Consider the following 144,179-nt stretch of genomic DNA (forward strand, 5'->3'; position numbering starts at 1 on the left):
TGGACCCTTCTCTCCTGAGAGATTTCCACCGCCTCCACCCGGATCGCCCAGCACCTCGTCCTCCGGGTCGTCCTCGAGGACGGTGGCGGCGCGCTGCGGGGGCCGCGCGTCAGGGGGGGGGTACTGTCACGACTTCCGCCGAGGTTGGCTCTCCTGCCTGTTCGGGCGGTGCTCGGCGGTCGTCGTCACCGTCCTACTAGCCACCACCGATCCCTTTTTCGTTTGTCTGTTGGTTTTGTCTTATTAGTTTCACCTGTGTGTATTTTAGTTTAATTAACGTCCTTATATGTAGTAGGTTGTCCCGCCCTTGTTTTGTGCGGGATTGTTTTGGATTCATGTATTTTGGGTTAATACGTGTGTGTTATTTTCTCCGAATATATTTTGATCCTGTGTTGGATTATTTCACCCTGCATATTTGGGTTGACCGTGTTTGGTCTTCGGAGAATAAATAACTATCGACTCACTGTAACCTGCTCTCTGCGCCTGATTCCACCCACCTTGATATTACGTGACAGTAAGTATAGCAGAACTCACAGGGCATGCATTCTTCCAAACTAGTTTTTGTGGCCATGAAAGTTGGAGCAACTTTGACGTCATGGCCCCCACCCTTCCCGACCACTTATGGATCTGGGGACACTTTCCATCTCTTCCACTAGATGTCCTCTTTCTTTAGAGCGTTCAATCGTTCAAATCGCGCGAGAATTGGCCCTATAGGAGTGATTGGAGTAAGTGTCGCGATAAAAAAACCTGTGCGTTAGGGCGCGAATTGGTCACAGCCATTCCTTTGTTCCAGCACTCCTGGGAAGAGCAAACGATGCCCGGTTGAATTGAAGTTTGTTTTGCACGTCTAAAACATCATAAAGCTTGCTTCTGCACTTAGTTTGACCTGTTTAGTCGACATATAATGTGTAATTTTGAAGTTTTGATGCGCAACTTATCCGGACCGGAGGACGTTTTGGGTGCATTTCAGCTGATGTTATTAGCAGTAGCTAATACAAAGACGCAAGACTTGAAACCAAACGATGTATTGGGTAAGTATGAACCCTTCCAGAACATTCTGAACGAAGACCATCGAAGGTAAGGGAATATTTATGCTTAAATCTGTGTTTCTGTTGACTCCAACATTACGTGGAAATGTAGCTTGGAACTGAGCGCTGTCTCAGCATATGAAATAGTGTGCGATTTCTGTAACGTTAAAAATAAATCTAACACAGCGGTTGCATAAAGAAGCAGTGTATCTTTCTAACTATATGTAGAACATGTATATTTAGCCAAAGTTTATGATGTCTATTTACGTTATCTTGCCGAGCTACCTAGATTTCCTGCGGGCATTTTTGAGTAATTTCTGAACATGAGTACACTGTAAATGGACATTTATGGATATATATGGCATATTATTGAAAAAAAAAAAATGTACTGTGTAACATGTCCTATCACTGTCATCTGATGAAGATTTTCAAAAGGTTAGTGAGCGATTTATTTTTTAATCCTGCTTTTATAATTTTATATTTTCTGGGACAAAATGGCTGCCGCTTGTCTTTGTTTCGGTGGTGGTCTAATATAAATGTGTGGTGTGTTTTCGCCGTAAAACATTTTAAAAATCTGACATGCTGGGTAGATGAACAAGGTGTTTATCTTTCATTTGAGCTATTGGACTTGTTAATGTGTGGAGGTTAAATATTTCTAAGAATATTTTTGCGTTCCATGCGCCACCGTTTGAGCTGAACGGGGGGGAGGGTGTTCCTCCAGAGGAACTCCTGGCATCATTAAGCCATGTTTCCAGAGCTTATCGGACTCCTTTTTCTCCATATCATCGGATTCCTACCGCAAGCTCTGAACCTCTTCACCTGGATCATTGCAGCTAGCTAGCTGCTATCCGATTGGCTTCTCCTGGCTAACGTCTCTGTCCAGCACCAATTAGCTTGGAGCTAGCTTATGCTAGGCCCATCTCCCGGCTAGCTGAAGAGGTCAGCCAGCCACTCCTTGGGCTACAATACCTATTTTACCAATTGGCTTGGACGCCTTTTATTGCCGATACGGAGCCCCGCCGATCATTCACGACTGGACTACCGACGTAATCTGCCGACGTAATCTGAGAGTTTTTTTCAACAGGCTCCTTCGTTGCGACGTCCCCCGAATGCCCATCTGCTAGCCTGCTATCTGTGGCACGCTAGCTGACTATAGCATACCGGACTGTTAGCTGAAGAGGCCCATCAGTCAAATTCTTGGGCTACTATACCTATTTTGCCAATTGGCCTGGACCCTTTTACTACACGGACCCCTGCTGATCCATCACGACTGGTCTGCCGGTATAATCGCATGAGAGGGATACAACAACAGACTTCTTCCGCAACGACGTCCCTCTACAGCCCTTCTGCTAGCTTACTCGCCAGCTGTCTGAATCGCAGTGTCTCCAGCATGTCCAGTTACTCATTGGACCCTATGATCACTCGGCTACGAATGCCTCTCCTTAATATCAATATGCATTGTCCATTGCTGTTTTGGTTAGTGATTATTGTCTTATTTCACTGTAGAGTCACCAGCCCTGCTCAATATTCCTCAGCTAACCCTCTTGTCCCACCTTCCACACATGTGGTGAGCTCACCTGGTTTAATTGATGTCTCTAGAGACAATACCTCTCTCATCGTCACTCAATGCCTAGGTTAACCTCAACTGTATTCACATCCTACCATACCTTTGTCTGTACATGATGCATTGAATCTATTCTACTGCGCCCAGAAACCTGCGCCTTTTACTCTCTGTTCCGAACGTACTAGACGAACAGTTCTTATAGCCCTTGGCCGTACCCTTATCCTACTCCTCCTCTGCTCATCTGGTGATGTAGAGGTTAATCCAGGCCCTGCAGTACCTTGCTCCACTCCCATTCTCCAGGCCCTCTCATTTATTGACATTGCCTTAATGCCTCTGACTTTCTGGTCTAACTCTTCATCTGACATATCAGAATAGCATTCCCTGACAGACCTATTGTGTTCTTTCATCACTCTGTAAAAAAAAGGTAACCGTTACACTGTCATGAAATATGATGATATATCGACTATGAAACAAATAGGACATGGCCTGCTTATGAGTTACCATGAAGGATAGTTAGATTCATTCAACTGAAAATGGTGAGAACAGGCATTCAAAGCTAAATGTTTTTGGTTAGCTTGAGAATAATAATTGCATGATTAATCATTCTACGGTATGTACAGTATGTATCTATGTAATATAGTAGAATGTTATGAACCGACACTGAATCGTAGGAGCTAACTACTAGCTATGTAGAAGTTGGACGGAAGAACGACCAGTGCTGCTTACCTGAGATGCCATCATCACACAGTCCTTCTTCGTAGGTGTCCACTATGACTTCCTTTGTGTCAGAAAGAAAGGCTGAACAGTATTGGTTGTAGCCAAAAGGACACTCAAAAAATGCCAAAATGGAGGGTGGTTGATAGCGAAATTAAATTGGAGTTTTGTTTTCAAATAATTTTTGGTCCTCTAAATGTTTTTGGGGAATAATACGTTTTGCGCTCTCTTCCAAAATATATGATCGCCACATTTGTTTTTTACTTTAAAGCCTGATTTTTGCTTTCAGAACAATTATTTTTTCTTTTAAAAAAAAGTTTGCTTTCAGGAAAAATATTTTTGTTTGAAAATAAAAGTTTTGCTCTCAACAAAAAGACATCCATTTGTTGCAAATTGGGGAGGGGGCGCCAATAGCTGAACAATAGACTATTCAACCTTTACTAAGGAATAGTCTAATAGCCAGGCTAGGTGTGAAATCCCCCGTCCTATCACAGACCAGATTTGCCTTAATGACCAAGTGGGAGTTAGAGCACTGATTATGCTTTTGGGTCCCAATGCAAGTCTCTAACTGACAATGAATGGACAATATAAACCAAATAATAAACTGATAATTGTGCACAACTTCAAATGAAACAAGCAGGGAGCAGGTTTCGAAACCTCAACCTTCATGCCAGAAGTCCAGCTCCTTATCGACTGTGCACTAAGAGCATGCTCAAGCAGCTGAGTCGACAGAGCGCGGTAGCCTGCTACTCAGTGTAATAAAGTAATGGCTTTTCAAATAAGTTACCTTATACGTTATGTTGGCTGAAAATTTGTTAGCTACACTGTCCTTACGAACCACATAGCATATCATTACAGCAGTATGTACCGGTATGTTAGCTACCTACCTAACATTAGTAGTTACACATCAAACTTGACAGGATATTAACTATAGGTTAACTACTCATAGTTTATTGACTTGATTATTCCCATCATTCTTAGCTAAATGGTATCGTCGTTGTGCGTACTCGGTGGACATTCGAGTGTTTTCATAAATTCGCTCTGGCTATCTACTCTGATTTCAGAGCACTCTTGCCTGAGTGTACTAGAGCGCAGAATAATGAATTTACAAGTTTACGCTCAACACCTGTTGAATATGTTCGGTGTCAGTAAACGTTGCCAAAAAAAAGCGTAATTAATAGCAGCACAGTTACATTCACCAACGCTCTGGTTAACACGAAAACTGCCTAACCAGCTCTACTAGGGCGGGTAAAATGGTCAGAGTGGTCTCATTTGTGTCTGGAAGTAGCTAAAACTAAGCACACGTGAGCTTGGGTGCTTATCTGCCGTTGTAAGGCCAGAACGCTCAAATCAACCCTACTCCTCTGCCCAAACGTCCAGTGTGTGCTCCAAGTGCGAAACGGTCTCAATTTACCCAGAGGGTTTTTTTTTTTTTTTCGTTTCTCATGGAATAGAAACACCATAATATTAATACAAATAAATTAATTAAGCAAGTACCAGTCAAAAGTTTTTCACACACCTACTCATTTCAGGATTTTTCTTTATTTTTACTATTTTCTACATTCCACAGTGAAGACATCACGACTATGAAATCAGTTAAGAACAAATTATTATTTACAAGGACAGCCTACTCCTTCCTCCCCATCGGGGAATTGAACCAAGGTCTCCCGTGTGCCTACAATATGGAAGACTATCAAAATGCATCTCAAAGACTCCCTCTGGTGGTCAAACTAGCAATAACTTGCATTAACAGAAAAAATGGCTGACCATTAGATAACGTGCCAAAGAATGCTGCTGCAGCCCACAAGGTGCTGCTGCAGCAACCTTTAACCTCTTGAAGCTAGGGGGCACTATTTTTACGTTTGGAAAAATAACGTTCCCAAAGTAAACTGCCTATTTCTCAGGACCAGATGCTAGAATATGCATATAATTGACAGATTAGGATAGACAACACTCTAACGTTTCCAAAACTGTCAAAATATTGTCTGTGAGTATAACAGAACTGATATTGCAGGTGAAACCCTGAGGAAAATCAAACCAGGAAGTGGCTTCTATTTTGAAAACTCCATGGTAGCGTCAAGAAGTTAAAGGAGGAACCACTGTAGGTAAACCTGTCTAATGCAGATTTTTCTTAAATGTATCGCATAGTAAAACTACGTAAGTGTTGCTCTCCACTTTCTGGAGGACAGAGTTTTGAAATCAGTGGAATTTGAGGATGATAGCTAAGGATATGGAAAAAAAACACCTGTCTCCGGATTACATCTTCAAACTAAGGGCAACCATGGCATCTGACAGGAGATGCGTCCATCCTTGATGTATAAGGGTAAGATAGACTAGCTAGCTACATTTTCAGATATTACACATTTCAAATTTTGACAAAAAGTGGTTTCATTTCAAGTGAAAGTGTACTGTTAGCTAGCTAACGTTGGCTGGCTGGCTCACTCGCTAACATTACGTGTACGATCTTATTATTCGTATGTCAGAGCCATGTGCTTGGCTAGTTATGTTAATGTTAGCTAGCTAACACTGAACCTGGTTGGTTAGCTACCTGCAGATTCATGCAGGGTAGTAACGTCTGAGTTGGGATTATGGTTCATTGTTTACCTATCTAGCTAGCTATGTCTTAACAAAAAGACTCCACTATGCAAGTAAACATTTTGGGTGTGTTCATAAATTCAGTCTAGCCATCTACTCTGATTTCAGTGCACTCTCGTCTGAGTGTGCCAGAGCGCAGAATAACTGATGAATTTACGAACACTCAACATATGTTGAATATGGGCGGTGTCAGTAAACGTCGGTAAAAAAGCGTTATATATTGTTGCCAGCAGCAGAGTTACAGTCACCAACACACTGGATGACATAAAAACAGCCTAACCAGCTCTGCTAGGGCGAGTAAAATGGTCAGTGTGGGGTATTCTCTCATTTCTGTCTGGAAGTAGCTAGCAAGCTAGCCAATGTTAGCCAGTTATCTTGGGTGCTTGACTGCCATTGTGAGGTCAGAACATTCGTATCAAACCTACTCATCGGTCAGACCGTCCAGTGTGTGCTCTGACTCCAAACAGCCAGAAAAGGCTACTCTCCTCGATGTTATCCTCACAAATCATACTGATAGGCATCAGTCTGGTGTTTTCTGTAATGACCTTAGTGATCACTGTTTTACAGCCTGTGTTCCTAATGGCTGCTCAATGAAATTACCTGTCCTGATTAGACGCTTGCTAAAAAACTTTAATGAGCAAGCCTTCCATGAACTGGCCTCTGTAAAATGGTATAGAATCAGCTTGATCCCTCTGTTGAAGACACTTGGACCTTCTTTTTTTATATTTTCAGTGGTATTGTTAACTTCTTATGGTATAAGGGACGGTTGCGTCCCCACTTGGGCAAAAACTGGGAAAATGCAGCGCGTCAAATTAAAAAAATATATATAAAAATCTAACTTTCCTTAAATCACACATGTAAGATACTCAATTAAAGCTACACTCGTTGTGAATCCAGCCAACATGTCAGATTTTAAAAAGGCTTTTCGGCGAAAGCATAAGAAGCTATTGTCTGATGATAGCACAACAGTAAACAAAGAAGGTAGCATATTTCAACCCTGCAGGTGCTACACAAAACACAGAAAAAAAAGAAAAAAAACATGCCTTACCTTTGACGAGCTTCTTTTGTTGGCACTCCAATATGTCCCATAAACATCACAATTGGTGATTTTGTTTGATTAATTCCGTCCATAGATATCCAAAATGTCAATTTATTTGGCGCGTTTGATCCAGAAAAAAACAGCTTCCAAAATGCGCAACGTCACTACAAAATATTTCAAAAGTTGCCTATAGACATGTTGCCTGTATTTCAAACTACTTTTGTAAAACAACTTTAGGTATTTTTAAACGTTAATAATCGATCAAATTTAATACGGGTCTATCTGTGTTCAATACAGGAACACAACAAACCAAGCTACGTCTTGCGTCTTGCGCAACTCTCGACAGTGTTACTCAGTTCCTAGATGGCCTACTTCTTCATTGCACAAATGAATAACCTCAACCAAATTCCAAAGACTGGTGACATCCAGTGGAAGCGGTAGAAACTGAAAACAAGTTCCTAAGAAATATTGTTTGCCAACAAGAACTTACCGAACAGACAGAGAACTCAAAAATATATATCTGAACGGTAAGTCCTCTGGGTTTTGCCTGCTACATAAGTTATGGTATACTCACAGACATGAAACTTTAGAGTGTTTTCTATCCAAATCTACTAATAATACGCATATCTTATATTCTTAGCATGAGTAGCAGGAAGTTGATATTGGGCACGCTATTTATCCAAAAGTGAAAATGCTGCCCCTATACCTTAAGAAGTTAACAAACACGCCACCACAAAGAAAATTAGAATGAAATAGGTTCAGCCCCTGGTTCGACCGTGAACTTGCAGAGGTACTCCACTTCAAGAATTGCATTTGGCGAAAGGCTTGGCACACGCATACTCAGGCTGACTGGCTCTCGTTCAGGCAAATCATAAGTGCACTCAGGCTATCCGGAAGGCCAAAGTTAGTTACTTTAAGGAGCAGTTCTCTCTTTGTGGGTCTAACTTCAAGAAGTTCTGGTTAAAACCTCTCTGGGATATGTGGCCAAAAGCCAGAGAGAATGCAGAGCGCCAAATTCAAATAAATTAATATAATCAAACTTTCATGAAATCACACATGTAAGATACCAAATTAAAGCTACACGTGTTGTGAATCCAGCCAACATGTCAGATTTTAAAAAGTATTTTCGGAGAAAGCAAATTATGCTTTCAGGGAGGCATGGTAGCCTAGTGGTTAGAGTGTTGGACTAGTAACCGGAAGATTGCAAGTTCAAACCCCTGAGCTGACAAGGTACAAATCTGTTGTTCTACTCCTGAACAGGCAGTTTCATTGAAAATAAGAACTGGTTCTTAAAACCTGTTAAGGATATGGCAGACATACGCCCCCTTTGGAGAGATTGGGTACCCCTAGTAAACTAGAAAAAAAATCTGTCAAAAATTGCTAATATATGCAAATAAAAATTATTATTGGATAGAAAACACTCTAAAGATTCTAAAACCGTTGGAATTATGTCTGTAAGTATAGCAGAACTCACAGGGCAGGCATTCTTCCAAACTAGTTTTTGTGGCCATGAAAGTTGGAGCAACTTTGACGTCATGGCCCCCACCCTTCCCAACGAGTTATGATTCTGGTGACACGTTCTATCTCTTCCGCTAGATGTCCTCTTTCAGTAGAGCTTTGAATCGTTCAAATCCCGCGAGAATTGACCCTATGGGAGTGAAATTAGTGCGTGCCACGAGAGAATAGGCTGTGCGTATGGGCGCGAATTGGTCCCAGCCATTCCTTTGTTCCAGCACTCAAGAGAAGGGCAGACGATGGCCGATTGAATTGAAGTTTGTTTTGCGTGTCTAAAACATCATAAAGCTTGCTTCTGCACTTAGTTTGACCTGTTTAGTCGACATATAATATGTAATTTTGAAGTTTTGATGCGCAACTTTTCCGGACCAGAGGACGTTTTGGGTGCATTTCAGCTGATGTTATTAGCAGTAGCTAATACAAAGACGCAAGACTTGAAACCAAACGATGTATTGGGTAAGTATGAAGCCTTCCAGAACATTCTGAACGAAGACCATCGAAGGTAAGGGAATATTTATGCTTAAATCTGTGTTTCTGTTGACTCCAACATTACGTAGAAATGTAGCTTGGAACTGAGCGCTGTCTCAGCATATGGAATAGTGTGCGATTTCTGTAACGTTAAAAATAAATCTAACACAGCGGTTGCATAAAGAAGCAGTGTATCTTTCTAACTATATGTAGAACATGTATATTTAGTCAAAGTTCATGATGTCTATTTAAGTTATCTTGCCGCGCTACATAGATTTCCTGCGGGCATTTCTGAGTAATTTCTGAACGTGAACTAACTGTAAATGGACATTTATGGATATAAATGGCATATTATTGAAAAAAAAAAAATGTACTGTGTAACATGTCATATTACTGTCATCTGATGAAGATTTTCAAAAGGTTAGTGAGCGATTTATTTTTTAATCCTGCGTTTGTTGATTGCATGTTTTGGCTATTCAAATGAGCTGTGTCTGGTGGAGGTTTTACATATATATGTGCTATGTTTTCGCCGTAAAACATTTTAGAAATCTGACTTGCTGGCTAGATGAACAAGGTGTTTATCTTTCATTTGAGCTATTGGACTTGTTAATGTGTGGAGGTTAAATATTTTTAAGAATATTTTTGCGTTCCATGCGCCACCGTTTCAGCTGAACGTGGGAGGGTTGATTCCCAATTGGGAACCAGTATCGTAGACAGGTTAACTGGCTTGCCTAGTTATTAAATAAAGGAAAAATAAAAAATATTATCTGAGGATAAAAGAGAGAGAAGCATATTTCAACCCTGCAGGTGAAACACAAAATGCAGAAATAAAAATAATTCCGTACCTTTGACAAGATTCTTCTGTTGGCACTCCGATATGTCCCATAAACATACAGTGCCTTGCGAAAGTATTCGGCCCCCTTGAACTTTGCAACCTTTTGCCACATTTTAGGCTTCAAACATAAAGATGTAAAACTGTATTTTTTTGTGAAGAATCAACAACAAGTGGGACACAATCATGAAGTGGAACGACATTTATTGGATATTTCAAACTTTTTTAACAAATCCAAAACTGAAAAATTGGGCGTGCAAAATTATTCAGCCCCCTTAAGTTAATACTTTGTAGCGCCACCTTTTGCTGCGATTACAGCTGTAAGTCGCTTGGGGTATGTCTCTATCAGTTTTGCACATCGAGAGACTGACATTTTTTCCCATTCCTCCTTGCAAAACAGCTCGAGCTCAGTGAGGTTGGATGGAGAGCATTTGTGAACAGCAGTTTTCAGTTCTTTCCACAGATTCTCGATTGGATTCAGGTCTGGACTTTGACTTGGCCATTCTAACACCTGGATATGTTTATTTATGAACTATTCCATTGTAGATTTTGCTTTATGTTTTGGATCATTGTCTTGTTGGAAGACAAATCTCCGTCCCAGTCTCAGGTCTTTTGCAGACTCCATCAGGTTTTCTTCCAGAATGGTCCTGTATTGGGCTCCATCCATCTTCCCATCAATTTTATCCATCTTCCCTGTCCCTGCTGAAGAAAAGCAGGCCCAAACCATGATGCTGCCACCACCATGTTTGACAGTGGGGATGGTGTGTTCAGCTGTGTTGCTTTTACGCCAAACATAACGTTTTGCATTGTTGCCAGAAAGTTCAATTTTGGTTTCATCTGACCAGAGCACCTACTTCCACATGTTTGGTGTGTCTCCCAGGTGGCTTGTGTCAAACTTTAAACGACACGTTTTATGGATATCTTTAAGAAATGGCTTTCTTCTTGCCACTCTTCCATAAAGGCCAGATTTGTGCAATATACGAATGATTGTTGTCCTATGGACAGAGTCTCCCACCTCAGCTGTAGATCTCTGCAGTTCATCCAGAGTGATCATGGGCCTCTTGGCTGCATCTCTGATCAGTCTTCTCCTTGTATGAGCTGAAAGTTTAGAGGGACGGCCAGGTCTTGGTAGATTTGCAGTGGTCTGATACTCCTTCCATTTCAATATTATCGCTTGCACAGTGCTCCTTGGGGTGTTTAAAGCTTGGGAAATCTTTTTGTATCCAAATCCGGCTTTAAACTTCTTCACAACAGTATCTCGGACCTGCCTGGTGTGTTCCTTGTTCTTCATGATGCTCTCTGCGCTTTTAACGGACCTCTGAGACTATCACAGTGCAGGTGCATTTACACGAAGACTTGATTACACACAGGTGGATTGTATTTATCATCATTAGTCATTTAGGTCAACATTGGATCATTCAGAGATCCTCACTGAACTTCTGGAGAGAGTTTGCTGCACTGAAAGTAAAGGGGCTGAATAATTTTGCACGCCCAATTTTTCAGTTTTTGATTTGTTAAAAAAGTTTGAAATATCCAATAAATGTCGTTCCATTTCATGATTGTGTCCCACTTGTTGTTGATTCTTCACAAAAAAATACAGTTTTATATCTTTATGTTTGAAGCCTGAAATGTGGCAAAAGGTCGCAAAGTTCATGGGGGCCGAATAATTTCGCAAGGCACTGTATATATCCAAAATGTCCATTTATCTGACGCGTTTGATCCAGAAAAACACCAGTTCCAACTTGCGCAACGTGACTTCAAAATATCTCAAAGTTAGCTGTAAAGTTTGCAAAAACATTTCAAACTACTTTTGTAATACAACTTTAGGTATTTTTTAAAGTAAATAATCAATAAAATTGAAGACGGGATGATCTGTGTTCAATACAGGAAGAAAACAAAGTGAAGCTACCTTTCTGGTCACGCGCCTCTATCTAACAGTACACTTCAAGTGACCCTCGATTTGAACAGGGCTACTTCTTCATTCCACAAAGGAATAACCTCAACCAATTTCTAAAGACGTGGTGACATCCAGTGGAAGCGGTAGGAACTGCAAGACGGTCCCATAGAAATCTGGATTCCCAATGAAACCCCATTGAAAAGAGAGTGACCTCAACAACAAAAAATCTGAATGGTTTTTCCTCTGGGTTTTGCCTGCTACATAAAGTCTGTTATACTCACAGACATGATTCAAACAGTTTTAGAAACTTCAGAGTGTTTTGTATCCATGCATATCTTATCTTCTGCGGATGAGTAGCAGGCAGTTGAATCTGGGCTTGCATTTCATCCAGACGTGAAAATACTGCCCCCTGTCACCAAGAAGTTAAAGAATAAACCCTCCTCCTCATAGCTCTCTCCTGGACCCTTACACTAATCCTGCTAGGTGATCTAAACTGGGACATGCAATGGGACTCCCTAAATCTTTCTCAGATTATTACCAATCCCACAAGGTTTGACTCCAAACACCTAGAAAAGACTGATATCCTGATAGGTATCAGTCTGGTGTTTTCTGTAATGACCTTAGTGATCACTGTTTTACAGCCTGTGTTCGTAACGGCTGCTCAGTGAAACGACCTGTCCTGATTTGTCAAGGACGCTTGAAAACACCTTTAATGAGCAAGCCTTCCTTCTTGAACTGGCCTCTGTAAAATGGTATAGAATCAGCTTGATCCCCTCTGTCGAAGATGTTTGGACCTTATTTTTTAATATTTTCAGTGGTATTGTTAATAAACAATCAAGAAAGTGAGAATTAAAAACCGGTTCAGCCCCTGGTTCGACCGTGATCTTGCAGAGTTACTCCACCTCAAGAATTGCATTTGGCGAAAGGCTCGGCACACGCATACTCAGGCTGACTGGCTCTCGTTCAGGCAAATGAGAAATAAGTGCACTCAGGCTATCCGGAACGCCAAAGTTAGTTACTTTTAAGGGGCAGTTCTCTCTCTGTGGGTCTAACCCCAAGAAGTTCTGGAAAACGGTTAAAGACCTGGAGAATAAACCCTCCTCCTCACAGCTGCCGATGTCCCTTCATGTTGATGATGTGTTTGTTACTGACAAGAAGCACATGGCTGAACTTTAATCACCAGTTCAATGAATCAGGATTCCTATTTGACTCAGCCATGCCCATCCATGCCCGTCCAACATTTCCTCATCTCCCACCCCTTCTAATGCGACTATCCCCAACGATCCTCCCTCTTTTTCCCCTGCCCCGCTACAAAGTTTCTCCCTGCAGGCGGTCACTGAGTTGGAGGTGCTAAAGGAGCTCCTTAAACTTGACCCCCAAAAAACATCTGGGTCATATGGTTCAGATCCTTTCTTCTTTAAGGTTGCTGCCCCTATCATCACCAAACCTAACTCTGACCTTTTTAACCTGTCTCGCCTCTCTGGGGAGGTTCCCATTGCTTGGAAGGCAGCCACAGTTCACCCTTTATTTAAAGTGGGAGCTCAACCTGATTCTAACTATTATAGGCTTATTTCTATTTTTGCCCTGTTTATCAAAAGTGTTGTAAAGTCTTGTCAACAATCAACTGAATGGCTTTCTTGATGTCTATAGTATTCTCTCTGGTATGCAATATGGTTTCCGCTCAGTTTATGGATGTGTCAGTGCAACCTTAACCTTTCTGATCTCCCCATCCCGGATCCGGGATCGTGAATACAGACTCAAGCTCATTACCATAACGCAACGTTAACTATTCATGAAAATCGCAAATGAAATGAAATAAATATGCTAGCTCTCAAGCTTAGCCTTTTGTTAACAACACTGTCATCTCAGATTTTCAAAATATGCTTCTCAACCATTGCAAAACAAGCATTTGTGTAACAGTATTGATGGCTAACGTAGCATTTAGCATTAGCATTCAGCTGGCAACATTTACACAAAAAAACAGAAAAGCATTCAAATAAAATCATTTACCTTTGAAGAACTTCAGATGTTTTCAATGAGGAGACTCTCAGATAGCAAATGTTCAGTTTTTCCTGAAAGATTATTTGTTTAGGACAAATCGCTCCGTTTTCTGCGTCACGTTTAGCTATGAAAAAACCCCTGTATCCAGGATTGTGTAAATCTATCAGCAAGCTCATTAGCATAACACAACGTTAACTATTTATGAAAATCGCAAATTAAATGAAATAAATATGCCATCTCTCAAGCTTAGCCTTTTGTAAACAACACTGTCATCTCAGATTTTCAAAATATGCTTCTCAACCATAGGAAAACAATCATTTGTGTAAAAGTAGCTAGCTAGCGTTAGCATTTCGCGTTAGCATTTAGCGTTAGCATTAGCGTTAGCATCCAGCACGCAACATTCACAAAAACATAAAAGCCTTCAAATAAAATAATTTACCTTTGAAGAACTTCTGATGTTTTCAATGAGGATACTCTCAGTTAGATAGCAGATGCTCAGTTTTTCCAAAAAGATTCCTTGTGTATTAGAAATAATTCCGTTTTATACATCACATTTGGCTACCAAAAAAAATCCCCAAATTCAGTCCTCAAAACGCGAGCTTTTTTCCAAATTAACTCCATAATATCGACTGAAAACATGGCAAACGTTGTTTAGAATCAATCATCAAGGTGTTTTTCACATATCTCTTCATTGATACATCGTTCTTGGACACATGCTTTCTCCCCTGAATCAAATGGTAAAGTAGAAGCAGCTGGCAATTGCGCACCGAATTCGACGCAGGACACCAGGCGGACACTTGGAAAATGTAGTCTCTTATGGTCAATCTTCCAATGATATGCCTACAAATACGTCACAATGCTGCTAAGACCTTGGGCGAACGACAGAAAGTGTAGGCTCATTCGTTGCGCAATCACAGCCATATAAGGAGAGAATGGAAAACAGAGCTTCAGAAATTCTGCTAATTCCTGGGTGATGCATCATCTTGGTTTTGCCTGTAGAATGAGTTCTGGGGCACTTACAGACAAAATCTTTGCAGATTCTGAAACTTCAGAGTGTTTTCTTTCCAAAACTGTCAAGAATATGCATAGTCGAGCATCTTTTCGTGACAAAATATCGCGCTTAAAACGGGAACGTTTTTTATCCAAAAATGAAATAGCGCCCCTAGAGCTCTAACAGGTTAAAGGTCCTCAATGATATCAATGTTGCCCTTGATTCTAAGCAATGTTGTGCTGCTATTTTTAATGACTTGGCCAAAGCTTTTGATACGGTAGACCATTCCATTCTTGTGGGACGGATTTGCTCTCTCAAAGATTTAGTATATACATTCAGAACATCTGCTGTCTTAGCCACTGCCTGTCACCAAGGCTTGATCCAAGGCTCCACACTCTTCTCAATTTACATCATCAACCTAGCTCAGGCAGTAGGAAGCTCTCTCATCCATTTATATGCAGATGATACAGTCTTATATTCAGCTGGCGCCTCCCCGGGTTTTGTGTTAACCTTTTTGGGATAGGGGGCAGCATTTTCACTTTTGTATGAATAGCATGCCCAGAGTGAACTGCCTCCTACTCTGTCCCAGATGCTAATATATGCATATTATTATTGGCATTGGATAGAAAACACTCTGAAGTTTCTAAAACTGTTTGAATGATGTCTGTGAGTATAACACAACTCATATGGCAGGCGAAAACCTGAAAAAAATCCAACCAGGAAGTGGGACATCTGAGGTTGGTAGTTTATCAAAGCTTGGCCTACCGAATACACATTGAGATATGGCTTCAACGAGATTTCAACCGTCTTCAGAAACTTGAATGAGGATTCTACTATAAAGGAGGGGCTCATGAGACCTCTTTGAGTCAGTGGTCTGGCAGAGAGCCTTGGTTTCATGACGTTCGCTCCCGACAGAGTTACCTCTCGTTCCAGTGCTTTTCGGAAGACAAAGGAATTCTGGAACATTATTGATGTTTTATGTTACAAACATCCTAAATTCCATACATCGTTTGACATGTTTCTAAAGGACTGTAACGGAACTTTTCAAGTTTTTGTCTGGATGAAGTGCCTGCGCCTCATGAAGATGGATTACTGGACTGAACACGCTAACAACAAGTGGCTATTTGGACATAAATTATGGAACTTTATGGAACAAATCAGTAATTTATTGTCGAACTGGGATTCCTGGGAGTGCCTTCTGATGAAGATCACCAAAGGTAAGTGAATATTTATGGTGTTGTTTCTAACTTTGTTGATTCCAAAATGGTGGATATTCCTCTGGCTGTTTTGGGTTCTGAGCACCGTTCTCAGATTATGCTTTATCCATAAAGTTTTTTTGAAATCTGACACAGCGGTTGATTAAGGAGAAGTCTATCTTTAATTCTGTGAATAATGCTTGTATCTTTTTTCAATGTTTATTATGAGTATTTTGGCAAAATCATTGTATGTTTTGGTTTCAAAACATTACTGCACATAAGGCGCCAATGTAAACTGAGATGTTTGGATATAAATATGCACATTATTGAACAAAACATACATGTTTTGTGTAACATGATGTCCTATTCATTTGATCTATATTTCTGCTTTTTGTGACTCCTATATTTGTCTGGAAAAATGGCTGTGTGTTTTTTCAACTTGGCTATGACCTAACATAATCATATGTTGTGCTTTAGCTGTAAAGCATTTTTGAAATCGGACATGATGGGTAGATGAACAAGATGTTTTTCTTTCATTTGCTGTATTGGAATTGTTAATGTGTGAAAGTTATATATTTCTAAAAAATATTTTTGAATTCCGCGCGCTGCCTTTTCAGCGGAATGTTGTCGAGTGCTAGAAAGGTTAAATGCTCTACAATAAAGCTTTCTTGGTGTCCAACAAGCTTTCTCTGCCCTTAACCTTGTTCTGAACACCTCCAAAACAAAGGTCATGTGGTTTGGTAAGAAGAATTCCCCTCTCTCCACAAGTGTGATTACTACCTCTGAGGGTTTAGAGTTTGAGGTAGTCACCTCATACAAGTACTTGGGAGTATGACTAGACGGTACACTGTCCTTCTCTCAGCACATATCAAAGCTACAGGCTAAAGTTAAATCTAGACTTGATTTCCTCTATCATAATCGCTCCTCTTTCACCCCAACTACCAAACTAACCCTGATTCAGATGACCATCCTACCCATGCTAGATTACGGAGGCGTTTATAGATCTGCAGGTAAGGGTGCTCTCAAGCGGCTAGATGTTCTTTACCATTCGGCCATCAATGCTCCTTATAGGACACATCACTGCACTCTATGCTCCTCTGTAAACTGGGCATCTCTGTATACCGGTCGCTTATTTAAAAATCCCTCTTAGGCCTCACTCCATCTGAGATATTTACTGCAGCCCTCATCCTCCATATACAGTACAACACCCATTCTGCCAGTCACATTCTGTTAAAGGTCCCCAAAGCACACACATCCCTGGGTTGCTCGTCTTTTCAGTTCGCTGCACCTAGCAACTGAAACGAGCTGCAACAAATCTCAAACTGGACAGTTTAATATCAATCTCTTCATTGAAAGACTCAATCATGCACACTCTTACTGACAGTTGTGGCTGCTTTGCGTGATGTATTGTTGTCTCTACCTTCTTGCCCTTTGTGCTGTTGTCTGTGCCCAATAATGTTTGATCCACGTTTTCTGCTGCTACCATGTTGTGCCGCTGCCATGTTGTATTACTACCACGCTGTTGTCATGTTGTGTTGCTGCCATGCTATGTTGTTGTCTTATGTCTCTCTTTATGTAGTGTTGTGTTGTCTCTCTTGTCATGATGTGTGTTTTGTCCTATATTTTTATTTTATTTATTTTACATTTTAATCCCAGCCCCCGCCCCCGCAGTAGGCCTTTTGCCTTTTGGTAGTTTGTCATTGTAAATAAGAATTTGTTCTTAATTGCCCTGCCTAGTTAAATAAAATAAAATCAATAAAATATACTCCGTTTTCAAAAAAGCCCTCCATATACTCTTCAAATTTCCCTGCGGAACCACGTCATGTGTTGCTACCATGTTGTGTTGCTACCATGTTGTTGTTATGTTGTGTTGCTACCATGATGTGTTGTCATGTGTTGCTGCCTTGCTATCTTGCTATGTTGTTGTCTTAGGTCTCTCTTTATGTAGTGTTGTGTTGTCTCTCTTGTCGTGATGTGTGTTTTGTCCTATATTTTGACTTTATTTATCCCAGCCCACATGCCCACAGGAGGCTTTTTGCCTTTTGGTAGGCCGTCATTGTAAATAAGAATTTGTTCTTAACTGACTTGCCTAGTTAAATAAAGGTTAAATAACATAAAAGAGTGTATGAATGATGCTGAATGGGTGAATGAGAGAAAGAAGGGCTCTCCAGTAGTAGTTCTTGAAACATTCAAAGGCCATTTCTCAAAAGTGAGTTTACAAGTTTATCAATGTTCAAAGCAGAATTACTTTCCCTTTGTTCCTCAACTGTAGTTATTGATATACCATTTTGCAGCTCTACCTTGATCCAATGTAAAAAACACAATATCAAATTCTGCTAGATAAGACCGATTTGAGCCGGTCGCTCACATATGTAAAGACCAGATTAAATGAGAATCCTCTAATGGGTGAGAATATTATCAGTGCTTTTCAAAATGTGAATGAGAGACTGAAGACCGAAGAAGTGTGTGCAGCCTGCGCAAGAAACAGAGCAGAGCCCTGGCCTTTCATTCAACGTTTTTCAAATCATTAGAGTTGCATCATGCAGCATTAGAATATTACAAATCATCTAAAATTAATCAAGCATATTGGAGGACCTGTTTCAAATGAACACTTTGCTCAATAGGTGCATGCAATATGGCATAGCCAGATCAGGGCCTAACCCAAGGATGACTCAGAATATGCTATTCTGTTATTCTGAAATATGCTATATTTTCTTCATATCATGTTTCTTTAGACCTGCCTAAAATAAATAATGGATTTATTGTGATGTTGTATACTATATCCAAAGGATTGATTAGACTTTTTAAAATGTAGATGTTCCAAAGGTCAGCATCAGTGGCTTGTAGACTATGCGTGGAAGTCTGGAGACGCTAAACGTGTTCACGTTAATTAACGGCCAATTATCGTGAGACCGGCAGTTATTTGCATGACAGTTACCAGCTGACAGAATGTCATGACCGCCACAGCCCTACTCATCATAATATGAGTACTCTTTTTCTACAGACTCAAAATGACAATAACTAATTTGGATATCATTATGAGATGGTACTGTCTGACATCAGAGGATGTCGTAACAATGCATTATAAATGCATCATAATGCATTATACACATCAGCTTTAAGTAATATGTTACAGATGTTAGCACTATGACAGTTCGAAGGTCAAAATGCCAAAGCCATTCCCATAGGCTTAAATGCTAGTGGAGCTGCCTACCATTCCATTTTCAGTGTCTTGCCAGCTCATAAGGATTAGACCGTTGCTATATAGCATATGTAAAAACAAGTGAGCTCTATTTGTCACTCATTCTCCTACATGTCAAGCCACTAGACTGGTCTTTGGTTGCATATTTAAAGTCGCTCCAGTTTCATTTCATGTGCTCTGCTGACATTTGGCAGGGCACCCGTTTTGTAACCGAAATTGGATTTCCTCATGTATGATCCTTCTGATTGGAACTGGTTTGCAAGTGGATGCCTTTATTAATACAAGATGCCCTTAAAACATCAAACATTCCTAGTCTGAACATGGTTAGGTTTCTTGGAGAACACTGACGAAACTCTATGACATCTCGAACACTTCTAAAGGGTTAATCTCGAAGACATACTGTAAAACTTTTCCCTCTAAATTTACAGCATTATACTGGCACCACAGTTGCTAGGTTTTTACTGTAATTTTGCTTTACAGCAGAGATGCTGTAATATGTTTTACAGTACTATTTCCTTACTGTAAAGACATATTACAGCATCCTGGATGTACATTTAAAGGGATGTTTTAATGTTTTACAGTAAGGTGTAACAGCTCTCGTCGAAAGGAGTGGACCAAAGCGTAGCGTGGAAAGTGTTCATGATATTTTATTTCCAAAAAACACACAATCAAAATAACCAAAGTAAAAATGAAAGCGAACAGTTCTGTCAGGTACAGACACTAAACAGAAACAAGATCCCACAAAACCGAAAAGGATAATGACAACTTATATGTGATCCCCAATCAGAGACAACAATAGACAGCTGCCTCTGATGGTGAACCACACATTGCCAAAAACCAAGAAATATAAAAAATAGACTTTCCCACTCGAGTCACACCCGTGTGAAAGAAGGAAAACAGTACTGTAAAGCAAAACTACAGTGTTAAGCTGGTGCCAGGATAATGCTGCAAATTTACAGTGAAATTCTACCTGAACTCTAAATGTAAGATGTTTTATACATAACATATAAGTACTCAAATTGGTAACAACAATAAAATGAATTAACAACATAATTGACAAAATAAGTAACAAGAAGTTAACGCATATTGCAACACTAATGTAAAAACTATATTGTGTGCCTGTGTGTGTGGATAGTTTATGAAATCATTTGAGGCATTGAACAAATGGAAATTTGACAGCTAGATACACCTACAGTGGCTAGCGAAAGTATTCACCCCCCTTGGCATTTTTCCTATTTTGATGCCTTACAACCTGGAATTAAAATTGATTTGTTTGGGGGGGGATTTGTATCATTTTATTTAGACAACATTTTTTATTATGAAACAATCAAGAAATAAGACAAAAAAACTGAAAACTTGAGCGTGCATAACTATTCACCCCTGCAAAGTCATAACTTTATAGAGCCACCTTTTGCAGCAATTACAGCTGCAAGTCTCTTGGGGTAAGTCTCTATAAGCTTTGGTAGATCTAGCCACTGGGATTTTAACCCATTCTTCAAGGCAAAACTGCTCCAGCTCCTTCAAGTTGGATGGGTTCCGCTGGTGTAGAGCAATCTTTAAGTCATACCACAGATTCTCAATTGGATTGAGGTCTGGGCTTTGACTAGGCCATTCCAAGAGATTTAAATGTTTCCACTTGAGTGTTGCTTTAGCAGTTTGCTTAGGGTCATTGTCCTGCTGGAAGGTGAACCTCCGTCCCAGTCTCAAATCTCTGGAAGACTGAAACAGGTTTCCCTCAAGAATTTCCCCGTATTTAGCGCCATCCATCATTCCTCCAATTCTGACCTGTTTCCCAGTCCCTGCCGATGAAAAACATCCCCACAGCATGATGCTGCCACCACCGTGATTCACTGTGGGGATGGGATTCTCGGAGTGATGAGAGGTATTGGGTTTGTGCCAGACATAGCGTTTACCTTGATGGCCAAAAAGCTAAATTTTAGTGTCATCTCACCAGAGTACCTTCTTCCATATGTTTGGGGAGTCTCCCACATGCCCCTTGGCGAACACCAAACATGATTACTTATATTTTTTCTTTAAGCAATGGCTTTTTTTCTGGCCACACTTCGTAAAGACCAGCTCTGTGGACTGTACGGCTCAAAGTGGTCCTATGGACAGATACTCCAATCTCCGCTGTGGAGCTTTCCAGCTCCTTCAGGGTTATCTTTGGTCTCTTTGTTGCCTCTCTGATTAATGCCCTCCTTGCCTGGTTTTGGTGGGTCGCCCTCTCTTGGCAGGTTTGTTGTGGTGCCATATTCTTTCCATGTTTTAATAATGGATTTAATGGTGCTCCGTGGGATGTTCCATGTTTCGGATATTTTTTATAACCCAATCCTGATCTGTACTTCTCCACAACTTTGTCCCTGACCTGTTTGGAGAGCTCCTTCGTCTTCATGGTGTCGCTTGCTTGGGGCCTTTCAGAACAGGTGTATATATACTGAGATCATGTGACAGATCATGTGACACTTAGATTGCACACAAGAGGACTTTATTTAACTAATTATGTGATTGGTAATTGGTTGCACCAGATCTTATTTAGGGGCTTCATAGCAAATGGGGTGAATAGATATGCACACAACGCTTTCCTTTTTTCATTTTTTATTTCACCTATTTGAACTATTATGTGTATGTCCAATACATGAACTCCAAATAAAAATCCATTTAAATTAATGCAACAAAAACCACCAAGGGGGATGAATACTTTTGCAAGGCGCTGTCCTTCACACCCTAGCAAACTATTACTACATTGCTATAGCCTACACAATATCACAGATTATTTGACCAGACTCACAACATTTTCCCTTCTAGCTCTGCCACCAAATGTTTGCATACTTCTGGTAAAGTGAACAAGTTTAGCTAATATTGTAACATTATGGAAGAATGTTTTTTTAAATTAAACAAATGGCGGGAGAGGCTATACAGACACTCCTGGCCTGCAAAACGATGACTCATATCACACAAATGAGAGACAAGTGAACTGAATCACACAGGGTTGTGACAGCTAAGGAGGACACTCTGTCTCACTGTTTTTGACAATAATGCTCTCCCCATTGACTAGAATATATCACGGTGACATCTAGATTGCTACCAATATGAGTTATTTCTTGTGTAGGCTGCTATCTTCCTTGAAATACTATATAATCCTGGGAGGGGCCAGCTGACTGGTGACTGCACCTTAGGTCGACAGACACCTTGGTGCACAGGTCATTCGCATGGGCTTTAGCGGCTTGCAAGTACTGCCCACATCATGGTTTATGTGTCAGATGCTGCCCGGCAAAAATATATTTTGAACTGTTAGAAACAAGCCATTTTCTCTGTGATAATGGTGGAAACATAATAGTCACGAATCTGCACTCAATGTATTCTCTATGGCACTGCGATACAGCCTATAATCTCAATAATTATTCTCTGGGTGATGTTTTTGTAGGTCATTTATGAGCAATTTAGAGCAGACCGAAATGGCTTTTGTCAACTAGAGCTAGCTGGCAAATGTCAATCAGCTAGCTCGGTTGGCTAAGGAAACATGCAGTAATTCAATGTTGGCTAGCAATACATATACTTATGAACAAGTCAAGGTACCTTCCCAGCAGCAGCTGAAAATACACTTCCACTTCACAGCCGCTTCAAGAAGAGATTTACTGAAGAAGTCTGAACTTCATGTGTCTCACCTGACACGATGAGGTTGGTGCCTGAAACGGATCATTTGAATCTACAGTAGGCATAAGCTATTACTGTAAAGAAATACCGTATGTTCGAGTGATTTTTACAGGAGGCTTCCGAATTACAGTTAATAACAGTATTTTTCAGCATTTTACCCACAATGTAGTGCAATCTACGGCATGAACGCTGTAAAACACATGTATGGTGTTATACTGTGCATTATACAGTGTTTCTATGTTGAAATTACAGTAAAGTCTTAAAGGGAAGAATGCGTTAAAAAGGACCGACATCACACAGAAAAGCCTCTCCAAACTTTGAACATTGTGAACGTGCTCCCATGTCTACTTCTACAACCGTTCACGGTGATCTGTAAAAGAGAAACTCAAAACAATGGAGGTTTTATTTGATCATATTCATTTATTGTTCAATAGAAATATATATATTGTTTTCATGACGTGATGCCTCCTTCATGACTGTGCCCAGTGGATCTGCCAAAGGGTCCTTGTAAAGACCCGGCTTTTATTCTCCTTTGGCAGGTGAGGGACTTGCAAACCCCCTCACCCTCTGCCCTTTCACCCTTCAGAATTCACCTCTGACCTCTATATTGTTGACAGACCCAGTAGCCTGACGTCTAACAGTAGATACATTTAGTACCGTTTTCTTTATGTCCAAGTATTTTTTTGCAGTCTGCCCTTGTAAAAACAGTTTTTAACAATCTGAATAAAAGATACATCTAAGCGCAAACACAAGAGTTCAAAACATCAGTAAAACCAAGACTTTATTTATTTTTTTATATGTAAACACACATTGTTGTGGGGGAGGGTAAAGGAAACTGGAGAACCTGGCTCGGAGAACCCAACCACGTCTAAGGGAAGGTTATAGAACAGGGTAGAAGGTTCTAGGTCTAAACTTTTCTGGAACAACAATGTCACAGTAAGTGCAGGCTATCATTCCAGACATCAGGGCTCCATATTCAACCAGGGTCTTTCACACGGGGCTGAAATGCCTTCTGTTTGAACCCTTTCAAAGAACTTAGGAGTGCCTTGAAGGTTTTGCTACATTGGATTTCCACCAAATGAACACAAAGATGAGTGCTTGACCAAAACCAAATTCTGCAGCCACTGTGAGCTCAAAGAACTTACTAGTATCACATGGAAGAGCAACTTGGCCATTACTATTTCCATTGGAGTACTTACAGTACTGTAATGACTGTAATGACTAACAGACCCCCAATGAGGTGACAAACACCTCTTACTGGTCAGATAACACAAAACACTGCACTGACTAACTGTTAGCACATGACTAGTATCGCACGGTCTTCAGAGGAATTCTGGAAGATGTAAAATTGTCTCGAATCACAAAGAAACAAATGGGAAAAAACTTTGCGGAAGTAATGCTTCTCTTTCTTTTGTTCCTGTTTGGGTTTCGTAAAAAATAAATACAAATCTGTTGTCTTTGCCTTTCTTATCGATAGCTGTGTTGGATGAGATGATGGTTTGTTCAGGAGATGCCATGCACAAAGCATTTGTTCTTGCTCTCAGGAAGAAAAAGAAACACCAGAAAGTAAGTGCCAAGATCCCAAAGAAATAGCATCCTCCTTTCTCCCATCCCTCCCTCCCGAATGTAGCGCACCGCGCTGTGCATGCGCACCTCCCCATGGTAAGCACGAGGAGTTGGCTCAGGTCTATAGCCTGACTCCGCCAATCTCACCGTGTGCCTCCCCCCAAAAATGTGGGGGCTGCCTCTCGTGCATGCTTCATCGTGCCAACTCCTCGTGTCTTCGCCGTTCCGCTTTTGCTGCTTCTATTTCCTCCTTAGGACAGCGATATTCTCCAGCCTGCGCCCAGGGTCCCTTGCCTTCCAGCATCTCCTCCCATGTTCACTCCTCCAGAAAACGCTGCTTGGTCTTTTTGTGGTGGGATCTTCTGTAATGATCGTCGTTGGTGGAATTAGACCAAGATGCAGCGTGGGGTAGGTTAATCATATTCTTTACTGATAACCAGAAAACAAGAAAGGACATGTACAGCCTTGTAGGGCTCAACAGCAATAACACAAGGACAAGATCCCACAACATAGGTGGGGACAAAAGGCTACCTAAGTATGATTCCCAATCAGAGACAACGATAGCCAGCTGCCTCTGATTGGGATCCACACTCGGCCAAACACAAAGAAATACAAAACATAGAATGCCCACCCAAATCACACCCTGACCAAACCAAATAGAGACATAAAAAGGCTCTCTAAGGTCAGGGCGTGACAGGTTGAGGAAGGAAGGGACGTTTACATGGGATGGGAGGAGACTTCATGGAAACAGAGTCTCACAGAAGCAGTTCAGTTAACAAAAACAAAAACAAATAAACAAACATAAAATGATTAACTAGGCTCTGTACAGTAGTTGGTAGGAAAAAAACAACCAAAGAGGAAAAGAAAGAGAAAGAGAGGGTGAAAGGAGAGAAAGTTCCAGTAGAAGTTCCAGTTCATCCTAGGTAGGGTGCCTACCTTTGGCCCATGTGAAACATTCAAAGTTCATGGTCCCACATTTCTAAAGGAGAAATTTCCCTCTAATAGTCCAGACCTAAATTCCATGATTGGGGGGAGGGGACCACCCCAATCCCCTCCCCACCCCATAGTTTCAGACAGTAGTCGCCCTGCTGTACTGCAGTGCCAATGTGGATGCACAGCTTGCCCAGGAGCCAGGGGTTCTGTACCTCCAGGGGACAGAAGCCATCCTGAAGCCACTTCTCCCTGCCGTCCACCACCAGTACAAGGCCAAAGTGATCCAGCTGCCCAGGGCTGTACATACAATGCTCATCCTCCACTCCCCCTCCATTACTACTGCTACTGCAACCTCCGAGGAGCTGCCGCGACACTGCTTTCATCTCCTGCACCACAAGCTGGACCATCTCCATGGCCAATGTGCCTGGGGTCACCTGCAGCTTGGATGGAGAGAAACAGAGAGACAGAGATGGGGGTAGGGATCGAGAGAGGAACAAAGACAATCAGATTAAGCAGAATGTGATTGGTCAATAGTATAACTGGAGAAGAGTTATGAGAGTTTTATAATTGGATATCCAAATCAGAAAGTTGCCCAAAAATGGACAACAATTCATTATAACCTGACAACCTCAAGCCAAGTTCCCCATACCTTCACACTGATTTCCTTGGGTACCCTTGTTCGGTACTGTGGGTACACCCGTAACGTGGCGTTCCAGCCTTTCCTGTGGGTACCGGGGGAGGGGGCACCTGAGAGCCTCTGGGTGCCGCTGTCCTCTGACAGAATGCGAGCAAGGGGCTGGGGGTTTGGCAGGCACTGGGAGGGAGAAACAAAACACACATAATTATGTATTTTTAAGTCAACCCCACACAAGCATTCCCATTTGGGTAAAATACACACAACAGCCATTCACCTTAAGATAACCCACAGACAAACAATTATTTATTTTCTTGTAAAACAGACCCAAAATCATAAGACCGTGTGGTCAGAACAATTATTTATCTTTAGGTCAACCACACAAAATGATTCCCTCTGAAGTAAAACACACACAACCATTCACTTTTATAAAACCCACACACAAACAATAATTTATTTTCTTGTAAAACAGACCCAACACCACAAGACCGTGTTATCAGAATGAAAAACCACCTGGCCCTATCCCGGTCCCAGAGTGCTTGCGGCTGGGTTCAGGAGGGCATAGGCAAGGGCAGGTGGTCTGGCTGGGAGGAGGTGGAGCGGGGCATGTCAGACAACACCTCACTGGAGAGGTTGATGATCCAGGCCAGGGAAATGCCACCTGTGGGCTGCTTGTAGCAGGCATACTGTATATCATCTATGATCCACCGAGCCTCCCGCCACACCTCCTTAATTTGCTGTAGAAAGGGGAAACACGCAGGAAAAATACATTGTTTACTTTTAGTGCTCTTTGAAACATCATGTGCTATAATTGAGCTCCAGATGACCTGTAATCTATTAGCTCTTTGTGCTATTTTAGCACTTATATGGCTCTAGTTATCACTATTGAGCACCTGGAGACTAAATCCATATCAAGATATCAGGGTTATGGTTATATCAGCTAGGACTTCCATCTACCTGCATGTGCTCCTGGATCTGCTGGTGTTTCTGCTTGGCAGTGTGGAGCTCTGTTTGTGAACACTTTGTCTGAGATTGATGGTGTTGTGAAGGACCGCACTGTGACAGCTGGTTGCACTGGAGGATGGTACGGTGCTGGTGGAAAGCTATGGCTGGCAACGACACCTGACTCCGTATTTCAGGCCACTGCCACAGATGAAGCAGTACCAGCACTTCAGGTGACAATCATTTTCAGTGTATGAGGTTATTCTTCTTATCTAAACTTGGTGAATTGATTTGTGTTGTAATGTATTTTGTTGTTGTTGTTGTTGCTATTCCCTGTTTTACAGCTTCGATGCTCTGGAGCTATATGGTGTAGTTGTCACCAAGGAGCGTTCGGACTGTCAGGACCAGGTTTCAGCTGCTGCTCAACGCTGACATCCTTCCTCCCATTAGATGATCTGCCTGTACAAACAGCTTGACAAACATTTATTTTTGAGAAGATCAGGGACTTTTGCGACGAAGAGGCTATGGACATCACAAGTCCTGCACCAAAGTCAAGGGCAGGACCGAAAAAAGGCTCTCTCCTAACACACGACATACTTGCCGTACTTTTTGATCCTGCTGCTCAGCTACTTTACCCCTGATTGCATGCATATAACTACCTCGTCTATCACTGTTATCGTTATTGATATTGTTACTGTAATGCTGTATATTATTGTCTTCATATTGACACTATCTATTTCTAATATTGTTACTATGCAAGTATCCATTTGGCTTTAACATTTACACCTTCTCTAGAGACCCATCCACTTAGAAAGACACTTAGAAATATTGATATGTGTGGTCGTAACATGATTTTGAGACATACTACAACAATATCATGTAACCATATCAAGTGTCCACAACATAAATATATGGAGCATGCATCTATTTATGTAATGTACATTTGCACCACACTCAGGTTTCCACTCAGGATGAATGGCCTTGACTTAGGGGCGGCAGGGTAGCCTAGTGGTTAGAGCGTTGGACTAATAACCGGAAGGTTGCAAGTTCAAACCCCTGAGCTGACAAGGTGTCATTCTGCCCACTGTTCCTAGGCCGTGATTGAAAATAAGAATTTGTTCTTAACTGACTTGCCTAGTTAAATGAAGGTAAAATAAAAAAGGTATGTGATAACAGCATATGTAGTGATGTGAAGGCATTTGGGCAGTGGTGTAAAAGTACTAATTAAGGTTTTTACTTTACTATTTATTTATATTTTTGGCAAGTTTTATTTGTACTTTTTACTCTATACATTTTCCCTGACACCCAAAAGTACATTTTGACAGGAGAATCAAATTCACACACTTATCAAGAGAACATCAAGAGAACATCCCTGGTCATCCCTACTGCATCTGATCTGGCAGACTCACTAAACACAAATGCTTCATGTGTAAATTAGTGTTGGAGTGTGCCCCTGGCTGTCCGTCAATAAACATTTGTTTTAATAATTGTGCCTTCTGGTGTAATATAAGGAATTTGAAATGATTTATACTTTAAGTGAAGTATGACAATTTAGTACTTTTTCTACCACTGGATGTAAGGAGTGCGTACTGGCTGCAGAGAAGTCAGACGCAGGAGAGAAAAAAACGGTGTTTCCAAACTGCGCAGTTTAATGATAACAAAAAACCTATCGGAAAACAGAACAATCAAATAATGGCTACATCACCCGATGCACACTAGGACAGATGTGCAAAAGCATTTACAATAAACAATTACCAACAAGGACAAGGGGGGGAACATAGGGTTAAATACACAACACGTAATTGATGGAATTGGAACCAGGTGTGATGAAAGACAAGACAAAACCAATGGAAAATTAAAAGTAGATCAGTGATGGCTAGAAGGTCGGTGACTTCGATCGCCAAACGCCGCCCGAACAAGGAGAGGGACCAACGGCGGGAGTCGTGAATAAACCCCCCCTTGACGCGCGGCTCCAGATGCTCATCGACACCAGCCTCGGTGACGACCAAGAGGGCAGGGCTGTCCAGACGAAGACGGTGGAACTCCTGCAGCATTGAAGAGTCCAACACGTCCTCAACCGGAACCCAGCACCTCTCCTCCGGACCGTACCCCTCCCACTCCACGAGATACTGAAGGCCCCTCGCCCGATGCCTCGAATCCAGTATGAGGCGAATGGAGTACGCCCCCCCCCCCCCGATGTTCAGAGGGGGCGGAGGAACCTCCCGCACCTCAGCCACCACCGGCCTGAGGAGAGACACATGGAACGAGGGGTTAATACGGTAATCGGGTGGAAGCTGTAACCTATAACAAACCTCGTTCACTCTCCTCAGGACTTTAAATGGCCACACAAACCGCGGACCTTCCGGCAGGACAGGCGGAGGGGCAGGTTCTGGGCCAGACCCGGTCACCGGCGCCTCACTGCGGTGGCGATCTGCGTTCACCTGTTGGCGCGTCACGGCCTGCTGAAGGTGAACATGGACAGCTCCCCATGTCTCCTCTACGTGCCTGAACCAGTCGTCCACCGCAGGAACCTTGGTCTAATTCTGATGCCAAGGCGCCAGAACCGGCTGGTACCCCACTACGCATTGGAAGGGAGAGAGGTTAGTGGAGGAGTGGGAAAGTGAGTTCTGTGCCATCTCTGCCCAGGGCACGAACTCCGCCCACTCCCCCGGCCGGTCCTGGCAATAGGACCGCAGAAACCTGCCCATATCCTGGTTCACTCTCTCCACCGAACAAGGAGAAGGACCAACTTCGGTGGAAGTGGTGATACTGGATGTGGCTGGGGGTTATAGCATTTCTTTCACATGACCCATCAATTTATGACAAGTGTGTCTGGGTAAGCGTCATCTAATATTTATAAAATATTTTTATCTGGACACTTTCTGTTTACCTGGAATTTTTCCTTATTGTAGGCTACTACCACTTTTAGTCTTAATCTTGACTACACTATTCACTGTTTAGCACATGACCTCACATGTGAATCCTTAAAGAGATGAGGGCTGGTTTAAGAGGGTGTTAACAATGCTGAATGGATGTAGACAAAGGAGAGCTCTCCAGTAGGTACCAAAACATTCAAAGGCCCTTTTCTTAAAAGTGAGTTTTCAAGTTTATCAACTTTTAAAGCAGAATTACTTTCCCATTGTTCCTCAAAAATGCAGTATGTGATATACCATTTTGTAGATCTGAGTCTCTACTTTTATCCAATGTAAAAATAAACAATTTCAAATTTTGCTACATAAAACCAATTTGAGCCGGTCAGTCACAAATGCACTTTATGCAGTTGACTCCTGATCAGTGTACTTCAGATAAGTTTCACATAACTTTTTAATTACTTTTAATTGCTTTGGGTTTAGTGCACACTGTCACAACAGTCTCAAGCATTCATTTGGAGTCAACTGCACAAACCATTGTAAGTCACAATAGGCCAACTAACCTGAGGTCAACTGAATGTACATAGTTTAATAAATAACAGTAATGGGAAAAAATAAGGAAATCCTACTAGACAGAGCAGTACTGACCCAGCTCAAAGACCTGCAGAGGCAAGGTGAGAAAGCCTGATCAGAGGGAGTAGGGGTTGTTCTGGCCTGGGGCTGTACACACGTTGTCTGAGGGGGGCAGCAGTAGCAGGAAAGGACACCTTGTCCCCAAACTCCAACACTTCCTGGGCAGAGATACGGAATTCTTGTGCCTGGAAGAGGGGGACAGCATACTGAGTCAAACCTATGACATTATTGCCATGTAGTAGATGGATATACAGCATGGATGTAAGTAATGGATGGCTGGAAGGATTGTTAAAATGTATTACAACTTCAGTACAACTACAGATCTTTACTGTGGTCATCTTTGGGTGTTTCTGACATTTTATCATTTTTTGAAAGGCTCAGGATCTACAATGCTTATCCAGTGATAATAACCAATAGTTGATGGATGGATGGATGCTGACCTGGGTGACCTGTGGGTCATGAGGTCCTTGGTAGCACTGCGTAGGTCCTGTAGGAGGCGGTGTGGAGTGCTCTGGACATCCTGGTCCATCTCCAGAGACTCCTCCAAAGAACTGACACTCCTACCTGACACTCACACACACACACATGCACACGCACACGTGCACACGCACACACACACACACAAATGTATTACAGACAACAGCTAGTGTTTCAATAACAATACTGTAACATGAAGTTAATAAATTCACTAATAAACCCAGATATCCCGCTACTTCACCTAGACACATTACTGTTGTTTCGTATCTTGGTGTGACAAAGGATGTTGGGCAGCTTTTGAGGCACCAGGGCTCTGCTCTGGTCCATGGCGCTACACAGCTTCAGGTAACCCAGGTACAGGCCTGGGCAGAGGAGCTTCCTGCTCCGTCTGTGGAATGCCAGCTTCTCCTGAAATAATGACGGGAACCAGATGGGGAAGACATGAGACTGGGATTGCCTTTGATATTGTTTATTTTAATGTCATTTATTTAGATATTGTTGTTGCTTTGAGGATCGGGTTGCTCCAGTCTATGGTATTTGGGGGTTTTAAGTTCATATTAAATAATAACCATATAATGCATTTCATTTTTGTTCAATTATATAATTTGTTCATATTTGGAATCATAAACTATATTTATACTGTATCCAATACATCAATGGAGTTGATTGTGACCGCCAGAACTGAAGCTCCAGCCATTGTTTTTGGAATAAAAACCCCAAACCAACATGCAGCGCAAACAAAGCAACATCAGATTGCTGGTGTTAGGTTCACCAGAAACAAAAATGTACTCTAAGTCATATTCAGAGAGCATTGGTAGTGACAAGCTGAATGATTTTTTGATTTCTAGATTTTTTTGTGTTTGACATTTTACTGCATCGTTAGCAGCTAGGAGCTGCATTTCGCTGCAACATCTGAACTTTTATTTGATTAGCCTTTCTGGATATGTACAGTAGGGCCTATTGCAATGAGCAGCGCACTAACACAAGGTAACTATCTATCTCTTGTTAAACAATCAAACCATGGTAAAATCACACTCACAGCTGATCTCATTTGCCTCCATCATTGGCCACCGATTTACCGGTCCCTAAAGCAGATGCTCGGGGGAACTTTTAGTTTTGATTGCTGCCAATATTTTTCAAGACCTCTGATTGGTATTACCATCGGAACAAATTAATCTTGCCTTTTTAGCAGACTAAGGGCAATTTATCTATTTGACAATAATTCCGTACAGCTGAAATAAAGTATTTTTACTTGTTGGTTTACCATCTAAAGTACCAATTTACCCGACACCTCTTCGTTTCCAATTCATGTAATCCATTAATTAAAACTTGTCTTTAACCTTTTCACGTGTGAGTTCCAAATATCTCCAACGGTCACACCAGCGTGAGTTTATTTATGCACGTGATGTCAAAATGCATTCACTGTTCCCAAATGTCATTGTTAAGAAACAGGAGAGTTCCTCTACACTGTCCTCAAATCAAGGCACGCTGCCTGTTAATTATCTATAGACCATGTTTCAACTTGTCAATTTTTTATTATTTTCTAACAACAGTTTGAATTGAGGTGTGTTCCACCTCATTAATTCACATAAGAAGTAGCCCATTTCAAATCAAATCATATTTGTCACATACACATATTTAGCAGATGCTATTGCATGTGTAGCGAATTGTATGTTTGAGGCTTTACTGAGCTGGGGAAAAGCTTCACTCTTCAACGAGAGCCCAATCACTTCCTCAGTGTTTCCCCAGATCAAGAATGAAGACATTACACATCTCTAGTCAGAACCTGCCTTGTACAGACTTTTCCCCACAGCACATTTTCTCCCTGGCACCTGCATTGCCTTCATTTTTTTCCTTACAAATTGGACTTTGGACTTGTGTGCATTCCTATCACAGTAAGTGGCTTATTTTCTGTATATCGTGTTGTCGTATCTACTGTAGCACACAGTATGTATTTTTTTTATTTGACCTTTATTTAACTAGGCAAGTCTAAGAACAAATTCTTATTTACCATGGCGGCCTATCCCAGCCAAACCTTCCCTTTCCCCAAAAACAGAAGATGCTGAGACAATTATGAGCCTGTAGACCGCAGCACCACTCGGTAAAATAAAATACATAAAATGTATTTATTTTATTCATGTTTTCAAGTGCCAAATCATGCATTCTGATTCTAGCATAGATTGGTCTTACAGGCTCTTCCAGGATAACCAGAATGCATTGTAGGATGTCAACAAACATGGTGCCATACATAGCCAGCAAATAGCTTAGCATTAGCTCATCATAATCGGAGCTCTAAAAAGAGGCCCGAGATCCCAAGTTAGTATTCTGAGTTGGATGACCGCAAAAAAGAAAATCACAGTTGGAGCTAGTTTTTATCCGAGTTCCCAAGTTGGTATTCCGAGTTGAAAAAAAGAAAATCCCAGTTGGAGCTAGTTTTTATCCGAGTTCCCAGTTGTCTTGAACACACTGAAGTCAGAGATTTCCGAGTTCCCAGTTGTTTTGAACACGGCATCAGATTGTAACGTTGGTATGTTAGGGTTACCAGCTAAGACGCCCCTTTCCAGGGATTTTATTTTTATTTAGTGTATAAACTTCTCCTGTGTTTGCACCCCATTTATTGATAAATCCCCCATCATTTCCTGCATCATATGCCCCTACGATACCTTTCCCCATTTCTACCCCCATGGACTTTAACATCTCTACGGTAGGTGAGACGCTAACGTCCCACCAGGCCAACATCCGGTGAAACTGCAGAGCGCGTTCGTGGTAATTACACACACTAAACAAACGTTTATTCAGTCATGGTTGGTTTCATTGCAATCCTCTGGTTGTTACTAACACAACCATATGTGATGGTTCTTTTCCCGGGACGTATTGACCGAAAGAAACCGATTTGAAGACACCAATCAATGACCTCATTGCGCTCCAATGGTAGGACCGGTCTATCGTTGATTGACTTATTTTGGCCCAATGACCACTGATCATCTTGAAATCTAGCTTGGAAGATAGCCAATGAGCTGAGGTAAACGGCAATATGTAATGGTTATACGTTTGAAGACCAGCCTTTGTCGTAAACTCTGGCGTAAAAGAGGTTCATTAGCTATTACAAATCCTACTTGATGGAGCCACGAGTGTTACGCATAGCAGTACATAGTCAATAGCATTTTCAGCAAGTTTATATATTTAAATTATGGTGAATAAATCAGGAAAAGATAAAACAAAGTCTAGGTATACAGATTTAACACAACTTATAGAGGAAATCAATAGAGAAAGCGAGACCGAGTAAATAGTTACCCTGGTTATTTTTTAAAAATATATTTTTGGTGTGTGTTAGAATAGCATTAATGTATTTTGCATAGAGTTATTTCCTTCAAAATGTATCACTGTCCCAATTCAGCCACTTGGGTCCATTTGGGTACATTTGTGTGGGACACCTGGGTGACTTCATGCTTAATGTCATGTAGCTCGCTCATTTTTGAAGTTATCTGTCTAAAACTTTGCTCAGCTATTGCTGCCATCGTATGTCCTTCGTTCAAATCATCCGCAGCATCCTATCTGTATGTTTGGCTGTTCTTGGTCATTTGAAAGATGATGCAGCAACAATAAAAAACAGAAAACGTATGTTTATTTCCTTGTATTTACTTCTACCAGATCTATTGTGTTATATTCCCCTACATTCAATTCACATTTCCACAAAATTCATAGTGTTTCCTTTCAAATGATACCAAGAATATGCATATCCTTGCTTCTGGGCCTGAGCTACAGGCAGTTAGATTAGGGTATATCTTCAGGCGGAAATTGAGAAGAAGGGGGGGTACGCCAAAGAAGTTAATACCCCCCACAAACCCCCATAAAATGGTTTCATCCCTGTTTAGCTTTCACGCTACGGCTAGGCAGTAGGCTTGTATTTGGTGTGATGATCTCGGAGGTGATAAGATTTTATTTTCTTTGTGAAAAACTGTAAACGACTATGCTCCGGTTCTTGTATACACTGTAACAAGTACTTCGAAGATTTGTTATGTGCTGAAAAGTGGCTAAACTAAGTAAATACTTTCAGAAAATGGGCACAGCCATCTTTGATTTTGTTTGAGTTTTATAGTGAAAGGCATTCTGGGATTAGGGAGTTTTCGCCAAGTCAAACATAAACAAACATCGCTAAAGAATTTACACATCTCCTTTCTAAACAGTATTGCATTTCTCCCTTATGTTCACCAGAGATTTGGTACATTGTAAACACGTCTAGCTGTTAAATTGCTAACTTTTTGTCAGCCCAAACTGTTATTTAAACTGGTTTTGTCACATCTGCTTCACCTCTCTTGTGCTTGTCTCCAACTCCTCCAGGTTTTGGCCATTTTCCCCATTATCCCCTGTGCATTTATACATGTGTTTTCTATTTGTCTGTTGCCAGTTTGTCTTGTCTCATCAAGCCTACCAGCGTGTTATTCCGTACTTCTGCTCTCTTTAGTCCCTGTTTTCTAGTTCTTCCGGTTTTGAACATTCTGCCTATCCTGACCCTGAGCCTGCCTGCCGTTCTGTACCTTACGGACTCTGCCCTGGTTTACTGAGCTCTGCCTGCCCTTGACCTGTCGTTTGCCTGCCCCCTGTTTTGTAAATAAACTTCTGTGATTCGAACTGTCTGCATCTGGGTCTTATCCTGAGTTCTGATAGGTTTATGGAATGCGTTTAGCTGTGGATGTGTTACTTGTGATGTTTGGATGAGGAAGTTCGGATTTATCTTTTACAATAAAAGGTAAAATTGAGGAACAAAGTTGTGAAGCCCTTTATTTCCCATCAGAACAAAACACTGTTTAGATACTTTTCAGAAAACGATGCTGTGAAGATGCGTTTGTTGCATCATACGTTCTGTTGTTACTGTTCCAATCACATATTTGTGATCGTGCGCTACAAGGACCCCTCAACAGCAATCACAAATACGTGATCGTACACGTCAAAAGGTTAAAAAGTAAGTTGTCTTTAAAAATAATGGTAATGTCTTATCAAGATCTGGGGAGTTATATTATCTACTAATATTTTTTTCAATCAAATGTAGTCTAATAAATCTATTTCAAATAGCACATATTATATTATTTCGCCATTTGAGGTGAAACATTTAAATGAAATTACTATTTACATATTCTTATTGTACTTGAAGTATTTTTACATTCACCAGCCTTATGGTTTCCGATACACCTGTCAATATTTCCTTGAGGGCGGGAGTAGAGAATCTAGTTGCAGCTGTCTAGTAGCATAATCACTTGACACAGCAAGAGATCAACTGATATGCTGTTTTATTCTTGTGGGTTTTTGGTTCAAACACATTTGTTTTAACATTCAGGTCCAGCGTTGACCTGCAGGTGCACGTTAAATTCTGCTTGTCCGTTGCAATTGACCCAATATGTCTGAAAGACTCCAATCTTCAAATTACTCTCATTTAAATGAATGGCGTTTCAGGGAATTTGAGCATAAGAGATTACGGGAGCTGTTTTGCAGGCATGGGTCCATTGTCTATAGCATTTACATGTCTGCTGTGACTATGAGTCAACAGGACTAGCTTGATAGACTACTTAGATTCAAGTGACCAGTAGGTATGACAGGCAGGGAATTGCCATGTGTGTTTACAATGAAAATAATCACATGCAATATGGTTAAGGATAAATGTAGGGAACAGTTTAAACATTGCTATTTTGGTTTGGCATGAATGGAGCCTTATCCTCTATGTATGCTGAAATGCAGTTACTGTAAGTACTGGCAGGAAGCCAAATAGCTACAATTCATATTTTGTAGAGATTCAAACTCAGATTCAAACTCGATCCAAATTCAATCCAATTAGCTATTAAAAATGATTCAATTTTAGTCCCTGGGGATTATGCAATGCTTATGGAAAAAGGTGTCAGTGTCGCTACAGTGTTAAGTTACAAACACCAGTGATTGTAATGGGTTGGGACCGACATGGAGGGTGATGAGCAGCATGTCCAAAGCCGTGGGCTCCTTTGGGGACGATATTAGACTTGCGTTGGAGCTGGAGCTTACAAGGCTGGGTCCACTTGGGACATGCGTTCATGTCCCTCAGCAACACCAGCAGGGCATTGCAATACTTATCTTTGATTGGCTCAAAATAAACTTGACCCAGCTCCTGAGTTCCCAGCATGCCCTGCAAAAACATCCCCCAAAAGACACTTTCAAAGACACATCATCTTTGATGGTTTTGACCAGAATCTGATGGTTCCAATTAATATTTGATGGTTCTGACCAATTTTAATCCATATTTAATGGTGTTGGCTAAGAGTTGCTTGTTTCGATGAATATTGGATGATTTTGACCACGTTATCAGTCGTAACCAGTCACAAACAACCATGGGTGTTTCTAAGGTGTTATTAAGGTGCTATGTCATGTTTATAACAGTATTGACGTGTAAGGAAGAACCTGGAGCTGGGAGATGGCCTGCAGCATCTTGAGGCGTGTCTGGAGGGTGCATGTGCAGAAGGACTGGGAGGGGCTGAGACACTGCTGCAGCCACGGAATCTCCTCCCATAGGTAGGACACCTGGGGATGGAGGATACACAATCACTTTATTTTACGCTACAGAAATGACCAGTTATTAGAATGTAAAGGGTAAAATGGTAATCGCACAGTAATAACTTATACTTGTTTATTTCTCCAGGACTCATTAAATCAAGCACCAGTTTATTAAGCCAACTCAACACAGACTACTATTTGGCCGTAGCCCACGCCAAATAAAATAAGGATACCCATATAAAACAACCGTGACCATCTCTTATTAAGACCAGACGTAAGAAAGAGAACAATGGCTAAACATGGTCTTAAATTTGCGATGCTCCACCCCCCGCCACTCCACCAACCACCAGGATGCCCGGCACAAGAACATTCCAGGCATTCCCGTGGTTGGCAGATAGCAGGTTGACTGGCATGTCGAACCCCGCGAACACTGGGTGGTGGTAAGTACAACACAACCAACGAACAGCATAACACGTAACACACAGCTGTCTGTGCGGGTCTCAATACATACAGGTGTAAAGGGAGACTAGAAAAGTGGTTATGAACCGTTTCAAGCTTTTGACAAATTTGCTGTTGGGCTGGAAGAGGTGGCGCAGGCTTTTGGATACAGTGTTTCCTCACATGTGGAGGGGCTTGCACTGCTCTGGAAGGACGAGATATTCAAGACAATGATTCATAGAATTACAAAGCCAAAGACACAGTAAGAATGTACAGTAAGAATCTATTTTCCTCTGTGCATCACTGTTAGGAATGGGATCCTGTGTCCCACAATTTAGGTGTTTGTAGTGTGGTGGAATGTGTTGTTCTATTCAGGTTAAGTTGACACAGTCACTCACACTTTGCTGCAGATTATAGGGCCATAGGGAACCAGTCATTCTCAGTGCATTCCCAAAGGGGGGCTGGATGTGTGAGTGTGTGTTTTTTGGGTTTTATTATCCTTGTGGGGCCCAGAAGTGGGACATTTCAGAATTAAAAGGCTATTTTAGGCTTAGGGGTTAGGGTTAGGTTTAAGGGTTAGGAGTTAGGTTTAGGGTTATTGGGTTTGGGGTTAAGGTTGGCATTAGGATTAAGGCTAGGATTAGGGTTAGGCTCAGGCCATTTAAGTCAATAAATGCCCTATTCAGGAGAAATTAAATCATTTTCTTTTCATGAGACGAGTCGAGGTGGAATAACACGAAAACGAGCTGCAGCTCAACTCGCCCCCCCACTAAACCCCCCCTTTTCTTACCGCCCTGACACTGAGTAAGACAGACAGGTATAGCCGTCCGCTGGGGTGCCAGTGTTAGTCAGGGCCCCTTTCACAGTTTAATTAATAGTGTTTGGAGAAGGGGTGCCGGCAGGGCGGGGGGTGGGAGGGTGGTAGCAGACAGCGGTCCTGGAGGCCTGTAGAGGAACCGGGCTGCAGCCAGTCAGTGCTAATTTATACCCCTTAAACTAGCATCAAGCCTCCGTCTCTACAAGAACAACAAACATGACCCGATACAGACGATCTTGGCTACCGTGCATGAACTTGTGCTGCGTACTCTGGAAAAGCCTGGCCAGGGGACTGAATGCTGACTATTATATAGACTATTACTGATGACTATATGTCATGTTGCATTATATCATTATGCTATATGTGTATATAGTATACATTGCTACCCCTCTGACTACTATACATGACGTTACATTATGTCATTACACTATGTATATAGTATAATTATACACAGTATACTATATATATATGCACATACTGTACAACTACTACAATTACTATGGCATATGATATATACAGTATCATTGCACTATATAAACTATATAGTATAATTATACATAGTACACTATATGTACAGTATATGCATATATTATCTCCGACCATTACACTATTGGGCTGAGCTGACTGACTGACTGTTTGGTTGTGAAACTGGATTCACAACCAACAGTGAAAATCTTCTGTGTGATCTGGCCTTGACATTCATGGAGCCAATTTACTGTAAGTGGTATTTTAGAAAGAAATGCAAACCTGGGAGCCAGCTAATGGTGAAGCATTGAACAATATCCCCAAGAGGGCCTTGGCATTTTATATGCTCCTACTCCAAGTGAATGACCCATTATTCATTTTGGGAGAACGGCTGTCTCATGAAAAGATGGTGGCTCATTTCAGTGTGGCACACAATATGACTCATATTTCCCCTAACCAGATTAATATAGCCCCAGTCTAACCTTAACATCGAGCAGGATTCAGAACGGTCTGATCCAATATCAGTGTTGAGGTGAAAGAGAAGAGAAGATAGGGAGAATGTTTATACCGTGGTACACACAGTGAAGGTGTGCCTCTTTAATGTGTCCCAGTAGCTGGTGTAGCGCCTCCCTCTGGCCCCACTGGCGAGGTGCGCAACCATTAATCTCCCTCCAACCTGCCGATACATACATTTTTTAATATAATTATGAACTTTATCAAACAAAACATACATGTATTGTGTAACATGAAGTCCTATGAGTGTCATCTGATGAAGATCATCAAAGGTTAGTGATTCATTTTATCTCTATTTGTGCTTTTTGTGACTCCTCTCTTTGGCTGGAAAAATGGCTGCATTTTTCTGTGAGTTGGTGGTGACCTAACATAATCGTTTGTGGTGCTTTCGCTGTAAAGCCGATTTGAAATCGGACACTGTGGTGGGATGAACAACAAGATTACCTTTAAAATGGTATAAGATACATGTACAGTGCCTTGCGAAAGTATTCGGCCCCCTTCAACTTTGCGACCTTTTGCCACATTTCAGGCTTCAAACATAAAGCTGTATTTTTTTGTGAAGAATCAACAACAAGTGGGACACAATCATGAAGTGGAACGACATTTATTGGATATTTCAAACTTTTTTAACAATTCAAAAACTGAAAAATTGGGCGTGCAAAATTATTCAGCCCCTTTACTTTCAGTGCAGCAAACTCTCTCCAGAAGTTCAGTGAGGATCTCTGAATGATCCAATGTTGACCTAAATGACTAATGATGATAAATACAATCCACCTGTGTGTAATCAAGTCTCCGTATAAATGCACCTGCACTGTGATAGTCTCAGAGGTCCGTTAAAAGCGCAGAGAGCATCATGAAGAACAAGGAACACACCAGGCAGGTCCGAGATACTGTTGTGAAGAAGTTTAAAGCCGGATTTGGATACAAAAAGATTTACCAAGCTTTAAACATCCCAAGGAGCACTGTGCAAGCGATAATATTGAAATGGAAGGAGTATCAGACCACTGCAAATCTACCAAGACCTGGCCGTCCCTCTAAACTTTCAGCTCATACAAGGAGAAGACTGATCAGAGATGCAGCCAAGAGGCCCATGATCACTCTGGATGAACTGCAGAGATCTACAGCTGAGGTGGGAGACTCTGTCCATAGGACAACAATCAGTCGTATATTGCACAAATCTGGCCTTTATGGAAGAGTGGCAAGAAGAAAGCCATTTCTTAAAGATATCCATAAAAAGTGTTGTTTAAAGTTTGCCACAAGCCACCTGGGAGACACACCAAACATGTGGAAGAAGGTGCTCTGGTCAGATGAAACCAAAATTGAACTTTTTGGCAACAATGCAAAACGTTATGTTTGGCGTAAAAGCAACACAGCTGAACACACCATCCCCACTGTCAAACATGGTGGTGGCAGCATCATGGTTTGGGCCTGCTTTTCTTCAGCAGGAACAGGGAAGATGGTTAAAATTGATGGGAAGATGGATGGAGCCAAATACAGGACCATTCTGGAAGAAAACCTGATGGAGTCTGCAAAAGACCTGAGACTGGGACGGAGATTTGTCTTCCAACAAGACAATGATCCAAAACATAAAGCAAAATCTACAATGGAATGGTTCAAAAATAAACATATCCAGGTGTTAGAATGGCCAAGTCAAAGTCCAGACCTGAATCCAATCAAGAATCTGTGGAAAGAACTGAAAACTGCTGTTCACAAATGCTCTCCATCCAACCTCACTGAGCTCGAGCTGTTTTGCAAGGAGGAATGGGAAAAAAATGTCAGTCTCTCGATGTGCAAAACTGATAGAGACATACCCCAAGCGACTTACAGCTGTAATCGCAGCAAAAGGTGGCGCTACAAAGTATTAACTTAAGGGGGCTGAATAATTTTGCACGCCCAATTTTTCAGTTTTTGATTTGTTAAAAAAGTTTGAAATATCCAATAAATGTCGTTCCACTTCATGATTGTGTCCCACTTGTTGTTGATTCTTCACAAAAAAATACAGTTTTATATATTCATGTTTGAAGCCTGAAATGTGGCAAAAGGTCGCAAAGTTCAAGGGGGCCGAATACTTTCGCAAGGCACTGTATGTTTGAGGAATTTTAAATATGAGATTTCTGTTGTTTTGAATTTGGCACCCTGCACTTTCACTGGCTGATGTCATATTGATCCCGTTAACGGGATTGCAGCCCCAATATGTTTTTAAGACTAAAAGTGGTAGTAGCCTACAATAAGGAAAAATTAGACTTCATGCATTTTATTCCAAAATATATTTATAGAACAAAAGATGTATCTGAAAACAAAACTCCTATTTAATGTCGCTATCAACCACCCTCCATTTTTTGAGTTTCTGTTCGGCTACAACCAATAATGTTTAGTCTTTATTTCCAACACAAAGGAAGTCTTAGTGGACACCTACAAAGAAGGACTGTGTGATCATGGCATCTCAGGTAAGCAGCACTGGGCGTTCTTCCATCCAACTTTTACATAGCTAGTAGTTAGCTCCTACGATTCAGTGTCGGTTCATAACATTGTACTATAATACATAGATACATACATACCGTAGAATGATTAATCATGCAATTATTATTCTCAAGTTAACCAAAAGCATTTAGCTACGAATGCCTGTTCTCACCATTTTCAGTTGAATGAATCTAACTTTCTTTCATGGCATGTTTCATAGTCGATATATAATCATATTTCATGACAGTGTAACGGTTAGCTTTTTTTTACAGAAGGATGAAAGAACACAATATGTCTGTCAGGGAATGATATTCTGATATGTCAGATGAAGAGTTAGACCAGAAAGTCAGAGCCATTAAGGCAAGGATGCCCCATGGGGGCTTTAGAATGTTCAAAGGAAGTCTCCAAACAATGGGCCATCATGTACAATGGCGAAGAGTCTTTGCTTCATGTAGCTGGTGCTGGTATCATTGTCAGAATGATCCAGCTTCGTTGCATTGTTCTGCAAAAAACGTTCCTTAGTTATCTTTGTTTTCTGTATTATTTTGGTTAGGTCAGGGTGTAACATGGGGGATTTATGTGTTTTTGTGGTCTAGGGGTTTTGTATATTTATGGGGTGTTTTTTACTCTAGGTGATTATGTAAGTTTATGGTTGCCTAGATTGGTTCTCAATTAGAGGCAGGTGTTTATCGTTGTCTCTGATTGGGAACCATATTTAGGCAGCCATGTTTTCTGCACCAGATAGGACTGTTTTGGGTTTTGCCACGTTTGTTATTTTGTATAGTGTTCATGTTATCGTCTTTTATTAAACATTTTGGTCCTCCTCTCCTTCGACGGAAGAAAACCGTTACACTCGTCCACATTGATAAAAATCATAAATTGATAAGGTAGTAAGATGTGTAATGTCTCCATCAAATCTAAGTAGTTTTAACTTTTTTATTCTTACTTATTCCAAGGAAAATTTTCAATGACATGAAATCGGAGTTGTTCTTCACAACTGGTAATGCATAAATAATGAAGCAGATTAAACATTTCACCTTGAATTCCATTGTTTTTATCAAGATAAATAAAAATACAATTATTTTGTATGCATTTTGCATATGTCCCATCACGTAATAAACAACCACAATATCAGTCTGGTGTTAAGCTTTCTGGGCTGTATTGACGTATCCTGAAAATGACATCTGCTGCTTTAGATTGAACGGTCATATCTCAGTTATTGTTTTCATATCTACAAAAAATAAGCTATTTTCTTTACTTTCAGAGTGCGAGCTGATCAAGGGGTCGAACATGTAGATGTTGCCAGATGTTCCCTGTCCGAGGAACAGGCCGTGGAAGATTTATTGCTGGCAGAAGTGTCCACATTAAACTGTTCTGTGTTCTTTTTCCTCTCTTTCTCTCTGCCTGTCTTGTTGTACATGGAACCTGACTCACATGCACAGTCTGGAGGAAGAAGGATACCTTGACTTGTCAAATTCTATCCACCTCTCCTGTGCGGGATATGTGTTCAGATCTGTGGGCAGGTCGGCAGCATTCAACAGAGTTGGAATAATCACCCGATAAGTACTGAGGCGAACCTGACGCCTCACCAGCTGTGGCATATCGGAATGCTCCAAACACCTGTATATATATATATTTGCCTTAGCACTACACAGCTGATTCAAATGATCAAGTCATCATCAAGCTTCAAGTGGTACGTATGTCTAATAATGACATTATCTTCTATTGTTTGTCCTCATGTGTCTGTTTTTCAGCAAACAGTACTCTTTGGCCACTTAGTGTAGACACCAGGTGAGACCACACACAACTGTCTCTCTCCTTCACTTCATCCCTCTCCCAATTCTTCCAAAATACTCTAGGTTATATCAGCTGTGTCGGTGAACCCCTCCCGCATCTGATCTGGCTGACACAGAGGGCACAGCATGATCATAGGTGAGAGGTCAGGTCAACAGGAAGTATTATTAAAGAGATGCTTTACATTGAAATACAGATAGAGATGTAGTAGTCCCAGAGTTAATGATCCAAGGTCAGTTTTGAGTTTCACTTCCTGATGATTATGATGACTCACCGCGTTAGAATAAAAAAACAATGCTTAATCATGCTCTCTCTCTCTATCCATCTGTCTCTCATCTGCAGGTATGTTTTGATGTGAGTGAGGAAGCCAGTCCCGTCATCACCACCTCACCCGCTCTTAAGATAACCTTCGGGCCAACTGGGGGCTGGTTAGGAGACACCGCTAGAGACACTGCAAATGTGATGAACTGAGAGAATATTAGGGTAGCACTGTAATTCATGAATTATATGCTGTCTGCCTCTGTTTTACCTCTTTCCCTTTCCGTCTTCTACACCTCTCTCCCCACCTTGTCTTTCTTACTCGATTTATAATGCACACCATATGTGCATTCAAGTACAGATTGAACTTGTATTTATAATATAACATTACAATTTTCATAATTATTATGTATTTATAACACTTGGATAATGAACCTCTTTCAAGAAAGCGTTTCAAATTCTCCACTGGTTAAGTATCTTGTTGAAATACTATCCTGTGTCCTCAGATTAATGCAGATGAAGGGAGTTGGATGTGCATAGTTTTTCTTCTTCTTCTGGATATGTGAATTACAAAGCATCCTTTACTTAAATCATGTTTCTAGTCTATTGCATAGTTACAATGTGTAATGATTGATGTCCCAGGAGCAGGAGTGGTAAACACTGTATATTTGTAATGCAGACACAGCATAATTCAAAGAATGGAGTTTGATACACCTGGTATTGGATATGACTGAAAAAGATTGTCTCAGAGATTTATACCTGAACCACACCTTTATTTGTCAAGGAAGAGTACATGATCAGTGAATATATTCAATGTATAGGCTACAATGTGGGAGTCTCATGCGTGATAATAACTACAGAACATGTATATAGGACTTAGGTCCTTGGCACAAAGTTATTATATTCTACTCTATCCATAGGCTTCATTAATGCCATTCAGACTTGAAGTTGACACAACAATTATGATAGCTGAGGTTCATAGGTTCTGAACTAATATTCATACCAAACATTTAGGGTCCATACACAGATCGGCTACATACTGTAGCTAGCTACACATCCATAGGGATAGTTATTTTTATCCTCCACTACACAGTAAGCAAGTAAATAGTTAGCTAGCTATGTTACTTCAGCTGCATTGCAAGGCAAGCTTACACAATTGTACATTCAATTTGCAGTAAATGCTTTAGCTTGCTAGATTCTTTACATCCACTGTTTCACAAGACGACAGCTTGCTGGTTTACTGGTTCTATGGAGTCCCTAAAACATTAAACAACATGAATTACAAATTCATTCTCCTAACACTAGCTAGCTAATTGTAGCTAGTCAGATCTTGCTAAATAGCGATTTTAGTAAAATAACTAGGACAAAAAAATAAGCACAAACATTTCTCTACATTAACTAACATATTCCTCTCAATTGTACATTTTTTTGCTTGACTTATGATGTTATAACTTACATTTGGTTACACTGTTATGTTGTGTCAGCCATCTTTGCTGAAGAAAGTCACCAGGGACCGGTGGCTCGCATCAAAATTCGTCATTGGAACCACTCGATAAGATTGGTCTTATAAAAACCTTGGGACCCAAATGCATAATGGGTGCTCTAGCTCCCCCTTGTGGTTGTCTGGAGCAATGAAGCCGTGATGCTGGGTACCTCTAAGTCCCTCTGTGTAAGCTCACAACTTTTAAAGGAGGAACCACTATGTTATCCAGAGCGTTGGTGACTGCGACTGTGCTGTCAGATTCTCCCCTCGTAAATTCAAAACGTGTCCCTCTCGGAGCGTTCAGAGCGCACACCAGACGCTCTGGCAGATGAATAGGGTTGATCCGAACGTTGTGACTTCACAGCGGCCATCAAGCACCCAAGCTAACTGGCTAACATTGGCAAGGTTGTTAGATACTTCCAAACACATAATGAGAGAACACCCAACTCTGACCATTTTTCTTGCCCTAGCAGAGCTGGTTAGACTGTTTTCATGTCATCCAGAGCGTGACTGTAACTGTGCTGCTGGCAACAATTTAAATACGCTTTTTTTGACAATGTTTACTGATACGGGCATATTGTACAGGTGTTGAGCATTCGTAAATTTGTCAGTTGTTCTGCGCTCTGACACACTCAGACGAGACTGGTCTGAAATCGGTGTAGATAGCCAGAGCGAATTTACCACCTATGTCAATCAACAGTTGTCTCAGTGATCTCATGAACATTCTATTGAAATGGTTACTTGCATAGTGGAGTCTTTTGTTAAGACATGTAGATAGCTAGCTAGCTAAACAATGAAACATAATCCCAACTCATGACGTTACTACCCTGCATGAATCTGCAGGTAGCGAACCAACCAGATTCAATGTTAGCTAGCTAACATTAGGCTATAATTATCAAAGCAAATGGGTCTGAGATACAAAACATATTACTACACAGATCATACACGTAATGTTAGTTAGCGAGCCATTCAGCTAACATTAGCTAGCTAGCTAACAGTTTGCTTTAACTGTAAATGAAAATTACTTTCAGACAAAATTTGAAACGTGTAATATCTGAAAATGTAGCTAGCTAGACTATGTTACCCGTATACCCGTATACCTATGTTACCCGTATACATGGATGGACGCTTCTCCCTCTCTGTCACGAATGCAATGGTTGCCCTTAGTTTGAAGATGTAATCTGCAGACAGGTGTTTTCTCCATCTCTTTAGCTATCATACTCAAATTCCACTGATTTCAAAACCCGGTCCTCCAGAAAGTGGAGAGTGTCACGTTCTGACCTTTATTTCCTTTGTTTTGTATTTATTTAGTATGGTCAGGGCGTGAGTTGGGTGGGCAGCATTAGCTTCACGGTTGTCATTTTGTTTACTGGTTTTGTATAGTTTTCAGTGTTCAGTACTTTCTTGATTAAAGATTTACCATGGACACTTACCACGCCGCATATTGGTCCTCTGATCCTTTTCGCCTCTCCTCTTCAGATGAAGAGGAGGACGACCGTGACAGAATTACCCACCAACCAAGGACCAAGCGGCTTGGTAAAAGACAGCGACGACAGCAGCAGCAACAACAGCGGCCAGGATCACAGGATTCCTGGACATGGGAGGAGATACTGAACGGAGAGGGACCCTGGGCACAGGCTGGGGAATATCGCCGCCCGAAAGCAGAGCTGGAGGCAGCGAAAGCTGAGCGGCGGCGATATGAGGAGGCAGCACGGCAGTGCGACAGGTACGAGAGGCAGCCGAGGGGTGGAGCTAAGCCAGGTAGCAGACCTGCGCTCACTCCTCGTGCTTATGATCAGCAGCGCGTTACTGGTCAGGCACCGTGTTATGCTGTTAAGCGCACTGTGTCGCCAGTACGTGTTCATAGCCCGGTGCACTATAGGACAGTCCCCCGAGAGTGTCATGCGAGCGCGGGCATCGAGCCAGGGCGTATGGTGCCTGCTCAGCGGGTCTGGTCGCCGGTACACAGTTTTGGTCCAGGGTATCCTGCACCAGGCTCTGCGTGCTGTGTCTCCGGGGCGCTGGGAGGGTACAGTGCGTCCTCTGCCTGCGCTCCGCTCGTGCCGGACGAATGTGGGAATGGAGCCTAAGGGAGAGGTGTGTGTAGTAAGCACTAGATCTCCCGTGCTTACCCACAGCCCGGTTCAACCTGTGCCAGCACTCTGGAGGGTCCGGGCTAGAGTGGTTGTCCAGCCTGGGGAAGTGGTGCCAAGGTTGCGCACCAGAGCTCCAGTGCTCCCCCACAGCCCGGTCCTTCAGGTGCCTCCTCCTAACCCCAAGCCTCCTGAAGGTTTCCCCAGCCTGGTGGTTCCTGTGGCAGCCCCACGCACCAGGCTGTCTCTCTGTCTCCTCCCTGCAGGTGGTCTTGTCTGTCCGGCGATGCTGCCGGAGTCTCCTGCCTGTCCGGCGCTGCTGCCAGAGTCTCCCGCCTGTCCGGCGCTGCTGTCGGAGTCTCCCGCCTGTCCGGCGCTGCTGCCGGAGTCTCCCGCCTGTCCGGCGCTGCTGCCGGAGTCTCCCGCCTGTCCGGCGCTGCTGCCGGAGTCTCCCGGCGCCAGAGCCCCTCTGTCCCGAGCAGCCGCCCCTCTGTCCCGAGCTGCTGCCCCTCTGTCCATTGAGAGGAGTGGCCATGGTTAGGACAATGAGGCGGACTAAGACAATGGCGAAGTGGGGTCCGCGACCCGCGCCAGAGCTGCCACCGCGGACAGACGCCCACCCAGACCCTCCCCTATAGGTCAAGGTTTTGCGACCGGAGTCCGCACCTTTGTGGGGGGGGGGGGGGGGGTACTGTCACGTTCTGACCTTTATTTCCTTTGTTTTGTATTTATTTAGTATGGTCAGGGCGTGAGTTGGGTGGGCAGCCTATGTTTGTTTTTCTATGTTTTGGGGCATTTCTATGTTTCGGCCTAGTATGGTTCTCAATCAGAGGCAGGTGTCAATAGTTGTCTCTGATTGAGAATCATACTTAGGTAGCCTGGGTTGCACTGTTTGTTTGTGGGTGATTGTCTATGTTGATGGCTTGTTTCAGCGCAGCTCGCATTAGCTTCACGGTTGTCATTTTGTTTAGTGGTTTTGTATAGTTTTCAGTGTTCAGTACTTTCTTGATTAAAGATTTACCATGGACACTTACCACGCCGCATATTGGTCCTCTGATCCTTTTCGCCTCTCCTCTTCAGAAGAAGAGGAGGACGACCGTGACAGAGAGCAACAAACACTTATGCAGTTCTACTAGGTAATATCTTTAAAAAAACATTTTTAAAAAGCTGCGTCAAACACCGACCAGCTCAAATAAAATGGTTTACGTTCAAATGACGACATATGCCCAGTTTCCTGAAACGAGTCGCACATTACATCAAATCCAGACAGGAACTATTATCTTAGCAGGTTACCTTAATCATACATTCAATTAGATTGACAGACGTAGCAATAAAAAAGGCAAATTCAAGCAAATCCAAAGTGTAATCTAAAACGTGACAATTTGAGATTACTATTCCCAACTCAAAAAGACTAGTCCTTTTTTCTCTCAAAGTAAAACAAGCTGACTACATTTTTACTTCCAAAAAATGCTCTGAACAATTTACTTAAAATGCTCTGAACAATCATGCTTAACTATACCAACAGAAATTACACTTAGCGACAGAATATAGAAAATGAACAGAGCATCTTGAAGACCCAAAATGTATTAAATAAATAGAATTTATTATACAAGAGTGTCACGATCGTCCAAGGTGAAAACAGGGGACCATGGGGCAGCGTGGGGAGCGTACATACTCCTTTATTAGAAGATGTCACCAACAAAACAATAAACATCAAACGAAACCGTGACGCCAACGTAGTGCTCACAGGCAACTATACATGGACAACTACCCACAAATACATGTGGGGAAAAAAGGTACCTATGGTTCTCAATCAGAAACAACGATAGACAGCTGCCTCTGATTGAGAACCACACCCAGCCAAACACACAGAAATACAAATCATAGAACAAGGAACATAGAATGCCCACCATAGTCACACCCTGATCAAACCAAAATAGAGACATATAAAGCTCTCTACGGTCAGGGTGTGACAAAGGAACAAAATTCACAATTTTACAGCACAACGGCAGTCATGTATGAAGTGTAAAACTATCAATGACTCAATAATCCATGCTTCCTGGAATGCTATGAAGTCCAAAAGTTATGGGTGGGCTCTCAGAAGTATAACAATCTAAATGTACTTTTAATCCATCTGTCTGTATATTTCAAGACAAAAGCTAACGGGGATCCAAATAAACAAATACACCCCCCCCCCCAACACACACACACACACACACATACTATACAGACAAACACACTACACATCCCTCCCCCCTCCCCCAGTCACACTGTATACACAGGGGTAAACAGGTTAGTATAGACTCCCTCTAGATAGAGAGAGCATGGCAGCAGTGTCCCGCGGAGGAGTAGAAGAAGGAGGGAGGACGATGTGCTGGTGATAAGACGGCAGCAACACGGGCGTCTTGGTTATCCCCCGTGGGCCCCTGGAGGCTGGGTGAAACACCGTGAGCTCTATTCCCGGAAAGGTTCCTGTCCTGACTGGACAACTAGCCTCTTTAATGGCCCCGGGCGGAGAGAGTGGTCCTCGTATAAGGGCCTCACTGTTGGGCCTTTACGGCCCCAGCTCTTACTGACATGCAAATATTTCCAGTGGTGGCCCAGATAGAAAACACAAACACACAACCGTTGAAATTAGCTCGGAGGGAGGGGAGAGAGGGGAAGAAGGGGGGGAGGGGAAGGGAAAGACCTGCAGTTTCTCTCTCTCTTTCTCTCTCTCTTTCTCTCTCTCTCACGCTTTCTCTCTCTTGCTCTCTCAGTCATGTATACAGAGAGATATACAAACACTCACAAATATTCTGTACAGTGTACACACACTATACAGACTTGCACAGACAAATGCATACACTCATTGGTCTATGTCTGTGTGTGTTTAATATTTTTAACACGAGTATGGAAATAAAGAAACGTGTTTAAAATGAACACGAGCACGCACACACAAACGTGCAGATAATCAAGTACATATGTTACATATACAATAACGTATACATATTGAATGTGTTCTAAAAGCCAGAGTACAAACGGTCTATTCTCCAGTCATACACTGGAGTTACATCTCCCTCTCTTTCCTACCATGGACATTCAGGTCAGGTATTGAGAGACCTAAGAAAGTCAACACTAGTTGACGCACTGAGGTTTTTAGGCACACACTCTAAAACTCATCCCACACCATGCCGTCAGGAATGACACTCGGAATGTGGAAGCGACTGAGGGCCGGGTACATCTAAATAGCCTAAATGGGCTTCCTCTCCTTGTGTCCTTACTGAGAGAGAGAGAGAGAGAGAGAGAGAGAGAGAGAGAGAGAGATTAAGGGAATGAGAGAGAGAGTAGAGGAAGAGACAGAGCTCGAAAGAGAGTGTGCGAAAGAAAAAGGGAGATAAAGGAGATAAAGGAAGAGAAACAGATATCGAAAGATCGAGAGAGAAGAAGAGAAATAGAGAGCTGTTCTGGCCACTCATCTCTTCAGCTGTTGACTTGGATGACTTCACACCACTGATCTCATTGGCCCAAACACACGGCTATGGTTACACACACTGACATCCGGCCTGGATGGGGGGGTCCAGCTGCCAACCACCACCCACCCAATACCATGGAAGACGGAAAGTTGAAACAACGTTGGCATTGGAAATTCTGCTCAGAGGACACATTAGATGGTTCAATGAGAATGACACACACATTAATGGACACATATGCACGCACGGATGCACGCACGCACGAACACACACACACACACACAAAGGAGGGGATAGAGAGGTGGACTTACTGGAGGGGGAAGCGCAGGACAGGGTGGAGGTCTGGGCAGGACCCCACCCCTTCATGTTGTAGGCAGACACCTGGACATAATGTCCCCTGTCACAGAACAACAAAAGAGATGGCATTAGCACAATGCACTATGAAATACAATGTAATTAAATAAATTAAACAAAATAAATTAATAAAATGTTAACATTTTAATGGGTCTTTTTAATTATTACTTGAGTGTCTCTAATAGTGATGCAGTTGACAAATGAAATATTCTCTTTCATACCATATACAGTGCGTTGGGTGGCAATGTTTGTCCCTGCATGTCTTATACTGTGTGTGTGTGTGCTTTGGTGTAACAAAGCCCAGCGGAAAAGCATTGTAGAGATTGTATTTAATATGCGGATGTGCTTCTTCCCATCGAGTGCCTCCGCAGCTGACCATAACTCACTGAGGCCAGGCCCAACATCAGGTTTCCTTGACCCCTCGATGAACTACAGCTATTACAGCATGACCCAACAGCCACTTCCATCTCCATGTCTCTATGCATCCCTTCGCGTCTGTGTTGCAGTGTGTATGTGTTTCTATTGCCATCTCTATGTGTGCAAGCGTCCCTATGTATCATGCATCCCAGTGTGTGTGGGAGGCTCCCATCCCATGTCTACAACAGCCTACCACCACAAGTAACATGACACATGGTCTTGCTGTGGAACCAGCCTGCCCTCCCCTTTTCAGCCAGATCAATCAGGCAGCCGCCAGCCACTTCCTGACCCCACGCTGACTGCTGTCATGTGATGGTGGCTCCCGGGTCATACTGCACTGTGCCAAGGGGCGGCATGGTGACAGGAGACACTCTTTTCACACCACTTCGAAACAGCTACGACAGGAAGTGATTTTCTTGGCAGGTGAGTAGAGAATTTTCAAATCCAATCAAATTTTAATGGTCACATACATGTGTTTAGTGTAATGCGGGTGTAGCGAAATGCTTGTGCTTCTAGTTCCGTTAGTGCAGCAATATCTAAGAAGTAGTATCTAACAATATCACAACAAATACCTAATACACACAAGTCTATGTAAAATAATTGGATTTAAAATATATAAATATATGGATGAGCAATGTCAGAGCGGCATAGAATAGGATACAGTAGAACACAGTGTAAACATATGAGATGAATAATGCAAGAAATGTAAACATTATTAAAGTGACTAGTGCTATTATTTAAAATGACTATTGATCCATTTATTAAGTGGCCAGAGATTTGAGTCAGTATGTTGGCAGCAGCCTCTCTGTGTTAGTGAATGCTGTTTAACAGTCTGATGCCTTTGAGATAGAAGCTATTTTTCAGTCTCTCGGTTCCAGCTTTGATGCACCTGTACTGACCTCGCCTTCTGGATGATAACGAGTTGAACAGGCAGTTACTCAGGTGGTTGTTGTCCTTGGTGATCTTTTTGGCATTCCTGTGACATCGGGTGCTGTAGGTGTCCTGGAGGGCAGGTAGTTTTCCCCCTGTTGATGCGTTGTGCAGACCGCACTACCCTCTGGAGAGCCTCACGGTTGTGGGTGGTGCAGTTGCTGTATCAGGCGGTGATACAGCCCGACAAGATTCTCTCAATTGTGCATCTGTAAAAGTTTGTGAGTGCTTTTGGTGACAAGTCAAATTTCTTCAGCCTCCTGAGGTTGAAGAGGCGCTGCTGCGCCTTCTTCACGACGATGTCTGTGTGGGTGGACCAATTCAGTTTGTCCATGATGTGTACGCCGAGGAACTTAAAACTTACTACCCTCTCCACCACTGTCCCGTTTATGTGGATAGGGGGGGTGCTCCCTCTGCTATTTCCTGAAGTCCACGATCATCTCCTTTGTTTTCTTGATGTTGAGTGAGAGGTTATTTTCCTGACACCACACTCCCAGAGCCCCCACCTCCTCCCTGTAGGCTGTCTTGTCATTGTTGTTAATCAAGCCTACTACTGTTGTGTCGTCTGTAAACTTGATGATTGAGTTGGAGGCGTGCATGGCCACGCAGTCATGGGTGAACAGGGAGTACTGGCACCCTCGTGCGGCCCCAGTGTTGAGGATCAGTGAAGTGGAGATGTTGTTTCCTACCTTCACCACCTCGGGGCAGCCAGGACCAGTCCAGCCAGTCCAGGACCCAAATGCACGTGCATTTGCAATATGATTCAATAGTGAAAAAAACATCACCAAATGGACAAGATGAAATCAACACAACGAGTGATGGAAAGGAACAACTATCACTGCCCGGCCATCCCGAGTTCATCAGGCCAGTCAATTTTGGCATTTGGCCCCCAAAAAAGTGACTTTTGACTTCCTATGAAATCATATTGCAAATGGACAAATCATATTCCTTATGCACAAGTAAAAAAAAAAAAATTACGATAATAAAATACGACTAAAGTATGTTGATACAGTTCTTATACTTGTGGAATTGACAAAAAAATCGAAAGAATTTCGAAAAACGGTCCAGAAAGCACTTTTTTGGGGGGTGATACGTTTTTGAAAAACAATATATTCTTTGCAATATGAAGAACCACCACCACCTGTTGGATTTTTAAAGTGTTACAACTGGCATTTGCCATATAGCATTTGCAATCAACTTTACACGAAACGACGCCGAATTGAGTGGTATTGGACACCATGTATATGGTTTGTCCAGTGCCAATGACTTCCCATTCATTTTTGTCCATTTCAGGGGGGTGTTCCCTTACACAGCTGATGTCCCCTGGACTGTTTCAACAGCATGGTACCTCATTTTGTTTACCTGTCGGCCCCAGCCTCGAACTCAGGTCCTGTATGTATCTAACTGACACGCTCTGCCCATTCATCGCCATGTACCCGCTGTTGTCTTAGCTCTCCTGATCAACACCTGTGATTGCTGTATGCCTTACTCTAATGTCAATATGACTTGTCTACTGGTGTCTTGGCTAGTTCTTATTGTTTTATTTCACAGTAGAGCCTCATTCCTGCTCAAAATGCCTTAGATAGCTCTTTTGTCCCACCCGACACACATGCGGAGACCTCACCTGGCTTAACTGGTGCCTCCAAAGACGAAACCTTTCTCATCTTCACTTAACGCCTAGGTTTACCTCCACTGTACTTTCATCCTACCATACAATTGTCTGTACATTGTGCCCTGAATCTATTCTACCATGCCCAGAAATCTGCTCCTTTTATTCTCTGTTCCAAACACACTAGACGACCAGTTCTTATAGCCTTTAGCCGTACCCTTGTCCTACTCCTCCTCTGTTCCTCTGGTGATGTAGAGGTTAGCCCAGGCCATGTAGCCCCCAGTTCCACTCCTATTCCCCAGGCGCTATCATGTGTTGACTTTCATGCATGTTAACATCAGAAGCCTCCTCCCTAAGTTGTTTTATTCACTGCTTTAGCATCCTGATGTCCTAGCCGTGTCTGAATCCTGGCTTAGGAAGGCCACCAAAAATTCTGAAATTTCCATCCCCAACTACAACATTTTCCTCCAAGATAGAACTGCCAAAAGGGGTGGAGTTGCAATCTATTCCAGAGATAGCCTGCATAGTTCTGTCCTACTATCCATATCTGTGCCCAAACAGTTCAAGCTTCTTCTTTTAAAAATACACCTTTCCAGAAATAAGTCTCTCACTGTTGCCGCTTGTTATAGACTCCGCTCAGTCCCCAGCTGTGCCCTGGACACCATATGTGAATGAATTGCCCCCCGTTTAGCTTCAGAGTTTGTACTGTTAGCTGGCCTAAACTGGGATATGCTTAAATCAAATCAAATCAAATTTATTTATATAGCTCTTTCTAAAAGTATCTGCCCCAATTGCAACCCCTATTACTAGACTGTTCAACCTCTCTTTTGTATCATCTGATATCCCTGAAGATTGGAAAGCTGCCGCTGTCATCTCCCTTTTCAAAGGGGGAGACACTCTAGACCCAAACTGTTACAGACCTACTGTATATCTATCCTACTCTGCCTTTCTAAAGTCTTCGAAAGCCAAGTTAACAAACAGATCCCAGACCATTTCGAATCCCACCGTACCTTCTCCACTATGTAATCTGGTTTCCGAGCTGGTCATGGGTGCACATCAGCCACGCTCAAGGTCCTAAACTACTGTATATCATATCCGCCAGTCTCTGTGGGGGTGCCACAGGGTTCAATTCACAGGCCAACTCTTTTCTCTATACATCAATGATGTCGCTCTTGCTGCTGGTGATTCTCTGATCCACCTCTACGCAGACGACACCATTCTGTATACTTCTGCCCCTTCTTTGGACACTGTGTTAACAAACCTCCAGACAAGCTTCAATGCCATACAACACTCCTTCCGTGGCCTCCAACTGCTCTTAAATGCAAGTAAAACTAAAGGCATGCTCTTCAACCCACCACTGCCTGCACCCGTCCTTCTAGCATCACTACTCTGGACTGTTCTGACTTAGAATATGTGGACAACTACAAATACCTAGGTGTCTGGTTAGACTGTAAACTCTCCTTCCAGACTCACATTAAGCATCTCCAATCCGGAATTACATTTAGAATCGGCTTCCTATTTCGCAACAAAGCATCCTGCCAAACATACTCTCGGTAAACTGACTATCCTACCGATCCATGACTTCGGCGATATCATTTACAAAATAGCCTCCAACACTCTACTGAGCAAATTGGATGTAGTATATCACAGTGCCATCCATTTTATCACCAAATCCCCATATACTACCCACTACTGCGACCTGTATGCTCTTGTTGGCTGGCCCTCGCTTCATATTCTTTGCCAAACCCAGTGGCCCCAGGTCATCTATAAGTCTTTGCTAGGTAAAACCCCGCCTTATCTCAGCTCATTTGTCACCATAGCAGCACCCACCCATAGCACATGTTCCAGCGGGTATATTTCACTGGTCATCCCCAAAGCCAACTCCTCTTTTGGCCGCCTTTCCTTACAGTTATCTGCTGCCAATGACTGAAACGAATTGCAAAAATCACTGAAGCTGGAGTCGTATATCTCCCTCACTAACTTTAAGCATCAGTTGTCAGAGCATTGAACCTGTACACAGCCCATCTGTAAATAGCCCACCCAACTACCTCATCTCCATATGGTTATTATTTTAAATTTTATTGCTCCTTTGCACCCCAATATCTCTACTTGCACATTCATCTTCTGCACATTGTTTAATTGCTAAATTGTAATTATTTCGCCACTATGGCCTTTTTATTGCCTTACCTCCCTAATGTTACCTCATTTGTACACACTGTATATATAGATTTATATCTGTATATATTTATATATATAGATTGTTCTATTGTGTTATTGACTGCACATTTGTTTATTCCATGTGTAACTCTGTGTTGTTTGTGTCGCACTGCTTTGCTTTGTCTTGGCCAGGTTGCAGTTGTAAATGAGAACTTGTTCTCAAATGGCCTACTTGGTTAAATAAATGTTAAATAAATACAAGAAATACGGTAGCAGAGAGAGCAGTCTATGACTTGGGAGAATGGACTCTTTGAAGCTTTTGTTGGTCTTTCCTCTGACACCGCCTAGTATATTGGTCCTGGATGGCAGACAGATCTGCCCCAGTGATGTACTGGGCCATACGCACTACCCTCTGTAGCTCCTTATGGTCAAATGTCAAGCAGTTGCCATACCAGGCGGTGATGCAATCCATCAGGATGCTCTCGATGGTGCAGCTGTAGAATTTTTAGGATTTAAGTGGATTTAACAAGTGAAACCAATAAGGGATCATAGCTTTAACCTGGATTCATATGGTCAGTATGTCATAGAAAGAGCAGGTGTCCTTAATGTTTGTATACTCAGTGCATTCGGAAAGTATTGACTGAGACATTGTGACTTTTTGACATTCTGATTGGGCATCTCTCTGATGTGATGGGCCTGTGTGTACATATGTGTGCGCGTGTCAGTGTGTTCCGCCTCTCTGACTGAGGCATTGAACTTGGATTTAAGATTTTCTGGAAACAAAGTTATTTATTTGTCAAGAGTAGTAGGCTAAGGCCTAGTTCTCTGTGACATTTTAGAGACACACACACACTCATGAAGAAGTTTCACTTTCAAACACACACAGAGAGCACAAAGAAGGAAGAACACTGAGAGAGAATTGACTTTAACTAAGGAAAATAAGAAAAATAAGTTTAATAAATAAATTGGGACTGGAATTGACCAAAATAATGATTAAAAGGTTAAATATGTTAAATGGTGAAGTTTGAAAGCGTGGGGAAATGTACTGTGGAAGATGCTATTAAATGGGGGATTAAAGTAATGCAGTAAAATGGTTAACACTGTTCTAATGTTGTTTGCATTAAAGTATGATGGATATAGACAAGGTTTGTTAAGCCTGTAGGAACAAGGCCCGTAGGGCCTGTAGGAGGTTGATAATGAAAGGTTATAATGCTGAAATGTTGTAATGTTGGGATGTTTAACTTGTTGCATATCTAAGAGGTAGTAAGTTAGGTTAGAGGGGGATTTTAATGGAGCTAAGTGGGGAACGATAATGTTTAAAAATGTATGTTTTAAAAGTTAAGGTTAATACAGTACATTAATAATGCTGGAAGTTCCCTGGTCAGAGCGGCCAGTAGGAGACATCCTATCAAGGCGGGCATCCTGTGTAGGCGAGCATCCTGCCTAGGCGAGGAAAGGAGCGATGTCCGCATTAAGTGTTAACCACTGAACGCATCATCGGCGCAGGTCAGTCACGTTGGTCTAGCAGAAAATAGAATGGAGGGTATAAAAGAGCTATGGTTTTTGGAGAGGAGCACTCTCCTTGAGAAAGAAGAACCTGTCGACTGCTGGAAGAAGATTTTTGCTGTAGCTTTTAAACTTCAAATATCTTTAGATTTTTATGGCACTTATATTTAGATTTGTATTATACTCAGTTAAAGTAAAATTCTAGGAGGAATCCTTTGTGACGTGGTAAGGTTGGACCCAGGTTGCAGAGAAGAGACAGGCGAGGAATCGGTGGTTAAGGATAAACATAACACTTTACTGAGAAACGGTAGCCGCAGGATCACAGTACACTTGAAAAAACAACAAACACTCAGTCTCGAAAACTCACTCAGGAAACGAAAGCACACGGCAAACAATTCAAGCTTCTGCAAAGGAAACCAGAAAACATACCTATTTTAATAGGCAGAGTAATAGGACACACCTGAGTGTCATTAATCAAATCTAATCAAATGTTATTAGTCACATGTGCCGAATACAACAGGTGTAGTGCTTACAGTGAAACGAATACCTTACAGTGAAATGCTTACTTACGAGCCCCTAACCAACAATGCAGTATCAAAAAAAGATGGATAAGAATAAGAGATAAAAGTAACAAGTAATTAAAGAGCAGCAGTAAAATAACAATAGCGAGATTATATACAGGGGGGTACCGATACAGAGTTAATGTGCGTGGGCACCGTTTAGTTGAGGCAGTATGTACATGTAGGTAGAGTTATTAAAGTGACTACTAATGTGCGTAGATGATAATAACAGAGACTAGCAGTGGTGTAAAGAGGGGGGAGGGGCAATGCAAATAGTCTGGGTAGCCATTTGACTAGATGTTCACGACTCTTATGGCTTGAGGGTAGAAGCTGTTTAGAAACCTCTTGGACCTAGACTTGGCACTCCGGTACCGCTTGCCCTGCGGTAGCATAGAGAACAGTCTATGAATAGGGTGGCTGGAGTCTTTGACAATTTTTAGGGCTTTCCTATGACACCGCCTGGTATAGAGGTCCTGGATGGCAGGAAGCTTGGCCCCAGAGATGTACTGGGCAGTTCGCACTACCCTCTGTAGTGCCTTGCGGTTGGAGACCGAGCAGTTGCCATACCAGGCAGTGATGCAACTAGTCAGGATGCTCTCGATGGTGCAGCTGTAGAACCTTTTGAGGATCTGAGGACCCATGCCAAATCTTTTCAGTCTCCTTAGGGGGAATAGGTTTTGTCGTGCCCTATTCATGACTGTCTTGGTGTGCTTGGACCATGTTAGTTTGTTGGTGATGTCTCTAGGACTGTCTCTGCCGCCCTCTGGTGACAGGTTTCCACCACCATGACATCCTTAAGGTTATCTCATTCATAGAGGTTTGGTAAAGTAGTTGTTAGAGTTTTAGATGCCATTTGAGGGACTGAACGTCCTGAGGGGGGAGCCAAAAAACTGTTTATAGTGTTGTAAAAGGTAAGAAACCATTTTTCTTGTTATTAAATATTGTGCTTCTCATAAAATTGTAATAGACAAAAAACTAACATTTTATTGGCGCAGCCCAATGGGTGTTTAGGTAAGGGCGCTGAAGGTGGTCTATCAATTTAATTTACTGTACATTTTTTTTGCATATCATTTGATTTGTGATGTTGATTTGTGATTGATTGTTTGATTGTTATGGGATTTTTTTTGTGCCTGTTTCTGGAATTCTGAATTAACTTGCTTTATTTTTCTGAAACCCTGTGTCATCAAAGAGTCGTACAAGTACATGTTATGTTACTCTAGGTTTTCCGGAATAGACTTGATTGACTGAGGATTTTCATAACATCTGGTTAGATAATCTATCAGAGACTCAAGTGGCTGGTATAAAGGAACCTCACCTAAGACCCAACTATAGCTACTGAGTGCATTGGTAGGAGTAGTAGGAGGAGAGATTCTGGGCTAAGCCAACCCGGGAGAGAGCCTCTCATAGTGTTCAAAAGTTGAAGCTCTGGCCTGGATGATCCTGAAGAGGTGCCGGGTTGCAGGGTAAAGGAGCATAGGCACTCAACTTCGGAGATAGCCCACTCTACTGTAAGGCTCGTACTGTTGAGTTTGAGAGACAGTCCCTAGCTGTACACTAGCTCAGTAGTAAGGCAGAGCGGCATCTATCAGATCTGTAGGGATTAGGGTCAAGAGATAACGGAACTTCCATTGAGTAGACAGGGCCCAGAGTCAGTTAATCCTGCAGGGGTGGTATTTTAGCTTGGACATATTGATATCGATTTGACCTTTATTTTGACAGGGAGTCATAACTAGAGACCAATATCTATTTTATAGATGAGCCCTGTATACACATTGATACACATTAATATACACTATACACTATACACATCAATATTCACATCAATACATGAAAAACAAAACACAATCATAGAAAACAAACACATTCTTCAGTAAAAAGATCCTCAATCAATTGCCAAAGAGGCACCAATTCATCCAATTTTAGAGAGCCTTGGAGATTATTCCACAAGTAAGGTACACAAATCTAAAAGCATATTTACCTAACTCAGGAGTGATCGATTGGATCTCCACAGTTAGCCATCCATGAGACTGGGTCTGGTATCTCGCCCTCTTTGGGCTAGGAGGCAGTATTTTCAAGTCCGGATGAAAAGCATGCCCAAAGTAAACTGCCTGTTACTCAGGCCCAGAAGCTAGGATATGCATCTAATTGGTAGATTTGGATAGAAAACACTCTAACGTTTCTACAACTGTTAAAATGTGTCTATGAGTATAATAGAACTGATATGGCAGGCGAAACCCCGAGGACAAACCATCCACCCCAAAATATTTTCAGTTTACCACTATTTTCAATGGCTAGTAGTTTCAGGCTGTTTTTTGAAAAAATTACCCAGAAATTGTAGTTTTGGCTCCCATTTTGGCTGTCGTGTTTCCATGCCCATGGAGGAAAGCGCGTTCTTTCTTGTTTATCTCCAGTAAAGACAATAACAATTCTCCGTCTTCAATTGTATCATTTATTTGCGTATTAGGATACATAATGTTTGATTATAAACATTGTTTGACTTGTTTGGAAAAGTTTATTAGTAACGTTTGGGATTCATTTTGTATGCATTTTGAAGGAGGGAAACTGAGTGGATTATTGACTGAAGCGCGCCAGCTAAACTGAGTTTTTATGGATGTAAAGAAGGACATTATTGAACAAAAGGACCATTTGTGATGTAACTGGGACCTTTTGGAGTGCCAACAAAAGAAGATCATCAAAGGTAAGGCATTTTTTGTATCGCTATTTCTGACTTTCGTGTCGCACCTTCCTGGTTGAAATATGTTTGTCATGCATTTGTATGATGGGGCGCTGTCCTCAGATAATCGCATGGTTTGCTTTCGCCGTAAAGCCTTTTTGAAATCTGGTGGCTGGATTAACAAGAAGTTAAGCTTTATTTTTGATGTATTGCACTTGTGATTTTATGAAAGTTAAACATTTAATTTGAATTTTGTGCTCTTCAATTTCACCGGATGTTGTCGAGATGTTCCGCTAGCAGAACGCCTAGCCGTAACAGGTTTTAATAATGAAGAACGGTAAGGTTGGAAGTTTATGCATTAGGGCTATTCACTGGTAGCTGGGGGGAAACAACATCAGTGCTTTGGAATAGCCTTGGGTTGAGTTCAGTAGGTAGAAAACAGAGTAAAACGGGTAGGTGTCATCTAAACTTGTCCAATAAGAGCATCAAATTTTTGCCACGGAATTTAGTTTTTCCATTGTAAAACGTTTTGGTACAGTTTTCGCCCCTACTGGGCAAACATGACTCTGATGTTTGAGTATACTCACAGGTGTGAGGTCAGTAATGTTGCACTGCAGTAGACTGGTGTCCTCTACTAGCGTCTCACCCAACAGAGGACTGTGGGAAGGGGAACTGCTCTACCTCACAGTGGAGCACACATGCACACGCATTCACACACGCACGTGAATGCGAAAGCACATACACACACTCACAGTTACATTTGTGCAGGTATGGGGAAAAAACAAAACTTTCCGTTGCGAGGTCGGATAGTAGAATAAACAAGGTGCAATTTCGAAATTTGGTCCTGCATCACCAGTTTTATCTTGTTATCTTCTTATGGCTGCAGGGGCAGTATTGAGTAGCTTGGATGAAAGGTACCCAGAGTAAACTGCCTGCTCCTCAGTCCCAGTTGCTAATATATGCATAGTATTATCAGTTTTTGATAGAAAATACTTTGAAGTTTCTAAAACTGATTGAATGATGTCTGTGAGTATAACATAACTCATATGGCAGGCAAAAACCTGAGAAGAAATCCAAACAGGAAGAGGGAAATCTGAGGTTGGTCGATTTTCATCCCAGCCCCTATTGAATACACCTTGGGATATGGATAAAGTTGCACTTCCTAGGGCTTTCACTAGATGTCAACGGTCTTTAGAAACTCAAATGAGTCTTCTACTGTGTTGTGGAGCAGGATGGGAGCTCTTTGAGTCAGTGGTCTGGCAGAGAGCCAGGTCCTTGTCATGCGCATTTCACATGATAGCGACCAGCATTCCATGGCTTCTCTACAGTCATAGGAATTCTCGGGTTGGAACTTTATTGAAGATTTATGATAACAACATCATAAAGATTAATTCTATACTTAGTTTGACAAGTTTCTTTGACCTGTAATATAACTTTTTGAAGTTTTCGTCCGACATTCGTATGGACCTGCACAAGCGTTTGGATTTGTGTACTAAACGCGCTAACAAAAGTAGCTACATTACTTCCGGCGCCGACAGAGATGGCCGCCTCGCTTCGCGTTCCTAGGAAACTATGCAGTTTTTTTGTTTTTTTACGTGTTATTTCTTACATTAGTACCCCAGGTCATCTTAGGTTTCATTACATACAGTCGAGAAGAACTACTGAATATAAGATCAGCGTCAACTCACCATCAGTACGACCAAGAATGTGTTTTTCGCGACGCGGATCCTGTGTTCTGCCTTACAAACAGGACAACGGAGCGGATCCCATGCAGCGACCCAAAAAAAACGACTCCGAAAAAGAGGGAAATGAGGCGGTCTTCTGGTCAGACTCCGGAGACGGGCACACCGTGCACCACTCCCTAGCATTCTTCTTGCCAATGTCCAGTCTCTTGACAACAAGGTTGATGAAATCCGAGCAAGGGTAGCATTCCAGAGGGACATCAGAGACTGTAACGTTCTTTGCTTCACGGAAACGTGGCTCACTGGAGAGACGCTATCCGAGGCGGTGCAGCCAACGGGTTTCGCCACGCATCGCGCAGACAGAAACAAACATCTTTCTGGTAAGAAGAGGGGCGGAGGCGTATGCCTTATGGCTAACGTGACATGGTGTGATGAAAGAAACATACAGGAACTCAAATCCTTCTGTTCACCTGATTTAGAATTCCTCACAATCAAATGTAGACCGCATTATCGACCAAGAGAATTCTCTTCGATTATAATCACAGCCGTATATATCCCCCCCCAAGCAGACACATCGATGGCTCTGAATTAACTTTGTTTGACTCTTTGCAAACTGGAAACCATTTATCCGGAGGCTGCATTCATTGTAGCTGGGGATTTTAACAAGGCTAATCTGAAAACAAGACTCCCTAAATTTTATCAGCATATCGATTGCGCAACCAGGGGTGGAAAGACCTTGGATCATTGTTACTCTAACTTCCGCGACGCATATAAGGCCCTGCCCCGCCCCCCTTTCGGAAAAGCTGACCACGACTCCATTTTGTTGATCCCTGCCTACATACAGAAACTAAAACAAGAGGCTCCCACGCTGAGGTCTGTCCAACGCTGGTCCGACCAAGCTGACTCCACACTCCAAGACTGCTTCCATCACGTGGACTGGGACATGTTTCGTATTGCGTCAGACAACAACATTGACGAATACGCTGATTCGGTGTGCGAGTTCATTAGAACGTGCGTTGAAGATGTCGTTCCCATAGCAACGATTAAAACATTCCCTAACCAGAAACCGTGGATTGATGGCAGCATTTGCGTGAAACTGAAAGCTTTTAATCAGGGCAAGGTGTCTGGTAACATGACCGAATACAAACAGTGCAGCTATTCCCTCCGCAAGGCTATCAAACAAGCTAAGCGTCAGTACAGAGACAAAGTAGAATCTCAATTCAACGGCTCAGACACAAGAGGCATGTGACAGGGTCTACAGTCAATCACGGACTACAGGAAGAAATCCAGCCCAGTCACGGACCAGGATGTCCTGCTCCCAGGCAGACTAAATAACTTTTTTGCCCGCTTTGAGGACAATACAGTGCCACTGACACGGCCTGCAACGAAAACATGCGGTCTCTCCTTCACTGCAGCCGAGGTGAGTAAGACATTTAAACGTGTTAACCCTCGCAAGGCTGCAGGCCCAGACGGCATCCTCAGCCGCGCCCTCAGAGCATGCGCAGACCAGCTGGCCGGTGTGTTTACGGACATATTCAATCAATCCCTATACCAGTTTGCTGTTCCCACATGCTTCAAGAGGGCCACCATTGTTCCTGTTCCCAAGAAAGCTAAGGTAACTGAGCTAAACGACTACCGCCCCGTAGCACTCACTTCCGTCATCATGAAGTGCTTTGAGAGACTAGTCAAGGACCATATCACCTCCACCCTACCTGACACCCTAGACCCACTCCAATTTGCTTACCGCCCAAATAGGTCCACAGACGATGCAATCTCAACCACACTGCACACTGCCCTAACCCATCTGGACAAGAGGAATACCTATGTGAGAATGCTGTTCATCGACTACAGCTCGGCATTCAACACCATAGTACCCTCCAAGCTCGTCATCAAGCTCGAGACCCTGGGTCTCGACCCCGCCCTGTGCAACTGGGTAATGGACTTCCTGACGGGCCGCCCCCAGGTGGTGAGGGTAGGCAACAACATCTCCTCCCCGCTGATCCTCAACACTGGGGCCCCACAAGGGTGCGTTCTGAGCCCTCTCCTGTACTCCCTGTTCACCCACGACTGCGTGGCCATGCACGCCTCCAACTCAATCATCAAGTTTGCGGACGACACAACAGTGGTAGGTTTGATTACCAACAACAACGAGACGGCCTACAGGGAGGAGGTGAGGGCCCTCGGAGTGTGGTGTCAGGAAAATAACCTCACACTCAACGTCAACAAAACTAAGGAGATGATTGTGGACTTCAGGAAACAGCAGAGGGAACACCCCCCTATCCACATCGATGGAACAGTAGTGGAGAGGGTAGCAAGTTTTAAGTTCCTCGGCATACACATCACAGACAAACTGAATTGGTCCACTCACACAGACAGCATTGTGAAGAAGGCGCAGCAGCGCCTCTTCAACCTCAGGAGGCTGAAGAAATTCGGCTTGTCACCAAAAGCACTCACAAACTTCTACAGATGCACAATTGAGAGCATCCTGTCGGGCTGTATCACCGCCTGGTACGGCAACTGCTCCGCCCTCAACCGTAAGGCTCTCCAAAGGGTAGTGAGGTCTGCACAACGCATCACCGGGGGCAAACTACCTGCCCTCCAGGACACCTACACCACCCGATGTCACAGGAAGGCCATAAAGATCATCAAGGACATCAACCACCCGAGCCACTGCCTGTTCACCCCGCTATCATCCAGAAGGCGAGGTCAGTACAGGTGCATCAAAGCTGGGACCGAGAGACTGAAAAACAGCTTCTATCTCAAGGCCATCAGACTGTTAAACAGCCACCACTAACATTGAGTGGCTGCTGCCAACACACTGACGCTGACTCAACTCCAGCCACTTTAATAATGGGAATTGATGGGAAATGATGTAAATATATCACTAGCGACTTTAAACAATGCTACCTTATATAATGTTACTTACCCTACATTATTCATCTCATATGCATACGTATATACTGTACTCTATATCATCGACTGTATTCTTATGTAATACATGTATCACTAGCCACTTTAACTATGCCACTTTGTTTACATACTCATCTCATATGTATATACTGTACTCAATACCATCTACTGTATCTTGCCTATGCTGCTCTGTACCATCACTCATTCATATATCCTTATGTACATATTCTTTATCCCCTTACACTGTGTACAAGACAGTAGTTTTGGAATTGTTAGTTAGATTACTTGTTATTACTGCATTGTCGGAACTAGAAGCACAAGCATTTCGCTACACTCGCATTAACATCTGCTAACCATGTGTATGTGACAAATACAATTTGATTTGATTTGATTTGATTTGACTTGGACATAAATAATGGACATTATCGAACAAATCAAGCATTTATTGTGGAACTGGGATTCCTGGGAGTGCATTCTGATGAAGATCGTCAAAGGTAAGGGAATATTTATAATGTGATTTCTGATTTCTGTTGACTCCAACATGGCGGATAATTGTATTTGTTTTCTGAGCGCCGTCTCAGATTATTGCATGGTTTGCTTTTTCCATAAAAAAAATTGAAATCTGACACAGCGGTTGCATTAATCTTTATAGCACAGGCTCGACAACATTCCGCTGAAAAGGCAGTGAGCGAAATTCAAAAATATTTTTCAGAAATATGTAACTTTCACACATTAGTCCAATACAGCAAATGAAAGATAAATATATTGTTAATCTACCCATCGTGTCCGATTAAAAAAATGCATTACAGCGAAAGCATCACATATGATTATGTAAGGTATGTTAGGTCACAGCCAAGTCAAAATAGGAGTCACAAAAATAAGAAATATAGATAAAATGAATCACTAAATGTTGATGAGGGGGCGGCAGGGTAGCCTAGTGGTTAGAGCGTTGGGCTAGTAACCGGAAGGTTGCAAGTTCAAACCCCCAAGCTGACAAGGTACAAATCTGTCGTTCTGCCCTTGAACAGGCAGTTAACCCACTGTTCCCAGGCCGTCATTGAAAATAAGAATTTGTTCTTAACTGACTTGCCTGGTTAAATAAAGGTAAAACAATAAATAAAAAAAAATAAAAAATCAGATGACACTCATAGGACTTCATGTTACACAATACATGTATGTTTTGTTCGATAATGTGCCTATTTATATCAAAAAATCTCAGTTTACATTGGTGCCTTACGTGCAGTAATGTTTTAATTCCAAAACATCCGGTGATTTTGCAGAAATCCTCATAATAAACATTGATAAAAGATAAGTGTTATTCACAGAATTAAAGATAGACTTCTCCTTAATGCAACTGCTGTGTCAGATTTCAAATAAACTGTACGGAAAAATAATAATCTGAGAATGGCGCTCAGAACCCAAAAGGAATATCAGTGGGACTGTTGAGCTAACGTAGGCTAATGTGATTAGCATGAGGTTGTAAGTAACAAGAAATTTCCCTGGACATAGACATATCAGGTATGGGCAGGAAGTTTATATTCTTGTTAATCTAACTGCACTGTGCAATTTACAGTAGCTATCACAGTGAAATAATATGCTTTTGTTAGAGTGCACAGTTATGATCTTGCAAATGTATTACTAAACCAATTAGGCACATTTGGGCAGTCTTGATACAACATTTTGAACAGAAATGCAATGCTTCATTGGATCAGTCTAATTTACACATACACTGCTGCCATCTAGTGGCCAAAATCTAAGTTGTGCCTAGATTCCTAAATCATGTATTGGCCTTTCTCTTGCGTTTTTTTTCCTTGTATTATCTTTTACCAGCTCTAATGTGTTATATTCTCCTACATTAATTTCACATTTCCACAAACTTCAAAGTGTTTCCTTTCAAATGATATCAAGAATATGCATATCCTTGCTTCAGGTCCTGGGTATGGCATTTTAGGCGAAAATTGAAAGAAAGGGTCCAATCCTTAAGAGGTTTGAAAGGAGAACACAGATACGCTACACACACTCATATAAGAAGCACACCCACCCACATAGGCCTACAAACTCATACACACACGCATGTACTGTATGCATACATACACCAGTGGCGGTCGGTGCCGTTTAAGATGAGGGAGGACGGTCATATTCATGAGCATGGCCTTATTTCTATTACAGCATATTGGATGATTGTCATTCATATTCCATTCACCCAGTTCAATGTAACATCGATACGTAGGTTTAGCCTTCTACATGATACCAACATTTTTCCTATAACCATCATGAGGTTTCTACAACTTAGCCTGTGAATGAGAGTTTACAACGTAGGTGCACACATGTCAAGAAAAACACGTGAGGTGACAGACACCTACACATGGACAGACACTGACACATTCAATATCGCACACTCTGGGCTGCATCTATCTGATCTAGGATGTAATCATTAGTCCAACAGTTGCAAACAAGATTTTCCGCTGTACACTTTCAGGTATGTTTATCCCTGTTTTCTTTCTTTTTAAGGACGTTTTAAGAAATGTTTTCCAACAGAATTGACCCCTGATCACACGTAAACACAGTCCACTAACATAGCAGACACATTCCTTCTTGCATCTACATGTTTTCTTCTCACCTTTTCCCTCCACTTCTGGACTTCAATGCACAACAAGCTGTTTGTGACCAAGTGAAAAAAAAACTTTCCAAACCAAACCATATCATAACCGCTACTCACAGCCTACATCATTGTCACCATATTAGCTAAAGTAACGCCATAGTCAACATAGCTAATAGAACTAACACGCTAGTAAACCCGCTACAAAGATGCAGTAACGTTACTTACAGTGTTCAGTCAGTAAGCCGGTGTCAATAAATTAGTTCAACCAAAAGCTTGCCTTGACTTGGAAGAGTTCCAGTGTTGTGTTAGATAGTCAGCTAGCTAACATAGCATCCCTCTGATTGAGCAAGGTGTTTGAGTATGCTAAACTAGCTAGCTACATTTGCTAGCTAAGTAAGTGAAAGTGAAAATAAATGATGAAATATCTCTCTCTCTTTCTCTCTCTCTCTTGCTTCTCCTTCATTTTTTAAGAAATTAATTTGTTAAAAACTGTTCAACTATTGTCTTTCTCTCTTTTTGAGTCAACAACTCAGTACTAGATTACTTCTCTGATCCTTTGATTGGGTGGACAACATGTCAGTTCATGCTGCAAGAGCTCTGATAGGTTGGAGGACATTCTCCGGAAGTTGTCATGATTACCGTTTAAGTCTATGGAAGGGGTAGAACCATGAGCCTCCTAGGTTATGTATTGAAGGAAGGTAGCTGTCCTCCGGTTACACCATGTGTAACGGTTTTCTTGATGAGAAGGAGAGTCGGACCAAAATGCGGCGTGTCTATTGCAATCCATGTTTAATGAAATAACACACTAAACACAAACACTACCAAAACAATAAACTTAACAAAACCCGAAACAGCCTATACTTGTGTATCCTAACACAGAACAATGACATCAGGACACTAAGGACAATCACCCACGACAAACTCAAAGAATATGGCTGCCTAAATATGGTTCCCAATCAGAGACAACGATAAACACCTGCCTCTGATTGAGAACCACTTCAGACAGCCATAGACTTAGCTAGAACACCCCACTAGCTACAATCCCCACACATACACACCACATACAAAAACCCATGCCACACCCTGGCCTGACCAAATAAATAAAGATAAACACAAAATACTTTGACCAGGGTGTGACAGAACCCCCCCCCTAAGGTGCGGACTCCCGAACGCACCTCAAAACAATAGGGAGGGTCCGGGTGGGCGTCTGTCCATGGTGGCGGCTCCGGCGCGGGACGTGGACCCCACTCAATCAATGTCTTAGTCCCTTCTCCTCGCGTCCCTGGATAGTCCACCCTCGCCGCCGACCATGGCCTAGTAGTCCTCACCCAGAACCCCACTGGACTGAGGAGCAGATCGGGACTGAGGGGCAGATCGGGACTGAGGGGCAGCTCGGGACTGAGGCAGCTCGGGACTGAGGGGAAGCTCAGGAGTGAGAGGAAGCTCAGGAGTGAGAGGAAGCTCAGGCAGGTTGATGAATCTACCTGGCTGGCTGGTGGTTTCGGCAGATCCTGGCTGACTGGCAGATCCTGGCTGACTGGCAGATCTGGAAGAGTCTGGTCGACTGGCAGATCTGGAAGAGTCTGGTCGACTGGCAGATCAGGAAGAGTCTGGTCGACTGGCAGATCTGGGAGAGTCTGGTCGACTGGCAGATCTGGGAGAGTCTGGTCGACTGGCAGATCTGGGAGAGTCTGGTCGACTGGCAGATCTGGGAGAGTCTGGTCGACTGGCAGATCTGGGAGAGTCTGGTCGACTGGCAGATCTGGGAGAGTCTGGTCGACTGGCAGATCTGGGAGAGTCTGGTCGACTGGCAGATCTGGGAGAGTCTGGTCGACTGGCAGATCTGGGAGAGTCTGGTCGACTGGCAGATCTGGAAGAGTCTGGTCGACTGGCAGATCTGGAAGAGTCTGGTCGACTGGCAGATCTGGAAGAGTCTGGTCGACTGGCAGCTCTGGCTGCTCCATGCTGACTGGCTGCTCCATGATGACTGGCAGCTCTGGCTGCTCCATGCTGACTGGCTGCTCCATGCTGACTGGCAGCTCTGGCTGCTCCATGCTGACTGGCTGCTCTGGCTGCTCCATGCTGACTGGCTGCTCCATGCTGACTGGCTGCTCCATGCTGACTGGCGGCCCTGGCTGCTCCATGCTGACTGGCGGCCCTGGCTGCTCCATGCTGACTGGCGGCCCTGGCTGCTCCATGCTGACTGGCGGCCCTGGCTGCTCCATGCTAACTGGCAGCTCTGGCGGCTCCTTGCAGACTGGCAGCTCTGGCGGCTCCTTGCAGACTGGCAGCTTTGGCGGCATCCTGCAGACAGGCAGCTCTGGCGGCTCCTTGCAGACTGGCAGCTTTGGCGGCATCCTGCAGACAGGCAGCTCTGGCGGCTCCTTGCAGACTGGCAGCTCCTTGCAGACTGGCAGCTCCTTGCAGACTGGCAGCTCTATGCTAACTGGCAGCTCTATGCTAACTGGCAGCTCTATGCTAACTGGCAGCTCTATGCTAACTGGCAGTTCTGAACAGGCGGGAGACTCCAGCAGCGCTGTAGAGAAGGAAGGCTCTAACAGCGCTAAACAGGCGGGAGACTCCGACAGCGCTGGAGAGGAGGAGGGCTCCGACAGCGCTGGACAGGCGAGGCGCACTGTAGGCCTGATGCGTGGTGCTGGCACTGGTGGTACTGGGCCGAGAACACGCACAGGAAGCCTGGTGCGGGGAGCTGCTACCGGAGGGCTGGGGTGTGGAGGTGGCACAGGATGGGTTAGACCGTGAAGGCGTACTGGAGATCTTGAGAGCGGTGCTGGCACAGAACGTGCAAGGCTAGGGAGGTGCACAGGAGGCCTGGTACGTGAAACTGGCACCATCTTAACCAGCCGACTAACACGCACCTCAGGACGAGTATGGAGCGCTGACCCAGGTGCCATCAAATCCCCGACACGCTCCGTCGGGCGAATTCCATGTTTAAAACACCAACACAGCAACTCCCTCATTTCTCTCTCCTCCAATTTCCCCATTAACTCCTTCACAGTCTCTGTTTCGCTCACCTCCAACACCGGCTCTGGTCTCCTCCTTGGCTCCTCACGATAAACAGGGAGAGTTGGCTCAGGTCTGGCTCCTGACTCTGCCACACTCTCCCTGAGCCCCCCCCCAAGAAATTTTTGGAGCTGACTATGGGGCCTCCGTCCGCGCCGCCTTGCTTGCTTCGCAAACTCCATTCTCCTATATCCTTCCGCGCACTGCTCCATCGAATCCCAGGCGGGCTCCGGCACTCTCCCTGGGTCGACCGCCCACCTGTCTATCTCCTCCCAAGAAGTATAGTCCATACTGTACTCCACTTTGGGCTGTTCTTGCCTGTTGACACGCTGCTTGGTCCCTTTGTGGTGGGTGATTCTGTAACGGTTTTCTTGATGAGAAGGAGAGTCGGACCAAAATGCGGCGTGTCTATTGCAATCCATGTTTAATGAAATAACACACTAAACACAAACACTACCAAAACAATAAACTTAACAAAACCCGAAACAGCCTATACTTGTGTATCCTAACACAGAACAATGACATCAGGACACTAAGGACAATCACCCACGACAAACTCAAAGAATATGGCTGCCTAAATATGGTTCCCAATCAGAGACAACGATAAACACCTGCCTCTGATTGAGAACCACTTCAGACAGCCATAGACTTAGCTAGAACACCCCACTAGCTACAATCCCCACACATACACACCACATACAAAAACCCATGCCACACCCTGGCCTGACCAAATAAATAAAGATAAACACAAAATACTTTGACCAGGGTGTGACACCATGGTGCTACCCTACAGAGTGCTGTTGAGGCTACTGTAGACCTTCATTGGAAAAAAGTATGCTTTCATCAATTATTTGGTGATATGTCAATATATTTAGTATATATATATATATATATATATATATATATATATATATATATATATATATATATATATATATATTTATATATACATGTATTTATTTTTTAAATGAATTCACTGAGGAGGATGGTCCTCCCCTTCCTCCTCTGAGGAGCCTCCACTGACATACACACACACACGCACAAACACACATGCTTGCGCGTACACACTACACACACACACACACACACACACACACACACACACACACACACACACACACACACACACACACACACTATATTTTACAATTAAGTTGCACAAGGTAGTGCCCCTGGGTGTGTACTGTGTGTTTTGGGTCTGCATGTGTGTGTGTGTATCTACTGACTGGCATGCTCAAAGCCCGTCTGCATGCGTCTGAAGAGCCGGTGCCTCCACTCCCAGGCTTTGAGTTGCCTCTCATGGTCCGACGACTCCCACTCCCCGGGGCCCTCGGTACGCACCTGGGTCTTTAGGTCCCCCATGCGCTCCTCTGCCTCATGGACCAATGTGGCCAGGTGCAAAGCCCTCAAGGCTCACGACTGCTGGGCACAACAACACATAGTTGTAATTTATATTAAGACTAGAATCGCCGAGGTGATCAGCACATTACTTTATCAGCCATGCTCTTTGAAATAAAATGATCACTTTTGGGGGAATAGAGAAGGCAGATATCCTTTTTTTCATTTCTTCAACATATTGTTCTTCCCTCAGAAAATGAGAGACAATAGATGTGCTGAAAACACACAACTCTTTAATTCTAAGAAACCTCCTGTTTTCCCATAATCCACTGGTATAACACTCTAGCCTTTTTAATGTCTTTGTTTGTCAGAAGCACTAACGCAAATTCCTAATTAAAGCCCATTTAACTGCGGAGTCACTCTTTAACCTCTTGAGTGTAGGGGGCAGTATTTTGATGTTTGGATAAAAAACGTACCCAAATGCCTATTTCTCAGGCCCAGAATCTAGAATATTCGGAGGCTGCTAGATCACAGGCGGCAGAACGGCCTCTCTTTCTTTTTTCTCTCTCTGCCAACTTTGGGAACGTGCTGTTGTTTTGTGCGTGGTGAGAGGTTGGTTGTTCTGCTGGTTGTGATTGCTGTGGCAACTGACCTGAATAAGACTCACATTTACCAAGATTTTATCAGCAACCATCCTCATGTACTTCGTGCCCCCTTAGATTTTTGGGGTGCATGACAGCCATGTGCATGTCTCAGTATGTCTCAGTGTTTTGTCCTTTTCTTGTACCATCTGAGCAACACAGGACCACTATGTGTCACGGTCGTCCTCCTCTTCATCTGAAGAGGAGAGGCGAGATGGATCGGAAGACCAAAATGCGGCGTGGTAAGTGTCCATGGTAAATCTTTAATCAAGAAAGACTGAACACTATACTAACGAGTAACAAAAACAATAAACCAAATTCGACCGTGAAGCTACAAATGTTAAGGTGAGTGAATGAGGACCCAAAAGCGAACTAACTTAAACAGAGCTTCTTTAATAACCAAACTGTGGTAGGCTCAGATAGACCGGCAGATTCCGACAGGACAGGACAAGGTTACAGCAAACATGACGATAGTCTGGCTCAGGCATGAAACACAACAAACAAGAATCCGACAAGGACAGGAACAAAAACAGAGAGAGATATAGGGACCTAATCAGAGGGAAAAAGGGAACAGGTGGGAAACGGGGTGAATGGGTAGTTAGGAGGAGACAAGGAACAGCTGGGGGAAAGCGGGGGAGAAAAGGTAACCTAATAACGACCAGCAGAGGGAGACAGGGTGAAGGGAAAGGACAGAGACAAGACACAACATGACAGTACATGACAACAAAATGAGACCTGTGCTGAAACAAGCCATCAACATAGACAATCACCCACAAACAAACAGTGCAACCCAGGCTACCTAAGTATGATTCTCAATCAGAGACAACTAATTACACCTGCCTCTGATTGAGAACCATACTAGGTCGAAACATAGAAATGCCCCAAAACATAGACTGCCCACCCAACTCACGCCCTGACCATACTAAATAAACACAAAACAACGGAAATAGAGGTCAGAACGTGACAGTACCCCCCCCCCCCCCCCCCAAAGGTGCGGACTCCGGCCGCAAAACCTTGACCTATAGGGGAGGGTCTGGGTGGGCGTCTGTCCGCGGTGGCGGCTCTGGCGTGGGACGCGGACTCCACTTCATCATTGTCTTAGTCCGCCTTATTGTCCGCCTCCATGGCTTTCTCACCATGGCCACCCTACTCAATGACCCCACTGGACAGAGGGGCAGCTCGGGACAGAGGTGGGGCAGCTGCTCGGGACAGAGGGACAGCTCGGGACAGAGGTGGGGCAGCTGCTCGGGACAGAGGGACAGCTGCTCGGGACAGAGGGGCAGCTCGGGACAGAGGTGGGGCAGCTGCTCGGGACAGAGGGGCAGCTCGGGACAGAGGTGGGGCAGCTGCTCGGGACAGAGGGGCAGCTGCTCGAGACAGAGGTGCGGCAGCTGCTCGGGACAGAGGTGGGGCAGCTGCTCGGGACAGAGGGACAGCTCGGGACAGAGGTGGGGCAGCTGCTCGGGACAGAGGGACAGCTGCTCGGGACAGAGGGGCAGCTCGGGACAGAGGTGGGGCAGCTGCTCGGGACAGAGGGGCAGCTCGGGACAGAGGTGGGGCAGCTGCTCGGGACAGAGGGGCAGCTGCTCGAGACAGAGGTGCGGCAGCTGCTCGGGACAGAGGTGGGGCAGCTGCTCGGGACAGAGGGGCAGCTGCTCGAGACAGAGGTGCGGCAGCTGCTCGGGACAGAGGGGCAGCTGCTAAGGGACAGAGGGACAGCTCGGGACAGAGGGACAGCTGCTCGGGACAGAGGTGCGGCAGCGGCGCCGGACAGGCGGGAGGCTCCGGCAGCGGCGCCGGACAGGCGGGAGGCTCCGGCAGCGGCGCCGGACAGGCGGGAGGCTCCGGCAGAGGCGCCGGACAGGCGGGAGGCTCCGGCAGAGGCGCCGGACAGGCGGGAGGCTCCGGCAGAGGCGCCGGACAGGCGGCAGACTCCGGCAGCGGCGCCGGACAGGCGGGAGACTCCGGCAGCGGCACCGGACAGGCGGGAGACTCCGGCAGCGGCGCCGGACAGACAGGACCACCTGCAGGGAGGAGACAGAGAGACAGCCTGGTGCGTGGGGCTGCCACAGGAACCACCAGGCTGGGGAGACCTTCAGGAGGCTTGGGGTTAGGAGGAGGCACCTGAAGGACCGGGCTGTGGGGGAGCACTGGAGCTCTGGTGCGCAACCTTGGCACCACTTCCCCAGGCTGGATAACCACTCTAGCCCGGACCCTCCAGAGTGCAGGCACAGGTTGAACCGGGCTGTGGGTAAGCACGGGAGATCTAGTGCTTACTACACGCACCTCTCCCTTAGGCTCCACTCCCACATTTGCCCGACACGAGCGGAGCGCAGGCAGAGGACGCACTGCACCCTCCCAGCGCCCCGGAGACACAGCACGCAGAGCCGGCGCAGGATACCCTGGACCAAAACTGCGTACTGGCGACCAGACCCGCTGAGCAGGCACCATACGCCCTGGCTCGATGCCCGCGCTCGCATGACACCCTCGGGGGGCTGTCCTATAGCGCACCGGGCTATGGACACGTACTGGCGACACCGTGCGCTTAACCACATAACACGGTGCCTGACCAGTAACACGCTGCTTATAATAAGCACGAGGAGTGAGCGCAGGTCTGCTACCTGGCTTAGCTCCACCCCTCGTGTGCCCCCCCCAAAAAAATGTTTGGGGCTGCCTCTCGTACCTGTCGCACTGCCGTGCTGCTTTCGCCAACCTCATTCTCCTGTAACCCTCCTTGCACTGCTCCATCGAATCCCAGGCGGGCTCCGGCACTCTCCCTGGGTCGATCGCCCATCTGTCTATCTCCTCCCAAGTTGTGTAGTCCAGTGAAGCCGGCCGCTGTTGTTGTTGCTGCTCCTGCTGCTGCTGTTCCTGTCACTGTGTTTGTTGTCACAGGATAGGACTGTTTTGCGTTTTCACATTTCTTGTTTTTGTTAGTTTGTTCATGTGAAGTTATTTATTAAAAACATGAATCAAAACAACCACGCTGCGCTTTGGTCCGCCTCTCGTACAGACGAACGTCATTACACTATGAGTCTATGCCTGTCTGTGAATGCCTATATCTGTCTCCCTCTGTTTGTCTCTGTACAGTATGTCTCTCTGACGTCTCTGTCCCTGTCTGTCTCAGGGAGCCACAGACAGACTCTGTGAAATATCCTACAGCAGAATCAATGGCTTCCTTTCAAAGCCCAACGAAAACCATGCATTGTCTTTGATCTCAATTCTCCTCCGATGGAGTTTGATTACAATGTTCTTATAAAAATGCTGACTCTGTATCCTGACTAGGGCTGATGGGAGATACCTTATCTCGCTCTCCCTCTCCCTCTCTTTCTATTTCCCTCTCTTTTTCTTCATGTGTTATTTGGGCTCCGGAGAGCAATCAAAGAGCAAACTCCAGTAAACACCACTTTCCCTCAAGTGTTTTCAATTTGGTGATACCTTTATAAAATGTCTGGACAGGTTCTGGAAAGGGAGTGCAAACACAAATAGTCTGGGAGAGCTCGGTGAGGCCTAATCGTTAGCAGAGAGTGAGACGGCGGAGGCTGCTAGATCACAGGCGGCAGAACGGCCTTATGAAGATGACTAATATCGCATCAAGATGACTAACAACACCCCCTGAGCACCATTGTGTTTTTCGTCTCTCTTTCTTTCTTTCTTCTCTCTCTGCCAACTTTGACATACTCTGTAGTGTGGGAACGTGCTGTTCTTTGGTGCGTGGTGAGAGGTTGGTTGTTCTGCTGGTTGCGGTTGCTGTGGCAACTGCTCTGGTTGCTGTGGCGGTGGGTACAGTTGCCGCGAGGATGGCCATGGTTGCCAGAGTTAGAATGAAGTCACTTTTAGGCACTGATCAAAATTCAGTTTTGCGGGCCTCCGAGTGGTGCAGCAGTCTAAGGCATTGCTAGAGGCGTCACTACAGCCCCGGGTTTGATGCCGAGTTGTAACACAACAGGCCATGATTGGGAGTCCCATAGTGCGAGGCACAATTGGCCCAGCGTCGTCCAGGTTAGGGAAGGCTTTGGCTGAGGGGGGTCTTTACTTGGCTCATTGCGCTCTAGCGACTCCTTTGTGGCAGGCTGGGTGCCTGCAGGCTGACCTCGATCACAAGTCGAACGGTGTTTCCTCCGACACATTGGTGCGGCTGGCTTCCGGGTTTAGCAGGCAGGTGTTAAGAAGCGCGGTTTGGCGGGTCATGTTTTGGAGGATGCATGACTCGACCTTCGCCTCCCGAGCCCACTGGGGAGTTGCAGCAATTAGACAAATTGGGGAGAAAATTCAGTTTTGTGTATTACAGGTTAAGATTTGGGGAGGGTAAGCTTATCCTAAATCAGTACCAGAAGTGCAACTTCTACTCATACTATGGTTTATGATGGAACATTCTCCACATTTTCTTCAATAAACAACTGTTATGATCCTATAAGCTAAGGAGCGGGCGTGCAAGTGGGCACACAGACAGACAGAAAGTCAGTCAGTCAGAACAAACACAGCCAGACAGAAAGACAGACAGATAGCCAGTCAGCCAACCAACCAGCAAGCCAGAACAGGTACTCACAGTGGGGGCTTTCCTTGGCTCCGGCGTGGAGCACCAGCCTCTCCATGGGTATGTTGTTGGTCATGACGGCCATGTCCAGGGGCACCAGGCCCTCACTGTTTGGGATGTTGAGGTCCAGTTCTTCCTTGGCTCCGGCGTGGAGCAGCAGCCTCTCCATGGGTATGTTGTTGGTGATGACGGCCATGTCCAGGGGCAGCAGGCTCTCACTGTTTGGGATGTTGTGGTCCAGTTCTTCCTTGGCTCCGGCGTGGAGCAGCAGCCTCTCCATGGGTATGTTGTTGGTCATGACGGCCATGTCCAGGGGCAGCAGGCTCTCACTGTTTGGGATGTTGAGGTCCAGTTCTTCCTTGGCTCCGGCGTGGAGCAGCAGCCTCTCCATGGGTATGTTGTTGGTCATGACGGCCATGTCCAGGGGCAGCAGGCCCTCACTGTTTGGGATGTTGAGGTCCATCTCCTGGTGCTCCACCGCCTCGAACAGCACCTCGTTGCTCTGGAACTAACACACATAAACAAATGTTTAAAGAGATACTTCAGGATGTTGGCAATCAAGCCCTTTAACTCGTGGATTCCATTTTTATATCTGTGTGCAATTTGAAGGAATTTTTGAACTAGCGTTAGCACAATGACTGGAAGTCTATGGTAACTGCTAGCATGCTAGTATATACCATAGACTTTCAATCATTGTGCTAACGCTAGTAAGCATTGGCTTGCAAAACTAACTCTAACTTATATCATACTGGATGCAGAGATATAACAAATGGTATCCATGAGTTCATCTGACTAATTGACAAAATCCTGAAATATCCCTTTAATGAGACTTTGGTGTTAGGGGCTGTGTTGAGCATGTCTTGAATCAGTGTTGTGTCTGTGTTGAGCCAGTGTTTTGTCTGTTGAGCCTGTGTTGTGTCAGTTTTGAGCCTGTGTTGTGTCTTTTGAGCCTGTGTCTCGCTTGTATCTCACCTGTGTTTAAACGTGTATTGACCGTGTGTTGAGCCTGTGTCCCCCACCATGAGGGACTTGCGGAGGTGCTCCTTGTCACACCGTCCTGACACCACACTGTCCTCTAGGTCAGGCAGGTTGCCCGCAAGGAACCTCCCCAACAAGTTCCTGTAGAGGCGGCAGGCAGCGCTCGGGGATGACAGGCTGGTGGACTTGTTCCGGGTGGGAAGAGGGTGAGGCTTTCACATCTCTCGCATCTCTCTCATCTTGGCTGAATCATCCCTGTGGAGAGAAAGCGGTGCATCGATACAGGGGAGGGTCGAAAGTGGGATTTGGTGAGTATTAGTATCAATCATTATATAAGTCATAGTATGGTATTTTAGCAGACACCTTTATCCAAGGTGACTCAGAGTATATTTTGGCAACTATAGTATATTCAGTATTTGTGGACCATGAGGGAATCAAATCCATAAACCCGGTGTTGCTTGGACTTACCCACTGAGCCACTGGAACCACAGGGGGAATGGGGTGAGTATTATTGTACTTCTGCTATTTTTGAATCACTAGCACTGCGGGTACCAACACTTTTGAAGAATGCACCAAACATTACCTACAGTATGTTTGACGCTTCTGCCTTAGATATTGTTATAATGAACAGTACCTTGCTTGTTAACGTCTTCAAAATGTCTTGTTTAGAATGTCCTTAACATGGAGGCTCTGACGAAGACTAAGAAAACACATTAGATCCTACACCAGCTATAGAATGAATGCACATGTTTTTGAAGTGACATACCTCTTTTTGTATGTGTTATGAGGTAGGGCCAAGAGTTTTTCCTTACCAAATGACCAGGCAAGGAAAAACTCTGGGCCTTAATAAGGTTTTAACTTGGACCTGAAGTTCTTCCTGGTCAGCTGGTCAGGACAAACTCCTGGTCCCGGTCCTGACACGTTTTCTTAATTCCATGCCAATGTGCCAGCAAACCAGGTGGGTATCGCAATGGCATCATTTCTAAGTAATTATGATAGTTAACATATGAGTCATCATTAGCACTGCCATCGCTGTTCCTCTGCCAGTCCTGCCCTCTCAACCTGACACCTCTTTCTCATGAGAGGCTGAGATGAGCTCATTCCTTCTCATTCCTTCCTATCTTGGCATCTGTGGCATGGCAGATATGCTGCACTCTCCACTCTGCCACAGGAACAATTTGAATGACTGGGGAGCTTGGGCTGTGATGCTATCACACGCGCTGACGGAAATGTCAATTGGATGCCGAGGCGGTGGTGACGCATTCCGTAACCCGATCCCACATAAGATAGATGAAGGAAGAAAGATAGAAAGTGTGAAAAAATAAAGAAACACCTCCTTCGGCCGCTTTTCCTTCCAGTTCTCTGCTGCCAATGACTGGAACGAATTGCAAAAAATCACTGAAGTTGGAGACATATATCTCCCTCACTAACTTTAAGCATCAGTTGTCAGAGCAGCTTACCGATCGCTGCAGCTGTACACAGCCCATCTGTAAATAGCCCATCCAACCAACTTCCTGCCTCATCCCCATATTTGTTTTTGTTTTTATGCTCTTTTGCACACCAGTACTTCTACTTGCACATCCTCACCTGCACATATATCACTCCAGTGTAAATTGCTCAATTGTAATTACTTACCTTATCTCCTTACTTGATTTGCACGCACTGTATACAGACTTTTCTATTGATTTATTGACTGTACGTTTGTTTATCCCATGTGTAACTCTGTGTTGTGGTTTCTGTCGCACTGCTTTGCTTTATCTTGGCCAGGTCACAGTTGTAAATGAGAACTTGTTCTCAACTGGCCTACCTGGCTAAATAAAGGTGAAATAAAATTAAAAGGAAGAAATGAAAGAAAAAAGAAAGAGCCTCGCTATGCTTAGTCAATAGTGAATCACCTATTGAATGTGTGTGTGTGTCATGAACCAAATGCACATGACACATATTGAGCCTATGGTGAAATCAGTGTAAAGAGTCCATTTCCAACACTCGTCCGATGTTTATGAGTGTTAACAGAGAATACAGAATTAATAGAGAATTTAAATGAGTTATAGTGTTTCTGTAATCAGGATTATCAATGATATAAAGAATGATGAAAAAAAATGTGTAAAAAAACAATTTAATAAAAGCAGTGCAAGTATCGAATTTTGTAAAGTTAGTGTGGGAGAGGTGGAAAAATTGTTGTTGTTACACACCAAACAACAGCTGACAGTGGCGGCAGAGCCCACATATCTCCAAGATAAAGGCTACAGTCGGAGGAGCCATCAACCACTTTCACAGGCAGGACAACACACCAAACAACAGCTGACAGTGGCGGCAGAGCCCACATATCTCCAAGATAAAGGCTATAGTCGGTGGAGCCATCAACCCCTTTCACAGGCAGGGCGACACACCAAACAACAGCTGACAGTGGCGGCAGAGCCCACATATCTCCAAGATAAAGGCTACAGTCAGAGGAGCCATCAACCACTTTCACAGGCAGGGCGACACACCAAACAACAGCTGACAGTGGCGGCAGAGCCCACATATCTCCAAGATAAAGGCTATAGTCGGAGGAGCCATCAACCCCTTTCACAGGCAGGGCGACACACCAAACAACAGCTGACAGTGGCGGCAGAGCCCACATATCTCCAAGATAAAGGCTACAGTCAGAGGAGCCATCAACCACTTTCACAGGCAGGGCGACACACCAAACAACAGCTGACAGTGGCGGCAGAGCCCACATATCTCCAAGATAAAGGCTACAGTCGGAGGAGCCATCAACCACTTTCACAGGCAGGACAACACACCAAACAACAGCTGACAGTGGCGGCAGAGCCCACATATCTCCAAGATAAAGGCTATAGTCGGTGGAGCCATCAACCCCTTTCACAGGCAGGGCGACACACCAAACAACAGCTGACAGTGGCGGCAGAGCCCACATATCTCCAAGATAAAGGCTACAGTCAGAGGAGCCATCAACCACTTTCACAGGCAGGGCGACACACCAAACAACAGCTGACAGTGGCGGCAGAGCCCACATATCTCCAAGATAAAGGCTACAGTCAGAGGAGCCATCAACCACTTTCACAGGCAGGGCGACACACCAAAATACACCCATCACTCCCCCATTCTCTCCCTCTCTCCTCTCCCTCAGTAAATGTTCTGTCCCATAATAGAGGCCCTTATTTTAGGCTGCCTCGTGTTCCCTGTGCAAGCCTATTCCAGGGGCAGATAAACGACGCAGGTATTTGAGATAATTTTTCCATGGGGCCTGAGGCACAGATAAAACAGAGATATATTTGTAATGTTCTGAGTATCCATTTCAAAGAGGCGTTAGTATAGGAATTTCCAGCAGGCTTATTGTTGTTTGTTGTCCAATTTTGTTTGTCAGCCGCCAGAAGGCCCGTCACTCTTTGACGACATTAGCGTGGGGCGGTGGCGAGGGGTTAGTGGCGGTGACTTTCAAAGTTCAACGGATGCCACTGCCCGCCACGTAGATACGCGACTTGTCCAAAAGTCACTCATCAATGACAGTCACTGATTCCCCCAGTGACTCCATACTGTCCCCAACACCAGAGAGAAACAGGGAAAGAGAGAAAGTGAAATGGAGAGGAAAGCAGGGAGAGAGAAAGTTTAAGGTTTAAGAGCGGGGGGGGGAGTTAAGAGTTTGAGCTTTGAGAGACAGTGATAGGTGAGGGCAAGAATGAGAGGAAAAGAAGAGAGAGAGATAGATTGAGAAGGATAGTGAGAGCAAATGAACGAGAGAGCACACTATAGCCACGCAGCATTGAAAGCCACAACATTTGAACACGACACCTCTCAACACCCAATTTGTCAAAGTTAGGAATAAGGGAACATAATTACTTCAGAGAACAAAGAAGAACTATGACCTAAGTCGGTCCGCTTCTGGTAAAGACCAGCACCCAGCAGGGACACAGAGGTGCTGAAAATCCCCATGTACAACAGGACAATGACAGATCTAGGACATACTGGAGATTATCAAATATATATACTGATATAGTCCATCAGGACTGGAATCCAATATGCCTAAGGCACCTATCAGTGACACCCCAGCACACATTAGAAAACTCTTCATCTGGGGAATGTTACAAGAAGGTAGAACATATGCTGTATAAGCCTCCGTCAGGTATATTACACACACGCACCCCATTCCTGCCTTATAACACACAGCGAGCAGGAAACAGTCCTGGTGGGAACAAAGCCCTACCAGAATCCTGGGTTCATGCTTGGCCCCTCACCAAGCCCACATCAAATAGTGCAGTTACAGCCCCACCACCGACACTCACACACAATGTACATGCTCTCCCATCCTCCCCTCTCCTCTACCACCTCTCTCTTTCTCTCCCATCCTCCCCTCTCTCCCTCTCCCCTACCACCTCTCTCTTTCTCTCCCATCCTCCCCTCTTACCCTAGTAAAACTGACTATCCTACCGATCCTCGACTTCGGCGATATCATCTACAAAATAGCTTTCAACACTCTACTCAGCAAACTGGATGCAGTTTATCACAGTGCCATCTGTTTTGTTACTAAAGCACCTTATACCACCCACCACTGCGACCTGTATGCTCTAGTCGGCTGGCCCTCGCTACATATTCGTCGCCAGACCCACTGGCTCCAGGTCATCTACAAGTACATGCTAGGTAAAGCTCCGCCTTATCTCAGTTCACTGATCACGATGGCAACACCCACCCGTAGCACGCGCTCCAGCAGGTGTATCTCACTGATCATCCCTAAAGCCAACACCTCATTTGGCCGCCTTTCGTTCCAGTTCTCTAATGCCTGTGACTGGAGCGAATTGCAAAAATCGCTGAAGTTGGAGACTTTTATCTCCCTCACCAATTTCAAACATCTGCTATCTGAGCAGCTAACCGATCGCTGCAGCTGTATATAGTCTATCGGTAAATAGCCCACCCAATTTTACCATCCCCATACTGTTTTTATTTATTTACTTTTCTGCTCTTTTGCACACCAATATCTCTACCTGTACATGACCATCTGATCATTTATCACTTCAGTGTTAATCTGCAAAATTGTAATTATTCGCCTACCTCCTCATGCCTTTTGCACACAATGTATATAGACTCTCTTTTCTTTCTACTGTGTTATTGACTTGTTAATTGTTTACTCCATGTGAAACTCTGTGTTGTATGTTCACACTGCTATGTTTTATCTTGGCCAGATCGCAGTTGCAAATGAGAACTTGTTCTCAACTAGCCTACCTGGTTAAATAAAGGTGAAATAAAATAAAATAAAATAAAAATATGATGTCCACAAGTGAAGGGAAAAGGTGAGAGGAGGAGCGCGCATAGATGTGAGAATGAAAACAACGTGGCTGATGTGAAAGTGAACTGTGTTGAAAAACATTTCTTAAACGGAAGCAAAAGGAAGAAGACAGGGATAAACATACCTGAATTTGTCCAAAATAATTTATTGTTTTCAACTGTTTGACTCATCATCATGGTATTGAATGTGCCACTGTCGTCCATGTGTCACTGTCTGTCGCCTCCAAATTTCTCTCGACCTGTTTGCACATTGTAAACATTCATTCATAGGCTAGGTTGTAGCAACCTCATGATGGTTCTAGGGAAAATGTGAGTATTATACAGTAACCTAAACCTATTGCTTTTACAATGAACTGTGTGAATGGAATATGAATGACAGTCATTTCTATTACAGCATTTGGATAAGGCCATGCTAATGAAATTTGTTTTATCCACCTTCATCTTAAACGGCACCGACTGCCACTTTTCTGTGCATATGCGTGTGTGTGTGCGCCTGTGCGTATGTGTGTGTCGTGCTCCCAGGCTGGACCCTCCACACCAGGCCAGTCTGCCGCCACAGGACTACATAATATCTACTAGGCCGTATGGCAGCAGGGGGCGCTGAGGTTGGTTGTGCGTGTAGAGGGCATGACAACACCTCTTCCCCCTCAGGAGGCTGAAAAGATTTGGCATGGGTCCGCAGATCCTCAAAAGGTTCTACAGCTGCACCATTGAGAGCATCTTGACTGGCTGCAACACCGCTTGGTATGGCAACTGCTCGGCATCTAACTGCAAGGCGCTACAGATGTTAATGTGGCCCAGTACATCTCTCAGACCGAACTCCCTGGAGTCCAGGACCTCTATACCAGGCAGTGTCAGAGAAAGGCCCTACTACCGCACGGAATGCGGCACCGGAGCGTCAAGTCTGGGACCTTAAGGCTCCTGAACAACCTCTACTCTCAAGACATAAGACTGCAAAAACGTTAACCAAGCTACTATTTGCATCGACCATTTTAGCACTAACTCTTTTTGACTCTATTCTCACACTGGACTACCCACACACTCACACAAAGTGCATTTGGAGTATTTAGGCACCTTGATTTTTTCCACATTTTGTCACATTACAGCCTTATTCTAAAATTGATTAAATTGTTGCTTTTTCTCATCAATCTACACACAATGCCCCGTAATGACAAAGCAAAAACATTTTTTTTCACATTTTTGCAAATTTATTTAGAAAACAAAACAATTATCACATTTAAAATAATATCACATTTACACTGCACAGCTATTTCAAGTCTCTCCAGAGATGTTTGATCGGGTTCAAGTTCGGGCCACTCAAGGACATTCAGAGACTTGTCCCGAAGCCACTCCTGCATTGTCTTGGCTGTGTGTTTAGGGTCATTTTCCTGTTGGAAGGTGAACCTTCGCCCCAGTCTGAGGTCCTGAGAGCTCTGGAGCAGGTTTTCATCAAGGATCTCTCTGTACTTTGCTCCGTTCATCTTTCCCTCGATTCTGACTAGTCTCCCAGTCCCTACCGCTGAAAAACATCCCCACAGCATGATGCTGCCACCATCATGCTCCCCCGTAGGGATGGTGCCAGGTTTCCTCCAGAGGTTGTGCTAGGCATTCAGGCCAAAGAGCTTAATCTTGGTTTCATCAGACCAGAATTTTGTTTCTCATGGTCTGAGAGTCCTCCTTTAGATGCCTTTTGGCAAACTGCAAGCAGGCTGTCAAATGCATTTTACTGAGGACTGGCTTCCGTCTGACCACTCTAACATAAAGTCCTGATTAAGTGCTGCAGAGATGGTTGTCCTTCTGGAAGGTTCTCCTATCTCCACAGAGGAACTCTAGAGCTCTGTCGGTGTGACTATCTGGTTCTTGGTCACCTCCCTGACCAAGGCCCTTCTCCCCCGATTGTTCAGTTTGGCCTGGCTGTCAGCTCTAGGAAGAGTCTTGGTGGTTCCAAACTTCTTCTATTTAGGAATGATGCAGGCAACTGTGCTCTTGGGGACCTTCTATGCTGCAGACATGTTTTGGTACCCATCCCCAGATCTGTGCCTCGACAGAATCCTGTCCCGGAGCTCAACGGACAATTCCTTTTAATCTCATGGCTTGGTTTTGCTCTGACATGCACTGTCATCTGTTGGACCTTATATGTGGGTGCCTTTCCAAATCATGTAAAATCAATTGAATTTACCACAGGGACTCTCAATATAGTTGTAGAAACATCTCAAGGATGGTCAATGGAAACAGGAGGAACCTGAGCTCAAATTCGAATCTCACTGCAAATGGTCTGAATACTTTGTCATCATAGGGGTGTTGTGTGTAGATTGATGAGGAACATTTGATCCGTTTTAGAATAAGTCTGTAACGTAACAAAATGTGTAAAAAAGGAAGGTCTCTAAATACTGTACTTACACTGACACTCCAACACATATACACACACACACTCACACACTCACTCACACATAGGCACAATATCACCGCACACACACTTACACACTCATCACATACATTGCTGCTACTGTTTATTGCCTAGTCACTCCCATAGTGTGTCTACATCAACTCGGTACTGGTACCACATGTACTCTATATAGCCAAGCTGTCATTGCTCATTGGGTATTATAATGTGGTGTTCGTTTTTGATTTGGTTAGAGGTAACGTTTATAATGATCATTGTTTTAATTTCACGGAAGGTGAAGTGTTGTGTGTTCGCAGGTGCGCGTGTGCGCGAGAGAGAGATGCATAGTGAGGCAGAGAGACAGAGATGCATAATGAGGCAGACGAACAGTACTGACAGAGAGGAGTGAAGGGCAAGGTAGAGACAGTCAGAAAGAGTGTGTGAGAGAGCTAGAAAGGGTGGGACAGTGGGAGAGCAAAATTGATAGCAAGAGAGACAGAGAGAGAAAGATTGAAAGAGAGAGAGGGGCAAGGGGATGTGTGGACTCTGCTGGCTGACTCGAAACGTGGCTTGTAGAAGGGAATTCTGAAATCTGATTCTTGGCACCAGACAGACTGGAGGCAGGCAGGCTGGACAGGGATAGGAGGGAGGGAGAAGGGGGGCAGTGTTACTAGGATTCACATAGCCCCCCCCCCCCCGCTGGCTCTTATCTGCTTATAGGCAAAGACGGAGCCACAACAACCTTCTGACCCACAACCACAGACAAGGGGTTGGCATGGGAACACAACAAACTGCAGACAAAACACGCACACACATACACACAGACCGGCACACACACACACACAGACTGGCACATACACACACACAGATATCCTCTCATTAGAGAGGATATTCTGTTGGATAAAGTGCAGAAAACATGGAGAAGCTCATTAGAGATTTAACAAAGACAAAAACAACTATGTATGAGCTTAGATAAGATCTTATAGATGGGCAGATATAATTCATGAGATGAGTTGTAGACCTTAACGCCATGATCAATGGAATGGGTGGTGAAGGGATGCATCTTCAGGACTGCCACCGTGCATAGAGAGCAGTCTGTGTCATCATAGGTGTCATTACTGGGACCAGTCTGTGTCATTATATTATGTGAAATAGCAAAATTCTATCCTGTATTTTGAGCGTTATCCTGAAATTAGATTTACACCAAAAATTAAAGCAAGTGTCTGTGGATGGTGTTGGACCATCTGACATGACAAGAAAACGGGACAGTTTGATGGAAAATCTTTAAATAAAAGTCCAGGCAAATCCAGGCATGTCACATGATTGCACAAAACACAGGGCCCAAGCATGAAGTCAAACTGATCCAGGATCAGCTTCACCAGTTGTCCACCCCCAGCTTGGCAGCAGTCGTACAGGAGCAAACCAGATTGAAAGAGAGAGAAGGGGTTAGTGGTGATGACACAAACGACATGGCCAATACTTAGACTAGGACCTTTTAACACTAGGTAAGAATCTCTCTCTCTCTCTTTCTCTCTCTTTCTCTATTTCTCTCCACCTTGGGAAAAGGCCCACAAAATAGCCCACACTCCTCTGTATGTTTAACTTTTGAAGGGCCCTGCTGAGCAGAGCAAGGCCTGCCACCTGTTCAGCATGTGTGTGTGTGTGTGTGTGTGTGTGTGAGTGTGTTGGGGGTAGGTAAATCTCCCTAATTTTGATGAACCGAGACAGCAGTGAGTCGCCATGGGGATGTGCGATTGAGCGTTCTCAGGAGGGGGGGTGACAAGGTGGGATTTGGGTTGTCTCCACTCGCACCCAACACACACAAACACACACACACACACATACTCAAACCCGCACCCCTAAACTCCACTGATCATCAACTGTTCCCAGTCAGACAACGGTCTCTATCTCTCCTCTTTCTCTCTCGAGTTGGTGACGGCTTGGTGACACGACTTGGTGACGGCTTGGTGACACGACTTGGTGACGGCTTGGTGACACGACTTGGTGACGGCTTGGTGACACGGCTTGTTGACACGGCTTGGTGACACGGCTTGGTGACACGGCTTGGTGACACGGCTTGGTGACGGTTTGGTGACACGGCATCTCTGGCGGCGACCGGGGCCTAGCCTGGGTGGCTCCAGGGCTCCTGTGTGTGTTAGTCTGATATGTGTGTGTGACACACCAAAGGGGTCTCGCCTGGATCTCCCTCTGTCTCCCCTCAGTCCGCCATATGCCAGCCACCTAGGGGGGGCCGACCCCAGCCATTGACTTGAATGGCGACCGCCACCAGTTGGCGGATTCTCACACGGAGCCCGGGCGCCGAACGCTGGTGTCCCACAGCCGTAACTCTGAGAATAAACACTTAGTGAGGGTCCCACGCAGGCCCCATGACTCCACCAGAGACTACCGTCTACCTCCCCTAATGTCTTGTGGCTCCTGTCTCCGTCAGGCTCCCCAAAAGACCCTAATGTAAAGTCTGAGGCCTTGCCATCCACAGTCAAAAAAATAAGGAGGTGTTGGAGTGTTATTGTACTGGGTTTCTGGAGGAAATGAAAGACAAACTGGAATAGACACCCTCCCCGGAGTGGAAGCACACACACATACATGGGGGAGTGTGTGGGCGCACATGCATGCAGATAGGCAGGCAGGGAGACACACAAATGCAGGGAGGCAGGCAGGCCCGCACACATGCACAAACCACAGGAGGTTGGTTGGTGGCTGCTTAATTGGGGAGAAAGGGCTCATGGTAATGACTGGAGCGGAATTAGTGGAATGGTATCAAACACATCAAACTCATGGTTTCCAGGTATTTTATGCCTTCCCTTCGCCCCGTTCCGGGCCATTATTATGAGCCGTCCTCCCCTTAGCAGCTTCCTGTGGCACGCAGGCACACATACATACACACAGTGATAAAATCCAGTAGATGTGAGAGGGCGTAAAGGAAAGGGGGGATTGGGATAGAATATAGAAAGGAGGGAGGGAGAGAGGGCAACTAAAGGGAAGCAGGGGAAAGATCACGTCACTATAATGGCTTACCAGTCTGATTTGGTATAGCCAACCAGGACCTATGGGAGAAGAGCTCCATCATTGCAGAGCTCACCCTCCGAGCCTCCAGAGGCATGCCATAAGCCTTGTGGTGGTGGGCAGAGAGCCTTGTGGCTTCACCTGTCCAGCCTCTCGGACAAGGGAAAATCTGAATTCCTTCGATGCTCCTATCACACCAAAATAACTGTTTCGGCCTTCTGTTGCCACCATGGTGCGAACTGCGGTAATTCTAATTGCTCCGTAGGTCTGAGTACCGTGGCAGCCAGGTTTACCCCTCCACGAGCCAAGGCTTCGCACCAGGGAGAGGGCTGCAAGCTGGCACAAAGGTTTTGCCTAATGTGAAACCCTCAGCTATGCAGCAGGCTAGGAACCCACAGTTTGGCTCTCCCAGAGGCCCGACAATGGGTGGAGTGGTCCTTTGCTGCGAATGCATCGAGTGCATCCCACTCACCTGACTCCCCTGAAGGGAAGCCCGACCTAGAGTTACGTTCCCAGCAGTAGAGAGGGGGGCCCACTCGACCCCCAAGTTCCCCCCTGTGCCACAGCTCTCCCCTCTTTCACAAGCAGCCGAGTCAGGAAGACAAATGGACAGTTGCCTATTTAGCCTGTCATATAGGCTTCGACAATAACACAGTCGAAAGTGTGTCTCCAAGTCTTTAGCTCCGTCTTGGGTCTTGTTTATTGTGCTTGAGGCAGTTTCACAGCATGGAGATAAAATATCTCTGCTTCACTCACTCTCCACAAAGCGAGTGATTGGGCTGACTGGACTGTCAGTTCACCGTTTGTGACTACAGTTTGCCCCAGAGTTCTCCAAGGTACACTGTTACCCAACGCCTTCTTCATGACTAAGGTCAGTGGCAATTACAATTGTGTAGCCTTAAAGCTAATGTCTTTCCACCTGTCGCCTTTCACTTCTAGGGAAGAAGAGTGTCTCCACTGTTTGTGTCCAGTACATGCTTTGTGCATTTACTTGGATAGATCGAGAGTATGTCGAAAGTATGTCTTAATTTCCTGGGCGCCCCCCCAACTCTTCGTTTCCTCTCCCATCAACTTCTATTGAATATTGAATAGGTGAGGCCAATATACTGGCTTATAATTGCAACGGTTTGCAGCCCTCTGAGGGCTTGAAGGCTCATTCCACCAGATGGATGGCTACCTCTTGGGCACTGTTTAAGGGCATCTGTTGCCAAGAGATGGCGATGCTGCATGTTGGGTCACCCCTCATACATTTCTGAGGTTTTAACGGCTGGATGTCACTGCACCTTTGTTGGCACACACTGTCCTCAGTGTCTCCGCGGGGTGATGTTGTTGGGAATAGTCTGGCTTCAGAGAGCATGCCTGGGTTACGAGGGTAGTCTATATCTCCCTTATGTAAGATAGAAACAATATATTGGAAATAGAACTTGCTTTTTCACAGCTTTTCCCTGCTCGCAAGAGCGCAAGGAAGAGAGGCATGCTTGAGAATGACCAGAGGAAGAGAGGCATGCTTGAGAATGACCAGAGGAAGAGAGGCATGCTTGAGAATGACCAGAGGAAGAGGGGCATGCTTGAGAATGACCAGAGGAAGAGAGGCATGCTTGAGAATGACCAGAGGAAGAGGGGCATGCTTGAGAATGACCAGAGGAAGAGAGGCATGCTTGAGAATGACCAGAGGAAGAGGGGCATGCTTGAGAATGACCAGAGGAAGAGAGGCATGCTTGAGAATGACCAGAGGAAGAGAGGCATGCTTGAGAATGACCAGAGGAAGAGAGGCGTGCTTGAGAATGACCAGAGGAAGAGAGGCATGCTTGAGAATGACCAGAGGCGGGAGAGTGGCTCACCTCATTCAGGACTTGACCTGTCTGTCTCCAACAGAAGCTGTGATTGATACTTCAAGAAAATAATTTTCTAGGGCGAATCCCCAAGGGAGATATCTCACTCATATTATCATAGAACCGGGGTTACCCAAGAAACCCTACATTTTTCATGCAAGAGCAATTTTATTATACAACAATAAAACCCAATTCTATAACAATGCAACAACTTTATCACAAAGCCAAATGTACGTCTAGAACCCATCTTAAGTAGGTCTAAGAGAGGGTTTACTGTACTTTCTAACTCCCTCATTTGCTCTGAGGAGTAGAAGAAAGAAAAAGAAAGGAATATTAAAACAAATTAGAATCAAATTAGCAGGCCAGTGCTCCATCCAAAACAGCTTTACACTTGGGCCCCTCGAGCATCGTCCTGATTTTTCCACCTAGACTTTGACTTGAGCCTTGCCCTCTTTTATTCCCTTTGTGCACAGTTCAGAAGGATTAGCGCATGGCATTAGCCTCTCCCTAACAAAATGCTAACCATCCCAATGCATGTGCGTGTGTGCGTATGCATGTGCATGTGTTTTAAGAGAGTGAGAGGGAGAGTGTGTGGGGGAAATAAGCTGTGTGTGTATGTAAATATATAGGGTGAGTAGAAGGGGGTCTGTTTCACTTCTGACATCCAAGTGAAGTGAGTGAGCTGTCAACAGGGAGGCATCCCAGAAGACAGAGTGGCACAGGGGCCTCGCTTATTAATATTGCATAGAAACTATTCTAAAATACTACTTATGAACGGAATTTAGAATGTACGTGTACATAGAATTGTGTACTTGATCAAAACAATCCTATGATTGTCATACACAAACCAGTAGATCACCATTGATAAATACCAGATCCTTTCAGCCTCAGTGCTCGTGCACGACCATGGCTATTTGCATTACAAAACTCCCCTAATTAATCATATGTGGTCAAAATCCATTCAAAGCCCGTGGGGAACATACAAAGCCATGATATACAATGGCACAACCAAAAAAAGCTAAAAATAACTTTTCATTTGGCTAAGTTGTGGCTTGACCAGTCTTTTATAGTATTTTAACAATGTTCTAACTTTCAGGCGTGCCTCTAATTTAACAAATTACTATATGGATTATTAACGTTACAAATGCACTTGTGTTCAAATTACAGTACTGTCAGAAATTCATACCCCTTCACTTATTCCACATTTGTTGCGTTACAGCCTGCATTCAAAATGTATTAAATATATTGTTTGTCACCCATCTACACAATAATGAAAAAAAGTGAAAATGATTTTTGGACATTTAAAAAAAAATCTAATTTAAATAATGATTCACACCCTTGAATCAATACATGTTAGAAATCACCGTTGGCAGCAATTACAGCTGAGAGTCTTTCTGGGTACGTTTCTAAGAGCTTTGTACACTTGGATTGTACAACATTTGCACATTAGTCTTTAACAAATTCTTCAAGTTTTGTAAAGTTGGTTGTTGATCATTGCTGGACAGCCATTTTCAAGTCATTTTTTTTCAAGCTGATTTAAGCCACTCAGAAACATTCAATGTTGTCTTGGTGAGCAACTCCAGTGCATATTTGGCCATGTGATTTAGGTTATTGTCCTGCTGAAAGGTGAATGTGTCTCCCAGTGTCTGTTGGGAAGCAGACTGAACCAGGTTTTCCTCTAGGATTGTGCCTGTGCTTAGCTCTATTACGTTTCTTTTTATCCCCCCAAAAAACTCCTTAGTACTTGCCGATGTCAAGCATACACATAACATGATGAGAGACCACCAAGCTTAAAAATATGGAGAGTGGTACTCAGTGATGTGTTGGATTTGCCCCAAACATAACGCTTTGCATTCAGGACATCAAGTCAATTTCTTCGTCACATTTATTGCAGATTTACTTTAGTGCCTAATTGTAAACATGATGCACGTTTTGGAGTATTGCTTTCTATACCGGCTTTCTTCTTTTCTGTCATTTAAATCCAATTTCATTTGTCACATGCGCCGAATACAACGGTTGAAGACTTTACAGTGAAATGCCCTTAACCAACATTGCAGTTTTAAGAAAATCCCCAAAAATATACAGGGGGTACCGGTACAGAGTCAATGTGTCAATGTGCGGGGGGCACCGGTGTCGAGGTAATTATGTACATGGCGGTAGAGGAGTTATTATTAAAGTGACTATGCATAGATATTAACAGAGAGTAGCAGCAGTGTGTGTGTGTGTGGGGGTGGGGGGGGGGGGTGATGCACAGTCTGGGTAACCATTTGATTAGCTGTTCAGGAGTCTTATAGCTTGGGGGTAGAAGCTGTTTAGAGGCCTCTTGGACCTAGACTAGACTAGACCTAGCTCTGGTACCGCTTGCCGTAGCAGTGAGAATTAGGGTTAGGGTGGCTGGAGTCTTTGACCATTTTTAGGGCCTTACTCTGACACTGCCTGGTACAGAGGTCCTGGATGGCAGGAAGCTTGGCCCCGGTGATGTACTGAGCAGTACGCACTACCCTCTCAGTGCCTTGCAGTCATAGGCCGAGCAGTTGCCATACCAGGCAGTGATGCAAGCCATCAGGATGCTCTCGATGGTGCAGCTGTAAAACCTTTGGAGGATCTGAGGAGAGGACCCATGACCCGATAGGTTAGAATTGTGGAGTAACTAGAAGGTTGTTGATCCATCGTCAGTTTTCTCTTATCACAGCCATTAAACTCTGTAGCTGTTTTAATGTCAACATTGGACTCATGGTGACATCCCTGAGCGGTTTCCTTGCTCTCCGGTAACTGAGTTAGGAAGGATGCTTGTATCATTCTAGTGATTGGGTGTAATGATACACCATCCAAAGTGTAATTCATAACTTCACCATGCTCAAAGAGATATTTAATAGGTGCCTTTATTAGCAAGGCATTGGAAAAACTCCCTGGTCTTTGTGGTTGAATTTGTGTTTGAAATTCACTGCTTGACTGGGGGATCTTACAGATAGTTTTATATGTGGGGTACCCGAGATGAGGTAGTCATAAAATAAATCATGTTAAACACTATTATTGCACACAGAGTGAGTCCTTATGTGACTTGTTAAAAACATTTTACTCCTGAACTTATTTAGGCTTGCCATAACAAACCGTTTGAATATTTATTGTATCAAGACCTTTCAGCTTTTCGTTTTCTATTAATCTTTTTAAATTCAGAAAAACATAATTCCACTTTGAGATTATGGATTATTGTGTGTAGGCCAGTGACACAACATCTCAATTTAATACATACATTTATTCACACTCTCAAGCAAATGTTAATATTGATCCATTTTCACACTTTGCGTGAAAATGATCCAACGGATGGCTTACGCACATATTTCTGCCTGTGCATGATTGATAAATGAGGCCCCACGACAAGAAAGACTTTGAACCAGCCAGGCCATAAAGTATGGCACACATCCCCAACTCACAAATACAAAGTTTGAATAAGCACCACACTCTTACACATATTGTATGTCGAAGTCTATTCACAATTTCTCATTGTGCATGAAGATCTCATTGTTTCAGATTAAAGTTATGGAAACGATATTGTAACATGTCTTCACTCTTACACATGCAATATGTCAGTAAGTCGTTTCACTATAACTACCATTGTGCAGATCTGGGGGATCTGCTGGTGATTAAAGTTGAGGGTGCCGTTTTATCATTACTTTGAATCAATGAACAGTTCAGTTTTATGAACCAACTAGGGACAATTCAATTCAACCAACACAGTCTGGGAGAACACATCCCACTGCCGCCACCAGTTCACATTTCATCATTATAATTGAATGTTGTTTTATCACCTACACCTCTCACAGTCTGAGCATGTGATAAACTTTCAAGTGACATATTTTACGTGCAATGAGAATCGGTTTGACATCCGAATGTCATGGACATTTCAAACTTTGAAGTACTTCTGTGTAGACGTCAGAGTAAAGTGGGAACGTTCCCAGAACATTAGCTAAGACTCCAACTCCCAAGTTCTGGTTATGGTTGTATCTAATACTAGGATGACTTTGAAGTACTTCTGTATAGACGTCAGAGTAAAGGGGGAACGTTCCCAGAACATTAGCTAAGACTCCCACTCCCAAGTTCTGGTTCTGGTTGTATCTAACATTAGGATGACTTTGAAGTACTTCTGTATAGACGTCAGAGTAAAGGGGGAACGTTCCCAGAACATTAGCTAAGACTCCCACTCCCAAGTTCTGGTTATGGTTGTATCTAACACTAGGATGAGAACATTCTAATGTTGGTCAGAAAATATACATTGTTCTAATGTTGGTAACAAAATAATTATTTTCTTTTAAAAAAATGTTTAAATGAAATATCCTTGTAATTTTATCCTATCTGTAGCAACAACCACAGAACATTCCCCAAAAGATCTCATTAGATACTAGTTATGTTTTGTGAAAGTTCTGTGAAAGTTCCCAGAACACCCATTGTGGTTGTGGCAAATTATCTCAAAACACACAAATTGTCTTGCTTTCTTTCTTCATGTTGACAAATACTGACTGTATACGACACATATGTGTGTTTTCTAAGCACATTCAAGATATTAAGCTAAAGATATTATTGAATCCAGATATGTTTCTTTTGGCTGGTTCTTTACTATGTTTTTGGATATGCTGACAATAAGGACGATTTCTGATGCATTTGTGAGTTTTCAGCACATAATTTGACAAATATGAAATCTATATTTTTCTTTCATATAAAGAATTGTTGGATTCCCTCCAGATATCATACATGGTATGGCCGGATAATGACTCATTAGATATCCTGAGATAGGCCTATGTGGACATCTTATTTTCTCTGTATAATGACAAATACTGACAGTAGGCCTACCTAGTATATTTTCTCAACATGTACTATGCATATGCTCTTGACTGATGTCCATTTTAGGATCTTGATATGCATTGTGGACCATTTGTGATGCTTATTTGAGTTTTGAGGACATGCTCAATAATTTGATAAATATTAACATCTGCTAACCATGTGTATGTGACAAATACATTTTGATTTGATTTGGGAAGGGTACCAAAACATTTCTGCAGCATTGAAGGTTCCCAAGCACACAGTGGCCTCCATCATTCTTATATGGGACAAGTTTGGAACCACCAAGACTCTTCCTACAGCTGGCCGCCCGGCCAAAGTGAGCAATCGGTGGAGACATAGCTCAAAAATAAAGAACAAATTAAAATTACAAGTTAACTTAGTTTAAAAAAGCACACCATATTCTTAAATATGACTCCAAATTCATGTCAATAGGAAAAACACTCATTTTGTCGTCCATTGTTAAAAGACACTTCATGTCAATAGGAAAAACACTAATTTTGTCGTCCATTGTTAAAAGACACTTCATGTCAATAGGAAAAACACTCATTTTGTCGTCCATTGTTAAAAGACACTTCATGTCAATAGGAAAAACACTGATTTTGTCGTCCATTGTTAAAAGACACTTCATGTCAATAGGAAAAACACTCATTTTGTCGTCCATTTTTAAAAGACACACTATCAAAATATGATTAACACTCAACACAACAACAAAAAACATATGACCAGAGGACAATATTCAGAAAGTATTTCAAAACCCACACAAAGTTGGCTATTTGATTGACAACGATTATTACTTCTGTAACAATGTAAAAATGCAAACATCTACAGTTGAAGTCGGAAGTTTACATACACTTAGGTTAGAGTCATTAAAAATCGTTTTTCAACCACTCCAAAAATGTCTAAACAAGCTATAGTTTTGGCAAGTCGGTTAGGACATCTACTAAGTAATTTTTCCAACAACTGTTTACAGACAGATTATTTCACTTCTAATTCACTGTATCACAAATCCAGTGGGTCAGAAGTTTTCATGCACTACGTTGACGATACTTTAAACAGCTTGGAAAATTGGCTTTAGAAGCTTCCGATAGGCTAATTGACATGATTTGAGTCAATTGGAGGTGTACCTGTGGATGTATTTAAAAGCCTTCATTCAAACTCAGTGCCTCTTTGCTTGACATCATGGGAAAATCAAAATAAATCAGCAAAAACCTCAGAAAAAAAACTGTAGACCTCCACAAGTCTGATTCATCCTTGGGAACAATTTCCAAATGCTTGAAGGTACCACGTCCATCTGTACAAACAATAGTACGCAAGTATGAACACAATGGGACCACGCAGGCGCCATACCACTCAAGAAGGAGATGCATTCTGTCTCCTGGAGATTAACTTCCTTTGGTGTGAAAAGTCAATCCCAGAACAACAGCAAAGGACCTTGTGAAGATGCTGGAGGAAACAGGTACAAAAGTATCTATATCCACAGTAAAATTAGTCCTATATCGACATAACCTCAAAGGCCGCTCAGCAAGGAAGAAGCCACTGCTCCAAAACCGCCATAAAAATGCCAGACTACGGTTTGAAACTGTACATTGGGACAAAGATTGTACTTTTTGGAGAAATATCCTCTGGTCTGATGAAACAAAAATATAACTATTTGGTCATAATGACCATCGTTATGTTTGGAGGAGAAAGGGGGAGGCTTGCAAGTCAAAGAACACCATCCCAGCCTTGAAGCACGGGGATGGCAGCATCATGTTGTGGGAGTGCATTGCTGCTGGAGGGACTGGTGCACTTCACAAAATAGATGAAATCATGAGGGAGGGAAATTATGTGGATATATTGAAGCAACATCTCAAAATACTTCCAAAGTTGTGGCAAAATGGCCTAAGGACAACAAAGTCAAGATATTGGAGTGGTCATCACAAAACCCTGACTTCAATCCTATAGAACATTTGTGGGCAGAACTGAAAAGGCGTGTGCGAGCAAGGAGGCCTACAAACCTGACTCAGTTACACCAGCTCTGTCAGGAGAAATGGGCCAAAATTCACCCAACTTATTGTGGGAAGCTTGTGGAAGACTACCCGAAACATTTGACCCAAGTTAAACAATTTAAAGGCAATGCTACCAAATACTAATTGAGTGTATGTAAACTTCTAACCTACTGGGAATGTGATGAAAGAAAAAAAAGCTGAAATAAATCATTTCTCACTACTATTATTCTGACATTTCACGTTCTTGAAATAAAGTGGTGATTCTAACTAACCTAAGACAGGGTATTTTTACTAGGATTACACTTCAGGAATTGTGAAAAACTGAGTTTAAATATATTTGGCTAAGGTGTATGTAAACTGCCGACTTTGTCACGGGGGACTAGGTGGGTGCAGGAATCAGACGCAGAGAGAGTTCCACTGGGGTTAAGTGCTTTTACTAAGGCACACAAAATAGTCAGCCCAACAAATACAGGGCGCGGACATACAACGAGACAACCCAAAACCACAGGATGCCAAGTTTAAGAAAATAAAATCCACCACTACCTAAAATGCACACACGTAACATAAAGACAGAAAATAAACACCCACAAAACCCAGGTGGAAAAAGGCTACCTAAGTATGAACCATACTAGGCCGAACACAAAAAACAACATAGAAAAACAAACATAGACTGCCCACCCAACTCACGTCCTGACCATACTAAAACAAAGACAAAACAAAGGAACTAAGGTCAGAGCATGACAGTAACCCCCCCCCCCCCCCAAAGGTGCGGACTCCGGCCGCAAAACCTGAACCTATAGGGGAGGGTCTGAGTGGACGTCTGACAGGCAGCTCTGGCAGCTCCTGGCTGACTGACGGCTCTGGCAGCTCCTGGCTGACTGACGGCTCTGGCAGCTCCTGGCTGACTGGCAGCTCAGGACAGACTGGCAGCTCTGGCAGCTCAGGACAGACGGGAGACTCTGTCATCTCAGGACAGACGGGAGACTCTGGCAGCACAGGACAGACGGGAGACTCTGGCAGCACTGGAGAGGAGGAAGGCTCTGGCAGCGCTGGACAGGCAGGAGCACCTGTAGGGAGAAGGCAGAGAGAAAGCCTGGTGCAGGGAGCTGCCACCGGAGGGCTGGTACGTGTAGGTGGCACCGGACAGACCGGACCGTGAAGGCGCACTGGAGCTCTTGAGCACCGAGCCTGCCCAACCTTACCTGGTTGAATGCTCCCCTTAGCCAGGCCAGTGCGGCGAGGTGGAATAGCCCGCACTGGGCTGTGCTGGCGAAACGGGGACACCATGCGTAAGGCTGGTGCCATGTACACCGGCCCGAGGAGACGCACTGGAGACCAGATGCGCTGAGCCGGCTTCATGGCACCTGGATCGATGCCCACTCTAGCATGGCCGATACAAGGCGCTGGGATGTTCCGCACCAGACTATGCACACGCACCGGGGACACTGTGCGCCTCACGGCATAACACGTTGCCTGCCTGGTCCCTCTCTCTCTCCGGTAAGCACGGGAAGTTGGCGCAGGTCTCCTACCTGCCGTCGCCACACACCCCGTGTTCTTCCCCCCCAATACATTTTTGGGGCTTCCTCTCGGGCTTCCAGCCGCGCAGCCGTGCTGCCTCCTCATACCACCGCCTCTCGGCTTTCGCTGCCTCCAGCTCAGCCTTGGGGCGGCGATATTATCCAGCCTGTGCCCATGGTCCCTTGCCGCCCAGAATCTCCTCCCAAGTCCATGAGTCCTGCGATCACTGCTGCTGCTTGTTACCATGCTGCTTGGTCCTTTTGTGGTGGGTGTTTCTGTAACGTTCGTTCATTTTGTTACTTTTGTATTGATTTAGTGTCCAGTGCTTTCTTTAATTAAAATTATGAACACTTACCACGCTGCGCTTTGGTCCTCCTCTCGTTCTCCCGAAGACGATCGTTACAGACTTCAACTGCATTCAGAGACTTTCAAAATGTAGATAACCTTCCGCAGTAAGATTTAGCACAGACCAGGCCTCAAACAAAATGTAGAAATAGTAGCCTACTTTGACAGCAATTCGGTGAATGCAAACAGATACAGAGAGAAGATACAAAATACAATTGTAAAAAGTACACAGATTTGTAGGACAAATTCATATTTCACACTGTCAGTTTGCATTTAGCCTACAACGTTTTGATGGAACATCTGGAAGCAGGATGAAAAGTGGCACAGAACACGTAGAGCACCAAAGTAGTTTTTTACACATCTCCCACTATTTTCCCTACAGTATGTCCACTCTGGATGCACACAACACACCCTCTCTTGCTCCCCTTCAAACTTCACCAGAGAATGGCCTGCTTTCAAACTATGAGTAACAACGGTCCACACCTCCTGGTGCCACGCTCTTGGGTCCTCGCTTCCCGCCACTGTAGCCATCACAAAGCCTTTCCAGGGTCCTCCACATTGGTCTACTGATGCCGCCCTCAGGGTATCATACATAGGTAGCAATATGCCATGCAACCACTTTGAGCAGCTATGTAGGTACATGCACTTTTCAGATCCAAATTCAACAAATGAGACAGAGAAATTGCACAAAGTTAGCTGTGTGGTACAATTGTGAATGGTGAGACTTGGGGCAGATGCACTCCATGGAAACAAAGGCTCCCCTCTCTGGTGTACACTCCCTCTTCCTCCTATCCATGTTCCTCTCCCTCCACTCTTCTCTTCACACTCCTCTTCCTCACTCCCTCCACTCTCCTCTCGCTCCACTCCTCCCTCCTCTTTCTCCTTGCTCCACATCTCTATCCCACCAATCATCTCTAACTCCTCTTCCTCCCTGTCTTCTGCTGCTGAGCCCTAACTTTCAACATCACTTCCCTCACTTTCACTGACCTAGAGGAACAGAGTAACAGAGAGAGAGAGGAACAGAGCAACAGAGAGAGAGAGAGGAACAGAGTAACAGAGAGAGAGAGGAACAGAGTAACAGAGAGAGAGAGAGGAACAGAGTAACAGAGAGAGAGAGGAACAGAGAAACAGAGAGAGAGCGAGTAACAGAGTAACAGAGAGCGAGCGAATAACAGAGTAACAGAGAGAGAGCGAGGAACAGAGGAACAGAGAGAGAGAGGAACAGAGTAACAGAGTAACAGAGAGAGAGCGAGGAACAGAGGAACAGAGAGAGAGAGAGGAACAGAGTAACAGAGTAACAGAGAGAGCGAGGAACAGAGAAACAGAGAGAGAGGAACAGAGTAACAGAGAGAGGAACAGAGAAACAGAGAGAGGAACAGAGTAACAGAGAGAGGAACAGAGTAACGGAGAGAGAGAGAGGAACAGAGGAACAGAGAGAGAGCGAGGAACAGAGTAACAGAGAGAGGAACAGAGAAACAAATAGGTCAGGGTCATAATCTCTCTCTCTCTCCATGTCTCTCTTTCACTCACACATACTCTCTCTCCCTTTGTCTATTTTTCTCAGGCATACACATACGCACACCTCTTAGGGGGTTCCATAATAATTTGTGTTTTACAGTTACAACACGCTATCATGGGTTGTTAATATGACTAGGATAATGCCTTTGGCTGCTGCAATACAATGAAAGAACGTTGAAAAAAAAACAATAGAACAGGAGAACGCATACGGAGGAAGTCTATAAAATAATTGCCCCAACATTTCTATGGTGTGATAATTGGCTATAGGCTACTCTGAAGCAAAGTAAGACATGCCTCTTAATGTGAAGTAAAATAATTCAGGTTTCAAACAATTAAGGAACAGGGAAAATATAGCGACGCTAATGACGCCTAACCGAACTTCTGGTAGATGGAAAGGCTTTCCCAAAAACATTCTCAATTAAATGTTAACTAGCTACAAAGTAGCTTAGGCTTACCTGGCAAAATATAATGATTATGTTACGGTGCGTGAATGAGGACCCAAAAGCGAATTAACGTAAACAGAGCTTCTTTAATAACAAAACATAGGTAGGCTCAGATGGACCGGCAGATTCCGACAGGACAGGACAAGGTTGCAGCAAACATGACGATAGTCTGGTTCAGGCATGAATAACACAAACAAGAATCCGACAAAGACAGAAACAAAAACAGAGAGAGATATAGAGGACTAATCAGAGGGAAAAAGGGAACAGGTGGGAAAAGGGGTGACGAGGTAGTTAGGAGGAGACAAGGAACAGCTGGGGGAAAGAGGGGGAGAAAAGGTAACCTAAAACGACCAGCAGAGGGAGACAGGGTGAAGAGAAAGGACAGAAACAAGACACAACATGACAATACATGACAGTACCCCCCCACTCACCGAGCGCCTCCTGGCGCACTCGAGGAGGAAACCTGGCGGCAACGGAGGAAATCATCGATCAGCGCACGGTCTAGCACGTCCCGAGAGGGAACCCAACTCCTCTCCTCAGGACCGTACCCCTCCCAATCTACTAGGTACTGATGACCACGGCCCCGAGGACGCATGTCCAAAATCCTACGGACCCTGTAGATGGGTGCGCCCTCGACAAGGATGGGGGGGGGGGGGGGGGGGAGACGAGCGGAGGCGCGAAGAACGGGCTTGACACAGGAGACATGGAAGACCGGGTGGACGCGACGAAGATATCGCGGAAGAAGAAGTCGCACTGCGACAGGATTAATGATCTGAGAAATACGGAAAGGACCAATGAACCGCGGGGTCAACTTGCGAGAAGCGGTCTTGAGGGGAAGGTTCTGAGTGGAGAGCCAAACTCTCTGACCGCGACAATATCTAGGACTCTTAGTTCTACGCTTATTAGCAGCTCTCACAGTCTGCGCCCTATAACGGCAAAGTGCAGACCTGACCCTCTTCCAGGTGCGCTCGCAACGTTGGACAAAAGCCTGAGCGGAGGGGACGCTGGACTCGGCGAACTGAGATGAGAACAGCGGAGGCTGGTACCCGAGGCTACTCTGAAAAGGAGATAGCCCGGTCGCAGACGAAGGAAGCGAGTTGTGGGCGTATTCTGCCCAGGGGAGCTGTTCTGACCAAGACGCAGGGTTGCGAAAAGAAAGACTGCGTAAGATGCGACCAATAGTCTGATTGGCCCGTTCTGCTTGACCGTTAGACTGGGGGTGAAAGCCGGAAGAGAGACTGACGGAAGCCCCAATCAAACGGCAAAACTCCCTCCAAAATTGAGACGTGAATTGCGGACCTCTGTCCGAAACGACGTCTGACGGAAGGCCATGAATTCTGAAAACATTCTCGATGATGATTTGTGCCGTCTCTTTAGCAGAAGGAAGCTTAGCAAGGGGAATAAAATGAGCCGCCTTAGAGAACCTGTCGACAACCGTAAGAATAACAGTCTTCCCCGCTGACGAAGGCAGTCCGGTGACAAAATCTAAGGCGATGTGAGACCACGGTCGAGAGGGAATGGGAAGCGGCCTGAGACGGCCGGCAGGAGGGGAGTTACCGGACTTAGTCTGCGCGCAGACCGAACAAGCAGCCACGAAGCGACGCGTGTCATGCTCCCGGGTGGGCCACCAAAAACGCTGGCGAATGGAAGCAAGCGTACCCCGAACGCCAGGGTGGCCGGCTAACTTGGCAGAGTGAGCCCACTGAAGAACGGCCAGACGAGTAGGAACGGGAACGAAAAGAAGGTTCCTAGGACAAGCGCGCGGCGACGGAGTTTGAGTGAGTGCTTGCTTTACCTGCCTCTCAATTCCCCAGACAGTCAACCCGACAACACGCCCCTCAGGGAGAATCCCCTCGGGGTCAGTGGAGGCTACTGAAGAACTGAAGAGACGAGATAAAGCATCAGGCTTGGTGTTCTTAGAGCCCGGACGATAAGAAATCACGAACTCGAAACGAGCGAAAAACAGCGCCCAGCGCGCCTGACGCGCATTAAGTCGTTTGGCAGAACGGATGTACTCAAGGTTCCTATGGTCAGTCCAAACGACAAAAGGAACGTTCGCCCCCTCCAACCACTGTCGCCATTCGCCTAGGGCTAAGCGGATGGCGAGCAGTTCGCGGTTTCCCACATCATAGTTACGTTCCGACGGCGACAGGCGATGAGAAAAATACGCGCAAGGGTGGACCTTGTCGTCAGAGAGGGAGCGCTGAGAAAGAATGGCTCCCACGCCCACCTCTGACGCGTCAACCTCGACAACGAACTGTCTAGTGACGTCAGGTGTAACAAGGATAGGTGCGGATGTAAAACGATTCTTGAGGAGATCAAAAGCTCCCTGGGCGGAAACGGACCACTTAAAGCACGTCTTGACAGAAGTAAGGGCTGTGAGAGGAGCTGCCACCTGACCGAAATTACGGATGAAACGACGATAGAAGTTCGCGAAGCCGAGAAAGCGCTGCAGCTCGACGCGTGACTTAGGGACGGGCCAATCAATGACAGCTTGGACCTTAGCGGGATCCATCTTAATGCCTTCAGCGGAAATAACAGAACCGAGAAATGTGACGGAGGAGGCGTGAAAAGAGCACTTCTCAGCCTTCACAAAAAGACAATTCTCTAAAAGGCGCTGGAGGACACGTCGAACGTGCTGAACATGAATCTGGAGTGACGGTGAAAAAATCAGGATATCGTCAAGGTAAACGAAAACAAAGATGTTCAGCATGTCTCTCAGGACATCATTGACTAATGCCTGAAAGACAGCTGGAGCGTTAGCGAGGACGAAAGGAAGAACACGGTATTCAAAGTGCCCTAACGGAGTGTTAAACGCCGTCTTCCACTCGTCCCCCTCCCTGATGCGCACGAGATGGTAAGCGTTACGAAGGTCCAACTTAGTGAAAAACCTGGCTCCCTGCAGGATCTCGAAGGCTGAAGACATAAGAGGAAGCGGATAACGATTCTTCACTGTTATGTCATTCAGCCCTCGATAATCTATGCAGGGGCGCAGGGACCCGTCCTTCTTCTTAACAAAAAAAAACCCCGCTCCGGCGGGAGAGGAGGAGGGGACTATGGTACCGGCGGCAAGAGCTACAGACAAATAATCTTCGAGAGCCTTACGTTCGGGAGCCGACAGAGAGTATAGTCTACCCCGGGGGGGAGTGGTTCCCGGAAGGAGATCAATACTACAATCATACGACCGGTGTGGAGGAAGAGAGGTGGCCCTGGACCGACTGAACACCGTGCGCAGATCGTGATATTCCTCCGGCACCCCTGTCAAATCACCAGGCTCCTCCTGTGAAGAAGAGACAGAGGAAACAGGAGGGATAGCAGACATTAAACATTTCACATGACAAGAGACGTTCCAGGAGAGGATAGAATTACTAGACCAATTAATGGAAGGATTATGACAAACTAGCCAGGGATGGCCCAAAACAACAGGTGTAAAAGGTGAACGAAAAATTAAAAAAGAAATGGTTTCGCTATGATTACCAGAAACAGTGAGGGTTAAAGGTAGCGTCTCACGCTGAATCCTGGGGAGAGGACTACCATCCAGGGCGAACAAGGCCGTGGACTCCCTTAACTGTCTGAGAGGAATGTCATGTTCCCGAGCCCAGGTCTCGTCCATAAAACAGCCCTCCGCCCCAGAGTCTATTAAGGCACTGCAGGAAGCTGACGAACCGGTCCAGCGTAGATGGACCGACAAGGTAGTGCAGGATCTTGAAGGAGAGACAGGAGTAGTAGCGCTCACCAGTAGCCCTCCGCTTACTGATGAGCTCTGGCTTTTACTGGACATGAAGTGACAAAATGACCAGCAGAACCGCAATAGAGACAGAGGCGGTTGGTGATTCTCCGTTCCCTCTCCTTAGTCGAGATGCGGATACCTCCCAGCTGCATAGGCTCAGCACCCGAGCCGGTAGAGGAAGATGGTAGTGATGCGGAGAGGGGGGCAACGGAGAACGCGAGCTCCTTTCCACGAGCTCGGTGACGAAGATCAACCCGTCGCTCAATGCGAATAGCGAGTTCAATCAAGGAATCCACGCTGGAAGGAACCTCCCGGGAGAGAATCTCATCCTTTACCTCTGCGCGGAGACCCTCCAGAAAACGAGCGAGCAAAGCCGGCTCGTTCCAGCCACTGGAGGCAGCAAGAGTGCGAAACTCAATAGAGTAGTCTGTTATGGATCGATTACCTTGACATAGGGAAGACAGGACCCTGGAAGCCTCCTCCCCAAAAACAGATCGATCAAAAACCCGTATCATCTCCTCCTTAAAGTCCTGATACTGGTTAGTACACTCAGCCCTTGCCTCCCAGATTGCCGTGCCCCACTCACGAGCCCGTCCAGTAAGGAGAGATATGACGTAGGCGATACGAGCAGTGCTCCTGGAGTAAGTGTTGGGCTGGAGAGAAAACACAATATCACACTGGGTGAGGAACGAGCGGCATTCAGTGGGCTCCCCAGAGTAACACGGCGGGTTATTGATTCTGGGCTCCGGAGATTCGAAAGCCCTGGAAGTGGCCGGTGGATCGAGGCGGAGATGGTGAACCTGTTCTGTGAGGTTGGAGACTTGGGTGGCCAGGGTCTCAACGGCATGTCGAGCAGCAGACAATTCCTGCTCGTGTCTGCCTAGCATCGCTCCCTGGATCTCGACGGCTGAGTGGAGAGGATCCGAAGTCGCTGGGTCCATTCTTGGTCGGATTCTTCTGTTACGGTGCGTGAATGAGGACCCAAAAGCGAATTAACGTAAACAGAGCTTCTTTAATAACAAAACATAGGTAGGCTCAGATGGACCGGCAGATTCCGACAGGACAGGACAAGGTTGCAGCAAACATGACGATAGTCTGGTTCAGGCATGAATAACACAAACAAGAATCCGACAAAGACAGAAACAAAAACAGAGAGAGATATAGAGGACTAATCAGAGGGAAAAAGGGAACAGGTGGGAAAAGGGGTGACGAGGTAGTTAGGAGGAGACAAGGAACAGCTGGGGGAAAGAGGGGGAGAAAAGGTAACCTAAAACGACCAGCAGAGGGAGACAGGGTGAAGAGAAAGGACAGAAACAAGACACAACATGACAATACATGACAGATTATTTGCATAAATCCATTGGGCATATGTTATGCCATCTCCATCTCATATTCTACAGAAACACTGCTAACCTAATAACAATGCTAGGTGTCTGCCACTTGAATTAACTTGTTATGGCTGGGGGCAGTATTGAGTAGCTTGGATGAATAAGGTGCCCAGAGTAAACTGTCTGCTACTCAGGCCCAGTTGCTAATATATGCATATTATTAGTATATTTGGATATAAAACACTCTGAAGTTTCAAAAAAGAGTTTGAATGATGTCTGTGAGTATAACAGAACTCATATGGCAGGCAAAAACATGAGCAGAAATCCAACCAGGAAGTGGGAAATCTGAGGTTTTTCGTTTTTCAACCCATTCCCTATCAAATGCACAGTGTCTATGGGGTGCACTTCCTAAGGCTTCCACAAGATGTCAATAGTCTTTAGAACCTTATTTGATGCTTCTACTGTGAAGTGGGGGCGATTGAGAGGGGAATGAGTCAGAGGTTGTCACGCCCTGGCCATAGAGAGGCTTTTATTCTCTATTTTGGTTAGGCCAGGGTTTGACTAGGGTGGGCATTCTATGTTCAGTTTCTATGTTTTGTATTTCTTTGTTGTTTGGCCGGGTGTGGTTCTCAATCAGAGGCAGCTGTCTATCGTTGTCTCTGATTGAGAACCATACTTAGGTAGCTTTTTCCCACACGGGTTTTGTGGGTAGTTGTTTTCTGTTTTGTGTGTCTACACCAGATGGAACTGTTTCGTTTGGGCCACTTTGATAATTTTTGTTCTAGTGTTCGGTTGTAATAAATATCATGGACACGTACCACGCAGCACCTTGGTCCTCAGTTTCTTCCACCAACAGCCGTTGCAGAGGTCTGCCAGAGAGTCACGAGCTGGCCACACGCGTTCACGTGAGAGTTAGCTTGAGTTCCATTGCATTTCTGAAGTCAATGGAATTCTCCAGTTGGAACATTATTGAAGATTTATGTTAAAAACATCCTAAAGATTGATTCTATACTTCGTTTGACATGTTTCTACGGACTATAATGGAACTTTTGGACTTTTCGTCTGCTCCTAGCGCGTCATGAATATGGATTACTGGGCTAAACGCGTGAACAAAAAGGAGGTATTTAGACATAAATGATGGACATTATCGAACAAAACTAACATTTTGGATTGAATTCCTGGGAGTGCATTCTGATGAAGATCATCAAGGGTAAGTTAATATTTATAATGCTATTTCTGACTTCTGTTGACTACACAACATGGCGGATATCTGTTTGGGTTGTTTTGGTCTCTGAGCGCCGTACTCAGATTATTGCATGGTGTGCTTTTTCGGTAAAGCTTTTTTGAAATCTGACATAGCGGTTGCATTAAGGAGAAGTGTATCTATAATTCCGTGCATAATAGTTGTAACTTTTCGTGACATAATGCATGGTTTGCTTTCTCCGTAAAGTTTTTTTGAATTCTGACAGTGGTTGCATTAAGAAGAAGTTTATCTAAATTTCCATGTATAATAGTCGTGTCTTTATCGATGTTTATTATGAGTATTTCTGTAAATTGATGAGGCTCTCTGCAAAATCACCGGATGTTTTGGAACTACTGAACATAACGCGCCAATGTATACTGAGATTTTTTTCATAGAAATATGAACTTTATTGAACAAAACATACATGTATTGTGTAACATGAAGTCCTATGTGTGTCATCTGATGAAGATCATCAAAGGTTAGTGATTCATTTCTTTATTTCAGCTTTTTGTGACTCCTCTCTTTGGCTGGAAAAATGCCTGTGTTTTTCTGTGACTTGGCTTTGACCTAACATAATCGTTTGGTTTGCTTTCGTCATAAAGCCTTTTTGAAATCGGACACTGTGGTGGGATTAACAAGAAGTGTATCTTTAAAATGGTGTAAAACACTTGTATGTTTGAGGAATTTTAATTATGGGATTTTTGTTTTGAATTTGGCGCCCTGTACTTTCACTTTCACCCGTTAGCGGGATCTAAGCCCAAAGAGGTTTTAAAGGGTAGCTACACAAAAAATAAAAATCTTAGATTTTCGAAGAACTCAAAAGTGGTCTCCTGATGTGACTTAACTATTGTTATGGACATTTAACATCCAATTCTGTTGTTTTTACAATTAAAAAGTGTGACTTTGAGAGCGAAAACCTGGAATGAAATGGAAAAAGTATGAAACCTGTGAATTTCTGACTCAAACCTGTGAGTTGACAGACTAATTGATCTGTTTCAATAGTTAGAGCTTGGTAATTCAGAGTGTATGTTTCTCATAGAATTTTTCACACCGGGCGGGCCCTTTGAGTAATTTTTGGGCAAAACGTTTGTATCTCCAGGCACCACTGGTCATAGACAACATCTACCAGAAAGTCTTAAAAGGTATACAAAAAATACATCAAAACACAACAATATTGAAGACGACTAATATTAACACTTATATTTGGTTTTGGAAAAGAGTATTAGCCTTCTGTAAGTTTAAGAGACATTACCTTGTGCCTTGTAATTCCATTACCAAAAACAAATATCTAAGTTACTTTCTCATTTCTCTCCCTCATGAGGAAGGAGGATAATGAAAGCTCACAGAAGTAACCACTAAAGGTAGACCTACCAATTAGTAATAATGCTTTTACTGATATCAAGTTTTTAAAATTAACTCTTAAGTGATTAGAACTCATAATCCACTTACAAAATCGGTAACAGAATTATCGACAAATCAGTAACGGAATGATTGCAATTGAATTGGCTACAATGGGAAATCACAGTAGTCACATGCAATGTTTGGGTCCCAAGCTGTCTCTTACAGCTCATTTGTTCAGTATCTAGCCATGACGGTATGGTCAGTCAGGAATTCCATGCTTCCTTTTTAAAAGATATACTGGCACCTGGGTTATTCACCATCACTTCACCCATCCTCTTTATATGCTGTGTACTTCTGGGCCCATTTTTACAAGGTATTCAAGACTATTATTGATGATCTGGGACCACTTTTGCTTTTCAGATCATGAAAAATAAGGGGGACCATATCAAGCATCTCAAAGTAAGAATTATATAGGGTGTGCTTTTTTAAAAGTTGAACAGTATATTTTTACCCAATGTTTTTATTTATTTTAGTGTTTTTTTTCTAAATGATGCGTTTCTGACTGGATTCATAAATCTGAAGAAAAAACAACATCCTCTCTATTAGAGGATTTCTGAGCCTTAATTTGACTGTTTCCCCCCCCCCAAAAGAAACAAGGATAAAGAACCAGCAATCTTCAGATCTACAGCCATACCTTTAACCCTCTTTGCCTCCAGGGGATAGCTTTGGCCTTAAAAGGTTTGTTCAGTCTAATAGGTTCAGTCCGGACACAGAATACATTTTTTTAAAAACATTTTCCCATCCTCTTCATGTGTTGTGTACTCGTAGCACTCTATTTTATTAATTTCTTTCTTCATCACTAAATGAAAGTCTTGTGAATTTTAGTTGGATAGAGCTTCCTTTAAAAAATGTGTATTTGTTGTGAAATCATGTGTGACCCGTTTCCGGATGCTAGGTGTATGTTGCACATCACCACGTCACAGGGGAGGCATTTGAGTGTCTTTTTTCTTCTTCAAAATATGTTTTTTGGCAGGCTTCTGGAACAAGTGAAATTTCATGTGCCTTAATGACAGACTTGTATTCCATCTATAAATGCGAATAAAATGGTGAAATTACAGTGGTTCCTCATTTAAAAGTTGCGTCAAGCTGTGGCACACCTTGCGTGCTGCCGCAGCATTCTGTGGCACGTCATTTTTTTTTGTTACTGCAAGTTATTGCTAGTTTGACCACCAGAGGGCATCTTTGCGAAGTATTTGATACTATTCTGTATTGGCATTACCAGTGAATGTAAAAACTTTTTGTAATAACATAGTATATGGGATTGATTTTAAGAAATTTGGCTTAATTAATTAGATTAAAATTATGGTGTTTCTATTGAGAGAAAAATGAAAAACGAAACAGGATGGAATGGAAAATATGGCGCTGTATAACGTGACAGTTGGCTAGAGGATTGGAGGATTGCCTTCATTAGACAACTTTGTTCCAATACATCTGTAAATCAGTGATATTTATTCCCATAGTAATTTGTTTTGTATCCATAACTAAATCTACATCTGCATTTTGAAAGAGTATTTTTTTTATCATTATTTTATTAACGAAATGTGTTTATTTGTTTACTAGGCTACTGTGCAGTCTACAATACATACTGTGGTAAACATGGAAAAGTGCCTAATTCCTCACATAAGGGAGAGCAGACCATGTCTCTACTACAGAAGGAGACCGGCGTTCAAATCCCAGTTGGGGAGGAAAGAGTGGGCTGTCCTTGTAAATAATAATTTATTATTAACTGATTCCATATGTGTTATTTCATAGTTGTGATGTCTTCACTAATATTTTACAATGCAGAAAATAGTAAAAATATAGAAAAATTCTGGAATGACTAAGTTTGTCCAAACGTTTGACTGGTACTTGCTGGAACGGAAAATATGGCGCTGTAAAATGTGACGGTCGGCAGTACAGTACTGGGCTACTTAGCTAAAGAATCCCCACAGGACATGAGGAGGAGTAGGCTGTCCTTGTAAATAAGAATTTGTTCTTAACTGACATGCCTAGTTAAATAAAGGTTACACTAAGAGCATAACATTTCTGCACCCTAAGTTTCCAATTCTTGTCTAACCAATACCAAAATGGACATTAAGTGAAAATAAAGATCTCATTGATTTATCAAGACCAGTCCCCATGCTTGCCTCAGAGCAGCGCGAAACGGTGCCAAAATAGTTGTCGGCTTTTGCTTCTAACTTTTATATGCTCTTTAAATAAATAAGACCTACACCATTTTTAACAGCACATTACTCAACACTAGTGACACTTATTTTGCCTATGGTAGGCCTACGGTATATCGAAGAAAAATTCAATGATGTGACTCTCCGCCAATAATTACATTTAGAGGATTGGAGGACTCTAAATTAATCTCTAAGGGGCATTTTCCATTAGGAGAGAGTGTGAGAATATCTGAGAATATCGAAGGGGGTTTTAAATAATTCTAAATAAATTAACAAATAATAATAATAAAGCATTGTTTAGGGCTATAGGCAACGGGACACCTGTCACATCTGGTGAAATTGGATGGCTCGCAATTCAAATAAATAATCGTAATATTTAACAATCATGAACATACAAGTATCTTACATCGGTTAAATTTACAATAGGCTTTACAGCAAAAGCCTACCATGCGATTGTTTGAGGACGGCGGCCCACATCAAAATTTCTCAACCAGCACAGGCTTCAGAAAATCACAAATAGTGAGTAAATAATCATTTGCTTTTTCAAAATCTTCCTCTATTTGCAATCCCAAGGGTCCCAGCTACAACATGCATGGTTGTACCTGGGACTCTTTTGGGATTCTTTATATCCCAAAAAGTCTCTTTAGTTGGCGCCATCGATTTCAGTAATCCACTCGTTCAACATGCAGACAAAGGAATCCAAGATTCTACTGCTAAACTTGTTTTTAAAACAAGTCAAACTATATTTATATTTAATCCTCAGGTACCCTAAAATGTAATTAAATATAATATTTCAAACAGAAAGAAAGTAAAATTAGCAAGTGTGGTTACTCTTCATCGCTCGCCAACAGACTGATTTCAAACTGAGACTCACTGTAACAAAACTCTAAATTCTTCCTCGTTTTGGAAGAAACAAGCCTGAAACCTTCATCACTGGCTGTTGACATCTAGTGGAAGCCGTGGAATTTCATAGCTTTCCATTGTAATAGCATGGGATCTAAAAAAAAAGTGTTTTCTTTGGAATTGCTCCTACCATATCAATTGTGTTATAGTCTCATGGATTATTTTAACATTTCTACAAACTTCAGAGTGTTTCCTATCCAATGGTACCAATTATGCGCATATCCTGGCTTCTGGGCCCGAGTAACAGGCAGTTTACTTTGGGGAGGTCTGTCAGGCGGAAATTCTGAAAATAGGACCATATCCCAGCTAACACATTTTAAAAAAGTAACAATATTTTGGAGATTTTCATTTAACCTCGAGTAAAAAGGCCATTCTTGGACATGGGGTGAGACATTCTCACTCATTTTTAAATAAAGCCAGTTTGCTATTTAGAATTATTTATACCTGGAGAAACCTAACTTGATTATTTAGCAGACATCACTTGCTTATATTCAGTCAACACATATCTTAAAGAACTGAACATTTTTGTTTCTCCGTGCCTGTTTCAGAGCAGCGTGAAACTTTTCACAGCGGCAAGGCTATGTATTCTGTGCCCACCTCTGGTATCTCTCATCGGTTACACATCCTTGGAATAGCAGAACAGCATAACGGTCCAGGCGGTCCTTGCTCTGCCTGGTGAGTAGTTGATCAGGTTCTGTTGTCAGAAGAGGAATGGAAATATCAGGGTGAACGGACAACTTGATGAACCCGCCAGGTATGTTGACTCTGCCTGTCGGAGGTGGAGTTCCAGAGCTCACAGGTGTGCCTGGCATGGATTGTGACTCCATCTTGATCCTCGCCCTTTTCAATGCGTGAGTGAGTCAATGATTCCAATGATTCGTCTGACAAACAAAGAACTTTGCTTCGTGCAGGCCCAGGCATGGATCAAAGCTGGCGAGAATTCATTGTTGAAATGAATGGGGTTTCACACCTAGCTCGGCTATTAAACAATTAATACATTTGGGCACAGGCGATAGCGTGCTGGACTTCGGGCTAAAATGTTGAGGGTTTAAACCTGCTCCCTGCTTGTTTCATTACATTATTATGCCAGTCTCAGAGCAAATAGCCTGGATTGTTTCTCCCATCTCGTTCCTCGCTCTCTTCCAAGCATCATTCAGCATGCTTGTGGGCATGCTGGCAGGATGTACTGTTTTTATTTCTGTATATATGAATTACAAATCAGCCTTAATTTAAATCACGTTTCTAGTCTATTGCATAGTTACAATGTGTAGTCATTGATGTCCCAGGAGCAGGAGTGGTAAACACTGTTGAAGTGTATAATTGTAATACATGCATGCAGACACAGAATCATTCAAAGTTTGATACACCTGGTTTTGGATATGACAGGAAAAAACTTGCTAATTAGCGATTTTCTTAAAACCTGTTAAGGATATGGCAGACATATGCCCCCTTTGGAGAGATTGGGTACCCCTAGTAAACTGAAAAAAAAATCTGTCAAAAATTGCTAATATATGCAAATTATTATTGGATAGAAAACACTCTAAAGATTCTAAAACCGTTGGAATTATGTCTGTAAGTATAGCAGAACTCACAGGGCAGGCATTCTTCCAAACTAGTTTTTGTGGCCATGAAAGTTGGAGCAACTTTGACGTCATGGCCCCCACCCTTCCCAACCAGTTATGATTCTGGGGACACTTTCTATCTCTTCCGCTAGATGTCCTCTTTCAGTAGAGCTTTGAATCGTTAAATCGTGAAATTAGTGCGTGCCACGAGAAAATAGGCTGTGCGTAGGGGCGCGAATTGGTCCCAGCCATTCCTTTGTTCCAGCACTCAAGAGAAGGGCAGACGATGGCCGATTGAATTGAAGTTTGTTTTGCGTGTCTAAAACATCATAAAGCTTGCTTCTGCACTTAGTTTGACCTGTTTAGTCGACATATAATATGTAATTTTGAAGTTTTGATGCGCAACTTTTCCGGACCAGAGGACGTTTTGGGTGCATTTCAGCTGATGTTATTAGCAGTAGCTAATACAAAGACGCAAGACTTGAAACCAAACGATGTATTGGGTAAGTATGAAGCCTTCCAGAACATTCTGAACGAAGACCATCGAAGGTAAGGGAATATTTATGCTTAAATCTGTGTTTCTGTTGACTCCAACATTACGTAGAAATGTAGCTTGGAACTGAGCGCCGTCTCAGCATATTGAATAGTGTGCGATTTCTGTAACGTTAAAAATAAATCTAACAAAGCGGTTGCATAAAGAAGCAGTGTATCTTTCTAACTATATGTAGAACATGTATATTTAGTCAAAGTTTATGATGTCTATTTACGTTATCTTGCCGCGCTACCTAGATTTCCTGCGGGCATTTTTGAGTAATTTCTGAACGTGAACTCACTGTAAATGGACATTTATGGATATAAATGGCATATTATTGAAAAAAAATAATATGTACTGTGTAACATGTCATATTACTCTCATCTAATGAAGATTTTCAAAAGGTTAGTGAGCGATTTATTTTTTAATCCTGCGTTTGTTGATTGCATGTTTTGGCTATTCAAATGAGCTGTGTCTGGTGGTGGTTTTACATATATATGTGCTATGTTTTCGCCGTAAAACATTTTAGAAATCTGACTTGCTGGCTAGATGAACAAGGTGTTTATCTTTCATTTGAGCTATTGGACTTGTTAATGTGTGGAGGTTAAATATTTTTAAGAATATTTTTGCGTTCCATGCGCCGCCGTTTCAGCTGAACGTGGGAGCGTAGGTTCCCAGCTGGTTAATTAACTTTATGATGAAAAAATATGAACAATCATTTGTCTCTACATTAACTAATATATTACTCTCAATTGTACATTTTTTGCTCGTTATGATGTTATAACTACTTACATTTGCTTCCACTGTAATGTTTTGTCAGCTATCTTTGCTGAAGAATGTCATCAGGGACGGGTGGCTCGCATCAAATTCGTCATTGGACCCACTCGATATGATTGGTCATATAAAAACCTTGGTACCCAAATGCATAATGAGTGCTCTAACTCCCCCTTGTGGTGGTCTGGAGCAATGAAGACTATCTAGCTAACTACCTAGCTCACAATACTGGCCAAATTAGCTACGTTGTTCTTTGCATGTGATTGGTTGTGGTCTTGGGGGTTGCACACAGCCTGAGAGACATAGTTGCCTGTCAGGCATCGTTCAGGGCTTAAATGCCCCACATTTTGATCAACGCAGCCACAGGGCTCCTTGATGAGGTGGTTATTGTGCATCTAAACAAATTAATGGATGGTGTGTGGTACTTTTTCTTATCTCGTGATCAACACAGCTTTTATTATTTAGTGATCATGAGATAAAAAAAGTTGTGATCGCCGTAATGAGGGAATATTTTCCTCTCTGGACCTGGGACACCAGGTGGGTGCAATTAATAATCAGAAAACCAACAGGCTACTAACCCTCTCGTCGGCCTCATCTGAAGGTCCCCTGGTACCAGTTGAAAAAATGTATAGAAGTATATATGGAGACTGTTAAGTGACAAAAATAAGGGGTTAAATACATGTAAAACAAATCTTTCTTATATCTCTCAGAAATAGGATAGACACTTCCTTTCTGTTGTTCCTTGTAGTGAATCTGTTATTCAATGCATTTGTATGGGCAAATAGCAGTAAGGCCAAATAGAATGTTTCATCAAATAATTTTTCATCAAAGCATTTGGTTAAAGCTTCAAGGGGTCTTAAAATTCAAAATAAAATAGTAAAATGAACCTTGGTGTTACCTTTTCAAAACCTCTACAGGATTGGTGTCCCCCCCTAACGTTGGCTAATGTTATTAGCATGAGGTTGTAAGTAACATGAACATTTCTCAGGACATAGACATATCTGATATCTGCAGAAAGCTTACATTCTTGTTAATAATATCTTGTTGAGGATAGGGGGCAGTATTTTCACTTTGGATGAATTGCGTGCCCATAGTGAACTGCATAAAACTCTGTCCTAGCTGTTATTGGCAGAAAGGATGGCAAACTCTCTTTGTTATTGGTCTGAATCAGACCATAGGGCAGGCAATCTTCCAAACAAGAAGTGAAATTCTGAAAATTGGGGCAACTTTGACGTCATCCCAACAAGATATGGATCTGGTAGCACTTCCTACGCCTTTCACTAGATGTCCTCATTCAGTAGAAAGTGGAATGGAGCATTTGTTGTGAACTTTGACCTAATAGGAGGGGAAATAGTCAGTGTCCCAACAGAATGCCATTTTCCTGTGGCGCATTTCTCTGTGGGTGCTACCGCTGTTCCATTTGGCTCCAGATGAAAACGTATGATCCGGTTGGAACATTATTGGATATATATGATAATAACATCCTGAAGATTGATTCTCTACTTAGTTTGACCAGTTTTTTCGACCTGGAATATATATTTTGGAAGTTTTCGTGCAAGTTATCTTGGACCAGCAGTCAGTTTTTTGGGCACGTGAGCTGAAAGTGATAGCAAATGCAGCTACTTGGACACTAGTATTGGACATTATGGAACAAAACAACGATTTATTGTGGAACTAGGACTTCTTGCACTACATTCTGATAAAAGATCATCAAAGGGAAGGGAATATTTATGTTGTAATTTCGTATTTCTGTTGACTCCAACATGGCGGAGAAATACTGTTACGTCTGAGTGCCGTCTCAGATTATTGAATTGTTAGGCTTTTTCCGTAACGTTTAAAAAAATTCTGACACAGCGGTTGCATTAAGAACCAGTGCATCTTTAATTATATGTAGAACGTGTATTTTTAGTCAAAGTTTATGATGAGTATTTCTGTTATCTGGCGTAGCTTTCTATAATTCCTACGGATATTTTGGAGGAATTTCTGAACATGGCGTCAATGTAAACCGAGATTTGTGGATATAAATATGCATATTATCGAACAAAACATAAATGTACTGTGTAACATGTCATATGACTGTCATCTGATGAAGATTTTCAAAAGGTTAGTGATTCATTTTATCTCTAATCCTGCTTTTGTGATTATATCTTTGTCTGGAAAGAAATGGCTGCGTTTTTCCTTTGATTTGGTGGTGGTCTAACATAAATATATGTTGTGTTTTTGCTGTAAAACATTAAACAAATCTGACATGATGGGTAGATGAACAATATGTTTCTATTTCATTTGAGGTATTGGACTTGTTAATGTGTGAAAGTTAAATATTTCTAAAGAATATTTTTGAATTCCCTGCGCCACCTTTTCAGCTGAACGGGGGGGGGGGGGGGGGGGGGGGTGGAGTTCCCTTAACTGCATTGTCCAATTTAAGGTAGCTATTACAGTGGAGGAATACCATGCTATTGTTTGAGGAGAGTGCACAATTATGAACTTGAAAATGTATAAATAATCAATTTGGCACATTTGGGCACTCTTGATAAACGATTTTGAACAGATGTGCAATGTTTCATTGGATCAGTCTAAAACTTTGCACATACACTGTTGCCATCGAGTGGCCAAATCTAAATTGTGCCCGGTCTGGAATAAAACATTATGCCTTTCTCTTGCATTTTAAAGGTTGATGGTACAAAAAAATCAAAAGGTCTTTGTATTATCTTTTACCAGATCTATTGTGTTATATTCTCCTATATTAATTTCACATTTCCACAAACGTCAAGGTGTTTCCTTTCAAATGGTATCAAGAATATGCATATCCTTGCTTCAGGTTAGATGTGGGACATTTTAGGCAATAAAAAATAAAAAAGGGACCGATCCTTAAGAGGTTCCCAGAACTTATGGGCGTATCTCTTGAGAGACCTGAAAATAACTGTGCAGCGACGCTCCCCATCCAAGCTGAAAGAACTTGAGAGGATCTGCAGAGAAGAATGGGAGAAACTCAAGACGACTCGAGGCTGTAATTGCTGCCAAAGGTTCTTCAACAAAGTACAGAGTTTGAATACTTATGTAAATGTGATATTTATTTATTTATTTTGCTAAAAACCTGTTTTTGCTCTGTCATTATGGGGTATTGTGTGTAGATTGATAAGGGAAAAAACGATGTAATCAATTTTAGAATAAAACAAAATGTGGAAAAAGTGTGGGGTCTGAATACTTTCCAAATGCACTGTAACTAACCCACATAAATACTGGTAACTTGTTTATTCACCATCACTTCACCCATCCACTTCATATTCTGAGTACTTCTGGGCCCCTATTTACAAGGTATCCAATACTATGAGTGCTGAGTTAGGATCACATTGCTTTTCAGATCATTCAAAATTAGACAGGGTGGGACCACAATCAAGCATTTCAAACAATGTTTTATTTTTTTACAGTTAGTCTAAATTCTGCACTTCTGACTGGATTTATAAGTCTCTCAACATACTTACAACATATGAATGTCCTGTGCCACCTAAGTGAATGTGTGAATGTCATCACAACTGAGCATGTTTTGTGTTTTGGGAACCTAGCTCTTGTAATGTACCCACACTGTTCCCACAGCCTAATTAAATGTTCTGGTAACCTTCAAAGAAATTAAATGTGTTCTAGGAATGTTCTTGTAACATCAGGCAAATGTTTTTTTATACACATTCTATAATCATCAGCACGACTGGACAATTTTTGTTTTATGAGAACATTTGCCGTGACCTAACAAATGTTCTAGGAACGTTCAGAGAACCAATTTTGGTTTGCTGGGTTTCCTCTCTGGGCATATTTTAGGGAAATGTTCTCGGAAATGGCAGTGCTGGATCGGATTCTGGGCTTCAGCTCCTATTGTACTCAGGGGTTTGGCATTGGGCTGGAACAGCCTCTCACTCCTCTGAGTGAATATAGAAGTAAGTCCTTATTAGCAATGATATACTGGAACGAGACCAGTGTCCCTTTATAGCCTCAAGTGTACAGTCACCGGTGATAAAGTATGATCCATGAGGCTGTCTTATCTTTAAAATGTCCGTATCATCCATATATTTTGTATTCTGGGTTAAGATGCACATCTGATACTGCCTTGAAATATAAACGGCATACAGGACCATTTTGTAATCAATGTCCCCTTACCTACAATATACTATATCTTCAGTATTCTAGGTCGAGATGGATCTGTGGAGGTCTGCAACTGATTGAACGCACCCTTAGATAACTGTTGACCACCCACCCATTTTGAATCTGCCCTCAAGAATGATGGTTTCCTGATAAAACACTTCAATAAGTTGTTTTCATATAGCCAGCCATAGTCATAACCCTTCTCTACCTCTGCCTCACCCGTCTCACCCTCTCCCTCCCTCATCTAAGAGTCCCCCGAGACCCCATTTACTGTGATTAACAATTACACAGCCATTATCTTTTATCATCACATTCTCCCAGGACCCTGCCAGTGCTCCGACACTTTGATAAAGCTGCTAAACATATTTAAACCTTTTGCTTGTTTTCTTGGCTCACGACGCCCATAAAGGCTGCGTTACCGTTTCCATACAAAATGTACACATAAATGGCCTGTAAACAGACGATAATGCTGAAATTGCCTGAAACTGTTTAATTGTGGAGGATATGAAAAGCTTGCCTACATATACCAACCTTGCTGTGCGATGTAAGTGTTGTCTTACATTACAGTGTGAGGGCCAAACTTGAGAAGCAGGTTTGTGCTGTAATCAATATAACCCAACCTTCTTAAGTAGTCTAGTCATTAAATAAATGTCATATTCATCCCAGTACAATGGCAGTGATGTCACATGTTGATAAGTAGTACCTTATCCTTAGCAGAGTGTGATTGGAGATTATTAAAAAAAAAATCTAATTTTACAGTCCAGAAAGTGCCAGATGTGAACAATTCCAAATATGTGAGTGCTTAAAGGGGCAGTGCAGTCAAAAACGTGATTTTCCTGTGTTTTGTATATAATTCCACACTATGAAGTTGGAAAAATACAGTGAAAATGTGAAAATTATGGTAATGCACTTTACTGTAATAGCTGTTTGAAAAGACTGCCTTAAATGTCAGATTGTTTGCCTGGGTGGGAGGTTTTGGTCTGCCTGGTGATGTCACCAGGCAGTGCAAAGGCGGTATAAGTTAATAGACCAATAACAAAGAGTTTGCCATCCTTTCTGCCAATAACAGCTAGCTTTCAGGTTATACATCCCTCCCATTATGCTCCTCCGACTAGAACCCTCTCTCAGACAGCAAAATGTGTGCTTGAGAAATTGCTGAGAAGCTATTTTTGTTTGGAACCTTTTACACTGAACAAAAACATAAACACAACATGTAAAGTGTGAGTCCCATGTTTCATGAGCTGAAATAAAATATACCAGAAATATACGCACCAAAAGATTATTTCTCTCAAATTGTGTGCAAAAAAAATGTGTTTACATCCCTTTTAGTGAGCATTTCTCCTTTGCCAAGATAATCCATCCACCTGAAAGGTGTGGCATATCAAGAAGCTGATTAAACAGCATGATCAATACACAGGTGCACCTTGTGTTGGAGACACTCTAAAATGTGCAGTTTTGTCACACAGCAAAATGCCACAAATGTCTAAATGTCTAAAGTCCTGAGGGAGCGTGCAATTGGCATGCTGACTGCAGGAATGTCCACCTGAGCTCTTTCCAGAGAATCTAATGTTAATTTATCAACCATAAGCCGCCTCCAATGTCGTTTTAAAGAATGTGGCCGTACGACCAACTGGCCTCAACCACGTTTAACCACACCAGCCCAGGACCACATCTGGCTTCTTCACCTGTGGGATCGTCTGAGACCAGCAACCCAGACAGCTAATGAAACTGTGGGTTTGCACAACAATAATAATTTCTGCACAAAACTGTCAGAAACGGTCTCAGGGAAGCTCATCTGCATGCTCGTCGTCCTCACCAGGGTCTTGACTTGACTGCAGCTCGGCATCGTAACTGACATTAGTGGGTAAATACTCACCTTTCATGGCCGCTGGCACGCTGGAGAGGTGTGCTCTTCACAGAAAAATTGCGGTTTCAACTGTACAGGGCAGATGGCGTCATGTGGGCGAGTGGTTTTCTATTGTCAGCGTTGTGAACAGAGTGTCCCATGGTAGCGGTGGGGTTATGGTACGGGCAGGCATAAGCTACAGACAATGAGCACGATTGCATTTTATTGATGGCAATTTTAATGCACAAAGATACCGTGACGAGATAGTGAGACCCATTGTCATGCCATTCAACCTGCCTCCATCACCTCATGTTTCAACATGATAATCCACGGCCCCATGTTGCAAGGATCTGTACACAATTCCTGGAAGATGAAAATGTCCCAGTTCTTCCATGGCCTGCATACTCACCAGACTTGTCACCCATTGAGCAGGTTTGGGATGCTCTGGATTGAATGTGTACGACAGCGTGTTCCAGTTCCCTCCAATATCAAGCAACTTCGCAAAATAGAGAGGAGTTGGACAACATTCCACAGGCCACAGTCAACCACCTGATCAACTCTTTGTGAAGGAGATGTGTCGCGCTGCATAAGGCAAATGGTGGTCACACCACATACTGACTGGTTTTCTGATCCAAGCCCCTAACTTTCTTTAAGGTATCTGTGACCAACAGATGCATCTCTGTATTCCCAGTCATGTGAAATCCATAGATTAGGGCCCAATTAATTGATTTCAATTGGCTGCTTTCCTTATGAATTGTAAAACTCAGTAAAATCTTGTTGCACGTTGCGTTTTATATTTTTGTTCATTGCATTTGAAAACAGTCACAGTAAGGTACTTAATGTTACTTAATGTTACCCAAAAATGATATTAAGATAAAAAGATGCATTGGACCTTTAAAGGATATTTACAACAGATTCTACTACGTCACATATTTCTCCTGTTCTGCCGAGGATGACTGTGCATTCCAGAGTGGCTATGTTTGATCCTCCAGAGCCGGACTGACCTCGTTTCACCTGCAGTAGCATGACTCAGCTGTAACCTTGAACGTCTCCTGTCAGGGTCTCGTGTTTATGATGTCACAAAGGTCAGTCAGTCATGTTTTTTTACAGTCACTCTCCTGTAAAAAGCTGTAGGCTATTAAGCTATTCAAGCTGTAGGCTATTAAAGCCCGTCCTTGTAAATGAGTGTGTCCAATCTACCCACTGTGTTTCAATGAGAACAGACCACATCAATCAGGGGCTGAACTTTAGAGTCCAGGTCCCTGTGCCCTATGTGCTACTTCAGGGAACACGGCACAGTAAAGGACCTCACACCACACCAGCGCTAACAAACTTAACACCAGCCCTGTATTTGAAGACCACACATCCAGACCTCTAGTCATAGACCACATGTGAGACCTCATGAAATCTCATAGCAGACCACACCGTAGACCTCACACCTGTCACTCAGCCACCAGACACTCATCCCGTTCATACAGTCCAAGATGAAGCGGCTCCACTGGAGCTGACTGGCCTGGCGCTCCTCAACGAATCCCAGACACAGAGACAAAAAAGGACCCCAACCTTACAACTACCTTCCCACACCAAACCCACCCACAGTGCTCCAACACAGATCTATTTCCCTCACTTCTGAAACATGACTGTAACATTTTCACACCAATGACTCCAATCACACCCACTAAGATCTGAGAAAATCGGATCCCATCGCTGCCACTAATTTACATTTCACCATTCAAATTCTCTGTTTTCTCAAATAGCTCTCACAGTATGTGACTCTTCACAATAGTTTTGATGAAAATAAGGCAGTTTACATCTATGCTCCAAGAACCACCTTCCCTCATATCCTTTCTTTCATTTTCACAGATCTAAGAGGACTTGACTTTTGAGAAAGACATGGTGGAGACCAACAGAGTTATTTAATCTATTAGTGGTTATGGAGACAAGGACAGGGTGAAAATAAGTATTCCAACACAAGCCATGTTTGGTGTCCAGTAATCATATGGTCCTTACCAGTCCAGACTGAGAGAGCGTCTCCTGTAGGATGGAGGTCTGTCCAGTGTAGTGTTCTCAGGTTTGGCCTGCCGCTCTTTCAGGGACAGCCTGTGAGTGAATTTGGAGAAGCTCGACTCTGGCCTGGGGTAAGGGAACATATGGAGTCAATACTTCATCAAAAAAGTAATCAACAGATGCAGTATAAATCTCTAATGTTATAGTTATTCTCTTGAGGGACTCGTTTTCTGAGAAAGCAGCGCTCACTCACTGTTGGGCTAGGCATTTCTCCTGCGAATTTGACCTTATCTGGATCCAGGAAAAACTCCTGGCCCTTTAGTCATGACAGCTGACTCACTTGAAAATCTTGATGTATGTAAAAGGATCCAATTCCACCTTGGTAACATATTAGCTTTTTGTCATAAACTCAAGTTGTAGACTTCATGAAACAAAGTATAAGTCATTCTAGACAAGCAGTCTGTTTCCACTAAGATAGGTTGAAAGTTATTTGAATTTCCTGTCAAGATCCATCATACCCCATGAGATCAATCTGATATGAAACGTACGTGAACAAAATATCAAACTGGATCAAGATATTTGTCATAATAATAAACTGGTGTTGGGCATGCTTCAGCTTGAAATAAGAAAAAAAAAATGGCTGAGATATTAATAATAGATTTTCCTTGTGTCCTAGTCTTTCAAATGAGTCACAAGGTTCGAGTTGAATTGCAAATTATGTATTTACAGTGCATTTGGAAAGTCTTCAGACCACTTGACTTTTTCCACATTTTGTTACATTACAGCCTTATTCAAAAATGTATTAAATTGTTTATTTACCCTCATCAATCTACATACAATACTACATAATGACAACGCAAAATCAGGTTTTATGCATGTTTGTGAATTAATTACAACTTAAAAACTGAAATATCACATTTACATGAGACACTTTACTCAGTACTTTGTTGAAGCACCTTTGGCAGCGATTACATTTACATCATTTAAAAGCTTAACTTCTTGTTAGTCCAACCGCGATTTCACTGCGAAAGCATACAGCGTACAGCGCCCCACATCAAAATACTTTTTGAACCAGCACCGGCTTAACAAAAATCAAAAATAGGCAATAAAATAATAATTTACCTATGAAGATGTTTTGTTCAAGAAAGTCCTTCTTTATATCCAAAAAAGTATGTTTAGTTGGCGCCATTGATTTCAGTAATCCACTCCTTCAACATTCACACAAAGGAATCCAAAAAGCTACCGGTAAAGCTTCGTCCAAACAAGTCAAACAATGTTTATAATCCTCAGGTACCCTAATATGTAAATAAACAAGAATATTTCAGACGGAAAGAACGGTGTTCAATAGGAAAGGAAAATAACGAAGAGCGCTCCCTCGTTCACGCGCGGCAAAAGCCTACCTTTCCTGATGAGAACACCTTGGATAAACTTCAACTACTTGTCGTTTTTCAAGAAACAAGCCTGAAACACTGTATGAAGACTGTTGACATGTAGTGGAAGACATAGGAATGGCAATCTGGGAGCTATTTTTTGTATATCCCATAGGCCTGCATTGAAAAGGCCTGTGACCTCCAAAAAAATAATTTCCGGATGAATTTTTCTCAGGTTTTCACATATCAGTTCTATTATAACAGTTTCAGAAACTTCAGAGTGTTTTCTATCTGGACAACGCTGGGCCAATTGTACATCGCCCTATTTTGTCAAGTTGGATGGGGAGTGTCGCTGCACAGCTATTTTCAGGTCCCTCCAGAGATGTTCCATTGGGTTCAAGTCCGGGCTCTGACTGGGCCACTCGAGGACATTCAGAGACTTGTCTCTTTGGCATTCAGGCCAAAGAGTTCAATCTTGGTTTCATCAGAACAGATAATCTTGTTTCTCATGGTCTGAGAGTCTTTAGGTGCCTTTTGGCAAACTCCAAGCGGGCTGTCATGTGCCTTTTTACTGAGGAGTGGCTTCTGTCTGGCCACTCTACCATAAAGCACTCCAATTGGTGGAGTGCTGCAGAGATGGTTGTCCTTCTGGAAGGTTTTCTCATTGCAACAGAAACAGTCTGGAAAAAGGAGAGAACCTGCAAAGATATTGTCTGTGAGTGCCCCAGAACTCATTCTACAGGCGAAACCAAGATGAAACGTCAAACAGGAAATGAGCAGAATTTCTGAAGCTCTGTTTTCTAATGTCTCCTTATATGGCTGTGAATGCGACAGGAATAAGCTTAGACCTTCTGCCGTTCCCCCAAGATGTCGGCAGCATTGTGACGTATTTGTAGGCCTATCATTGGAAGATTGACCATAAGAGACTACATTTTCCAAGTGTCCGCCTGGTGTCCTGCGTCGAAATTGGTGCGCAACGCCAGGTGCAAGTATTTTTCCATTTGATAGAGAGGAGAAACCAGGCTTCCACGAACAATAAATCATCGAAGCGATATGTGAAAAACACCTTGAGGATTGATTCTAAACAACGTTTGCCATGTTTTCAGTCGATATTATGGAGTTAATTTGGAAAAAAGTTCGCGTTTTGAGGACTGAATTTTCGGGGGTTTTTTGGTAGCCAAATGTGATATACAAAACGGAGCTATTTCTAATACACAAAGAATCTTTTTGGAAAAACTGAGCATTTGCTATCTAACTGAGAGGCTCCTCATTGAAAACATCCGAAGTTCTTCAAAGGTAAATTATTTTTATTTGAAGGCTTTCTTGTTTTTTGTTGAAATGTTGCCTGCTGGATGCTAGCGCTAATGCTAACGCTAAATGCTACACTAGCTAGCTACTGTTACACAAATGATTGTTTTCCTATGGTTGAGAAGCATATTTTGAAAATCTGAGATGACAGTGTTGTTTACAAAAGGCTAAGCTTGAGAGATGGCATATTTATTTCATTTAATTTGCGATTTTCATGAATAGTTAACGTTGCGTTATGGTAATGAGCTTGAGTCTGTATTCACGATCCCGGATCCGGGATGGCTAAGTGCTAGAGGTTAAATGAAGATTTTTTTTTTACACAGGCCTACACACAATACCCCATAATGTCAAATTGGAATTATGTTTTTGTCACAGCCTGATCGTTTTCACCTGTCCTTGTGCTTGTCTCCACCCTCTCCAGGTGTCACCCATCTTCCCCATTATCCCCTGGGTATTTATACCTGTGTTTTCTGTCTGTCTGTCTGTGCCAGTTCGTCTTGTTTTGTCAAGTCAACCAGCGTGTTTCTCCGTCCGCCTGGCTTTTCCTCTTGTTTGTTTTCTGCTAGTCCTCCTGATTTTGACCCTTGCCGTGACTCTGAACCCGCCTTCCCAACCATACTGCCTGCCCTGACCTCGAGCCTGCCTGCCACTCTATACCTCCTGGACTCTGACCTTGTTTATGATCTTTTGCTTGTCCATGATCATTCTCTTTCCTGCCTTTTGGGTACAAATAAATATCAGCGACTCAAATCATCTGCATTCTGTTTCTGCATCTGGGTCTCGCCCTGAACCCTTATAGTTTAGACATTTTTGCAAATTAATAAAGAATTCAAGTCTAAAATGTCTTGAGCAATAATTTGTCAAACTCCATTTTTATGGCATGCCTAAATAAGTTAAGGAGTAAACATTTGTCACATAATAAGTTGCATGGATTTTTTTATTTTATTTTGACTAGGCAAGTCAGTTATGAAAAACATTTCAATGATGGCCTAGGACCAGTGGGTTAACTGCCTGTTCAGGGGCAGAACAACAGATTTGTACTTTGTCAGCTTGGGGATTTGAACTTGCAACCTTCCGGTTACTAGTACAACGCTCTAACAGCTAGGCTACCCTGCCGCTCCTGACTACCTCATTATCTGTAAGGTCCCTCAGTCAAACAGTGAATTTCAAACACAAATTCAACATTAAAACAGGGGCACCTATTGCTTGATGGCTTAAATGGAGAAAAAAAACAGACATTGAATATCTCTTTGAGCATGGTGAAGTTATTAATTACACTTTGTATGGAATATCAATATGCCCAGTCACTACAATGATAGAGGTATCGATCCTAACTCAGTTGCCGGAGAGGAAGGAAACCACTCAGGGATTTCACCATTAGGCCAATGGTTACTTAAAACAGTTACAGAGTTTATTAATGGCTGTGAAGAAAACTGGGAATGGATTAGAAACATTGTAGTTACTCCACAACACAAACCGAATTGACAGTTTGAAAAGGAAACCTGTACAGAATAAAAATATTCCTGAACATGCATCCTGTTTGCAACAAAAATAATACTGCAAAAAATGTGGCAAAGCAATTCACTTTTTGTCCTGAATACAAAGTGTTAAATTTAAGTCAGAATCTAATACGACACATTACAGAGTACCACTCTCCATATTTTCAAGCATAGTGGTGGCTGTATCATGTTATAGGTATGCCTGGGAGATGAACTTACCCTTCAGCAGGACAATAACCTGAAACACAAGGGGTGTTTTGATCATGCAGACTTGAATATGTTCTGGTCAGCCTCAGAGAACATCAACCTATACGCTGACTCGGTGAGTGAGTTTATAAAGAAGTGCATTGGAGATGTCGTACCCACTGTGACTTAAAACCTACCCTAACCAGAAACCGTGGATGGATGGAGGTTTTCGCGCAAAACTGAAAGTGCAAACCACCGCATTTAAAAATGGAAAGAGGTCCAGGAATATGGCTGAATATAAACAGCCTAGCTATTCCCTCCGCAAGGCAATCAAACAAGCCGAAATGCCAGTACAGGGACAAGGTGGAGTCGCAATTCAAAGGCTCAGACACGAGACGTATGTGGAAGGGTCTACAGGAAAGTACTGAGTAAAAAATAAATCCAACCAAGTCACTGACACGACATCACGCTTCCAGACAAACTAAACACCTTCTTTGCCCACTTTGAGGATAATACCATGCCAACATCACGCTCCACTAACAAGGACTGCTCCCCCCCCCCCCCCCCCTCTCCGTGGCTGACGTGTGTACAACATTTAAAAGTGTTAACTCTGGGCTGCTGGCCCAGATGCATCCTTAGCCGCATTCTCAAAGCATGCACAGACCTGCTGGCTGGTGTGATTGCGGACATATACAATTGCTCCCTATCCCAGTCTGTTGTCCCCACATGCTTCAAGATGGCTACCATTTTTCCTGTACCCAAGAAGGCAAAGATAACTGAACTAAATGATGACCGACCGTAGCACTCACTTCTGTCATCATGAAGTGCCTTGAGACACTAGTCAAGGATCATATCACCTCTACCTTACCGGCCACCCTAGACCCACTTCAGTTTGCATACCGCCCCAACAGGTCCACAGATGACGCAATCACCATCACACTGCACAGTGCCCCATCGCATCTAGACAAAAGGAATACCTATGTAAGAATTCTGTTCATTGACTACAGCTCAGCATTCAACACCATAGTACCCTCCAAGCTCATCATCAAGCTGGAGGCCCTGGGTCTCAACCCCGCCCTGTGCAATTGGGTCCTGGACTTTGACGGGCCGCCCCCAGGTGGTGAAGGTAGGAAACCACATCTCTACTTCGCTGACCCTCAACACTGAGTCCTCACAAGGGTGTGTGCTCAACCCCCTCCTGTGCTCCCTGTTCACCCACGACTGCGTGGGCCTGCACGCCTCCAACTCAATCATCAAGTTTGGCAACAACACAGCAGTAGTAGGCTTGATTACCAACAACAATGAGACAGCCTACAGGGAGGATTTGATGGCACCCTGAGTCAACAAAACAAAGGAGATGATCGTGGACTTCAGGAAACAGGAGAGGGAGCACCCCCCTATCCACATCAACGGGACAGCAGTGGAGAAGGAGGAACGTTTTAAGTTCCTCGGTGTACACATCACGTATAATCTGAAATGGTCCACTCACACAGACAGTGTGGTGAAGAATGCGCAACAGCGCCTCTTCAACTTCAGGAGGCTGAAAACATTTGGCTTGTCACACAAAACCCTGACAAACGTTTTCAGATGTACAATCGAGAGCATCCTGGTATGGCAACAGCACCGCCCTCAACCGCAAGGCTCTCCAGACGGTGGTGCGGTCTGCAAAACGCATCACCGGGGACAAACTACCTGCCCTCCATGACACCTACAGCACCCGATGTCACAGGAAGATCATCAAGGACCTCAACCACCCGAGCCACTGCCTGTTCACCCTGCTACAATCCAGAAGGCGAGGTCAGTACAGGTGCATCAAAGCTGGGACCGAAAGACTGAAAAACAGATTCTATCTCAAAGCCATCAGACTGCTAAAAAGCAAACACTAATTTAGAAAGGTTGATGCCTGCATTGAAACCCAATCACTGGCCACTTTAATAAATGGATCACTAGTCACTTTAAATAATGCCTCTTCAATAATGTTTACATATCACATGCATATTCTGTATTCTATATATAAAAAAAATGTAATAGTAGTAATAATAGTAGTATAGTAATTGCATAAGTATTCAGCCTCTTTATTTAGGGAAGCCTAAATGCCTAAATTCAGGAGTAAAACTTGGATTAAAAAATCAAAGAGTATGTTACATGGGGGTTGACATGGTTTAAATAAAAAAAAGATTGATAAAAATTGAATAACTGAAATATAGTCGTTGCATGAATATTCATGAGTCAATAAATGCTAGTTAAATAAAGGTTATAAACAAAACCAAAAATAGAAACACTGTTAGCAGTGATTACAGTGGTCTGTATACTGTATACTTATTGTGTACTTGATCACTCAGTTTCATTTAAAAAATCAATGCTTCAACTTAAAAACAACTCCAAGTGTAATTTGAATGAATATACTAAATTAGAATGAAAGCTTTTGAATTTCAAGTACAGTTTTTTTTAAGTTTAATGATTGTGAATATATAGTATACTTAAAGACTGAAAAACAGTACATTTAAAGTACACTTTTAATAAGTGTATTGAAGGTTGATGATTTCATATTTATGGTATACTAAAAGACAAACTATGAATATAAAGTACACTTTTAATGAGTGTGTTGAACTGTAATTGTATTACAGTATATTTATGGTTATACTTCAGATAAGATAAATATGTATTGTATTGGAAGTATATTATTATAATTTGTAGTATACAGTATTTAAGTATACTTTAGTAGACCTATCAATTAGTTGTACTGTTTCTACTGATATCATTTTTGTTTACAAATTATTAAGTGATTAAACCCATAATTCCATTACCGAATCGGTAATGCCATTTCACAAAAATCAGTAACGGAATTTCTGCAATTGAATTGGCTACAATGGGAAGTCATAGTAGTCTCTAACCACAGTTGGGTTCAGAACTGAGACAATACATCATTAGGGTACATTAGGGTAGCACATTAGAGTACAGTAAATAAAAGTAGAGTATAGTTCAGTAAAGTACAGCACAGTAGAGTACAGTACAGTAAAGAATAGTATAGTTCAGTGCAGTAGAGTACAGTACAGTAAAGAATAGTATAGTATAGTTCAGTGCAGTAGAGTACAGTACAGTAAAGAATAGTATAGTATAGTTCAGTACAGTACACAGTAGAGCAAACTAGAGTTGAGTACACTAATGTACTGAACTCTACTGTACTGAACTATACTTTATTTTACTGAACTCTACTCTACTGCACTGTGCTGTACTGTACTGTGCTGTGCTGTACTCTACATGCTCTACCAAGCTCTACTGTGCTGTACTTTGATGTGAAACATAGGCATCTATGATTGGTTCAGATTTGGTGAAGACCAACCTAATTTAGTCTTGTCTGGGACAGAGCTCGCTAAAGGGCTAGGCATCCCGCTAGCGGGACACCTTCCTGTGAAACTGAAGGGTGTGCAATTCAAATAAATAATCATAAAATTATGGATACTAAACATTTAGGTACCCATATGGGTCTTATATCGGTTGAAAGCTTAAATTCTTGTTAATCTAACTGCACTGTCCGATTTACAGTAGCTATTACAGTGAAAGCATGCCATGTTTTTCCAGCGGCACAGGTTTCATAAATATTCATAAATATTCACTTCCGTTTTGAAAATCTTCCTCTGATTCCTCCTCTCATTATTTATATCCCAACAAATCTGTTTAGTTAGTGCCATCGATTTGAGTAATCCACTCGTTCAACATGCAGAGAAAGGAATTCAAAAATCTACCCCTAAACTTTGTTTCAACAAGTAAAAATACATTTCTATTAACTCCTCAGATACCCTAAAATGTAATCAAACTAATATTTCTTTCAGAAAGAAGTATGTTCAATAGGAAACACGGACTAGCAGGCACGTCCTGACTTCATGGCGCACGCAAACACAAATTCCTAAGACTGTGTCCCTGTACTAAAACTGATATTTCTTATTGATTTTTGAGGTTACAGGCCTGAGAACTTAAAATTAGCCTACTAACACCATGTGGAAGCCAAAGGAATTGCATCCATAGAGCTATTTTCAATATGACCTTATACTCGCCATTCTAAGAGGATGGTCTCTCTCAAAAAACAATCTGGTTGGTTTTTCTTTGTATTTTCTTAGACCATATATATTGTGTTATATTCTCCTACATTATTTTAACATTTTACATACTACAAAGTGTTTCCTTTCCAATGGTACCAATTATATGCATGTCCTGGCTTCAGGCGGAAATTGAGGGAAAAAGGGGCCCAACCCAGTAGAAGTTAAAGTAATAGCCCGTGTGTAGAACAATACCCAAATATGCAATGGTGGATATTGCATATGTATACATTTATGTACCTATTTAAACACTGAACATCACCATGAAGAGAATGACATTCATATAAATAATGATACATTTCTGTGTAGTAGAAATCAGGGACCGATGATGAAATTCTGCCAACACAAATCTGTTACCGGATGTAATATCCACTTTACTTACTGTAGTTCAAAAACCAAAATAGATTTGTTCAAAGTCAGTGTGTCAGGTCATTCTTTCTGCAGACATCGTTGATTCTTATCGGAGCAGTTAATACATTTTTGGAAAACGTGGACACAATAAAACTCAATTCTTTACCAAACTTTTTGCACAGTTCTTCCAGTAGCGTGGTAAAATGTTCTGTGTAAAAAAAGTTGTCTTGGGCGGGACCTCACGAGTGGCGCAGCGGTCTAAGGCACTGCATCGCAGTAATAGAGGTGTCTCCACAGACCTCGATTCGATCCCAGGCTGTATCACACCCGGCTGTGATCGGGAGTCCCATAGGGTGGCTCACAGTTGGCCCAGCGTCTTCCAGGTTTGGGGAGGTTTTGGACGGGGTGGCTTGACTTGGCTGATCGCGCTCTAGCGACTCCTTGTGGCGGGCCGGGTGCCTGCAGGCTGACTTCAGTCGTCAATTGAATGGTGTTTCCTCGGTTTCCTTCCTTGGTACGGCTGTCTTCCGGATTAAGAGGGTGGGTGTTAAGAAGCGTGGTTTAGTGGGTCATGTTATGGAGGACGCATGACTCGACCTTCGCCTCCCGAGCCCGTTGGGGAGTTGCAGCGATGAGAAAATATCGAACTTGGGGAGAAAAAGCGGGTAAAATACAATGGATGGAGTCTGTACTCTTTCTCAGGACGTGTCCAATCCAGCTCCAGTGGCATCTCTTGAGTACAGCATCTATAGCTTCCTGCTTCGTTTGTCTAAGGAGGTTGGTGTTTGGTGTTTTGCTTTTGGCCAGAAGATGATGTACATGATTCTTTGGGGACAAGTTGTGTGGAAGGTCTGCTTCTGTCATTTTCCAGCATTCAAAACCATAAAGGTGAGTTGCCAGTACACAGCTCTTGTATGTTTAGAGTTTTGTGTTTGTGCCATATTGTCCAGATTTCCATACTTTGTTGAACTTCATAAAGGTTGCTCTTGCTTTATTGAGTCTGATGAAGATGTCTTTGATGGTGCCTCCATCATGGCATATGGTGCTCCCTAGGTAAGTAAAACTGCGGGTTAACTCCAGGTCTTTTTCCATGCTTTTGACTGTTTTTGCTGTGTTGATGTTGATGGGCATTACCTTTGTCTTGCTGCAGTTGAAAACTAGGCCAACTTGCTGTCCAAAGGTCTGAAGTCTGTCAGTTGTGTCTTGTAGATTTTGGTGTGTGCGTGTGATAAAAGAGCCAGGTTATCAGTAAAAGTTTTTTGTTTGGCACACGTTTTAAGTAAAAAAGTTTCAGCACAATTCCATTACTGTGGAGTTGCCCTCATCTTCAGTGCACTTTGACCTCACTTGGAGCTGTAGGCTGGAGCCTGTTACTAGAGACTATAGTTAAGACCGATTAGATATGTAATATCAAGGTTTATGCAATTAGCTTCCATTCAAAACCAAATGTTGATTTAACAGAGTTGCTAGTGCTTTTGTTTAGCTTTGTAGAGGTATGAAGATCATAGAGTACAAATACCAGTTGAACACCAGCATTATTCCTTAGTTATGAGTAACACTTCTCTATACTGGAACGATTGGTCGTTTCGAGGAAACTTCTACCTACACCATTAGTCAGAAAAACAAGATGGAGATGGGGGTTTGTTGCTTTGTTTTATTTCAATCTCAGCCCAATCTCATGTGTCGGAACTGAGCTCTGATACAACACACATGCGCACACACATACACGCGTCAATTATTCTTATTATGATGGAACTTCCCTCTCTTGTTCGATCCAGGAACATATCCTAAAGTGTTTCATTAGCCAAACAAAAAGGCTTTCAATGCTCCAATCATAAAGACCAGGGCCAAGCTATGAACATATCTAATTAAACCTTCCTCAAAGACAGGATTGTTTTCCATGAATGTGTCCCAAATGAAACCCTATTCCCTATATATTACACTACTTTTGACCAAGGCCCATATGGCTCTGATCAAAAAAGTAGTGCACTATGTAGGGAATAGACTGCCATTTGGGATGCAAGTCCATCTCTCTCTCCTTCCAAACCAATGTCTGGAATCTCTTGATGTACATTGGTTTCTCAACATGGCTGAGGATGCCCCTTTTATTTCACTTGGACGCGGCCTAGAAAAGGCCAATAAAATATATTATATTTTCGAGCTAACGAGCAGAATAATATTTCCCTATTAATTCAATAAATCAATGACTGAACCTTGCCGTGGAGAGTGTGAATTGGAGTGACATTGAAGCGATGTGTGTCATCAGTAGGGGGGTGAGTTGTTACAGTTGAAGACACATAGATGGTATTAGGTGGCTGTGGTGTCCATTGTCTCTACTTGACACCTGCCTTGTTGAAGATGAAATGGAATGGTGCCCAGCTCTGCTATAACCCTATTAGCCTGAAGCTAATGACAACACCACAAACAGATTGAGAGCCGTCTCCTTGATGTGTCACTGTTACAACCTGTTTCATGGGGGACTAGTTTCATTTCACTCAGTGGAATGTACAGTTAGGGCTGTTGCAGTGACCGTATTACCTTCACACCGGCACCCTTGAGTCATGACCGCAGTCAAATTCCAAGTGACCATTGAGTCACGGTAATTTCCTCCTGAATTGCGCTGAAAGTACCCAACTTCCTAATGACTGTCAGGTTGCTAATGGCCTGGTACTCAACGCTCTATTTAAGTAATAATGCACGAGTGGGAGTGGTATATGCAAATATACCACGGCTAAGGGCTGTTCTTACTCACGACACAACGCAGAGTGCCTGGATACCGTGGTATATTGGCCATATACCAGAAACCCCCGAGGTACCTTATTGCTATTATAAACTGGTTACCAACGTAATTAGAGCTCTAAAAATAAATGTTTTGTCATACCCGTGGTATACAGTCTGATATACCACTGCTGTCAGTCAATCAGCATTCCGTGCTCAAACCACCCAGTTTATAATATCCCTTTAATCACTCTGACATCAATGCAAATGCAATCAAAATCACATAAAACACTAATCATCAAAACATTTTCATGCTTTTAAAACTCATTGTGATGCTACATTGTTTGATCTCACTGTGATCGATCAATTTGAAGAAAGAAGTTCAACAACAGGTTGAAACTGAGTGGAAAACATGGTGGATCTTGTTTCAAAGCCAAACACAATGAAATGGTGCCATACATTAAAGCCTTTTAGCCTACCACATATTCCACATGGTAGAAAAACATAAAAAAACTAAACATATTTAATATATTTTTAGTACATAACTAGTCTAGCCTACATGCTACTACAAAATGAAACAAACACTAGTAATCGCCTTTGAGTGTATTATTATGAATACTGGATGGACTGGTTTCCTTTTGCTCCTCTCCAAATGTTATATCCATGAGTCCGGGGGAGAACGTATAGGCCTAGGAATCATCAACTCTATTTCAACTCTATCTCTATTTCTTTGGAACAGATTTCCAAAATTCTAATCACTTAGAGCAGATTTTCTGGGGTTTTTACTCTATTTTATGTCTAGCAATTATAAAAAATATAAACTCTGTTGAAAAAATTCTCACCTCGAGAAAGCCCCTTGCCTAGCCGATTTTGTTGGTTCGTTGATTGTGCAGGGCAGCTTACAGAGTATAGTTAGCCTATAATTACAGTGAATTTGTATTTGATTATGAATAGCCTAGTAATAGGCCATTTTTTATATTTGAATAATTAATAGGCTGACACGGTAACTTTTTGCTACAGTATATGATGGTGGCCACTAAAAAGAGCATGATCCCAGCTTTCTATTGCTACTAGCCTATATTTAGTTCTCAGGAGCTAAAATTAAGCATATTACTCATCTGTAAAACTTGAGTAGCCTACCCAGTATGATTGAAAACGGAACCGCTGGAAAGATAGGGCATACAGATTTTTTCCTACCCATTTGATAATGTCCCATTCTAAATATAAACTAATTTCACATATTAGTAAACTCAAGATTACATTGAGAATAGTCTGATGGGTGAGAATATCATCACTTTTGATTTATTTTAAAATATTTATCCGTTATTTTACCAGGTAAATTGACTGAGAACACGTTCTCATTTAAATCAACGACATGGGGAATAGTTACAGGGGGATGAATGAGCCAATTGTAAACTGGGTCAATGTGGAGAGTCAATGTGGAGGGGTACCGGTTAGTTGAAGTAATTGATGTACTATGTACATGTACAGTAAGTAGGAGTAAAGTGACTATGCATAGATAATAAACAGCGAGTAGCAGCAGCATAAAAAAGCATGTCATGCAAATAGTCTGGGTATCCAAATGTTTAGCAGTCTTATGGCTTGGGGGTAAAAGCTGTTAAGGAGCCTTTTTGACCTAAACTTGGCACTCCGGTACCTCTCGCTGTGCAGTCGCCAAGAGAACAGTCTATGGCTTGGGTGGCTGGAGTCTGACACTTTTTAGGGCCTTCTGTAACAAACTTTTTCGTCTGACGAGGAAAAGGATGAATCAGACCAATGCGCAGCGTGGTAAGTGGTCATGTTAATTTATTAAAACGAACACAAAAATAACAAAGGAGAAAACACGACAAAAACGAAACAGTTCTGTAAGGTGCAACAAAAACACTAAACAGAAAATAACTACCCAAAACCCATAGTGGGAAAACAGGCTACCTAAGTATGGTTCTTAATCAGAGACAACGATTGACAGCTGCCTCTGCTTGGGAACCATACCAGGACAAACACATCGAAAAACAAAAACATCGAACAAAACATAGACTGCCCACCCCAACTCACGCCCTGACCAAACTAAAGAAGAGACATAAAAAAGGAACTAAGGTCAGGACGTCACAGTACCCCCCCCCCCCCCCCCCCCCCCCAAAGGTGCGGACTCCGGCCGCAAAACCTAAACCCATAGGGGAGGGTCTGGGTGGGCATCTGTCCGCAGTGGCGGCTCTGGCTCGGGACGTGGACCCCACTCCACCTTAGTCTTGCCCCACCGACCCCGGACTGGGGACCCTTGTAGCGGGCCCCGAATAGACGGGAGACTCTGGCAGCGCCGGACAGGCAGGAGACTCTGGCAGCGCCGGAGTGAAGAGCGACTCTGGCAGCTCCGTAGTGAAGGGCGGATCTGGCAGCTCCGGACAGACAGGCGGCTCTGGCAGCTCCGGACAGACGGGCGGCTCTGGCACCTCCTGACTGACGGGCGGCTCTGGCAGCTCCGGACAGACGGGAGACTCTGAAGGGAGAAGACAGAGCTGGGGAGACCTATAGGAGGCCTCCTCCTTGGCCCGAGGCACCGGATGCACTGAGCCGTGGAGGCGCACTGGAGGTCTCGAGCAACGAGCCTGCACAACCTGTCCTGGCTAGATATCCCCTGTAGCCCGGCAAGTGCGGCGGGTTGGAACAGACCACACTGCGCTGTGCTGGCAAACCGGGGACACCGTGCGTAGGGCTGGTGCCATATACCCCGGGCCAAGGAGACGCACTGGAGTCCAGATGCCCTGAGCCGGCTTCATAGCTCCTAGCTCGATGCCCACTCTAGCCCGGCCGATTCGCGGAGCTGCGATGTAGTGCACCGGTCTATGAGTGCGCACTGGGGACACCGTGCGCCGCATCGCATAACACTGTGCCTGCCCGGTCACTCTCTCGCCACGGTAAGCACGGAGAGTTGGCTCAGGTCTCCTACCTGACTTTGCCAATCTCCCCGTGTGCCACCCCCCAAAAAATTATGGGGCTGCCTCTCGTGCACGATACCTCGAGCCAATTCCTCGTAGTGTCGTCGCTCCACTTTAGCTGCCTCCAGCTCCGCTTTTGGACGGCGATACTCTTCCGGCTGTGCCCAGGGTCCCTTGCCATCCAAGATTTCCTCCCATGTCCAGGAGTCCATTCCACCCTGCTTGGTCCTTTTGTGGTGGGTAGTTCTGCAGCAAACGTCTTATTCGTCAGAAGAGGAATAGGATGGATCGGACCAATGCGCAGCGTGGTAAGTGTTCGTGTTAATTTATTAAACCGAACACAAAAATAACAAATGAGAAAACACGACAAAAACGAAACAGTTCTGTAAGGTGCAACAAAAACAGAAAATAACTACCCACAACCCATAGTGGGAAAACAGGCTGCCTAAGTATGGTTCATAGGAATACAAAACATAGAATGCCCACCCCAACTCACGCCCTGACCAAACTAAAATAGGGACATAAAAAAGGAACTAAGGTCAGGACGTGACACCTTCCTCTGACACCACCTGGTATAGAGGTCCTGGATGGCAAAAAGCTTGGTCCAGTGATGTACTGGGCCATCTGTGGATGCACACTACCCTCTGTACAGCCTCTGCAGTCAGATGCCAATCAGTTGCCATACCAAGCAATGATGCAACCAGTGATGGCTCTTGATGATGCAGCTGTAGAACATTTTGACAATTTGAGGACCCATGCCAAATATTTTCAGTCTCCTGAGGGATAATAGGCATTGTCCTGCCCTCTTCACCACTGTCTTGGTGTGTTTGGACCATGATAGTTTGTTAGTGATGTGGACACCAAGGAACTTGACGCTCTCAACCCGCTCCACTATAGCCCCATTGATGTGAATGGGGCGTGCTCAGCCCTCCTTTCCCTGTAGTCCACAAAATGGATTTATTGTGCTGGTGTATATTCAATGGATTTACTCCATTTTCCTTTAATGTAGATGTTCCACAGGCAGTACATCGGTGGTTTGTATGCGTGGAGGCCTAATTAACGGTCAATTACCGTGAGATCTGCAATTATTTGCCTGACAGTTACAGTTTGACAAAATGTAATGACTACCACAGCCTTACGTACAGTACATTCACCATTGTGAAACAGGGGTAATACTCACACTCATAAATATACACTGTGTGTGTGTGTCATCTCTCTATTCAACACACACCATCAAGCCTCAATCATCCTCACAATCACTCCTTCGCATCCCCCTTTTCCCATAACAGCCGATTACAGAAAATCCCATGGAGCATAAAAGGCAGATTTGCCTCTGTTCCTTCTCTCCCCTCTGTTCTCGCTCGCTTCCCTCTGTGCTTTTTTTGACATCATTCCCCCTTCTCTCCCTTTTGAAGTGTGGTCGGGTGACTCAGTTTGCAGAGGCAGATAAATAATGGATAAATGATGGATCGGGAGTCAAATTAGAGGTGGAGAGCACCCGGCCAGGGGCCCATTAGAGCAAACAAAAGGGTAAAAAGAACATGTAGTGTATTGTGTTGTGTTGTGTTGAATGATGCAAGCAACAACTTTGCTAAATAAAAGTATCATTATTACCATACAGAGAATTAGAAAAATAAATAGGCTACCCTCTGCCTATTGGCTCCTTTACAAATCCAGGCCTGTCTCCAAAACCGAACACCAGGGTCAGACTAAACACCAGAGTAATACTGCTACAATTTACCATCACAAATGCCCAAAATGTCACAATCAAATGCCAACATTCTCCAGCATATTATACATTGTAACAAATACAACAAGGGCCTTAGAAAACAACAGCTGCCCATTTTAGAGCAGAGGGAGAACAAAGTGAACCCACCCAAAAACCTAGGGGCCTCCACAGTTTCCCTGTATGCTTGTCTGTCTGCCCTGGCTTAAGGACTCCTTGGCTGGAGGAGTGAGAGAATGGGAGGTGAAGGAGGGATGGAGAGGGGGAGTATGGTTTGAAGGAGTGATTGAGAGGAGGAGAGTATGTGTGTGCTCCCTGTCTGCCTCCCTCCTGGCTTACTGGCTAGTTGGCTGAACTGAGTAAAGGAGGGAGCGAAGGGGTAACAGCGGAGGGATGGAGAAGAGGGTGTGTGTGTGTGTGTGTGTGTGTGTGTGTGTGTGTGTGTGTGTGTGTGTATTGTGTGTGTGTGTGTGTGTGTGTGTGTGTGTGTGAGAGAGGGAGTGCTTGCGAGGCCCTCTGGTATGCTGTTTACGGGCTGAGCGTGGCTCCCACACTGCAGCAGGCAGGCAGGCAGACAGGACACCCCACATTTCCCAAGCCCACAATTGAGACCGGCGTCAAGATTCCAATCAGGGTTGAGTCTGCAGACTGCAGGGATTATTTGTGCTGGAAGAGGGAGAGGAGAGGGAGGCTGGAGGAAAATGAGGAGAAGAGTGTGTGTGTGTTTGGTTTGACTATCCTTGTGGGGACCAGAATCCCCACAAGGAGAGTAAAACAAGGACAATTCTGACAAGTGGGGACATTTCACCGGTCCCCACAAGGAAAAATACAATTTTAGGCTTAGGGGTTAGGTTTAGGGTAACAATTACGGTTAGGGGTTTGGGGTTAAGGTTAGGGTTAGGTTAAGGATTAGGGTTAGATGTTAGGGAAAATAGGATTTGGAATGGGAATCAATCGTTTGGTCCCCACAAGGAGTGTAAAACAAATTGTGTGTGTGTGTGTTTGTGTAAGGGGTGAGAAGGGGGGGATCTTGGAATTGCATTCACACCGAAGCAAAGATATTAACATCTCATATACTGTGAGTCTATAGGGAAATGAACAGCTTACTCGGTTGTTTAACAGGCGTGCGTGTACTTGAGCAGAGTTTGATTCTTTGGACAACGTGCACCTTTCGGTAAACCCAACCCTAGCCCTAACAAAAAGCACATGGTTAACAGCTGTTTTTACCATTTCAAAATAGCCAAGAATCCCATAGTTATTACTTCTAAACAAATACGTTTTGGGGCGATTCTAATGAGGCTGCAATGCTGTTTGGTTAATTGGTTGAACAGTCGCTGAAATCAATGCAAAATAACCTACTTACTTGATACTATAGATCAAATCAAATTGTATTTGTCACATGCGCCGAACACAGCAGGTGTAACCATTACCGTGAAATACTTACTTAAGGAAATATAGTTAAGAAAATATTTATATTCCCCAAAAAATTTAACCCTCTAAAGATATGACGGAAATATGGCTCTGTACAACGTGACGGTCGGGAGTAGGTCACAGTACTAAGAGCGTAACATTTCCACACCCTAATTGTAGTCGGACCAATGCCCAAATGGAGTTTCTTTGAAAATAAAAATCTCATTGATTTATCAAGACCAGACCCCATGCTTGTCTCAGAGCAACGCGAAACGGTGCTGAAATAGTTGACCACATCGGGTAGGCTATTGCTTCAAATCCTATTGCTTCTATCTTCAATATGCTTTTTAAATAAATAAGACCTACACCATTATTAACAGCATATTACTCAACACTAGTGAGACTCAAGTCACGTACAGTAGGCCTACAGTATATCAAAAAATATTTTTTCAATGACATTTCTTTTGTGAATTTTACCCCTTTTTCGTGGTATCCAATTGTTAGTAGCTACTATCTTGTCTCATCGCTACAACTCCCATATGGGCTCGGGAGAGACGAAGATTGAAATTCATGCGTCCTCCGATACACAACCCAACCAAGCTGCACTGCTTCTTAACACAGTGTGCATCCAACCCAGCCACACCAATGTGTTGGAGGAAACACTGTGCTCCTGGCAACCTTGGTTAGAGAAATTAAAGTCCCCCGTCACCTCATGGGTCTTCCGGTTATGGCCGGCACGGGTACAACCAGCATCTGTAGTAACATAGTTTGCAATGCAGTGTCTTAGACCACTGCGCCAATAGGGCACTGTACTGTTCTCTAGTTGGGAGTTGGCAAGATAATCCTAGCATTTCCACACCCTAACTATAGTCTACGTTTCTTTTAGAATAAAAACCTTGGTGTAACAACAGTTTTAGTAAGTAATACTGACGAGTAGTAACAAAAAAATAAGTGTATTTTTCTGTGTGTGTGCATGGGAGGAATAGTAATTCTTATGCGATTGTTCTAAATTCAATCACCGTCTTCATCCTCAACATTCAGTACAATGAAATTCAATTTTGAAGTCGTGCACAATTATCAGTTTCTATTTGGTTTATGTCGCCCATTAATTGACAGTTAGAGACACAGTAGTGCCTTGGGACCCAAAAGCATAATCAGTGCTCTAACTCCCCCTTGCGCTGGTCTGGAGCAATGAAGTAGTGACGCAGGGTACTGTATGAAACCACAGCATAATCACAAAACTTTTAGTTGAGCAACCACTGTAGGGGTAAAGTGACTATGCATAGATATTAAACAGTGAGTAGCAGCAGCGTGAAAAAAAAGGGGGAGGGGACAATGCAAATAGTCCAGGTAGCCATTTGATTAGCTGTTCCGGAGTCTTATGGCTTGGGGGTAAAAGCTGTTAAGAAGTCTTTTGGACTTAGACTTGGCCCTCCAGTACTGCTTGCCATGCGGTAGCAGAGAGAACACTCTGACTAGGGTGGCTGGAGTCCTTGGCTATTTTTAGGGCCTTCCTCTGACACTGCCTGGTATAGAAATCCTGGATGGCAGGAAGCTTGGCCCCAGTGATGTACTGGGCCATACGAATTACCCTTTGTAGCGCCTTGTGGTCATAGGTGGTGATGCATCAGAGTTCGAAAGCTCCCGGTGGTGCAGCTGTAGAACTTTTGGAGGATCTGAGGACCCATGCCAAATGTTTTCTCCTGAGAAGAAATAGGTTTGTTGATGATGTGGACACCAAGGAACGTGAAACTGTCAACCTGCTCCACCGATGACAATGGGGGTGTGCTCGGCCCTCCTTTTCCTGTAGTCCACGATCATCTCCTTTGTCTTGATCATGTTGAGGGAGGGGTTGTTGTCCTGGTACCACATTTCCAGGTCTCTGACCTACTCCCGATCGGCTGTCTCATCGTTGTAGGTGATCAGGCCTTCCACCGTTGTATCATCGGCAAACTTAATGATGTGTTGGAGTCGTGCTTGACCATGCAGTCATGGGTGAACAGGGAGTACAGGAGGGGACTAAGCACGCACCCCTGAGTTGCCCCTGTGTTGAGGATCAGTGTGGCAGATGTGTTGTTGTCTACCCTTACCCCCTGGGGGCGCCCCGTCAGGAAGTCCAGGATCCAGTTGCAGAGGGAGGTGTTTAGTCACAGGGTTATTAGCTTAGTGATGAGCTTTGAGGGCACTATGGTGTTGAACGCTGAGCTTTAGTCAATGAACAGCATTCTCACGGACTGTAGGTGTTATTTTTGTCCAGGTGGGAAAGGGAAGTCTTGAGTGCAATAGAGATTGCATCATGTTTGAATATGTTGGGGCGGTATGCAAATTGCAGTTGGTCTAGGGTTTCTGGGATGATGTTGTTGATGTGAGCCATAATCAGTCTTTCAATGCACATCTCAATGCCATCGGATACATCCCAGAACATTTTCCAGTCTGTGCTAGCAAACAGTCTTGTAGTTTAGCAGTCATCTGACCACTTCTGTATTGAGCGAGTCACTGGTGCTTTCTGCTTTGGCTTTTGCTTGTAAGCAGGAAACAGGAGGATAGAATTATGGTCAGATTTGTCAAATGGAGGGTGAGGGAGAGCTTTGTACGCGTCTCCGTGTGTGGAGTCAAGGTGGTCTAGAGTTTTTGTTGCACGTGGACATGTTGGTAGGAATTAGGTAAAACATATTTACGTATGTATTAAAGTCCACTGGCACAAGGAGCGTCGTCGCTGGATGAGCATTTTCTTTTTTGCTTATGGCTTTATACAGCTCGTTGAGTGCGATCTTAGTGCCAGCATAGGTTTGTGGTGATAAATAGACAGCTACCAAAAATAAAG

The 144,179-nt window shown here is 43.4% G+C and overlaps 1 long non-coding RNA gene and 1 pseudogene across 2 annotated transcripts; both read right to left on the reverse strand.

Moving 5' to 3' along the window:
• Positions 1-24,860: 24,860 nt before the first annotated feature.
• On the reverse strand, positions 24,861-27,047 carry LOC118942002. 2 transcript variants are annotated; one of them, XR_005037870.1, is made up of 4 exons: positions 26,787-27,047; positions 26,343-26,566; positions 25,845-26,009; positions 24,861-25,629 (listed from the first exon to the last, which is right to left on the reverse strand). It is a non-coding gene; the product is annotated as an uncharacterized LOC118942002 (long non-coding RNA). The 2 variants fall into 2 exon arrangements; XR_005037869.1 differs by having other exon boundaries at positions 24,861-25,635.
• A 3,222-nt stretch (positions 27,048-30,269) lies between these two features.
• LOC110498716 lies at positions 30,270-89,746 on the reverse strand (annotated as a pseudogene).
• Positions 89,747-144,179: the final 54,433 nt, after the last annotated feature.

Source organism: Oncorhynchus mykiss, chromosome 20, assembly GCF_013265735.2.
Source record: "Oncorhynchus mykiss isolate Arlee chromosome 20, USDA_OmykA_1.1, whole genome shotgun sequence".
Taxonomy (NCBI): Eukaryota; Metazoa; Chordata; class Actinopteri; order Salmoniformes; family Salmonidae; genus Oncorhynchus; species Oncorhynchus mykiss.